Source organism: Cucumis melo, chromosome 5, assembly GCF_025177605.1.
Source record: "Cucumis melo cultivar AY chromosome 5, USDA_Cmelo_AY_1.0, whole genome shotgun sequence".
Classification (NCBI taxonomy): Eukaryota; Viridiplantae; Streptophyta; class Magnoliopsida; order Cucurbitales; family Cucurbitaceae; genus Cucumis; species Cucumis melo.
In genome coordinates this window covers 19,188,020-19,332,198 of record NC_066861.1, presented here as the reverse complement: position 1 = coordinate 19,332,198, position 144,179 = coordinate 19,188,020, and the positions used below count along the sequence as shown (strand labels likewise).

The 144,179-nt window shown below is 34.4% G+C and overlaps 1 protein-coding gene and 1 long non-coding RNA gene across 5 annotated transcripts; both read left to right on the top strand.

Annotated features, from left to right (window-relative positions):
• The first annotated feature begins 53,634 nt into the window (after positions 1 to 53,634).
• LOC103485885 (cleavage and polyadenylation specificity factor subunit 1) lies at positions 53,635 to 104,440 on the top strand. Of its 4 annotated transcripts, none has more exons than XM_008443628.3 (26): positions 53,635 to 54,076; positions 54,328 to 54,474; positions 55,406 to 55,559; positions 56,327 to 56,462; positions 62,048 to 62,193; positions 66,178 to 66,273; positions 66,465 to 66,517; positions 67,311 to 67,442; positions 67,561 to 67,612; positions 67,771 to 67,890; positions 70,767 to 70,901; positions 75,674 to 75,802; positions 75,882 to 75,959; positions 76,612 to 76,752; positions 78,128 to 78,222; positions 83,681 to 83,877; positions 93,882 to 94,663; positions 96,588 to 96,668; positions 96,756 to 96,821; positions 96,916 to 96,993; positions 100,361 to 100,588; positions 102,193 to 102,324; positions 102,524 to 102,700; positions 103,121 to 103,306; positions 103,424 to 103,806; positions 104,039 to 104,440. In XM_008443628.3, exons 1-26 carry the CDS (start codon positions 53,757 to 53,759, stop codon positions 104,151 to 104,153), a joined length of 4,359 nt encoding a protein of 1,452 aa, XP_008441850.2. In that variant the 5' UTR covers positions 53,635 to 53,756; the 3' UTR covers positions 104,154 to 104,440. The 4 variants fall into 4 exon arrangements, with proteins under 4 accessions (XP_008441850.2, XP_016899512.2, XP_050941430.1 ...); XM_017044023.2 differs by lacking the exon at positions 53,635 to 54,076 and adding an exon at positions 55,278 to 55,291 and having other exon boundaries at positions 54,346 to 54,474; XM_051085472.1 differs by lacking the exons at positions 53,635 to 54,076; positions 54,328 to 54,474; positions 55,406 to 55,559 and adding an exon at positions 60,509 to 60,591 and having other exon boundaries at positions 56,340 to 56,462; positions 62,086 to 62,193.
• An 18,483-nt stretch (positions 104,441 to 122,923) lies between these two features.
• On the top strand, positions 122,924 to 125,035 carry LOC127149394 (uncharacterized). The gene is made up of 3 exons (XR_007820920.1): positions 122,924 to 123,226; positions 123,350 to 123,652; positions 124,500 to 125,035. It is a non-coding gene; the product is annotated as an uncharacterized LOC127149394 (long non-coding RNA).
• The last annotated feature ends 19,144 nt before the right edge of the window (positions 125,036 to 144,179 follow it).

Sequence of the window (144,179 nt, the reverse complement as noted above, 5' to 3'; positions counted from 1 at the left end):
TAAAAAAATATATTATAATAAGGATTTCGCAATGCATATTATGCATCGTAAATGGTCATTTTGATGACATGTCGTCTTTAGAAGGTTTGTCGATGTCGCGTCAATGGTTCATGTTTGACGACGTCGGTAGTAACCTGTTTGCGACATCGCTACCAGACATCAGCAGTTTCTCAATGTCGATGTGTTGACCATGTTGGCGAACACTGTGTCAACAGTAACCCTTTGTTGATGTCGTCCCGTTCGTGCATCGAGAATGCCTTTCACGACACTTTTCTCACAGCAACTTTGCTAACATCCATTTCTACCTTTCATGATGCTTCTCTCCCGAAGGATTCCTGGCTTTTGCTAACGTATCTCGACGTTAGCAGACCTCTTCTTCTTGTAGTGATAATATGTATGTGACATGTTTTTTCTTTCTAAAGTAAAAAAATCTATTTCAAGCCCGATTCTCAATTTGCTTTCAATTGTAAGGGTTGGGAAAAGAGAAGCAAGAAATCTTTCCACCAAGTTAAAAGTCTTCAAAGTTTTCTTTTTCCTCCCCGATCCACAGAGATTTTTTCATAAATTTTCATTTTTTGTTTTCCAAGTTAATGTGAATTTAGTTAATGTCATCAAATTTAATTTAATTTTGTTGTTTACTATTTATTTATTAACTTTTTTTTGTACATTTTCACTGTGTAGTTGTTAGATTTAATTTAGTTAAATTTTGTTAAATTTAGTTTAATTTGGCATTCATTAAATTTGTTGTTCACTGTATATTTATTAACTTTGTTATTCACTATATATTTATTAAATTTGTTGTTGACTGTGTATTTATTCAATTTGTTGTTAACTATGTATTTAATAGATTTAGTTTTATTATTGGCATTATTGTGTTATTGTGAATGTCATATTTATTAAGTTTGTTAGATTTGATAATTTGATATATTAACTTGTTACGTTTACTTGATTTTGTTAGATTAGGCTTAATTAGTCATTCATTTATCACTTTGTTGTAAATGTGTATATCTTTTGCAAAATTGATGTAAAAAACTAACACTCAAGAATACAGAAATTTCTTTTATCTAACAAACATTTAACAGAAAGTAAAACTAACTAACAACCTAATAACCAACTAGAAGTTGGTTGAAAATCAAGAACTTAAACAAAGATTGAACTAACTAATTGATAACTAACAATTAGTTACAACTTCTACATCAACTCCACCCAACCAAAAGGAACAAACTCAGCCCTGAGTTTGATTAGGAAAGTTGAAATTGACCTAGAGTGTGATAAGGATAGATGCCAGCAACGTTGAAGGTGGAACTGATCTTAATAGTTTGAGGGAGATCTATCTGGTAGGGATTCGATTCCAACTTGGCTAAATTAGGAAAAAGGCTAAGTTTTTTGTTAGTTAGTTTTGAATGTTGTCTAGAAGGTAGCTGTTGCTTTTTAGATGGATCATTACGAGGTCTCTGACTTCAAAAGTGGTTGGCCTATGGTGTATATCCGCTTTAAGTTTATAGGAAGCATTGGTAGCTTTTAAGTGTTGACGGACTTCTTCATGGAGTTTTTATTTGATCGGCCATGAGAGTTGCTTCAGCACTAAGATCAATGGCAACAAGCAAGTATGTAAGGTCAAGAGTGAAGTTAGGTACTTGGGTGTAGACAATTTCAAAAGGGGATTTATCTGTGGAACGGTTAGTCATGTTGTTGAAGGAAAACTCTACTTGAGCGAGGTTGAGGTCCCATTGGTAGGATTTGTCTCCATTTAGACAGCGAAGGAAGTTGCCAAGTGTTCGGTTGTTACTTCAGTTTGACCATCGATTTGGGGGTTGCTAGTAGAGTTAAATAGAAGGTTAATGTTGAATCTTTTCCGAAGGGAGCGTCAAAGATAGCTCATCAATTTGACGTCTTGATCCAAAACAATACTCTTAGTTATGCCAGAGCGAACAATTTTCCTAAAAAAATTAGCAACATTCAAAGCATCATTAGTCTTTTTACAAGCTAAAAGGTGTGTCATTTTGCTAAATCGAGCAACAACTACCAAAATACAATCATAATCACGTTGGTTTCTAGGTAAGCCAAGAATTAGTCCATAGTGAGATCTTCTCAAATGTTAGTGGGAATAGGGAGTGGACAATAAAGGCCTTGATTTGAGTTAGATCCTTTAAAGCTTTGGCATATGAAGAATCTTTTAACAAAATTAGCAACATCTTTCTTTAGTTGTGACCAAAAGAATTTTTGAATGAGTAGGGTGAAAGTTTTGTCTCTACCAAAGTGGCTGGACAAACCACTACTATAAGCTTCTTTCATAAGGGATTCTCGAAAGAAAGTGTATGGGATGAATAAGGAGTTAGCTAGGAGATGGTTGGTACATTTAAGAACAAACATCTTTAAATTCAATATCAGTTGGATATAGGTCTTTAATATGAGAAAACCCAATGATTTCACCTTTAAGTAAAGTTAGAAGAGTATCTTTTCGGTTCCAAGCATCTGTGAATTTACAATTAACAATACATGGGGTGTGCTTAATGACGAAATCAAAACGTTATAGGAATTGAAGTCACTGAGCATGCATACAACTAATGAACGTTTGAGATTGGAGAAACTTTAAAGAAAAATAATGATCGGTAAGTAAAATAAATTCTTTTCTAAGAAGATAGTGTTCTCATTGTTTAAAGGCACGAACTAGGGAATATAATTCTTATTCATAAATGGACCATTTCTCCCTAGATAGACTTAGTTTTTCACTACAATATTCAATAGAATGTTTATGTTGGCTTAGAACAACTCTAATACCAATTCTCAAGGCATCTACGTGACTTCGAAGGGTTGTTGGAAATATGAAAATCCTAAAACAGGGGTAGACCTTCAAACTGCTTTTAATGGGTTAAAACTAGTGATTTGAGCATCTCCCCAAGAGAAGTGTTGTTTAGATTTTTAGACAAGATGTTGGTAGGGCAACAATGGTACTAAAATCACAAAAAAAAATTTATAAAAGTAGGCTTAACCTAAGAAGCTTTGGATTTCTTTTAGAGATTTAAGTTATGGCCAGTCAACTATGGCTTCTATTTGTGAGGATTTATGGCTAGAGCTTATAATATGGCCTAGGAAGTATAATTGGTGTAGGATAAAGGAGCATTTTTTTATGTTGATATACAAGGCGTTTTCTTTTGAAGTGGTTAATATAGTAAATCAAGTGTTCGACATGAGATTCATGGTTTTGGCTATAGACAAGAATATTGTCAAAGTAAACAACAACAAATTTATTAAGAAAAGGTAATAATATTTGATTCATGAGGTGCATGAAGGTACTAGAGGCATAGGATCAACCAGATGACATTTCTAACCATTCGAAAAGGCCTTTATTGGTTTTAAAGCAGTTTTTCATTCATCCCTAAGCCGAATTTGAATTTGGTGATAGTCATTTCTAAGATCTATTTTGAAAAATCTTGAGGCTTTCCCTAATTGGTCTAGAAAGTCTAGTAGTTTAGGAATTGGGAAATGGTGTTTAACGGTAATTTTATTAATGACCGGACTATCCACACAAAGTCTCTAAGAATCTTCTTTTTTGGGTGCCAGTAAAGCTAGAACTGCATAAGGACTAAGGCTAGGTTGTGTGTGGCCTTTGTCTAAAAGGTTTTGGATTTCTTTATGGAGAGTTTTGTATTCATTAGGGCTCATTCTATGGTGGGGTAGGTTTGGTAGAGTACTACTTGGGATAGGTTTGGTAGAGTACTACTTGGGATAGGGCCAATCTAATGTTAGATGTTCCAAAATGGAGGTAAGTGATAACTTGTAGAAATACAAGTTATTGTGACCTTTTAGGTAAAACAATGGAGTCAAAACGCGAGATAAAGAACCAAAATGTGTAGCTTTTACTACAAACTTATATAATGTTTAGAGAATGCACCTTACATAAGTCATCACGCCTGATTAACTATTATTTTAAGTGGTTTTCCACGCAGGATGGCTAAAAGATGTCACACCCTGTTCCAAATTACTTAACATGTAACACCCCAAAAATTAAGATAATTTTTAATTTATTTATCTTACTGTAATTTAATTATGTTGGAATTTTTTGGTATTATTTCAAATGTTGTTAAGAATTGTTTGACTTTGTGAAAATTAGAGTTAATTAAATATTTATTAAAATAATATTTGATTAATTAATGAAATTCGAAATTTTGGTGTTGTTAAAGTTTCGGTTTTAGGTTGAATGTTTTTTATTTAATTAATTTGATAAGATTTAAGTAATTATTTTATTAGTTATATATAATTAATCTTTGAAAGAGAAAAATAATTATATTGTTATAATATAGTTATTTAAAAAGAAATATTATTTTTTAGGGAAGAGAGAAAGATTGGATGTAATGGGTTATTAAATAGGAAAGAGAAAATAAATTTTTATTTTGAAAAGGTAAAAAGAAAAAGGAAAAGGAAAAGGAATATATTTAAGGGAAAAAATAATATTATTATTTATTATTATTAGTAATATTATTATTATATTAAAAGCTTTCGTGAAGCGTGCACTTTATCTTCCTCATTCATCTTCTTCACCACACAAAACCCTAGTCCATTGCCACCGCCGACCATCTCCGTTTACCATCGTGCAATCATTCACTACATCGTCTCGTGCCTTCCGTCAAGCCCATTCGTGAACCCAAGTTTTTTTTCTGTGTCATGCATACCGAGTCGAATTAAATCGAGATGAAAGTTCAATCATGACGTACCTTCTCTGATGCACGTTCCCGGCCATGTCACTCTTTGTCTGTCGTTGATGATGTCTTAAGCTGCCATCACAAGCTGATCTCCTTAAATTGAGAAGCACATGACTTTGTCTTCCTTCATTTGAGTCTTGTGCTCTCTTGCAGGACCTGTTTCCCATTCCAAGTTGTCCCTCTCTATCCTTGAGTTGTGCAAGCTGACTAGGTTAGTCGAGTCGCCAACAGTATTTTATCTTCTTCCCACCTATTTTGAGCAAGTTTAGGTTTTTCCTTCGAGTGCTAATTTTTAGCTTGAAATAATTAATGTTTAATTTAAGTTAGATTATTTTTCGTTAGGTTCAATTGGCTAAATTAAATTAGAGGATTTAAGCTATGAATTTTTTCCCAATTAAGGTTGAATTGGTTTTAACCTTAACCTTGGGTAAGTTGAATTGAGATGATTTTTGGGTGAATAATCAACCGTTAAATTTTTTAATTTAGTTATTAATTTCACTTGCTATTTAGGACTGAGTAAATTGGGGATTAACTATCAACAATAGACTTATTGTTTTAGCTAATCTCAAGGTAAGAGATTCTACTACTAGACCTCAAAAATAAAAATTAAGAGCTTGCATGTATTTTCCATTATATATTGATGTAGCTAAGATGCATAATATGTTGATGTAGATGACTGATGTTGACGATTGATGTTGATGACTGATGTTGATGACTAATATTGATGACCGATATGGGTGACTGATATGTTATGATGCATGATATATTAATCACATGATAAGAACGTTATGATTGATATTCATGCTATGTTATATTTATGATATGATACATGCTATGAACTATGGTGTTCTATTAGCTTCGGTTATTAGGGTTTGTATCTACATGGGTATCCTTCGGGATCACCACCTTTTCACAGATTTATAACTGTGTAACTTCAACGAAACCAGTAGTCAGACATGATATTTATGAGTGGTTTGATGGGGTCACTTACAACTTGATGTCGTAAGTGTTCCTTTGGGTTCACCAACATACCAAATGTGTTCCTACGAGACCATTAGATTGCATGTGAGCTGGAGCACAATAGTTTTGGATATTTTGAAACCCTAATAAGAAGTTAACAAACACCTAGTGGGATTAGTAGTGGGTCCCTTACTAAGTATATTTTATATACTCACCCTTTCTCTATGTATATTTGAGGCTAAAGGTAAAGAATTTGAAAGCTGGCGAGCGACAAGGAGAACCAGTGACAGGCCATATGGGAATACAGTTCTGCTTCCACGTTTATGTATCAGCTTCTCAGTATTTTGTTTTTAGACATTTTTAATTTAATTTTTCCTATTTATTCAAGTTTATTTTACTTAAAGAAATGTTAGAACCCACGCAGGTCATGGTTTCATAGTGTTTTATTGAATTTGCAAATTTTATATCTATCGAACATTTATTTTTTATCCTAATTTCATAAAAATTTTAGTTTTTCTCTTTTCAAGAAAGTGTCTTTTGTTATTGGACTTTTGAGTAACGATCTCAACTTAGTATAAAAAGTTAGATCGTTACATAACACAACTTAAATAAAACTTAACTAAAAACCACACAGCGGATATTAAATCAATAACCTTCTCTTATTAATTCCAACCCAACAGTTTCTACAACAGAATAGACATGATACAAATTTTCTCAATAAGAATTAAACAAAGAAATATCGAAAATCTTCAAATCTTCAACCTTCAATGATCGTTTAGGTTCCTTTCTTCTTGGTCGAAAAGCTTCTCAGCAGCACTCTTCACCAATTAATTATGTCTTGAATCTTCGCATGCCATGACACCTGGAAACTACCCCACTGATTTAGTAATTAAACCTTAGGACTTCTTCAATGTTTCTACACGATTGTTTAGATTCCTAAACGATCGTTTAATCCTTTACACGATTGTTTGTCTTCTCATACCATCGTTCTACCTCTTATACAATCATTCTATCTCTCTTACACGATCGTTTTTCCTCGTTTTAATTTTTCTTATACGATCATCTAGTTTTTCTTATTCGATTGTCTAACTTGTCTTACACGATCATCTACGTTTTTATATGATTGTATAACCAAATCACCTTTTATTGAGGAACGGGTCTCACAAAGAAAAAATGAAGTGGATCGCAAGAAGAATCACGTGTAAGAACTCAACGATAAGAAATATGCTTGGCGATTTACCTCGTCAAGGAAGAGGCCAACACATCATGTGAGGGAAAACCTTGTTGGAAAGTTGTTTAAGTGTTGAGATATCCCGCAAAGATAGATACAAAAGAAAGCAAGCAACGCAAAAAAGAAAAGGGTTAGCCAAAGGACTCTATTGCATGAAGGTGAGTAACGCGATAGGAATAGATGGCGAGAAAGGTGATGCACTGAGCGAGACATTGATAGGATATCACGAGAAGTATTGGTACCCTACAGATTCAGGAGAGAAAGTAAGCATCTTGTCAAGCGAAATGACAACTCACTGTGGGAAAAAGAAACGACGGTAGCTTATTCGGGAAGAGAATAGAAACAGTCGGACAATAAGAGTTTGGATTCCTAATGAGATGAGATGTATGTCTTAAGGGAAAAGTCAAATTCCTTCCTGACGGACAGGCAACGTGTCAAGCTCCGATTGATAGCATAACGTGGTACGTGCTACGACGACACATGTAAGCTACAGAAGTGACTCTTAGATGTAAAAGGTCTCTGTAAATAGGACTGAAGGTCCCAAGAAAAGGGCAGTTTTTCAAAAATAAAAAGTGTTAATTTTCCTGATGAAGGAAAAAGGAGAAAGTTTCGAATGTTGAACAAACAGATCCTCCAGTCGTCAAACAAAAAAAGAAAGTTGTAAGCCGAGAATGGAGAAGTCAAGGCTAAGTATCTTGTATGGGTGACACCTTGTTTTTAAAAGTTGTTATTTAAGTATAGTTTCGGTTATTCAAGCAATAGGTTATAGGTGACAAAAATGTTTTACATATGTAAGACCCGCTTTGAACTAGGTATTTTGAAGTAAGAATAGGCGAGAAGAAGGGGAGGACCAAGGTAGTTCGCAAGGAAGATTTTGGAAGTCAAAGTATTTCTTTGCGATTTAGGCATTACGCGAGAAGAAGGACTAGGTGAGAAGAGTAAGGAAACTTCTCTGAAATTTCTTAAGTGATGGGCCTCGTGTAGAGATTAGGTTAAGCTTGTTTAGGATAACTCTTAAGCTTACACGTGCACCATTATATTCAATAGTTAGCAAAATGACAAAAGTTTAAGGGTGATTAAGCTCGGTTGAGAAGTAATATAAATAGAGATTTAGGGTCAGAATATTGGTTATTTTTATTTTGGAAGTTTAAAGAGAAGATGAAGGAGTGAGGCCTTTGAAGCTATTTGCAAAGTTGTCTTGTGAGTGTTTTCTTTAAATTATTTAAATGATTTTAAGCTATGAAGCATAGATACTTCATATTAAAGTTGGTATCGATGTCGGACACTTGGGGGACACAGATTCATTCAAACATGTTAAGAACACGTGTCTGACAAGTCAAATTTTATAAATGAATATATTTGGTGAAGCCCAGTCCAAGCCCACATAATTTAATAAAGAATAAAATACACTTAAATTTTCTTATGTGGAATGCATGTCTCTTCCTCTTCATCTCTTGCTTTCATCTTTTGGCAAAGAGTCAAACCCACATGGGCCACACCCAAGTCTTATCATCGGCCAACACAACCGTTGTTTGCTTGTCATCCACCGTTACTGCTTGTCAGCAACCAAACCAACTATCAAGTATTTTTTTTATTTATTTTCTATTAATTTTAGCTTTTTTCTTCTAAAGTTTTAATCTTTTTCAAAGTTGAAGAAGGAACTTCAGCTGCTAAAGAGCTGGAAGAAGAAGTAGAGAACGCTGTAGAAACTCTTCTCTACGCAATTAACCTGCACTTAGCATCAAGAAATTGGTATCAAAGCCTTCCATAATTGTTCGATGCTAACCGCAAAGAGAATTAGGATCGATAGGTTACAAGAAGGAAGCAGTCGAAATATTAGAAGCTTAGTGTTTTAGAGCTCGATAATATTTCATGATGTGCTTTGCATTACAACTTGAAAGTCTATTTATAGACCCCGGATTTCAAACATAATTGAAATAGAAAAAAGTAAAAGGTAAGATTAAATCAAACAAGACAGAACCCCTTATCTGATAAGATTTTAAAAAGAAGATAAGATCAAATCAGACAAGATAGGACCTCTTAACTGATAAGATTCTCTTTCTCCTTCGATACTTAAAACTAAATTTATTTATACAAAATCAAAATGAAAAAACGTTGGAAAATTTAAAAACTTATCTACACTTATTTAATATCCATAATGGATATTTATTAAAACCCATTACCTAACTTTAATAAGTAAGGATATTTATACATATTTATATAACTAATTATTATACATATTAATTATCTACATAATGAGTGAGAAAATATATAAAGATTTGTCGACAATTGATCCATGAAGAAATTGAAGCATGTTTCCATATTTGTTGTCATTTCTTGCAAGTAATAAATCATGTATTCATTAATTGTATTCCTTATGATAGATTACTGACTGATCAACAGACTTACCGCGCTTCTCCATTGCGACTTACGATCAGGGCCATCAAACGTAGTCGAACAACCCATTAAATACATAATTTCATTTTAGCTCTTTGGACTTGGTCTTTATTGGCACTTGTTGTCTTCGAATTTTTCCTAGATTTCTGAATGACAAAACAATATTTACGGAGTAAACTAAAATTTTTGCAAAAGTTTACTCATCAATTACACTAGAGATGAGAATGTACACATTTATATTTATATCTATATATGTATATATGAATATGTACATAAAGCTAATGTAGTAATTTTGAATAGACATCTTCTTTCAGAAGACTCTATATTGAACCTATTTTTCTTTAGAAATAGGTTTTTGGATTCGAAGCTCACATAAGCTGTAAGTCGAGAAATAGATCGTCTAGATCGTATTTCGAATCTGCTTGCTCTTCGTCTTCCTATATGGAAGAAGATGCTAACATTGAAGATGCAGAAGCATTTACTGCTGTTCATAATAATCTCTGGAAATCTGCATCAGTTGTGACTTGAGCGAGTGCTGCAACAAGTTTTAATTTGTCATTTAAGAATTCAGCATTCCTTCTTTGAACAATGTCTTATAGATATCTATTCTATGAGAACCATTCCTTTATGTGTTTGATGGTGGTATGTTGAAAATTGTATTTTTTCCACCATTTGATTTTGAGATTTTTTACCAACATCTTGTATTGAGGATATGATGTTATGTTGTAGCTCCAACAAAATATCCATGGAATTTGAAAGTAAAGGCATAATCTCATTGAATAATGAAAAGAATTTTTTTTAATTGTTCTTAATAAAATAAAAATATGATTCTTGAATTGGAGTTGGTAGAATATCGCCTATAAGACCAAAATTAGTCCACCATTGAATAAACCATAAGGGAAAAGTAATTTTATAGGTATTTTGACAAAAGGAAATAAATTATGAATAGTTCCTATTTGAAAACCAAAATACTATATATCAAGCTTTGATGTAATCTTGGTAAGAGTAGGATTGAGGAACGAAAGGTTTTGAAAGGGATTTTTCTGTAAAAATTCCTTGATTCCAATGAATTGGATTAATTGTTTTGAAAATTTTAAATTTTGAATAAGCAATTTTTTAAGGATTAATTTTATCTGGAACCTGAGTTATTTCTACAGACTTGGTGTCTACTAGAATAAACTCATAGAATTTTCTTGTTTTTTTTTACTTCTGAAACAAAATTAAAGACCTCAGAAAAGATTTTTTAAGTTGTCTCTTCTAAAGTAAGACTTTGATATTCGGATTCTATGATAGGATCATAAATAATGATGGATTTTTTAAAATAAGATTTAATCTCAAGTCTTGGCACAAATCGTTTATCAGGGTGACAGCTTGAGAATAAGTTGTACAAGGAGTAGAAGACTCCCTATTGGATGAAGAAGAAGTAGGAGGCCTCATTTGAACGACTCGGCCAAAAGAACGGATGAGATTAGCCGAAGGCCTAGGTGGAGTTAATGACTCCGTGGGAGATCCTATCCATATGTCGGACGATCTTGTTCTAGATCGGGTTACCATGGTAAACCCTAAATCTATTGTATATTGATCTGCACTCATAGATGAGGGTGTAGAATTAGAAGAACAAGAAGATGGGCGAGTGTCATTTGAAGAAGTAGAGTTTGTTCTTCCTCTAGCACTTCCCTTTTCCGAACTCATTTTTCTTTCTAGAGAGAGTTTTTAGAAAGGAGAGAAAGTTTTGGAGTTAGAAACTCCCTTGATAAATAATCAGCTAAGGGGTTTTGTTCTCCTTTTATAGGCACAACTTCAAAATCAAAGCAAGACACTGTTTGAGGGGTATAAGGTTTGCTATTTTTGTGTGTCATTCCAAATTCCTGAATAGAATAGAATTATTGATTCGGTCTTATTTAGACACTAATTTAGGATTCCTCTATATCCAATATCAGAGGCATCAGTTTCAACAACAAGATTTGCTTTTGAATTAATTAAATTGAGGCAAGGGATTGATATGACTAAAGACTTAATTTTTTTTAACAGTTTGGGTGTGTTTATCTGACCATGATTTTGGATTTTTCTTTAACCTTTGGTATAATGGTTTACAAATGGGCCTGAGGTTTTGGATAAAATCAGGTACATAATTTAAACAGCCCAAAAACCTTTGAAGTTGGGTTTTATCTAGGATTTGGTCAGGAAAATTTGAAACAAACTCAATTAATCTCTAAATTGGCATAATTTTTCCTAGATGAATTTCAAAACCCAAAAATCTTATTTTTGTTTCGAATAATTTGACTTTTATTAGAGAGACTACCAAGCCATTTCTTTTTATAACATCTATAAAAATATCGATATGCTTAAAATATTTTTCTATGCTTGGAGAAAAACCAAAACATCATCAATATAAATATTTGTAAAATCTTGAAAATTATTAAAAATATCATTCATAATTTTTTGAAATTCTGATGGGGCATTTTTAGCCCGAAAGGCACTACATTCCATTTGTATTGTCCAAATGAAATATTAAAAGCAATTTTGTATTTATCTTTTTCAGAACGAAATTTGAATTTGACAAAATCTAGATTTCATATCAAATTTTGAAAATAATTTTGCATTTGCAATTATTTTGAGTAAATTTTGTTTATTGGGAATTGGATATCTAATTCATTCCAAAACTTTGTTTAAAGGTTTGTAGTGGATTACTAACCTCGGAACTCCAAGCTCCTTTTCGACGGCGTTGTTGACATAAAAGGCAGCACATGACCATGGACTTTTTGAAGGTCTTATTAGATGTTTATCTAATAAGTCTTGAATTTCTTTCCTACAATGTGTTAGTAAGTCTGAATTTATTTGAATCGGTCTATCCTTAGTTGGGATATCCGATTCTTTGAATTTTTTGGAATATGAAAGATCAACTATGTGTTTTTTCTTTCCCAAAATTCATTTGGTAAATTGGAACAAATTTCTTTTATTCTACTTTGAATTGAAAATTCCAAGTTGAAATTTTCTTCAATCCTTTTGTAATCAATTTCTTCTTTTAGAAAACTAATTTGTTTTTAAATTTGTTTTTGTCTTCTTTTTATTTGCTCACTTTTAAAAACATTAATTTCTAAAAGTTTATGAGGTAAAATTGGAGTAATAAATTCAAAAATCAATTCTTCATCAAATTTCTTTGTTATTATACCTTTTTCTATTATCGTTAAAGGATACAATTGAGTAATAAAAGATGTTCCAACAATTAATTATTGGCGAAGAACTTTAACTAAAAGAAAAAATGTTTTGAAACAATATTCTTTATTACAAATATGTACTTTTGAAAGTTTAAATTTGATATTTAATCTTTTTCCATTTGCTCCAATAAGAACTTTTGTAGTTTTTTCAAAATATTTTGTAGAAATTAAACCTTCTTGAATACAATTTTGATCAGCACTGAGTGTATTAGTGCTTTTAAGGTAATTTTGAAATCTTATATTTTTAGTGTAATTAAACAATACCACTTTTAAAACTTATTCATGAAATTAAATTAATTTCATGATTTAAATTACTTAAAAAATCTTTTCCTCAATCTCCTAAATTATCATTTTGTTTCATTTGAGAAATTTTCTTTTTAATTTCTAAAATTTCATACTTATGTTGAGAAATTTCTCTTTTTAAGCAATTGATTTCAAATTTTAAATCATCAATAGAAACTGGTGTTTCTTCCTTTTGAGTTTTTAAAATTTCAGAAAGATTTTTTTCGGGAATTGTTTTCCTTTTTAGAAATGGTTTTGAGGAAGACTCATTTGTTAAAGAGTCTCTAAATGTTTCTAGAATATTTCTTTTTAATTCTTCATTTGAAACATGGTTAAAGTTTGAAATATTAAATCCTATTCGGAAGTTAAAACATTTATTTCATTTAAAACACATTTGCATTGGTGTTTAATACAGTCACACGCTCTTGGCCCCTAATCTAAGACTGGCTTGAAACTTCAGAATCGGTTTCATCTAACAATTTCCTGCAAATTAAAGTCAAAAATATAGGATGAATTTAAATAATATTCTTCTTCATTTATCTCATGGATACCTCTTTTTGGACACTTATTGGTATAATGTCCTTTTTTTCTGCATTTGTAGCAAAAAAGCCTTTTTATTTAATTTTCCTCTTTTTTTAGCTTCCTTTTGTTGTTTTTCAGCGGGTTTCTTGTAATTTGAATATTTGCGATACCTCTTAGGGGTATAAGGTTTGCTATACCTTCTAGATTTTCTATAATATATGGGTTTTATTTTAAAGTTTTTTGGACGAACTTTTCTTAAAGAAGAACCTGGTTCTTTGATTTTCTCAAATCCATATTAAGAACAAAAAGTCTTCATTTCTTTCTTATGAAGATTTGAATGCTTTTGAAGTTTGGTTTGAATCTTTATTTCGTTGCTTATCTAAACCACACTCTATAATTTTAGATGTTAGTTAAGCATAAGTAAGATTCTCCCAAGGTATTTTTCTTTCTGTTGAGGGACAAAAGCGTTATCTAAAGTCCAGCGGGGATTTTTTGTAACTTCGTCCCAAGAAAGGATTTTTGGAACATAAACAGATGATTTATTGATATTTGTTTCAATCAACATAGTTTTCCTTTAGTTGAAGACAATAAATCTTTTGGATGCATGGTAGTAGTCAAACTTTATTAAGTGACTTTGTAAACAAAGGTTAATTTTTTAACTCCTTCAAAATTTAATCATTGGCCAGTAATAACTAGGCTCAAGGTTTTAAGAATGTGTGGATCATCAAGAGACACCATAAAATTTGGAAACAATTAAAATAGACAGGGCCATTAGCCAAATTTGATTCAATTATTCCTAATAAAAATTTGAAAAATCTTTGTGACGTTTATCGCGTAAAATTTGTAAGACTAATGTATCCAGTCCATATCTAAACATTGGAATTAAAGCTACCTGGATGACTCCTTTATGAAGAAATGAAAATTATTTTTGATGCTTTTCAATATCATTTCTTGAAAATAATTGTATGGAATCAATTTTTCCATAAACTGGAATTCTTCTTTCAACAATTTTTACATAAAGATTTTCTTTTAAATTGAAAGTATTTTGGAAATAAATTGTTTTTTAATTAAGTTTGGGAATTTTCCAATTGAGAATATCATTTTCTATTTTTGCAATACAAATTGATTCATTTGTCATATCACTTTCACTAGAAGCAGTATGTTGCTTGTCACACCCCTTCCCGAACCACCTACTAGCTTAGTTCAGAAGACAGCGTGATGTCGACTGACATCATTCATCGCAAAACAATATCCGTCGACTTTGCTGAACTCTTGATACTGATAAACAAGCTAATCTCATACACAATTACTTTACATGCAACACATGATAACGAAACCTAGATAACACATAACATACATTAAGTGTAGCCCAGAAATAACTAATCCGCAGTCACACCGGAGTTACACCATACCAAATAAGATAGACACCACAATTTATGCAATAACAACCAAAACTTACACAACCTGTACTTAACTAAACCCTACAGAACATACAACAAAACATGACAGATAAGTAATACTCCAACCATGTACTGGAAATTGTTTTGGGAGCTTCCTGCAAACTAAGGCAATCTATCGAACACCGGGAGCTTGACCTCTAAGTGGAAAGTGGGGGAAACAATTTGGAAGGGTGAGCTATAAAGCCAGTGAGTGACAATACTTTAAAACTGTAAATCAGAACTCGTGATAATCTTTGAAAACTTATAAATTTGACAAGCAAAGCGTTAACTATAAATATTTTTAGGAAACAGTGGGGTCCGTCCAGCACTCCCATCATCTTTGTCGAAATGGGGCTCGCCCAGCATTCACGACAGCATCATTGTCACGAAGTACACTTAATGTCAACAATGGAGCGTAACCTATGTGCACACGGTATCCTCTAGCCTCAGACTCAAGATCTCAATCATGCAGTCAATGGAAATATCATAAAGCATATGAAAACATTAAAACATGTATGCTTATCTTAACCTTGCACAAACTCGAGCTTACTCAACTTGTTTGTGAAAAGACCAAAAATCTTAAAATAATTCTTGCTTAAACTATGCTTTGCTTAAACAAATGTCATTTCAACTACTTTTCAGAACTCATTAATCGCGTGACTAACATGTGGATTTCATTAAGAAATCTAAGCTCGAAACTCATGCTCGAAAACTAAACATAGAAATCATATATTTATAAACTCGTAGTCAAGCACGTTAAACACTTAGTTATAGGAAACGGTTAAAAAAAAGAATCATTTTCGAAACTTGTTTTTGTCACTCACAGTCTTAGACTAGTTTCCTCATGTGTAAACTCGACCTATTTCCTCTTGGCTTGTTAAATAACCAAAACCGAGTATTAGAAACCTAAATATTATGATCTTCAAATGTTATGGTTGACATGGCTCACTAAAGATGATGCTTAAGAAGTCTAACTTTGAGAAATAAAACCATATTCTACACATTCCTCAAAATTTTCCAGATTATGAAATTCAAATGATCACAACTCTTCCAATATTTAACCAAAATGAGTGTTCTTTATGTCAAAATCTTTATTTTGAGGTCGTCTATAACTTACCTCAAGACATGTAAATCTGATTCCTTATGTATAATCTCAGACATCCCTCGAAACAGAACCACTCTAAAAATCACATAAACCACGACCCCTTTAAATTGTCCCTACAATTTAACTTATTTTCAGTAGTTTTTGGTTTACAATTTCTTCGTGAAAGTTGTAGTAAATTGAATAAGTTTTCCAACCATACTAAATAGAGATACTAACTCCACCGGTACACCCTGAAATACTAAACAAAATAGAGATTTTTTTATTTCGCTTGAAAACAACCTGCCCTGTCTTCTCTATCAAAATTTACCCAATGAACATTAGAATTTACTCAAGCTTTCTGCATAAAATTTATTCAAAAGTGAATTAGCTTTCACTAAATTTAAACCTCACCTCTTAAATCTTTTTGTGTAGCTCAAATCGATTAGAACATCGAAGGTGGTCTATGTTTACCATACTTCTGCTATAGTTGTCACTTTTCTAAGGTTCTCTTCCTCCTCTTCGGCCTCAATTTAACAAAACCTTCCTTCTTTTTCCTTGCTCAACTACTGGTGCATGTGATTTACTTTCCCTTGAGAAGAGACGGTGGAAATGGAAAAAGAAATGATGAAGATGGAGAAATGAATAATTAAAAAAAACTTCTCTTTTATTTTCTTCTCTCTCCCACTTTCTCTTCCTTTAATTCTTTTCTTTATTCTTTTTTTTTCAATAACTAGAATCCAAAATGAAATAGGAAATACTTGAGTTTACATTGCTCCTCAATTTCTTTTTGAGTAAGTTCTTTTGAAGAAGATTTATAAGATAAAATTTTATTCAAGAAATTAGACATTTGAAAATTTTGAAGTCTTATACTATAAATATTTATTTTTCAAAATTTTATTAAATCTAGAAATAAAATTTCTTGGATCAAGAATCTACACCTGTATGTGCCAAGATGGATTACTGCTGACCAGCGGTCTCGTCGCGCTCCTTGCATCTTACTGCCGAAACCACAAACTTAGACACGGACGTACAGGCGGACGTAGAATATGGATCTTCAAAATTGAATCTCTTGAATTCAACAAAATTTGAAGAATAATATTTATTGAAGAGAACTAAAATAATCAAACTCTTCTCCCTAGAAATGAAATTTGAAATTGAATTGAAAGAAAATTGAACTTTTATTGAAGGCTCTGATACCAATTGCTCATTGCTAACTGCGGGTTAATTGCGTAGAGAAGATTTTCTACAGCATTCTCTACTTCTTCCACCTCATGAGTTGCTGAAACTCATAATGCATCTGTTATTTTTATGCAAGAGGTTTAAGCTTATTAAAGGCGGCTTACAAGTTATGGTCATCAGTGATAAATGGGAAAATTATAGAGAAGAAGATATAATCAAGGCAAGACATGTAAAAGAGTTGGTGCATGATAACATTTAGTGGGACAAATTTATTTATATTTTGTCATTCGCTTCACCCATATACGACATGCTAAGAGCTTGTGATACAGACGCACCTTGTTTACATTTGGTATATAACATATGGGATACAATGATTGAAAAGGTGAAGATGGCGATATACAAACATGAAGGATTGTGACCAACTGAATTCTCTTCTTTCTATGACATGGTGTATAACAATCTCATTGATCGCTAGAACAAGAATAGTACTCCACTTCACTTTTTAACACATTCTTTGGATCCAAGGTATTTAATTAATTTTAGTATAACACATCATATTCTAAGTTGATTCTTAATTAATTTTTTCAAGTTTAATATTTTCTTAAAACTTTTATATAGATACTATAGGGAAGAATGACTTATAGAATATTCTAATCGAGTTTCTTCACATCAAGATGTGGAACTAACTAGAGAGAGAATGAAGTGTATGAAGAGGTATTTTCGTAGCCCTGAGGATCGTGCAAAAATGAATGTAGAATTTGCTCAATTTTCTATAAAAACTGGAGATTTTGATGATTATGATTCTATATGCGAGAGATACACTATAGATCCTATAAGTTGGTAGGCAACTCATGGGACATGCACCAATGCTTCAAAAGATTGGAGTATATATTCTTTTATTAACTCCATCAAGAGGAACAAAATGATGCCTCAATGTGCGGAGGATTTGGTATTTATCCACAGCAACCTTCATCTTTTGTCTAGAAAAACTCCATAATATTCAAAAGGAGAAACCAAGGCATGGGATATTGCGACAGATGCTTTTGATTTGCTTAAAGATGTGGGCATGCTTGAAGTAGCTAATTTATCTTTACACGATCCAGGTTGGAGGCTGAAATACTAAGGAGGATGGTATTGATAAGGATGAAGATGTAGTTGAGATTTGAGATGATGGGTTTTTATTAGTCTTTAATATTTTATTCTTTTGTATGGAAAATCACTTTTCATGTTGAATATATTTAATATATTTTGTTCTCCTACAAACTATAATGGTTAAATATTAACTTGACAACAATGACACAATGGTATTTTACGCTTTTTATAGTGAAGAACTTTTTGTTTTTTTTAGGAAATGAAGAAAGTTTAGTATTTTGTGACAAATTTACATATATTCTATAAAACAAATTTAAAAAAATAGCGTATACCTAACATATTTGTGTCCTATTATTTTAGAAACTGAGTATAGTCGTGTGTTATCGTATCCGTGTCCATGTTCATGCTTCTTAAGTTTTAAGCATTCTTATAAATTCTTGGATGGTTTGAAATGATGATTTTAAATTAAATGTTTCTAAAAGATATTTACATGAAAAGTTTATATGCTTCAAAATATGATTTATGTATTTCAAAGCATGATTTGTTGATAGATAGTGTTCAAACCATTTGTTACTTCCTATCAATGAACTAACTATTATGTGCACATAAAGAGTAAGGGCCACCATGGGGTGTACGGGGCTACATGGTGCTGAGATGCTAGTTTATAAGCTGAAAAGAGCGTATTAATTTAGCGATTTAGGCAACAAGGACGAATTTGTATATCATCGAATACTGATCTTACAATGGTCTAAACGCGAAGTTACATGTCCTAGTGTAGAGGGTGATTTAGGATCCTTGGTGAAAGGAAGGTTGACAACAAATGGGCGTTATGCGAAATGAATGTTGATATATGAAATTGTTATGATGAATTTATGTGATTTGATATGTTTGCCAAAATGATGTTTATAAATGGTATTTCGCGAAAAGGTTTTCATAAAACCTAACTAAGTCTTGTAGACTTATTTTTTAAAATTCATCTTCCAGGAAGTAGGAGTTGAGGCCCGAGTAAGGAAGGTGGAAGGGATTGCTAGGCGAGAAGACTGCCAAAACATTTTAGCTTAAGTTAATTTGTTGTAATAATAAAGATGAGTTAATTTATAAGTTAATATTAAGAAAGGTCATGAGGCGATTAAGCAAAGATTAAGGACCTTAATAATGAGTGTCTTTGGCGTTTAGATGTGTCAAGGATGCTCAACTCGAACCGCATCTTGCATATCAAGCAAGGGTGTGTGCGGGGTGGGATGTGACAACATATATGTTGTGAATAATGTTAAAATGTTTGATTTTACGAGCAATGTTCGAAAGAAATGAATGTGGTTTTATTACTTCTTTGAATGATCAAATATGTTTTATGAATCCTATTTCTACGATTGTTAAGATCCATTCTTGTGAACGTTTTCTGAAAGTAAGGTGAAAGGGGTAAATGTTTTCACGAACCTGAGTATTTTTTTAACGATGGAAAAACTGTTTTACTAGTAATGGTAAACGATTTCAAATATGAATTCTAAACCACTGGTGGATCTTTGTTCTGAGAAGTAGTGTTCATACATGTTGTCAGGTGTTTTATAAGTAATCGTAAACTGTTTCGAATATGACTTACATTTTAAGTGTTTCCTCTCCTCAGCATATCAGGCATTGAGGCCATCTGAAGGTTAGTTCTGAGGTTGTGTAGCAAAGCTAAGAAGGGAAGATAGAGTGTCTCTGTAGTCTTACATGGCGTGTTGGCCATGCAAATTTCTATTATGCCTAAAGAGCTTGTTGGAAAGCGCATTGCTCCTTAGTGCGGATGGCTCAACTCAGAAGGCAGACGAGTGTAATATCCAGGTGAAGGCCTAACCTGGTGAGCCAGAGAGCCAAGGAGCTGAGTTAAGGGAAGAATAGCCTTAACACGATCTGGTAAGAGAGATAGATGGACAACCTAGGTGGAGGAAAAAGTGTCAACTTTACACCTCTAGGTACCCTCTACAAGGTGGAACGTTAGTGGCAAAAAGCAAGAAAGAGGACTCCAGAGAATGCCCTTGGGGAGAACTATTGAGAACTAGAGGAAAAAGGGTTGAAATCGAAAGTCCTATACTCATGAACACCTTGGCGCAAAAGAGGCACCTTGGTGGAAAAAGAAAGACGCAAGTAGACCTGAGGGTTTAATTTGTACAAGCAAAGTGTAATTGATATTCTGTAACTTGTAAGCCTTAAGTTAATAAAGGAAGGAGTTCAAGTTTTCAGTTGTATTATATATGTGTGTTATTTTCTTATGTGTTCCGTTGTAAAAAGAAGTGAAAGTCTCAAGCTCAAGGCTCAAGTGGAAGAGCTTCGCGAAGAGACAAAAGAAAAAAGTTGTTCCTCTTACTAGGCGTTCAACGCGTTACCTCACGAGAAGTACATAATGAATGTCTAGTTGGCACGCCCTTCATCTAGTCGTAGGACGCAGCATTTGAGGCAAGGCATGACATGGCGCCTATATACCCATAGCATACTTCACTACAAGATTACGCACTGAACGCTTAATAAGCATAACAACTTTCTTCATCTGTCTCATCACGAAGCTTTTTTAGAGACTTTCACAACCTATCACAATGGAAACAACTTTTAGACTTAGCTCTATCACCTAGTCTTTAATACTTAGCTCAATTAACTTTAACTTCTAGGCGATAAGCTCAAATAAACAATAACGCAACGAAATATATAATATAGCTTCTTCTCTTTATTAACTTAACACTTTATAGAGTTCATACTTTACAATTATATTCATTTCCTTGCAATGCATAAAATTTAAAACCTAAGTTCTAATCTACACACCTTCATCCACCAAGGTGCTACTATTCGTGTCAAGGTGTTTATGAGTATAAGAACACCGTTTTCATCCTTCTCCTTGATTGCCCAGCAACTCATATCAAGGACAACCTTTAGGGCTCTCAATGTCTGGCTCACTTCTTTCACTCATCGTTTTTTGTCGCACAAAACTGTGATGCACCGCTCGACCTCTCTTCAAAGCTGAGTTGTAGCCCTTAACCTTAAGAAGTGAAGTTCTTACCTATTGACTCCTTAAACGCGATAAGGAAAGATACAACTTGCTCGTCGTATAAGTTAACAAAATAACCCATCTTACCCTCATTTACTTACTTCCACACCTGACATCCTTACTCTACTTAGCTTCAACGCTTGACAACCTGGAGAGGAAAATTTTAAAACTTAGCGAGTGTTGGATTTAGGAAATACCTTTTGGAGAATACAACACAGATATAATGATAACAGTGTCATTTCATAAACATATATGTATTTCATCGCATCAATTCATAATCACAATAATTGCAATCAATTCCACATGTTTCATTCATAAAAATGTTCACCACTCGACACCGGGACCTGGAATTCCCCCATCCTCATCTCATCGCCTAGACTTGAAATTCACTTCACCAATGTCTCGCGATAGACTTGGGATTTCTACCGATGTCTCACAATAATCATTCTTTCATCAGACATAGGATTCACTTCACCAGTGTCTCATTGCCTAGACCTGGGATTCATATTCACTAGCGTCTCACAATCCATTCCTTGCCTAGACATAGGATTCACTTTCACCAGCATCTAGCTATCAAGAACATAACTCATACTCACCCATACCTGCAATTCACTTCACCAGCATTTACCCGCCTAGATTTGGTATTCACTTCCACTAGCGTCTCACGTCAAACCTGGGATTTCCACTAGCGCCTTACGATAAGTCATACCACACCACATCATATAATCATCAGAATAAAAAACAAGGAAGTATTAGCTTAGAAGCTTTTCATATAGTACAACGTAACACATTAGTAATAGTTTTAAGCATTCAACAACAAGCATAGGATTATAGGGATTACAATCATTCATAAAACATTTCTTTCATTGATGAAAGGTCATTCATTTGTCTACAAAGATTACTCACAAAATACTTAGCCTTGACTCTTTTCCTCTTTTCTAGAAGTTCTCTTAACCAACCATTCAACACTTAGAGTTTCCTCTTGTCATCTTATCAGAATGTCTAGCTTCTCATGCCTTCCTCTCTTCCGGCTTTTGTGGTCCTATTTATAGTGACATTTCACCTCTATGGGTCCTTTCATGCTTTACATGTGTCAAGCTACTGCTCATCAGGCCATGCAACCAATTTAAGTTCAACATGTCGCCAGCTGTCACTCATGATTAGACATTTCCTTAAAATGTTAACCTTATCTTCTTGGAAAGCTCAATTGCCTATCGTCTAACTCTCTTATCGGGAAACCATAGAATATTTGCTTTACCTCAAAGAGTTGTCCAACAACCTCATACAAACGTCCAACTCTTCAATAGAACATCTACCTCATTGCAACTATACTTAGGTGCAAGTACTTTTCCACGCGTTACTATACCTAATGCCTAGTTCTAAGCGTCAACACATGCTTTTTCTTCGCCAACCAATCTTATTCGTGTTAACTTGCCTCAACATATTCATCACTTAACGTAAGCAGTTTCTCCTCATGCCACCTTTCCTCAATCGTACTCTTCTTTACATAATGCCTCATTCATACATAGCCAAAATAACTTCTCAATAGGGCTCCTCTTTAACAGGATTCCCTTTCTTCGGATCAGGGCCTCGCACCTTCCTCATATTTAGTAGTAGTTCTTCTCCTTCCACCTTTCCTTTGGTCAACTTTTAAGTGAGAGCTTAGAGAGATATTAGAGAGAGAAGCTCGCCAACCATTCCCTTAACTTATAAAAGAGCAAAGGAATGCATGTCAATGCATTCTACAACTCGCCTTATTTCTTTACTTTTCATTCTTGTACTTTGTAATGTATTTTTTGACTGTATTAATCTCACAGTCAAGAGACCTACATTTATCAATACAATGCATGTTTGTCCATTATCTTTCTTTCATTTCTTTGCAATCCATCTTGTTAAAGTGTTTTAAGTAGTTTAAGTATATGTTATGTAGTCGATAAGGGTTCTTTCATTATAAGACTGGTCTTGTTTAGTCTAACCTTAACACATAGCTTGATCGGCGTTCGTCACCAATTACTCGAGAGAGTAAGTAACAAAGACCTCGCTAAACATGCAAAGAAGGGAGTTTGGAAACAAACTTTGTTCTGGCATTTTGTCTCCAATCATTTGTGTCCTAAAAGGAGAACAAGTGTGGTGTTTAGGCATTGAGAGGTTACTACCTTAAATAGAGAGGGAAATGTGAAGCTTATAAATAAGAAAACCAAGATATATATCGCATCATTTATATTTCCCATTTGTCCCGAAAGGAGAACAAGTATGGTATTTAGGTGTCGAGAGGTTGCTCGCCTTAACTATATGATGGTTAAACGATTATATCGCATCATGGACATCTCGCAAGGGCTTAAATCGCCTACAATGCGAACACTTTCCTTCATCTTTCTTAATGCAAGTTAATTCGTGTTCCATAATCATTCCATTCCACCCCCTATAGAATCCTCAGTGTAAATATTTAGATTAGTATAGTTTTACTTATATACTATATACAATTTATACCAATTGGATTAGAAGTAGATATTATAACTAAGTTTGATAGAAATTCCTTGTGTTCGACCATGAACTTACCAAGACATCTCTTTCACTGCTTACACTTGGGCGAGAAAGAGGAAAACTTGTACTAAACGTAGATCGTCATGAATTTAGCAACACATAGATAGGACATGCATCTTTTATCGCATAACCCTGACATAAACGTCTATTTAGTCTCATCATTAGAACCTTTCATGATATATCCACAAATGAATTTTGTAATGTATATTATGTAACATAACAAGCACCTTCTTTTTAGCATTACATGTAATGAAAACAACAAGAACAGTAAGGCAGTAGTTTCATCTAAAAGTGATGGAAAATTTTGTAGAATTTGGAAAACTTGAGGGTGTAGATCTTGGTTGAGATGTGAGGTGGAAAATTTTTCTTTGGTAACAAAGGTTACGATGTAAGGAGGTTTAGGAAGAAAGAAATATTTACCTTCGCATAAAAGAAAATGAGGTTTGGGGGAAAATGTGTACCTTTTGCGTAGTAATAAAAGAGTTGAGGAGAAGAAGAAAAGGGAACGCCTTTTCCATTGATTGTGCACCTAGTGCAAGAAAAGGAACATCTTTGAGAATGAATTTCGATCTCTGGTGTGATAAGAACACATTGAAGCACACAAGAAAGTTGGCCACCATCATCTGGTTCCAAAAATTCAGGTTCATCTTCAACGTTAGTTTCTTGAAAAAGTAGTGTTTTTCGTTAAAGGCATTCATTGAAAAGGTGTCCTTACTGTCCACAATGGTAGCATTCGCCAATTATAGTCCTTTGATATTGGTTACTAGTTCTCTTGATTTGGACTGTATCATTGGTTTTAGGAATGTTTGGTTTTTTGGTCCCATCGACTATCTTTGATTGATGAACGTCAGAGGTAGATTGAAGGGCTTGCAAGGAGGTATCTACGGGATTCTTTCGAAAAGGTTGTGGTTGGCGATCCCAAGGCTGTCTTCTTTGATAGGTTTTGATATTTTTTTGGAACAACAACTTCTTCTATTGTAGTTATTAAAGAGGTTGCATCAGAAAGGTAAGCTACAGGGTGTAACTTGACCACTTCTTTAATCTCATCTCAAAGACCTAGCACAAATCTTGAAACTGGTTGTTGTTCGAATTTCGATAGGTTGTTTAAGGCCCCTAAGCGATGGAATTTTTTTGTATAATCTAAGATGGAATGATCTCCTTGTTTACAAGTTGGTTTTAATTATAAAGTCGTTGTTGATAATTGATAGGAAAAAATCATTTCTTTAATACTTTTAGAAGTTTAGGCCAAGATCGTATGAGAGTCTTGTTATAGTATCGAAGATTGGTCTCTAATTGGTCCCACTCAGCTAAAGCACCTCTTTGAAATTTAAAGGCCATTAACTTGACCTTCTTATCATCCAAAATATTGGCATATCAAAAAAAAATTATACCTATGAAGCCCAATTTAGGAATTCTTCAATATCCATCCGGTCATCAAAGCTGGGTAGGTCAATCTTCATTTTGTATTATATGTTTTCATGTTGAGGGTTGTGTCTCCTTTGATTTAAACCCCTTCTATCACACCCTGCCCTGCATGCATGCTAACTAGCCATGCGAGACACGGTATGATTTTAAGTATGTTAAAGTATTAAATGTCAAAACAGTCATCTTTATGTCCTTAAGCTTTGCTTAAATGCCTAGCATTTTACCCTTAAACTGAAAACACAAACATAAGGCAATACAAAACTTTAACACAAAGAAGTAACCAACTCTTAAATTTTTGTTACTTAGGTCATACAATTACAACACTATGCAAAATTACATAAATCATTTAAACTTAAGTTGAACCCCTTGGCACTCTTTTCTTGCCTAGCAAGCTTTTCATCCTTTCCTTACATTGGCCTTAATGCCTGACACCTAGAAGGCAAAACTTAAAAACATAAGTCAAAAGACTTAGTGAGGTTTTAAGAAATCCTTTTCACAAAATACCATTCATAAACATCATTGTTCAATTGAAATCACTTAAACACATCTTTTAACATAAACCTATCATTTTGCATAAACTTACATTCCATATAACACACATTAGTCATAAATACATTACTTTCACCAGGAATTTGAATCATTCTCTATGCAAAGACTCATCATCTCGCGTTTAGACTACTGAGATGACTTTTTCATCAATAGCATCTAAGAATATCCCGATTCATCTCTTGTTGCTCAGGTCGAAGCGCAATACACACCTTTTATGCATTATCTCGCCTCATTTCACCATGCATTCTTCTATACATGGTTGTCTTTACTCTTTATGTGCACATAACAGTTACCTCAACAATAGGAAGAAGACTAATGGTTTAAACAACATTTCATAAATCATTTGAATTCTCCTAAAACATACTTTGAAACATAGTATAATCTTTTCGTATAAATACTTTTTGGAAAAACTTATAAGAAAATCTTTATTTCAAATCAGAATAACTTTTAAAGAAAGCTTTTATCTTATAAACACTTTGAAAGAAACACACTCACAAACTTGGAAACTCATACTCCAAATGTTTCTCTTCTTCCTCTTCTCGCGTAATCACTTTCGCAGCACTTCAACATTTGCCTTTTCTCTTCAAAGTTTCCAAAAATCAACCCTTAATGGTTTGATTGAAGACCCTTATTTATACTAGTCTTAAATCAGCTTAGTCATCCTTAAATCCTCAATAACTCGCCAGCTCTTACTCTTAGTGGTACACGTGTAAATCTTATGCTTAACTTAAACATGCTTAACTTAAACTCCTACACGTGGCCCATTAGGTAAATTCAGGAAATTTCTAGAAACATCCTTACTTCTCGCCTAGTCTGACAACTCGTGAAGAACCTTAATCTCCAAAAACTTGGACTCATGGTGTTTATTGAGACTTGGCTTCTGTGGTAAACTATATTTCACTCTTCATAATGTGTCATTGATTCAAGATCATTGCATACAAAATGCTTCTTATAAATCTCTTCATTATGCATTTAGACATGATAATTTCATGTAAAATGCTTCTAATGTCTCTATTCATCGCATTAAAGCTAAGTCCTTATCTTGTGGAAGTTTTCCTATTGCTTGCCCAAGTATAAGCGAAACAATAGGTTTATTTGGATGATCCAGAGTTGAACACAGGAAACTAATATCAATACTTATTTCTAGGATTTACTCATCTCAATTAGGCAGTATAAAAGAATAATGAATAAATGAATGTAAACATAATTAAAACGACTCATGTACTCTAAAGATTCTATAAAAGGGAATTAGATGGATGTGAAATGGAGATACGAACTAATTTGTATGAAGAATGAGTGAAGGAATGTCTATGCATGACTAGGCAATTAGACCATGGAAGTCTTGATGTGATATGGCTCTCCTAACTAGCTTATGCCTAAGGTGAACTCCTTTCAGAGTCTTTACACGCCACACTTGTCCTCTTTTCGAGGTACAAAAGACTCAACCTAGTATGCAAGATATATCTAAAAGAATTTACTTATAAAACTTATAGAGCTTTGTGATTAAGGACAGCAACCTCCCGGTGCCTATTGCCCACACTTGTCCCATTTCAGGGTACAAATAATGAAAGTTATCTCGCCAAGGTGGAGTTTATCTCCAAACTCCTCCTGACGCATGTTAGGCATATCTAGGCCTTTTTTTCTTGATGGTGATGGAGTCCTTTATATAAGCAACTTTCGATAGGAAACTTCTATTCTTCTGATCATGTCAGCATCAAAAGCTGCCATTTTCAAGTCATATCAGCTCCAACCACCATTTTTGTCTTATAGTGAACCGTCCTCGTATAATGATGAAGCTTCTCGCCTAGCATTTGTTTTCACCAAACAGGCTCTTCTCATATAGCTCTTGCGCAATATCCTCTACGATTCACTAATCTCTTCTTTTTCTTTTATTTTTGCGTTAAGACACTTAAGCGGTAAAACAGGTATGGATGCTTATGTAAAGTGTATTTTTAAATACCTATGCTTTTTCAACATAATCATGGTGTTTTGATACACTTCTTCTACATTTTGGCCTCGTTATTCTATAAAAAAATGTTACAATAACTTATATTTCTTCAAGTTATCACATACTAACTCAATTGCCAACCTCTTCTCGTATAGTCTTGCTTCAACGTCAAAAAATTAACTTCTCTCCACATTCTTTCACGCCTACTTTTCATACTTAATCAAAATTTAACCTCTTAATTTAGGTACGAGTCTCACACCTTCAACCTTGGGTAGGATGGTAATAATTGTCACCTTCACTAAAAGAGTCGGACTCCAGCATTGAAAAGTCTCCCCTATGGTGTTCTTGAGGTCAGAATCTTGCTTGATATAGGTTTCTTAGATTGTGTTCTATTTTCATTTGTAATTATTGATAGGGATCTTCTACAATCTTGTGTTTTCCTAAGTTTATTGCAAGGTTTATGCCTTCATATGTAATCCTTTCTTGGATTTGTTTTCTTTTATTTAGAGTTACAGGCTCTTCATGGGTTTTAGAAGTAATGGTTAGTTTTTGGAGAATTTCTCCTACCATCGAACAAACTTTCCCTAATTCTCCTTAAATTTCACCTACAGATTGTTCTAGGTAGATGGTTTGATTTTCATAGCTTTTTATGAAAAGGAAGCTTCCGCGTCCATGCAACAAACTTGATCCAAGAAAGAATTTGTGATAGATCGTCGCTCTAGTACCAATTGATGTAAAAACTAACACTCAATAATACATAAGTTTACGCATCTCTTCCATTATAGATTGGAATCTATCCTCAAAATGGTTTTCTAATTCGCTAATTCTATCCTTGAGTGTTTGTACCTCAGTTTTTCTTTGTCATTCAGATTCGTGAAGGCGTAGTTCAGACTCATTAAGGTCATGCTCAAGATCGTGAACCTTAGATGATGATCTAAATAACTCATAAGGGGTAACACCTACTCCATAACCACGAACACATCCATGTTTCTCCGGTCCAAATACTTGAACAAAAATATCATCCTCGTTCATGTCAAGAATACCATTGATCACTTGAGAAGCATTCAATTTAAGTTCTAACTATAAAACACAAATTCACACTTAATAATTCAAATTTAGCACATATATAAATTCAAGTGTTTACAAATGTACTCTAAGTTTTGCATCCATTGATACAGCAACCATGATACAAAATCATAAACAGAGCAACATAAACAGTTCCGACTTGAAAATCATATTTTTTTATCATAAACAGAGCACCATAAATAGAAAGAACATGAAGCTTAGTTGTCCTCAGAATTGACCAACAAGACTAAAAGCACATGAGTGATGATTAAATAATACATAAATAAATCAACATAAACATTTCCGACTACAACAAACATACTCTAACTATTCTTGATTATAATGATTAAACAACACCATAGTTTAGCTACATCATATATATCCATTATTTTGTACTTACAAGTTTCTCTTGTGTAGCTTCATTCATATGCAATCCATTATTGCTCAAGTGAGTTAGCTCCCAAATTTTAATTCCAGTAGGTTCTTCATTAGTGTCTTGAACCTAAGTGAAAATAATATATATTAGATAGTTTGACAAGATTAAAAGAAGTTTATGTAATTTTTCATTTAATTACTTCTTTTTCAATTCTTTGTTGTATACTTTGTGCACCACATGTGTGATATACATTCAACTTAGAGCGGTTCTTTTGACTTTTTTCACACATCTCTTATATTTAAAAAGTAGAGTATGAGCATCAGTAAAAATTAAATCAGTAAGTACAACTTCTTTGTATGTACAAGAAAAAGATATTAGACTACAACCTGATAGTCCGTTGACTTTCATAACTTTGCAAGATATTCTGCATCTTCTTTTGTCATTTCAGATGAAATATTTGCTGAAGCTTTCACAATTGTATCATATTTGCTCAACCATTTTTTCTTTAAACTATCCCTTCTAATTATTGAAAGATCAATGAATTTAAAGCAATACTTAAACCTTGTGACCTTCAACTTTAAATCGCTCCTACAAAGAAAATGGTAGTTGTAATTTAATTATAATAGAAGTAAATTAATTAAAGAAAAAGGTTATTATTTATATATATATATTGCTATAAGTTCAAATAGTTTCATTTTTGTTGTTGTATCAATATCTCTCCAACTTTATCCTTGCAAGGGAGTAAAGTTGACTTGTCTAGCTACGATAGTGCACTGGCTTTTGAAGATATCAACGTTATTTCCAACAAGTTGTTTCTTCCTCCACGGTACTTCAAATCTCATCTCATGTGGTAGTTTAACCAGTTTGAGATTACATATGGTGCCATGTACCTTTCTTTTTCCCAAAGAAGATTCAAAAGTAAAATGAAAGAGAAAAAGTAAGTAACAAATTAAACATAAATAATATATACGTAATAAAATGTTACCTCTATTAACAAACTTTTCATGAGTAGTAGTTGATCTAATATCACTTGTAACGATGATGAAGCTTCTAAACCTACTTTTGTAATAGATTTTGTTAAAGATTAGTGATCAACTATTTGATTAAATGTAGATGCGAGAATAGAATTCTCGCAACTATCTGTACTATTATTGTTATTGAACTCGGTTGTCGTTGTTTTCATCTTTTACATAAATCCACTCAAGATGGTATGGCCTGGACAATTCAAAAGATATTTCAAACATCAAAATCTAGTTTCCATCCCATTCACAAACAAACAATTGCATGACAAACTCATACTTTAAAATAAAACTCGCATGAGATTACATCTTTTTCTCTTTATCTACATTCCTCTATTGTCATCTTCTTCACCATCTTCTTAACAACCTTCTATAGTCATAGAGACATTGTAAACCTCTTGGACCAACTTTCAAAACAAAATGCCAAATTGGGTTTCTTCTATCTTCCATTCTCTTGTGTAATTACAGAAAAAAAAAATGAAAATTGTCCACTTTTTATATTAAGTTGAACTATAAAAAATAATAATAAATAAATAAAATGCCAAAATAAATATTAAATTTACTTTCCTTTTAAAATTATTTTGTCAAAATAAAAAATGTACCTAAATGTCCAGAGACTTCTTGATAATCCATGCACATAATAAAGAATTCGTGGATGCACAACAGAGGAATGGAATAACCCAACTCAAGAAAAATATCGGGAAGAAGCCTTGAAAAATCGAAATTAAACAAATTATGAAATCAAGATTTCACTTGAAAGAATAAGCAAACTGGTTATCAAGATGATATGTATAAATATTTGACTTGGAAGGTAAAGTGATTTTGACAAAAGAAAATTTGACTTTGAACATCTCAAAATCATCCCTAAACTCATTGAAAGTGGCCTAAAAGTTACCTAGCTAAGTTTCATTTTGAGGGCGAGGCAAAATAGTGTCTTTATGGTTGTGTAAATTTCACTTTAGTATATACGAGGCCAACACTTGTATGGCATGCTTGTTGAGCTAATTAAAGTTCATCTACAAAAATTTAGTAGCATGGATATTAGATTGACATATTAATATTAACTTATATCGTTAAAATTAAAATTAAACCTCACCCACTTAACATTTCCTGCAATTACACAACTTTCAAAACATTGTAAAAAATGTTAAGTTTGACATGCTAATACAAATGGCTCATTTTGCAGCCAATGTGAATGTCACATTCACACTAGTTAGTCCATGATCATCGATTCTAATTCCTTTTTTAATACTATTAATATTCCATCATTTACATTTAAACATAACAATTTTATTTCAATAATAGTAATACTACTTGATAGTTTTGAATAAGAATATCAATGAAAGCTAAATAAGATCCACAGACAAAGAAATCTTGTAATTATTTGAATAGTTCCAAATAAACAATGGAAAACCTTATATAATATAAAAAATCAACATTAAAAATGAAATGGAAAATAAAATCATATTAAATGACATTTTCCGTCTCTAAATGATAACGGAAAAAATTTATATTAAATATTAAATGAGTTTTTCTCTCCAATTTAGAATTGGAAAATATTATATTAATTGTACTTTCTCTCTCCTTAATAAATGTATATTTTTCTCATTGTCATTTTAAGAAACTTTCAAAATTAAAAAAAATGTTAATGTATGCATTTCTCTCTATCAACGAAATAAAGGTAAAATTGTTCATAATTATCTCCAAAATTCTTTTTAATAATTTTTAAAGTTGAGGACTTTTTAAATATAGGTCCCAAAATAGATTTTTTAGGTAAAAATCTCTTAATAATATTATGAAATATATACGTATATATGCATCATATATACTATATATACTTTATTTATATTATATGTATTATATATATTTAAAAATATACGAGGCAAGAGACAAGGAATCTAGTTTAAATCTCTTGATTTAACTTGCGAATTCATTTCCTTCAACTGATCAAAAACCTGACTTATCTATACAATAAAAAAAACACATTCCAATGTGTCAATTATGTCAATCGACACAACTTTTTGAGATGATAAGACCCCTGCATAGTTAGATTTTCCTATAAAATTACAGTCTAAAAAATTTCATCAATAGACAACAACTTAATGTACTAAAAAAAATAATTTCCAAGATGTTTATTTATTTCTTCTAAACGAAAACATCAAATGACATTTGAGGGCTTGAACATTTAATCAAGCATTCTAATTGATAAGGAGAAACTCAACCAAATTCCTTTAATTTTTATTTAACAGATGTATTTGTAAGGATTAAATTAAAATTTGTATCAATCACAACTTAATGGATCCTAATTTTTTTTTAGGAAGATTCAATGGAACGACAATAAGATTGTTAAAAAATAATTACATGAAAAATCAAATATCATAAATTTAGAAAGGTCGAGTGTGCATTCTGCATTTTTTCATTTATTTTGCAAGGTTGGCCTCTTTAGATATATGAAGGTGACACGCCAATTAGAAGAGAGGAACTATGCAAAGGAGGCGAGAAGAAATAAAAAATATGAAGAAAAGTGAAAATTGGTGAATATAAACATTATTATTTTGTTTTTTTAAAATAATAATACAATAAATAAATAAATAGTTATGAAGATCTAGCATGATTCAATCAGTTTCCTCCAATGTTTTAGAATAAATTCATCGTGGCATTTTCTGTTTCTTATTATAATATTGGTGATTCAGTTTTGTTAAATTTATTTATTTGTTAATTTCTTTTCTAACCATTTTTATAAGTAGTTTTGTTTCTTTTTCTATACCATTTACTTTTCTGTTCATTCATAATACTCTCTAATACATTCTTCTCTTTAAAAGTGGCACCATCACTCACATTTCAATCATTTCTTGGGAGGAAAGAAAGAGGTCAATCCATTCACAAATTTAAATTATATCAAGAATTCCTTTTTTCTTTATGGTCATAAAATATCGAGAAACCTTTTTTGATAAACAATACATAAAAAGAATACCATATTACCTGACGGGCACTGTCTATCAATAAAATGTCTCGTGCAAACCAAAAGAATTTCTCACCCATTTTATATTTTGGTGTTAGCAAAAAATGACATCGTTCGGGATTACCGTAAAACAACATTGTATTTATATAGTTATCTTCATGGGTATAGCTCATCAAAAAATATATTTAAGTTGATAATAGTTGGTCATCAAGTAAAGGCCACATGCAAGGTCCCATAAGATAGACTAAATTAATGTAATTTTTATTGATAGGCAAAACCCATCAAGGAAAGATTTTAACTTAAGCCAAAATGACGTCATATTGGTTCAAGAAAATTATTTTTTATGGTCTAAATATTATCAAAATTATCTCCTCGATTAACCAATTTGATGGTGTGAACAAAGTTTTTAGGAACTAAAAAGACAGCTTGTTGCAACACCTAGTTTAACAATTAAGATGTATGGTGTCACGTCCCGATCCAATTCACTATAGGCGATGGAACGAAGATGCAATAGCCTAGACATTCTATGTGAGATTCTCTATGAAGTAATGCTAGAACATCCAGTGAGCGGAATTAAAAGACGACGAGAGGAAATAAGACGCGAGATGTGGAGTGTAAATGATGAAAATCTCATAATACTTCAAAGACGAATACATTTGACACTTCTTACAACATTCGTTACAAAACTACAAGACATGACTCTTAATAACACTCTTACTCCTCTTATCTAGCTACTATGTGCTATCGAGTTAACAGTGGTCACTACCAAAATGAAGCGATTAAGCTACAAGTCCAACGTCGGATGTCCTTCGCTACTTGGGGGAAACAAAACAAAATGTTTAAAAGGTTACTATTACAAATTTGGCCTTCTTTGAACTGCAAAACACGTCAAAAAATATCCACCTTAATAGTCTTTGCCCATCAAGAAAACTTTGACGTCTTTTGCCCATCAAGAAATTGGATCTATCCATCAATATAACCCTTTTCGTTGACATCTTTGCCCATCAAGATACCCCTTCTATTGACGGGTTTTGCCCATCAATAAAATTCTATTTTTGATATTTTTCGCCCATCAACTATAACAAATTTAGAAAAAATATATATATATATATGGGTTATTATGACTCTCTCATATATGTGACCTATGATCGACCTCAAACAAGCTAAAAAACCTAAAAATACCAAAACGTCAAAAAGATATCCATTACAGACAAATACAAACCAAGACTTCAAACAACTCCTATAAATTCTTTTCAACTTCATATCTTGCACAACTCTACTACAACTCCAAAACTATTAAAACTCAAACAACACGAAACTTCTAACTTCAAACTTCAAACAACTCATGAACATTAACAATAAAAAATATAAAATCCTTACCATCAAACCATATAATTGAAACGCAAGTAATATATATTTTCATAAACTTATTAGACATCATCGAATAAACTCATTAATTTTCATTAATCAATAAACCAATGTTTCTACAAAAAAAAACATAACCTTAAAGAAATTGACATCCTATCACAATATACCTAAACCTATAAATATCCTATAAATATAAAAACAATCGGTTGATTGAAATAAAAAAAAACATGTACCATATGTAGCTGATGGAATAAAAGACATGCGTAGTGAAAAAAACGGATCAAATCCTACTCTAAATGCATATAAACAAGAGATTAACATGCTTAAAATTACCCTAATTAAACAAGACTAGAGTTAAAAGGGAAAAAAAACTTACCTTTGTAACTTTTTGTTCCTCATAATCTCCTCAGGAACGCGACTTGAGACCACAACTAGAGTATACCCGCTATTCTCTGGACTTAGAACCAGGTTGTGAGACCTGATAAATGAAGGAAATAGGAAAAGAATGATAGAAATTGAAAGGAAGAACTTAGGTTGGAGATTAGGGAGAGAAATAAAAATTGTTTATTTTGCAATTCAAAATTACAAAAAATACCCAAAAGTTCACAACCAATTATGCTTATTTATAAGTAAATTATATATAAAAATGCGTGTAATTTCTTCATAAAAATCTATCATTCCACTAAGCATTAATGCAACTTAGTGGGCTAGCTAGGTGTTTACATCTTATGTAGCCACTTATCCCACTAAGTGTTAGTGGGAATATCCAATGAATGTTGGATTTTCTCATTAACTTAATCTAAGGGCAATATGGTCATTTAACCATTTAAATCAAAGTCAAATTTTGACTTTTTTAAGTAAAAAATCAACATTTTGATTTTTTACCATTTGTCTATCTTGACTAATTTCGACCTCCCAAGCATGAATCCACATTTATTTTTTCGAAATTCAAACCACATTTGAATATAAAACCTATCATACCCCTTCCTAGATCACCTACTCTCAACCCGAGAGACGGCGTGAAGTCAATCGATGTTGCTTTCCTTCTAAAACCACTATTAGAAAAATGACTTTTAATGACACAAGAGATAAAAAAAGGGTGGAGTAGCATCAAATGTGTCATTAAAAACAAAAATAAGGAATTTTTAATGACACCTTTTATTTGACATAATTTCATTTTTCTTGGCATAAATTATGCGTTGTTAGACATAAATTTTATGTTGTTAAAAATTACCCTATTAAAAAAAATTATTGTTCCTCTTCCTTTCACACAAATTTTCTTCACTTATGCATAGTCCCTAAAAAGAACACTCACTTGTTTTTTGCACCGCCGTCTCTCTCTCAAACCTACAAACGATTTTCCCCACCGCCGTTTCTCTCTCTCATACCATCCAAACGATCATCACCATCGTCTCCCCGCCATTCCCCTCTCGAAGACGTCCGTCGTTGAGTTTGTGTTGTCCCCCTATCCTAGACAATTTCGGTCGTCGTTGTTTCCCTCCAAACGATTTGTACCATCATTAAAGGAACCGTCCCCTCTCGCAGACGATTTTCGACCGCTATCATCTCCCTCCAAACGATTTATGCCGCCGTTCAGCAAATTCCATCCCAGTTGAAGTAAATAATTTTTTATAAATATAGATTAGATCTTGTTTTGAAGAATAAACACGATTAGGAATGTTAGTAGAACGGTTGTACGACTTTGAGTATATATATGCTTTATTGATCGTTTCTGATGCTTAGTTTAGCGACAAAAATGTTCTCTTCTTACTCTACGAGTTCATGATTTTTCTCTACATTTGTATACTATTGGTTGCCCCTTGGTGCATTTTCTTCTGGAATGAAATAGAAGATAAATGCTTCTGAGACACCTTCTATTTTTATATTACAACCTGGAGAAATCATATTCCGTAAGGCAGCTTCTAGTGGCTGGTGCCAATCCTGATGCTAGGGTATGTTGGTTAACGTTCTTTATGTTAGATTTAGATTGAGTATCCAGTTAATTATCAGTTTTGCTCCCTTTCGTGGGTGTCTCATCTCTCCCCTTTCTTTTCCATTTCTTCTCCATGAAAGTTTGGTTTTTCATAAAAAAGAGAAAATTTAGTGCTTTCTTAGTATGAATGTACATTTATTCCCTGTCTCTAATTTTAACTCATGCCACAACCTTTGTTTCTAAAAGGAATGGAAAAAAATAAACTAATTTTGTTTATTTGAGTCTTTTAAACTGAACTTTACTCTTTAAACTAAGGATACATTACGACTATCTATTAGTTAACTTATAAATTATTTACTTAGAAATTTCATGGCTTGTGCTAATGTTTAATTTCTATATGATATGCATACACTTACCTTCTGTGGTAGCTTATTAGATTCCCTATGATCCTAGTAAATAGTGATATAATGGAGGAGGAGCTTGTTAACCTACTTTTCTGTAATAGGGGTTGGGTCTTCTACCACATTCTTCAAATTTTGTGGCTTGAAAGAAATGTAAGAATTTTAGAGGTGTTGGGCCATCCAGTCTTGGAGTAAGGCTCGTTCTAATACTTGTTTTAAAGGATCTTGCCCAACGTTTGTTGTATATACCCTTTATCTTTCTGATTATCTAACAATGGGAGAAAGTTGGCAACTTTGGGGTTTTGCCTCAGAGACTGTTCCTTTGAGGTTGTTCGATAGAAAGAAACAAAATATTCTTTAGTTCAATACTCTGTAAATTTGCAGCTTCAAACCACTCGATGGTGCCATAGCTATAACAATTTCTTTTGTAATTATCCAATCTTGTTGCTTTCGGACAATTGGAATAATTTTTATTTAAAGCAGCCTTCTCTAGGAAGCTCTACCCGAGCCCTTAAGTTGTACATTCTTGGTTCTTCAATATACTTTCCTCTCTTATTAAAAATTTGAAAAAAAGACAAAGGACAAGGAGAGAGAGAGGTAGAGAGAAAGCATACAATGGGGATAACTTCTTTCTTTTTTAACTTTTTATTGTTTATTTTTTATGTCCTTGTTTGTGTCTTCTTATTTATTTTTTTTTAAGAACAACACACTAGGTTTTAGAGGCAGTTTATGAAGTGTGTCGAATGGAAAATATCTTGTGCTTAGATAAAGAATTGATCTTAACTTAGTTCACACAATGCTGCTGAATAAAATGTACATTACTCTGTCTTTAAGAAAGCAAATTCAACTAAGATTGGTGATTTTAGACCCAACAGCTCTGTTACTGCATGTACACAATCATGCAATATCCATGTCTTTAACTTTGAGAATTAGAGAAGTGATTCTCAGTGGCTTCTAATCAAAGACTTTGGAAAAGGGTTGAAAAGCTATGGATCCAATTTTTAGTGTTTGCCTAGTTGTAGATTTGAAAGTAGTGTATTAATGTCTAATCATTATTTCTCGAAATGTATTACCCTTTGTATTCTACAGCATTATTTCTCATGCCCAGAAATATCTAAGCCATTGGAATGTGGTGCATTTTGGAAATGGTAGCTTAAGAAAGAAAAATTGAACCCTTTTACCGAACCTTGCTATTATAGCATAAGGTGGCTAATATACATGGTAACTTGTAAGGATGAACATGATTGGTCTACAAATCAAAGAAAAGGGTTTTAGAAGTACTTGATGAGATATGTCAAAATATAGTGGCCAACAAAAAGAATTCTTGGTTGGTTGAAAATGGAAGGAGATCTCTTTTTGAGATAATGTCTAAATAGGTACTCAAAGTCTGTTTTAACAAGTATTGTGTCTTTTGAGGTGGTTCCTAGGATGAGAAAATTTGACCTTGGAAGATTTTTACTAGAATCTACTAGAGGATATGACAGTGGATGTGTGGGCTTTACTTGTTATGATTATTGCCTACTTGAGGAGGAGATAGATGAAGGAAATGATTTACTTGCTGCGATTAAGGGAGCTTCTATTAGTTTAAGAAGGAATAATTGTAGTCTTAAAGAGTTTTCTTGGTGAAATCTTTAGTGAAGGTTCTCATTAATTTTCCCTTGGTCTATAATTATTTTTCTGGAAATTGAAAAAGCCCAAAGTAGATGTACATTTTATGGATTCTGTATAAGGGAGCGCTTACACACAATAAATAGATTACAGATGAAATAGCCACCAATATGTGCACTCTTTATTTTAGAACAAGTGATGATCAAGATTACCTATTTAACAGGTATTTTTAAATAAATGCTCCAAGAACAACTATTTTCAGTTTTCTATGTGGAATACAGCTTAAAAATGAAGCCAATTTGATATGGGAAGATGCCTTGAAAAAGTCATTTAGGAGGTTTGGCATGAAAGAAATCAAAGGTTTTTTTTTTAAGGATGATCTTAGGCTCAGAGTGGATCGAGAGAAGAATGGATGTGGCTAAATAGCAATAATTAAAATTTTAACAGTTTGGGGTTAGTTTTGTCTACTTCAAAAGGGAGTAACTTTTCTTTGTTCTTTTTGTAATATTTCAGTATCAATGATAAGTTGTCTGTTGATTCAAAAAGTTTTGAAGATTTCATTTCCCAATGCTTGTGGGATATCTTAGATCAGTGATTAGGTTGAACTAATGGTTTGAATGTTATACTTGGGGTAATGTGGGAGTTGTTGAAAGGAAACCTGAGGATCTTTCAATATTTCTAAAAGTATACCATTTTCTTTCGGTGATTTCTTTTAGTAAGACTATTTTTTATTTTTTATTTTTTCTTCCTAAAAAGAGATTTTTTTTTCCTTTAATTAATTAATTAATTAATAAACTATCTCTTTTTTTATAAGAAAATTTATTTATAAATTATCATAATAATAATAATAATTTCTTTTTTATGAGAAACCTACTTTCATGGATAGAAATGAAAGAATATAAGAAAGAAACAGTTTAATTCTATAAGTAAATTTGCCTTGTTGACTCTTAGTAGGACTTTACAGAAGTATTTGGTAATCGTGCTTTATTCTTACAACCATCACATAGGTATTTCGTTCTTCTTTTTCTCTAAAGGATAGTGTCCGAAGCAAGATGACATTGAGAAGTGCAGGTATTATGTCATGCAATTCATGCATGATATAATATTGTCAAGCAACAGGACAATCGTTGAAGTAATAAGTATTTAATTTTACCTTTTTGAACTACTTATGTTGTTTACAACTGTTGCATATTAAATCATTTTTAAATGATGAATAGATGAAAGGATCAGCCTCGACATATTCACATGATGATTTTAGATGCCATGAGAATGGAGTGGGCTGAATTCGTAAACCAATATCTTTTCTATTCTCAATCTCAAAGGTAAAATTTGTAAAACAGACAACTTTATATGCGTTTTCGTATGGATTTGATTACATAACGTGTTATTGCGACAACGTTGACTATCCTGCAGTTATTGTAGTCATTGAAAAGTTATTTTGTTCGATTCCTTTAGACATATGTTTTAGGAATCATGTTGACATGTACTTAGGGTCTCTATTCATAGTTGCGTTGCTTATGCTTATGAGGTCGGTATTTTTATTTCTCTTATGGGTCTTTTACATTTCTTAATAAGAATTATATGTAATGAACCATTTACAATGACAATATTTTAGTGTCGACTTATATTGAAAGGTGATACAGTTAAAGCGTCGTTATACAGATATCAATGACAATATATTCATGTCAAGTGATAAATAACGGTGACACATTTAAAGCGTCAATGTAAGGGTATTAATGACAATATACTAGTGTCAAGGTATAGATAATAGTGACATATTTATTGCATCAAGGTAAAGGTATTAATGACACAATTTTGGTGTCATTTAAGAATATTTAATCACATGTACATTTTTCGAAGTGTCGCTAAATAGCCTTTCTTGATAGTGGCTTCAATGACGCGAAAAATGTGTCGTCAAAAGTCTTTATGATGCAAATTTTGCATTGTTAAAATCCAAATTTGTAGTAGTGAACAACACCAATTGACCCTAACTACTGAACCCTTTAGAATACTAATCAACTTGAGTAGATTAAAACTTAATTATGCAGTTGAATAAGACGATAAACCTACATTAGATAAACTTCATTACATTATTTCAGAACATTTTAAGGTTAAATGTCATTTTGACAGACCGAAATTTTAGACCAAACAAAAGCTAAACAACTAAACTTAACCCTAAATTTATATACATCACAAAAGTGAAACTAAGTACTGACCAATAGCAGCAAAACTATCTATAACTTTGCACAGCAGACTTGGAAACAACGGTCAGACTCTCGAATCATAATCTCTGTCTGGAAAGTGTGAAAACATTTAAAATGGTGAGCTAAATAGCACAATGAGTGACAATTTTTAAAACATACTTTTTGAAATAACTTTATTCTTTTTTTCTTAAATCATTCATAAAACATAACATAAGAATAAAATCTTTAAAACTCCTTCTACGTTTTGAAATATCTCTTCCTATCTTAAGAAGCTTTTTTGCTTCCTAAAACAAATCTCTATTTTTTCATCTTTGTCAGATCTATACCCTAGAAACTCGGTCACAATACCAACTAGCTCGACCTACCGTGCCTGAAACTCGGTCATGATTATATCATGCCTAAACTCAATCAAGATAGCAGAGTGTTGATCATACTATCTGCTTGAACTCGGTTGTAGCGGCTAAGTGGTCAGCATAGCCCTTTTACCCCTGAACTATGTGCACGTTAACTGTTGAGAACTTGGTGTATAAAACAAACAAAGTTTTCTTACTTAAAACTTTCCTCATTAAATTCATGTCCTTCAAACATCTTTCTAAAACAATAGAAATTCCATAAACTCAAAGCATATTCAGTAACCATAGCTTGCAAATCTCATCAGTAAATTATCAATAAGTACATGTCTTGCCAAATGTTTCTAAACTCATGTTTTAGAAACATTTTCCAAATAGCATACTTCAACATTTTTCATAAACATGATTGTAAATTAAGATATCATAATCAATATAGTTTAATAATCATTCCAAAACATTATTAAATAATAGCATGTAAAACTTATTCATAAACTTTATTTAGAAATCATTTTGTCACTCACAGAAGGTAGCTTAGACCCTCGACTTGTAAATCTATTCAATCTCCTTTCGTCTTGAAATAATGGGAAATAATTCTAATTTCCTTTAATCATAAAAATGCCAAAACTTTGCTTAAAACTTCCCAAAATCATAAAAATAGCCCAAAAACGTCTCTTGACACATACTAACGTGCAAGGATGGGCGATAGGGGTTGGCATGCCTTGTCGTGTTCTAACCTTGCAAGAAGCTTGCCATGCGCATCTCATGCGTCTCGCAAGGCCCTTCTCGCACGCGTAGGACTTTTCGGATGCCTCCCTACACTACAAGAAAAAATGTATTTTCCAACGCACAATACAGACTCTAGGATAAGTGACGCCGAAAGAAAAAGCTTCTTCTAATATCATAAAAGTGCTGTCAGGAAAGGTTGGCAATACTGACATAACATGAGGTGACGTCGGTATAAGATAATTTAATAAAAAAATACAAACTTCTCTCGACCGACGTATACAGGGCGTCGGGAGAAGTTTATAATTTTTTAAATAAATTTAACTTCTCTCAACGCCATGCATAATGGCGTCGGGGTTTGTGTGGAAACTTCTGATGCTCCTCGATCGACGTCGGAAGTTCCCCTTTTAAAACCCATTTTTCAAGTCTGTAAAAAAATTTGAAACTAGTCGAAAACAAGAGAGAAGGAGACACTACAACCAAAAAACGAGAGACAGGAAGAGATTTCGAAATCCTGTCATAGTCCACCGTCTGGTCTTCACCTTCGTTCGTCATCCGGTCTTCAATTTTTTCTTTATTTTGCTTTAAGGATTATAAATATTATTAAATTTGTGCTTGTTTTTGTATTTTTTTTTATTGTCAAGGGCCTCTCGATGTGATATTCTAATTGTCGTCGTCGTCACCTACCCTATCTCTTTATTATTTGAATTGATTTAGATTTTTTTTTTTTAATTTTGCCCTAAAACTCTTTGTTCTTTGAAATTTTCCAAAGATTACTTTGTTTTATACACTTTATTTGATGAAATGATTAGAATGTTTTGAGATTTGTTTGAATTCTCTATAATTTATATGTTTTTTTATTAATTGTGCATTATATACGTTGCTCTAAATAATATATATGTTTTTTATGTTTAGTAATTTTCAGATTCATTTTAGGTAAATTTTTATAAATATAACAAACTACTAAAATATTTACGGCCCGTATAACAAAACTCATAAAGTTGGTCATTTTTTAAATATTTCAGGTTTGTCCTTCCGTCTTTCTTCACCTCTTCGCTACGATTTTTTCCTATCGTCTTTATTCCTTTCTTCTTTTTTTTCTGCGATTTCTTTCCATCGTCTTTCTTTTTTTCTTTCTCTTTTTTGACCTAGTTTAGATTAGGATAACCAAATCTAAAAGATCGTGTATAAAGAACCTTAAAAAAAATCGTTTAGATTGAAGAAGTCAAATCTAAACGATCGTGTACCAAAAGAATTAAAAAAAAATCATTTAGCCAAATCTAAACAATCGTGTACTAAAGAATATTAAAAAAATAAACGATCATGTAAACAAATCTAAACGATCGTGTACCAAAAGAATCTTGAAAATTTTTGTTTACACTAATCTAAACGATCATGTATCAAATTTTGAAAAAACAAAATCTAAATGACGTGTAGCCAAATCTAAACGATTGTGTAACCAAATTAAATTATAGAATTGAAAAAAATAAATCGTTTAGATTTTCTATTCAAATCTAAACGATCAACCAAATCTAAACGATCACCAAGCAATAGCCAAATCTAAATGACTGTGTACCAAATATATTACGTCCATTGTTGACGGCATGGTTGACGGGGCATTTTTTGTATTTTCCATTGTGGGTCGGTGGGCTTTTTTCGTTTTTAGAATTGTTCTATACATTGTAAATATTTTGCTGTTTTGTTATATTTTTTAAAAGACCCCTTCATTTTATGGATGAATGTTGTTGGTGAATGTTATTGTAGTGTACATTTTAGTTAAGGTTTGGTTTAAAAGTGTTGCTTTGATAATTTAGAGTTAGTTTCTGGTTGAATTAGATTTATATTTGATTTTGGGAGTGGACTAATACATTGTAGTGAATTAGTGAGTACTTCTTATAAACACACTTTTAGATTTGTATCTGTGGAATGTTGTTGTATTTGTACTAGAATGTTGTTGTATTCATGGAATGTTGTATCAATCTTTGTGGATCAAAGAATGTTATAAACTTATGAAGTTATTAATTTTGTTTAGTGATAAACTTCTCAAATTATAAGCTTTTTGGTTGTTTTTCATTTATGCATATCATTTATCTTTCAAGCTTCATATCTCCATCAATACTAACTCGTTTTATGCATATGGCCATTTGATTTGATGCATTTTTTCATGATCTTTACATCTATTATCATAAAGTTAGCATTTTTATTGATGTATCTTGACATTGAATTCCCTTCAAAATTTCTTCAACCCAAATTCATGAATCTTTCCTTTAACTCCTTCAGTTCCTAGTCTCTCTATGCTAATTTGGATGTTTGAAAGTAGAGTGTAAGATGTTTAATTGTTTGAACTATTATTGTTCATGTTGGAATGGAGAAAATATGATATATTTTTGGTTGCTTGGATCAATCTAGATTGGATTATGATCTTAAAGAATATATACCTTTCATTATTAAATATAACGGTATTTAAAAAAAATAGAGGATCTCCCGACGCCGTATAAACCGTATTGGGAGTGTACAATTGCTGACGTCGTATATACGGTGCCGAAAGATGTTTTATTAATGTTCTTGTACATTATTTGTACCACGTGGTTTAATAATCTGAATTGTCGCATTAAGGAAACCTTGATTACTTAAGTTGATTGATAAAACCTCACTAGACATTTTTGTCTAACCTTCAAAATGTTTTGTTTTATTCCCCTCCCCCTCCAGGTAGCGAAGGACATCTGATCTGCCTATCGTGCCTCCAATCACTTCATTTTAGTAGTGTCACTGTTAACTCGATGCACGTAGTAGCTAGGCGAGGAGTACAGGTGTTGTTGTGAGTCATGTCTTGTAGTTTTGTAACGAATGTTGTAAGAAGTACCAAAAATGTACTCGTCTTTAAAGTATTAACAAAAGCTCCATCATTTGTTCTTCTTATCCCCATCTTATTTCCTCTCATTATCTTTTAATTTTGCTCACTAGGTTTTCTATGTGTTACTTCGCAGAGAATCTCGCATAGAATATGTAGGCGGTTACGTCTTTGTTCCATCGCCTAGAGTGAATTGGATCGAGGCGTGACAAGTTGGTATCAGAACATAAGTTCTTGGGAAAAGTCTTGAGTAGAGTCATGCATATAGAGTCAAGTGTTTGTACAAAAGTCTAATGTATTGATGCGACATAAGAACTATAGCACCACAAGAAAGATCGAGGTAAGTGGCAACGGATGTCTAGCTACTACGCCAATCAAACATAGGCACTCAACGAGATGTTTAGTAACCCACATGAACCTGTGGGGAAAAGAGCCGATGAGGACATGTTTGATCATTTTTCTCAAAAGTTAGACAAAAGGTTTAGCACCGAAAGGCTGAAAGCGTTAAGGACAATGACCTTTGCAGGAACCACTAATCTAGCTAACGCGAAAAATTGGTTTAAGTCTAATTGAAAAATATTTTGAGGGGATGAACTGTATCGAAGAGAGAAAAGTGAAAATAGCCACGTTTTTATTACAAGATAGTGCAAAAGATTGGTGGACTCTTCATGTTGGAAGGACAGGCGAATAAGGTCTCATCGTGTGGGAAGCATTTAGAAAAGTGTTCAAGAACAAGTTTTACCCTCGTTCTTTCTATGACGTGAAAAGAAAAGAGTTTATCAGTTTAGTTCAAGGCGACATGACTATCGCAGAGTATGAAAAACAGTTCATTGAGCTAACTAAGTATGCTTTAGCCTTTATAGTTGACGAAGCAGACAAGTGCAAGCGATTTGAAGAAAGCCTACGAACTGAGACTAAAGCACCAGTCACGACCAGCATGATTGGTTTGACTTTTCTAAGTTAGTAGATGCTTCTATGAGGGTCGAGAGATGCATGGGAGATGATAAAAAAAACAAAGTTTTCAAGAATGACCCATGCGATCAACGCTTTAGTAACATGAGGAGCGGCGAACGATGCGACAAGACCAAGTGTCAAGTGCTAGGGGTGCTGGAATGAAGAAATTTCAAAACTTGTTTTTTAATCCCTATGGTGTTAAACCTAGCTAAGGATGATGATTTTATAACCAAAATCGGGACAAGAGAAGGGAGATACCTCAGTATGGACAGATAACGAGCCTCAACGAAGACTCACGTACAGGCAGAATCCATATTTTAAGGAAAGGATTGGCCCTTGTTACTTTAATTGCAGCTAAGTAAAAATTTGGTTCAAAATAAGATTTGGAAATTTTATTAAATATTTGAAAAGAATGAAGTTAAGGGCAAAAGGAGAAGTTAAAATTTAAGTGAAGACAACATGGTAATTCCATTTATCTTTTCTTTAGGTATATTTATTGATAATAATAATAATAATAAAAAATAATAATAATAATAATAATAATAATAATAATAATAATTAATAATAATAATAGTAATAATAATAATAATAATAATAAAAGAAGAAGGTGGTCTTCTTCTACTTCATTCTTTCCTTCATCTCACGATCTCACCCCTCTCTCTGTCTAGAAAGTTCTTGCATTGGCAGTTTTCCATCTTTCTCGCAATTGGTTGTGATGCACACCGACAACGACATAACTCGTTGCTTGTTTGTTAATGCAATGTTCATTCATAGATGTGTCATGTTAAGCTCTAAGTGAGCGACTTAATAAACAACTAGAATAAGATGATGCTATAAAAGGTGCATTTCTGAACTATACGTTGCTAATTTCCTAATGATATGCATGTAATACAAGTTTTCCTCTTTATCGCCCTAAGTGTAAACGAAGAGAGAGGTTTCTTAGTAGGTACAGGGTTGGACTCAGGGAAAAGAATTAGTGTTCCTATTGAATCTATCGCGTGATTAATCCTATATGGTAGACTCTATACAATATAAGTATGCACAATATTTTTATCCTAATTATATACAGTAAGGTGCAAGTAGCGGTGCAAGATGATCATGGCGATAGAGCGTACTCAAATGTGAACTCATGTAGCAAGCATGACATGAAAGAAAATTTAATTAACTAATCGTAATGTATTGTGTGTTAATATTTCGAGGCGATATAAAGCATCTATTAATTTCAGAATTAAGGCGAACATCCTCTTGGTGCCTTCATCATACTTTCTCAGGATCCAAATACTTAAAGTTAAGTTATGATTCATATCTAATGAGTTTGTTTGCATTGCAAGTAATTTATTCTAATTTAAGGCGAGCATCCTTTCGGTGCTTTCACTGCACACGTTAACATTTCTGCAACTTATATGAAGGATGAATTCGGCAATGAGATTTTATTGTTGTGATCTCTTCGCCGCTCGCTTAGTTAAATATGGGTTCTCACTTGTCAGGTGATTACTGTCAATGCGATTGTCTTCTCTCTCAAAGAAACAAGACTTGTTTCCGCGTTTAGCTAAACAACACTTACAAGACATACATCCAGGTTCTCTAATATCAATAACACAGTACATTGCTCAGAAACTAATTAAATGCATTGGAAATGGATAGCAAGAGAGAAGTGGGAGAATGGTAGAAGAAATGCTTTAATATTATAAACATAACTTCAGGCCTCTTAGCCATAGAGTACATATTACAACTTAATATAGGAAAAATACAAAATGGAATACATAGAAATGAATCAAGCCTCAGAGTATGATTTCTTATACTCTTCGACTATGATTTTTGCTTGTTGTGATGAGGGAAAATGGTGGGGGAAGAACTCTCTCTTTAAGCTCTCACCTAAAACATAAGACATAAAGGATGAAATGAAGTGTGAGCTTGCTCTCTAGGATCCAATTCGCACACTTTGTTCTGAAGTAGATGCCTCTATTTATAGGCAAGGAGTGATGCTGGCAGGACATCCTACGCCTCATTAATGCTTATGATAAAGCTGCAGTAGCGTCGCACAGACGTCCTTTTGTCATTTTTTTACATTCGCGCCAACCAAATTTGTTTGTTAGTGGTTTAAATAACCTTTCTTGTTGTGATCGTCACCTTGTTGGTTGAACATGTCTCCTTTCCTAACGTTCTATCGTCAATCTCTACTTCTTTTTACCTCATGTGATAAGACAAATAAAACACGATAAAATAGCAATAAAGTTCTTTTGGAGTCTGCGATACACAAGTTAATCAATTTTTCTACTTTTCCTGCATTTTCTTTCAATCTTTTGTGATAAGATTTCAATATTTTACATAAAAGTTTACAATAACTTGTATTTCTATAAGTTATCATACCTCCATATTTAAAATAATGTTTGTCCTCAACAATTATCCCATAATCCTAAGAATTCATCCCTTCCACAAACTTCATTAAACTTCTCAGATTGCATTTATAATTCATCTCACATTCTGACATTTCATTCTTTCCTCCCTTACTCTAGACTTGAAAATATTTCTAGATTCTAAATGCGACAAGCTTAAGTCTTTTCCCTTTTTCATTTCCATAAAATCTTTTTTTCATTTTTTACGAAACGGTTGTTGTTTCGAAAATTCTTGGTTCTTCTCTTTTTGCGCAACAAGCTCTTATTATTTATTTGCATCTGTCGTTGAGTGAAAAATCATAGGCACTCTATGAGTCCATTCCTCTCCTCAACTATAACTCTTGTCGAGACTTATTTATTTTACTCTAAGATTTTAGTTGAAGCTTTGCTTCTTTATTTTTTGTTGAGAGGTGGCAACAATGGAATTTTTATCTTCTCACCATACAAATAGTGCGTCCAAATATTTAGTGTAAAAACTATCGCTACGAACTCTAAATCATTTGTAGGGTAGTTTTGCTCATGACTCTTCAACTGACGAGAGGCATAAGCACAACTACCTTAACTTACTGCATCAAGACACGACTCAATCCCTTCTTAAAGGCATCATTATAAATTACAAAACTTCCAAATCCATCTGGGACTGTAAAGACTGGTGCAGTAACAAGTTTCTGCTTAAGATTCTAGAAACTGCTCTCACATGCTGGGCTCCAAACAAAAGAAGTCCCTTTTCTGGTCAACTGAGTTAAAAGACTAGCTATACGAGTGAAACTTTCCACGAACCTTCTATAATAACCTGTTAAACTCATAAAACTATAAACCTTACGGACTGTAGAAGGTCGAGGTCAATTGACAACATTTTTAATCTTTGCTGGGTCCACAAAAACTCCCCCACTATATACTACATAGCCAAGAAAAGACACATGCTTCAGTTAGAACTCACACTTTGAAAGCTTAGCATACAACTTATTGGCTCGAAGAGTCTTTAAAACCTGATGCAAATGTTCCTCATGCTCAGCTTCTGTCTTGGAGTAAACCAAGATATCATCAATAAAAACTATCACAAAAGTGTCTAAGAAATCCATAAACACCCTATTCATCAAGTTCATGAATACAACATGAGCATTTGTCAAGCCAAATGACATTACAATGAACTTATAATGTCCATATCTTGAACGAAAGGCAGTCTTAGGAATATCACCGTCTTTAATCCTCAACTGGTGGTAGTCTGAAAGTAAATCAATCTTAGAAAACACATTGGCTCTTTGCAACTGCTTAAACAAATCATTAATTTTGGGCAGAGGATATCTGTTCTTGACTGTCACCTTATTCAGCTCTCTATAATCGATGCAAAGGTGTGTTGACCCATCTTTCTTCTTGACAAATAATACTAGTGCTCTCTAAGGTGACATGTTAAATCAAATGAAACCCTTGTCTAACAAAATGTAATTATATATTTAAAATGAAAATGAATAATTAATGCAAAATGTAAATATCCTCTCTCCTAATAGACATCATTAATATCAATTTACATAAATTAATGATATATATGTGTATACAACATACAATGGACTACCAACTTTAATTGTTGTTGGAGTTTAGTTGATATATTTTACCCACTCACCTTAAATCTCTTCTTCTTCTATGTATGTATGTATTTTCCCAACTCAACTCACGTTGGTGAGTCAAACAACCCCCTAAATTTAATTTTTCAAAATTTAAATTTACCAAGATTGGCTTTGACAATAATAACGATTTTCACCTAAGAAAATAGATATGTGAATATATTTTCTATATCTATTTTCTAAATTTACAGTAAAAATGCTAAAGTTAACAAAACATTTTTTTTAAATCAACCAACTTGCAAAGAGACTAAATTTAAGATTTATTAATAGTACAAGAACTAAGCGGGTGTTTGGGGCAAAGAGTAAGTTATAATAGTTTGAGGACTATTAATAGTCTGAATATTATAATAGTTTGGGGATTATAATAGTTTGCGTTTGTGGTACAGAGTATTATAGTAAGAGGTGGTCAGGTGTGAATTACAACGAAAAGGGTTTGCTCGACGGGAAAAACCAAGAGTGGTGACGAAGAGGAGAGTCAGAGTGTAACGTCCCGAATTTTCGAGGTAAATTTTATCTTTTTGTGGGGATACGAAATTTTTTTTTGAATTTAATGTTTTGTAAATTGCTATAATAATAATATGATATTAATTATATTATTAATATTATTTATTGTTATTATTATAATTTATTATTGTTATTATTACTATTATTTAATATTATTATTATTATTATTTAATATTATTATTAATTATTATTATTATTATTTAATATTAATATTATATTATTATTAATTATTATTATTATTATTTATTTTGGTTAATATATATATAAACATGTTTTTTTTAAAAGAACCCTAGCGCGCGCACGCACCCCCCCCAGCCGCTCGTCTTCTTCTTCTCCCTTCCTCGCCCGACGGTCTTCACCTACAACCGACAACATCGTTCTTCTTCTTCTTCTTCTTCTTCTTCTTCTCTTCAGCTTCTTCACCCGACGAACACAGACGCCATTCGCACGTTTTCGTCGACCGCCCATTCCTACATTCGCACACCGAATCGGCATCCAACCGTCTGCAGCCGACATCTCTCCCTCTCCTTTCGTCTCCGCCACCGTCGACGGTTCCTCTCTCCTCATTCCGTGTTCCCGACGCAGCTCAGAACACCGAGGGGAGCTACTCACTTCCGTCGTCGACGTCTCTCACTCGAACGTTGTCGGGTGGAACAAAAATCCAGACTCGAGCCACGAATCCAGACCAAGGCAAGCCGCGTGTTGAGCCGAGCCGCGAGCCGCGAGCCGCAAGCCGAGCCATGATTTGAGCCGAGTCGAGGACCGAGCCAAGCCGAGCCGAGGACCGAGCCAAGCCGAGCCGAGGACCGAACCGAGCCGAGCCGAGCCGAGCCGTAAACTGATCCAAGCCGAGCCGAGCCGCGAGCTGGCCAACCCAAGCCACGAGCCGAGCCGAGCCGAGCTGGATACCTCCAAGCCAAGCCGAGCTCCCTGTTCACCGAGCCACCTAAGCCATATTTTCCTCCCTCCACTTCGGGTCACGGTGAGTCTTCGGTAAGGATTGTTTTTGATGAATTCCCTAATGTTGCTACATCCGATTCGAGTTTGAATATTGGAATAAGATTTGGTCCTACCTTTCATCCCTTGAAGGTATTAAGGAGTTGACGTTCAAGTTCTCGGGTTCCGCGGCAGGCTTGTTTGAAGATAGCTTTCTTTTCCTTGGGTAAGTCAACGGTTGTTGCTTAGGGCCAAGTAAAATGACTTCTACTAGTTTCATCGATTAAAACCTTCGTGTTTTCGTTTAGGTGGATCCGTTGAGCGTGGACTCGATCGAGGGGCATAACCGAGTATCAGGTAAGGGTTTTCCTACTACTGGACCTCGGATCGAGGCTGGAAACGTAGTAATCCACAGGGGATTGCACGTTAGTAATTGTACCGAATAAATGTATGTGTGTTTGACTTTTAAGTACTGTTGCTATACTCTTGTCTGATGCAAAGGTAACGCGACCGCTAGTTGTAGCTCGTGTGCTACCGAGTGTAAGGAGTTGCTTGTGGATAGACCCCGATGCTGGATGTTCGGTATAGTGTGGTTATGTTAATAGGCTACGTTGTAAGTTGGAATTGTATGTCGATGGACCTTGAAGTTTACGGTTAGGTACGTGGTAGTCATTGGTCTGGACATTTATCATGGTGTTGGTCGGGGAAGGACGGTGAGTGCGATTTTGATTGATTAGTTGATTGGGTATAGGGGTTACCATAATGGTGTGTGAATTGGAAACGCGTATAGCAACTGAGGATGTAGTTGTTCAAACCTATACTATCTGACCGGCAAAGCCTATGGCGAAATTGTAATATGAGTGTTGATGAGGTATGACTGTGGTAGACGGTTTAGTATGGACTGAGGGGTAACGGTTAGCTTCATCTATGGGGTAGTGTACCTTACGGATTGTGCATCCTTCGGGAGCACTAGACTGATATGTGCATCCTTCGGGAGCACTAGACTGATATGTGCGTTCTACGGAACCACTAGACTGTTATGTAGGGTACCCCTGAATAGGAAGTTAACTGTTGTTCCCTAACGGGCCCAGTAGTGGGTCCCTTACTGGGTATGTTTATACTCACCCTTTTCTCTTCTTAAATTTTTCAGGTAAGGGCACAGCGAGGGGCAGACCGACGAGGGGCAGGAAGGATGCGTGAAGGCCATATGGACGCGTCTGATTTTCTTATTGCTTCCGCTGATGTATTTTGTTAGAATATTTACCTTTGTGATTTTGAGTTGATGACCTGAGTTTTTATTTGAAACTTTTGTGACTGTGAGTTAAAACAGGGCCCGATATTGTTTTCGTAATATTTCTAACGTTTTAAGAAATCGTAACCGTCTGTTATAAATTTTTGTGTTGTGTGGTCGAGTCTTAGTACTGAGTAGTGACCTCAGCTTAGTCCGGAAAGTTGGGTCGTTACACAGAGAAGGATTACCAAAAACCTAATCTGAGGGGAAAATACCCCTAGTTCGGTAATTGAAAATATCGAAATTAAATTTGAAAAAAGGGAAACTTTAATATAACAAACCACCAAACTATTTATGGTTCGTGTAACAAAGTCCATAAAGTTAACCATTTTTTTAAATATTTCAGGTTTGCATTTCCATCGTATTTCTTATTTTCCTCTTCTTTTTTTCTTGCTGCAATTTTTTCCATCGTCTTTCTTTTTTTCTGGTTCTTTTTTTACGTCGTTAAATCTTTCCATCGTATTTATTCTTTTCCTTTTTTTTTTCGCTGTGATTTCTTTCCATCATCTTTCTTCTTTTCCTCTCTTTTTTACATCGTTTAGATTTGGCCGAAATTTAAACGATCGTATACAAAAAATTGCAAAATCTAAAAGATTGTGTATAAAAAATTTTGAAAAAAAAATATTTAGATTTGAGTAGCAAAATGTAAACGATCGTGTAAAAAAGTAAATGATTGTGTAAAAAAAATAAAAGATCGTGTATAAAGATTATCGAAAAAAATCATTTAGATTGGAGATGTAAACGATCGTGCAAAAAAAGTAAACGATCGTGTAAAAAAAATAAAAGATCGTGTAGAAAGAATCTTGAAAAAAATCATTTAGATTGGACTAACCAAATGTAAACGATCGTGTAGAAAAAATAAAAGATTGTGTATAAAAAATCTTGAAAAAAATCATTTAGATTGTAGTAGCCAAACGTAAACGACCATGTAAAAAAATAAATTATTCTTTAGAGAAATCTAAACGATCGTGTACCAAAAGAATTAAAAAAATCGTGTATCAAATTTTGAAAAAAAAATCGTTCAACCCAAATCTAAACAATCATATAACCAAATTTAGACGTAATCAAATTAAACGATCGTGTAACAAAATTAAACGATAAAATTGAAAAGATAAATTGTAGTTATATCTAAACGATCGCAAATATATTAGGCACACGTTCTTGTGGCATGGTTGACGGGACATTTTTGGTATTTTACACGGTGGGCCTCTAAAGTTTTTTTGTTTTTAAAATTGTTCTATTAAGTGTAAATATTTTGGTATTTTACACGATGAACCTCTGAACTTTTTCTGTTTTTAGAATTATTCTATTAAGTGTAAATATTTTGACACTTTGTTATATTTTTGAAAAGACCGCTTGAAAAAACGTAGAACCGTAACGACCAAAATGATATTTGAAAAGGAAATTATTTTTTGAAAAAACCTAAAATTAAATTAAAAAAGCAAAATTAAAACCCCTCCCGCCAAACAAAACCAAACCTCTCCAAAGCCCTAGTCCGACCGGCTGTTCCTCCCTACACTCATAAATCCCTCAAACTCTCTACTTTCATATCTTTCTTTCAGCCTCCCCATTGTCACTCATTTCCTACTCACTCTTCAACGATGAGTTTCGCCGCTTATAGAATGATGCACTGGCCTACGGGCATCGAGAATTGTGATTCAGCCTTCATCACCCATTCTCGCGCCGACTTCGTCCCCGCCGTCACATCTCACTCTGACGACCTCGACTCCGACTGGCACCCCCGCCGAGATATTGGTCCAGTTCCCAATCTTGTAGTCACCGCCGGCAATGTCCTCGAGGTTTATGTTGTTAGGGTTCTAGAGGAAGGTGGGAGAGAATCAAGAAGCTCAGGAGAAGTCAGACGCGGTGGCATTATGGATGGTGTCTCTGGGGCCTCACTCGAGCTTGTTTGCCACTACAGGTATGTTCCATGTTTTGTGAATGTATACCCAATCATTTCAATCATATTTCTAGCTTGTTAGAACATACATGCATCATGGAACAGCTTTTTGCTAGCTTCTCAATTTGGGTCTTTTTGTTGCGTCTCGTTTTTTACTTCTCATTTATGAGCGATAACTTTGCTTATAATAGAATACAAAAGTTACCGTATACTGGGTAAGCACTTGTTCTTTTTGTTTAGTGATAATTTACTATTCTTCCGTTTTGTTGCAGGTTGCATGGTAATGTCGAGTCCATGGCAATTTTGTCCAGTAGAGGAGGTGATGGTTCCAAGAAGAGGGATTCGATCATATTAGTCTTTCAAGAAGCAAAAATTTCTGTGCTAGAGTTTGATGATTCTATCCATAGTCTCCGTACAAGGTGGGTGGAGGAAAGGAACGAGATATTTATTTTTCCTTTTTTGATTGTTCTCTACAATCATTTATTCATTCACACGTGCAGGTGTTTGAACTTTCAAACTAAGATAATTTGATTATAAAAAATAATTAAATTACATGGGATGTATAAATTTTAAGCTTTTGGTATTTCCTTTTGGCTAAAACTTTTTCTCATTGTCTGATCTCTGATTAACATAATTGGGGACGAAGTCCCTGATTGTTGAATTCATATTTGTCAGAATTCCTGTGATTTTTTCCCTTTATTTTCTTGGGAGAAAAACACAATTGGTGCAAGTTGAAAATCGTTCATTCCAGATTTGATATCAGTGACGAGTTTTATTTCTTATTTTTTGGAAGATAGATACGAAGGTAATACAAGTGTTGTTGGCGTTGGATGTATATTGGTTGAGCCCTTTTGTTTTATGAAGATTCCTATTAGAATCCATGAAAGCTTAGATCTAGTATGGAATATGGTTCTCTAATCTAATATGCCATCTTCTAGCAAAGTTAACATAAACAAGGCTCTAGAAAGTTACTAAAATTGTTTTATATATTTAAAATCTGAGAACTCAAAGTGTAAACCATTCCAAATGCAGATGGTTCAAGTCTTTCTCCACTTCCTCAATTGTTGTTGATTTTCGTTTTCTACGGTTGACCAAAAATGCTTCTTGGGCTCTAATTTTATTATGTGACTTAAATATCAAGACAACATACTTGTTTGTTATGCATGTAATAATCCTGCCTCTCCAAATAACTTCCTGATTGTTTTCTTCCTTCCTCCACCAGATAGATGTGCAAAGGTACCATCTTGGAAAGAACTTGTGGAAGATGATACTCTGGTTATTTATTATTTTAATTGTCTAAATTTTTTTGGCATTTGACAATTATTATTGAGTGGAAATTTTCGTTTGTAGCTCAATGCATTGCTTTGAGGGCCCTCAATGGCTTCATTTGAAAAGAGGTCGAGAATCATTTGCAAGAGGTCCAGTGGTAAAGGTTGACCCTCAAGGCAGGTGTGGAGGAGTTCTTGTTTATGGTTTGCAAATGATAATACTTAAGGCTTCTCAGGTGCCTTTTGCCTTTCAAACTTTTCTATTTGGTTGTGCATGACAATATAATGCATGCTTTGTTAGTACATTAAAGATGCTAAACTTGACTTGCCATTCCAATGTTTGCACATTGAGTAAGATGAGATATGACTAGCATGTTTTGGTAATGCACTAGAACGGGAAGTAGTAATTTTTAGTTGTGATTATTGCAGTTAAACTCAAACTAAATGAGGTGACAAATATGAAGAAAATGTGTAGAAGACTTGTTTGACTATACTTTTTATTTTTTTCCCCGTAAACCTTAAATGGGCATTTTGATTGTCACATTATAATTTAAGTTGATGTTTGGGAATAAAAATAAATATATTGTATTTTTCTCGAACATCTAAAGCAAAGACAGTCCTCTTATTCAAAAGACAGACCATCAACCAATAAGGAAAAGGAATCATCGACAAATGAATTTTTTTCTTAATCAATCTAACTTTGTAAGAGTTGGTAGACAAAAGGAGAAAGCTGAATCTGTTCCCTCTTGATAAACCCTTATTGACATGGAAGGCAGCATCGGACAAAACGATAGTCCTATATTCTAACTAATAAAGGATGGTGTACCATCAGTAACTTTATCCATAAGTTTGAAAGGTGAGATCAACCATCAATGAATAAATTTCAATCATTCTTTCATATGGATTAAAAATTGGAACATGTTTGTTTTTTTAGGCTCCTTGCTTTGAACTTTTTCTTTTTTGCCCTAAATGAGAGTTTGGTTTCTCATGATTTGTTTGTTAGGCTGGTTCCGGTTTGGTTGTGGACGATGAAGCTTGTGGTAACACAGGTGCAATTTCTGCTCGAGTTGAATCGTCATACCTAATTAACCTAAGGGATTTGGATGTGAAGCATGTAAAGGATTTTGTATTTGTACATGGTGAGTGTGTACTTATCTTGCTTTATTCTTACTCCTTACGTCTTATTTATTTATTTTTTTAGCTATTATTAAATTGTCTCGATTCTTTGTGTCTTATAGCATTTTAATTATGGCGACCATTAGGAGAGTTTTAATAATTTTGATGACGTTGATCATTCTTCATTTGTATGCATAGTCATAAAGTTTCTCTTTGAAAGAGTATACAGTTTATTTAGGATAAATGGTGTGTATGCATAGTCATAAAGTTTCTCTTTGAAAGAGTATACAGTTTATTTAGGATAAATGGTGTATCAAGAGGCTCTAGAACCAACATCGGTTAGCCTAGTGGTAAAAAAGGAGACAGTCTCAATAACTAACTAAGAGGTCGCAAGTTCAATCAATGGTGGTCACCTACCTATGAATTAATTTCCTACAAGTTTTCATGACACCCAAATGTTGTAGGGTTATATGGGTTGTCTCATGAGATTAGTTGAGGTGCACTTAAACTGATCTAGATACTCACGGATATAGAAAACAAAGAGGCCCTAGTTTTGCATTATGCTCATGGCCTACCTTTTCTAATTAATAAGGGAACTTTAGAATTACTTTTCACACCCAGAGTTGTCTCAATAAAAGCAGGGAGCATAGGAGATCAAATGGTTAGAAGAAGCAATCAAAAGATCATCAAAAGCACAAGGGATGTTGATTTTAATGTTGTTACCAAGAGATTGCTGCGATTACTCCCTTTAAGGGAAAGAATGAACTTCCCATTCTCCTCTACTACATACACTAGTTATTACCTTTTTCCATGAAGGGCCTTCTTCATTCATGTTTCTCCAAAGCTATGTATACAAAAGGCATTATTCCGTTGTTTAAAGGATCTTGTATTCCCAAACCCCACTATACATTAGGGAGGGAAGTGTTATGAGTGCAAACAAAGTCCCATCAAGATTGAGGAAGAGAAGGATCATGGGTATATATGTATGGACAATTATCTCCATTGGTATGAGGTCTTTTGGGTGGTTTCAAAAGTAAAGTCATAAGAGTTTATACCCACAGTAGACAATGTCATAACATTGAGGAGGTTTGTGGAGGGTTGTTGTCACTATCAATTGGTATCAGAGCCTTGATCTAGACCTAATTGTGCGTGTGAAATCCTCAAATTCCGAACAAAGAAATTTAATGAGCCTTGTTCGTGCTCGGTTTAGGTAGCCTTGTGGTTTCCCCTACCTTGATAAGAGCAAGTGTAATGCATGCTTGTGCTTGTGTGCTCTATTTGGATTTTGACTTAAGATGAACAGGATGTGCCTTAAGATAAAGAGCAAGTTGACTCGGGATGAAAAGGATGTGCCTCGAGGTGAAGAGCAAGTGGTCCAAGTAGAACTGGAGGTGCCTTGGGATTTAGAGCGAACTCTCGTAGTTGGGTATGGATGGATATGTTCAAAGGGAGACCTCAAAGTGGTACTTTGTTTGAGGGGAGGATTGTTTGGAGGTTAAACAATGTCGCATGTTGGTTAGGGAAGAGAATGATCATGGATATATAAGTGTGGACAATTATCTTCATTGGTATGATGCCTCTTAGGTGGTTGCAAAAGCAAAGCCATGAGATTTTATACTTAAATTGGACAATATCATACCATTGTGGAGATAGGTGGTGGTCTTGGTCAGTTCTTCTTATTAGGAAGTCCACACTCAATTAACAAGATGAGCATATCTTTAAAAATTGCCACCATATATGAAAATGTCTCTAACGGAATGGTCAATCTCTTCCACGTCCAAACACATATTTATTACCTTGGATACAAACATTTAATATCTCAAACATATTGTCACAAACCAATTCTTGGAGAGTTCTAGTAAATGATACTTCATTACAATTGTTAGGTGTAGGAGCCCTCTTCAGTCCATGAAAGCCTAATCGAAGAATTGAGCCTCCAGACCCTCATGCCCCTTCTCCCATGTCAAGTGACCCTCAAAGCAAAGCAGAGAAGCCACATTAGTCACCTTCCTATTGGAAAGGAGGCAATGAAACCCAAATGAAGAAAAACGAGCTCCCTGACCATATAAGGAAATCAACAACAAAAATGAAATAGTTTAGGATATAAAGCACAAAGATGTCTCTCACCCACCCAGTGGTCCTCTTGATGTAAGAAGAATAAGGATTAATTGTGTAATTAGTTAATATTCTAGGTTAGTTCCCTTCTTACTCCCACATGTAATAAAACCCTATAAATGAGAGTTCTTTCTTCTTGTATGAAGGGACAATGTCATCTCTAGTCTATACATATACTATCTAAAAGGGGCTATGGGGGAGAAATGTTGGTTTTCCCCCTTTGCCCCTTTTAGTGATTATGTGGCTATATAATGTAATTTTACATTAAAACCATTAAAAATAATTTATTGTTTACTCGTAAATTAGATTTGAAGATTTTGGTTTAAATTACACATAGAAAAGAAAATCTATCTAAAACAAGAATTGAACATAGATTTAGATTTTGGTTTAAATTACAGATAAAAAAGAAAATTTATCTGACAAAAGTTGAATTGAATGTATTACACGAAGATCTTTCTAGAAAAAGTTGAATTTAATGTGGATTTGAAAAAAATAAGAATAAAAAAACCATATATAATTTGATACTAAACCATTAAAAAATTATATTAAATAATGATTTATAATTCACATTAAAAAAATCTATCTAAAAAACCTTGAATTAATCATAGTTTTTTTCTTCTAAAAACAAGAATAAAAAAAAGAAAAAATTCCATATAGTTATCTATTTCTAGACTTTTTCTAAAATCTAAAATTTAAAAGGAGCTATGGAAAAAAATAATAAAATTTAAATATAACCTTAGATACTATCTATGTCTAAACTCTTATCTAAAAGGCGAAATTTAAAAAAAGAATTCCAACATACTAATTTTTGCCCATGCTCGATTTTCTCAAAGATCATTCTCCACATTGGAAATTTGATTAGTTATTCTAGTAACGTCGATGATGTTTCTAAGGTGGTTTGGGATGGAATAAGAAAGCAACAATATAGAAAAAGGGCCCAACTATCCAATCAAACCCATTGTCCAAGAAATTGACGTATGGGAGTTGGATGAATTAAAGAATTATCAAGAATAATTAAGAATGGAATTTTATATCCCAAGAAGAACGTCCAAGACTGGTTGATTCAAGAAAATTATTGGATGTCATATATTCACTACGAACTTGAAACATATTCAAGAAGTCGTGCTGAAGCAGAGTATAGAGCTCTAGCTCTTGGTAATTGTGAAGGAATATGGATAAAAAGATTACTAGAAGAACTAAAGGTCTCTTAAAAGACACCTGTACGTGTATATTGTGACAACAAAGCTGCTATCTCTATAGTCCATAATCCAATTTTTATTATAGGACAAAACATACTGAAATCAACAAACTTTCTATAGAGGAGAAACTTGAAGCTGGTGTAATTTGTATTCTGTATCTTCCCAGTACAGAACAAATGTGTTGACTTAAGGGATAACCAAAAGTATAGTTCGAGGAAATGATATCCAAGCTGGCAATGGAAGATATACTTAAATCAGCTTGAGGGGGGAGTGTTGGACGTAAATAAGATTTAATTGTAAAATTATCTACAATTTTACTTATTTTATTCTCTTTATAATTCTTTCCTTTTTTATGTAAAAAGTCTCTCTCCTATATAAGAAGGCTTTGTATCTAACAATAATGTAGGAATACAAAATATTCTATTCCATTTAATTCAAAGGGAAAATACAGAAGAGCTTGAAGCTAACAACCAAAGAACTCCAAGCTAACAACCAACAAAACCGGCTGAACAAAATTACCAACCAGGCCTTACTTTCAGAGGTTTGGGTTGAAGGAATAAGAGGGTATTTCACAACAAATCCTACATTTGGTCGGACTTCGTAGATTTAGCCACCTCTTAGGCTCAACATGGTGCTTATCCAATGTCTTCACAAATTACTACATATGGGATATTTGCTTAATTGAAATGCTTTCATCTCTTCGATCTAATTACGGCATTTGTAATCTAAGTCATATTTATTGTTTTTATTTGTAGTTTCTGGAAACTTGTATCTCTTCTCGTTAGAAGAATTTCCTTTATGGATATGACGAGGTGCTATGGTTGTGTCAAATATCTTGGTGCGCTTGTTGATCCCTTCAACCTATGATTGCTTTTAATTTTTACGTTTCATTGTAATTTGAGCTTCATTAGCCTCTTTTCGTTTTATCAATAAAAACCTCTGTTTTTGTTTAAAAAAAAAAGAGGACTAACATAATTAAATAGAAAGCCCAAAACCCTACATCAAATATTCATACCCATCGAACAAAACCCATGATCCAAAGGAAACGTATTATCCTCCCCATCTTGTTATGCTTATTTAGCAACAGAAATCCCTTTGATGTGTCTGCTTGCGAATTATTATTCGACATCTTTTCATATTCCCTTTGCTTCTTTATTAAACAAGAGCAAACAAGGGAACAAGCTAGATTTAAGATCTTTTTGACTAGAAGTCTCTGGCTAGATTCCCCTGAACCTCTTGTATTCCATGAGGTTTTGGTGCAATGTTTATATTTACATTTTCAAGTGTGGGGTTCTATTTTTTTGGTTAGAGTTGAGGCCTAGGGAGCACCGACACTTCATTTTAGATGAAGTGTGTCCGACATTGGCACTTGCATGACATGTGCAGACACGTGTCTGACACGCAAAATTGTGTGTCTGACTTTTTTGTTATCTTTTTAAATCTGACACTCGGGGACACACTTGAGACACACTCTGAATGACCTCCTCTCTTCTCCTTGCCGTATGACTACCGCTCTAACTCCTCCTTGGATGACTGCTGCTCATCTCCTCGCCAGATGACCGCTGTTCATCATCCATGTTGGCTTCCTCTTTCTGCTGCTTTCTCAGAAGCCAACCCCACCAATATTCCTCCTTGCTCAAATGCGGACCTCTACGCCGATGACTATGGTTTCACTTGCATTTTTGTTTTTTTTTTTTCTGTGTCCGTGGGTCTTGAAAGGAAGGGGAAAGGCAGAATTAGGGTTAGGGTTTTTTTTCTTTTAGATGTGCCACTGGGCCTCATTTACATCTGTTTTATGATGTGGCCGTGGGTTGTTTTTCTTAGATGGGATCTTCATTTTTTTTTTCTTTCTTTCAAATGCCTTTTTCCTTTTTCTTTATTAATTTTTACAAAAAAAGGTTAATTTTAATAATTAACAAAAAACTAAATATTAATTATTTTTAATACTTAATAGAAAACTAGTATTTTAAATTAATAAAGACATTATTTTTAATAACAGTATTGTTAAATATATACATATATATAATTAAGAAAAATAACGCGTCCCCAATGTGTCGTGTTCTACTTCTTTAGAAATTGGGGTACTGCCGTATCGTGTTGCTTGTTGGTGTCCGTGCTTCAGATTGAGGCTGATGGTTTTGATACATTCTTACATTATAACTTTTCACCTGTTTAGTGATTTTTTAAGTTTTATTTTATTTTTAAAACATAGCTCCCGTTTTCATTTAAAGATTAAAACTTGAATGGTTTTTTTCTTGTTTGATGTTTTTGACGGAAGAATTTTCCCCTTTTAGGTTATATTGAACCTGTGATGGTGATCCTTCATGAACAGGAACTTACCTGGGCTGGTCGTGTTTCTTGGAAGCATCACACGTGTATGATTTCTGCACTAAGTATTAGCACAACATTGAAGCAACATCCTCTAATATGGTCCGCCAATGTAAGTATAAAGTTGGATAAGTCTTCCTAGGACTCTCAAAAAGTTCACTAACTTAAACTGTACAGATGTATCATTTTTGTCAAATAATATATTGCATTTAAATTTTCTCCTTAATCAGTATATTTGTTGAGTAAACCCTTAGTTTTATTGAGGGTTGAAATTACAAATATAGCATTTTTTTTTGTCAAATTATAGCTTAAATCACATAAGAAATACAAAAAAAAAAACACATGGGAAGAAATATAAGAAGTTTACATGGGCTAAAAAAGTCCGGTAATCAAAATAATAATGAAGTCATAATGAAACTGAAAACAGGGACTAAAAACACGAGTCCTACATAAACTGACAATAAAAGATCCACCGAAGGTAGGACATAACATCGACGTGGAGGGAATATGAAAGCCTGCCAATTCACCATGATTTCTTGCAAGGAGTAATCTTGAAAGGCTTTGGATAAGGAACATCAGAATGTAGCACTCAAATGGGCAAATTCATAGCGATCCATCCAACATGAAGTCTTATCGTGGAAAACCCTCTTATTTCTTTCAAACCATAACTCCACTAACAAGGCCTTGACTGTATTACACCAGAGCAAGTAAGCTTGGGCTGGACCAACAAGTATTTGGAGCACATTATTCTTACGGTCATTATCAAAAACCCAACAGAGATTAAAGGTATGGAAGAGCCGGCTCCAACATTTAACTGCATAAACACATTCGAATAATTGGTGCTGGAGATCCTCCTGGCTTCTAAGACAAAGAGGACATATATGAGGTGAAATATAGTGAATGGGAAGCTTTCTTTGCATGACTGATGCACAATTCAAGCTGCCAAACAACATGATCCATGTCGACGATAGCCCTTCGACTACTAATGTAGTGTCTACTCATTGGGTCTTGAATTAGGGAATATAATTTCATTTTTCCTTACGGAAAGGAGGAAGATACTTTATATACGGACTCAGGAAAGTATCTGAGTACTTGAGCATTCAATTAATATTATATTGAATGAATAATTGGCTTTTTTTTTTTAATTTCAATCTTAAGAAAAGAACTGATTTCTTTTCGATAAGCTCTAACCACGCATGTAATAGGCCATCCCATCTTCCGATTGTCTCTATGAAACAATCGGGGGGACAGTAAAGATTAGATCAAATGAGAAAGGAATAATAGTAGGGTTATGTGATAGATACTATCTTGATTCTCTATTTTGAGACTTTTTACTTAATGTAATGAAATGCAGGACAACAAAAGAAAGACTAGGTCTTATTATTCCTACATGTTACTAACATTTGTATATCCATTCTCCTCGGACTTTTTGATTTCCATAGACTTCTTTGTAGTGAATTATCAACAGGTGAAGCCAAGGAGAGGTGATTGACCAAAGATTTAACAGAGAACGAACCACTTGCCTCGAGAGACCATGGTCTTTTGTCTATAGTAAGCCTTGTTCCTTCCGTAGGGCCTTGTTCCTCCCTCCTTTCCCCACCTCCCCACTTAGTAAACTTGATTGCCGACTCATAGCTGCTCTAGCTTCGACCACAACGTTCGCGCAACTTTTGTCTCAGCAAGTCTAAGAAATGGAAGTGAAGAGTTGTAGAGTTAATGAAGTTATTTTTTGCATGGAAGCCAGCAAGCCTCTTGTTTTCTCTAATTCGCAACTAATTTGGTTTGTGGAAAATATCTCGTATTTGACTATGACTTTTTTATCAAGTTATTTTGTAAGGAATGGAAGAGATGGTTCTGGTGTAACATAATTGTCCAAGATCAATACCTCATCGGGTTGGCTAATGAGATGCGTAGTTTGGCCTTCCTCAAGGCATAGATTCTTTATTCACGTTCCAATGGGAGCTTCAACCAAGGGTTCCAATGGGAGCTTCAACCAAGGGGTGACAAACTTCTGCTGATATGCTTTGGGAGTTCTAAATTTGAAGGATGATTATGTTTCGCTTCCTATCCTAAGAAGAGCGCTGACATTTTATGAACTTCCAAAAAAAGGATTCAACTTTGTCGGTATTGTGAGTAAAGTGAGGCATGCAAGCTACCCTGTTCTACCTTTAGAAAAACAAAGCTTGATCGGTCAAGAGGATTTCACTTGAAAATCAACCCCTGTTTTAAGACCCGCTAAACAAAGTAAGTTGCAGTATTGGGTTCAAAAGAAATTTGAAGTATTTGAAGAAGATTTTAGCAATCTTTGGATTGTATCAAGACATTTTGAATTCGATAAGTGGTATGAGATTTCTAACACGTTAAAGCTCTACTTGTGGTACTCACCAAAACTTGTGGAGGAATATTTCAAGAGAGATCCTTTCTTTTATTCATTTGGTTTGTAGTGCGATGGGGGAGGGTAGAGATACATATTTTTAGGAAGATCATTGGGTAGGGAAGAGTCCTATTTGTTCATTGTTCCTTTGTCTAATTGATTTGAGAAGAATAATAACTTCTTATTTCACTCATTAGGCAACCTAGGGAGTAACAAACTAGGAGAAAAATCTACAAAATAATCAGTTACCTAAAAAACCTAGATACATAAACAAAATATCTACATTTTCGTGCCTCTTCTGGGTTTGGACTACTTTGGCATGATAGCTTTGAGATCGCTGGTTGCATTTTCTTGCTAATCTCTAGATTTGAATGTTTTCCTTTTGAGAGAGTTGTTTCGTTATGCTTTGTATTTAGATCTGTTCGTTTTGGTTCTGTTTTAGCTTCGTTTTTTCTGTTGGATTTTGCCTTAGCTTGTTCTTTGCGATTGTTTGTTTTGATAGTTTTTTCCCTTGTATTGGTTGAGATCATCTTTAGGCAGTTTGGTTGTTTTTGTCCTTTCTTATTTTGCTCTTAGTATAATTCTCTTGTACTTTGAGCATTAGTCTTATTTTCCATTATTAATAAGAGACTTGTTCCCATTTCAAAAAAAAAAAAAAAAAGGAAAGAAAACTACAAGATAATAGTTACCTAAAAAACCTTGATACATAAACACAATTCTATACATTTGGACCATTTGTTTGCTCATAAAAATCATTTTTTATGACTTTCTTGTGTGGTCTGGGAGCTCTTGTTCTTTTTCTTCCGAGTTTTGTGGGCTCTTTCCTACTGGGAAACGACGAAAGTGGTCGCTATTCTTTCTTTACTTGAGGGTCATCCCTTTAGGTGTGGGAGAAGAGATGTGATGATATGGAGCCTTGACCCTTTGGAGGGTTTCCTCCTCGTGTAATTTGGTTGATCTTTCTCCCCTAGGTTTATCGATTTTTTTGGTGTTATAGAGTTTTAAAATTCCTTGGAAAGTGAGGTTTTTTACTTGCCAAGTTTTACATGGCCATGCTAACATGATGGATTGGCTTAAGAAGTTTCCCTCGCTGCTACTTTTTGTTGTATTCTTTGTTGAAAGATGGAGAAACATGGATTGTATTATTTGGCATTGTGAGTTTTCCGGTTGAGTTTAGGATTCTTTCTATCTGACGTTTGGGATCATGGTTGCTCGTAATAGAGATGTTTGTGCGATGATTGGGGGCTTTCTTCTTAACCTGCTTTGTGGTGAGAAGGGTCATTTTTCTACGTCTTGCAGGAGTGTGAACTATTGTTTTGGGTTTTGCTGGTCAAGTGGAGCAGTTAAGTGTTTGAAAGGTGTCGAGAGGGACCCTAGGGAGGTTTAGTCCCTCATTTGTTTTCATGTTTCTTTTGTGGGCTTTGGTTTCGAAGACTCTCTGTAACTATTCTATAGGTGTTATTCTATAGGTGTTATTTTGCATGAGTGTTTGAAATGATTAATGTTTGATCAAGATGGTCAATCAAAAAGTTTCGTAAAATGATTAATGTTTGATCAAGATGGTCAATATTCAATTGCAACTTGACAACATCCATGGTTTTGGTGAGGTGAGGGGGTTTTAATTACTTACACGCTACTATTAATCTTTCTTTTCTTAGAACCCTTGCAGTCGACACTAATTTTCTTTCAATTGCTTTTTCCTTTTTCCTCTGTATGATATAGAACCTCCCTCATGATGCTTACAAGCTGCTTGCGGTGCCATCGCCAATCGGTGGTGTACTTGTCATCAGTGCAAATAGTATACATTATAACAGTCAGGTAGCAATCATTTTCTGTTCACGTACTTTTTAGTGAACAAAGTATTTGTCTTCTGCCCAAAAAAAGAGCTGAAGTAATTTTTTGTGTGAGTGGCCTTGTCCTATATGGGTTTCTCCAGTTTACATTTTGATTACTTACTCTCGAGTTTTGTCATACTTGTGTCAATCTAATGTGCTGGTTCTCTATTTCAGTCAGCTTCATGCATGTTGGCTTTGAACAATTATGCTGTTTCTGCCGATAGCAGGTACCGTTCCTCTTTCATTTCCATTTTTTGTTTATTTATCTGTTTTTTTCATTTATTTTTACATGAACATTTGCAACCTCTTCTCCTCCTTGAAATTGGAAAGAAACATATTGTCTGTCTAATAGCATTTATCAGTTTTTAGTTTGGTATTCATGCCGGGATATCTGACATTATGTGAATCATTCTTTTTTATTTGAATAATATGTTACATGCCTATATAAGATAATAACTAGAATGCAAAACAATTTTGGCATTTAGTTCATTAACACTGGATAATGTACCCATTGAACTGAACATTTTTTTTTTGACATACAACGAAGATCTGATGGTAGTGCATGAAAATATTCATCATTCAAATGCAGAAATGATGGGTTATAATCATCACGCCTACCTGTTGAACTGAATATTGTTATTTTTTCTTGAATGTTTGAGATATTTAGGGTTGATGAGTTTTTTCTATATCAGTCATGGTCTTTGGAAATTCATATCCCAACATGGACCTCATTTCCTCCATTTGGTTTTTTACGTTACGAATGACATTCACATTTCTTTTATGGAATTGTTGGTGTGCAGAGCCCTCCATTTGGTTTCTTTCACCTGTTTATCTCATGGACTCTATCTTCTTGTTCTTTCATTGCATCCATGGATTCCTTTCTTCTTGGAGTGGTGTGCAATATAATGCCTTTTTGTGGGCCATTTCATCTTCTTTGTTTTTTTGCTTTTTTTTTTGGTCTAGCCTTTTCATCTCTTGATTTTTGCTCTGTCACAAACTTATGGTTTCATCATAATTCAGTCAAGATATGCCTAGATCAAATTTCAATGTGGAATTGGACGCTGCCAATGCTACGTGGTTGGTAAATGATGTGGCCTTGCTGTCAACCAAGACTGGGGAGCTATTATTGCTGGCACTTGTTTATGATGGACGGTGAGCACTTCCATTTTTCATGATGCTCATATATTTTCCATTTCATAGCTTCACCATCATAATTGTCTGCTTCTCTCATGCTAACATTTTGAGGATGGAATAATACTCTGATTTGCAGGGTTGTGCAAAGACTTGATCTTTCAAAGTCTAAAGCTTCAGTACTTGCATCGGTTAGTTTGATGCTACTTTATCCTACTATTTTAGTTTCTAGTTTGATTAAAAAACGAGGTTTATGTATGACTATATAAATTCTCTTTTATTATCGATAGGGAACTTTACAGAATATTGAAACTGATCTTTGTGTACATCTTGTTGAAATGATATGTAGGGTATCGCATCAATTGGAAATTCATTATTTTTTCTGGGCAGTCGATTGGGAGATAGTTTACTTGTGCAGTTTAGTTGTGGAGTGGGATCCTCAGGATTGGCATCCAATTTAAAGGACGAGGTTTGTTGGGATCCATAAACTTACTTTTGTTGCTTACCTTGCACACTTCTAGTTAATGTTGTTTCCTTGTATTTTGGTGAGTCTTTGTGAAAGTGTTGATATTGTTAGAATTAGTGGGCTTAAGCCCAAGGGTAGATTTGCCCTAATATTCTTTCCTTTTTTACAATAAGCTCTTGTTGTCTATTTATTTTTCCCTATTATATCTTTTGTGATGATTAGAAAATAATAAGAAAACAATATTTTGGTTTTTCTTCCTGCACTAGGGCTTCTACGTAAACTTGCGTGTTAGCTTTTGTCATTATTTTCGATATGGTATCAGAGCGAATAATGACGAAACCCTAGACGACACAACTCTTAAAGGAACCCATGCAGAGGAAGCCATTATTGACAGAACCATAGTATTCAAGGTGTCGTTGCCGTCGCTGTGGATGCAAGGATAGCCACTGCCATGGAGGACTTCTTTTGTAGGCTTTAGACAGCTCTGACGAACCCCCACCTTCAGTCGTTGCACGAAACCCTCATGCCGCAACCTTTTAAAGTCCACGCGTCGCTAGATCTTCAATGAAGCTCCCATACGTGTTGCCGAATAGCACTTAAAACATGCGCCGTCATGAGCCTTCTTCTGTGCCAACATAGCACTCAGAGGTCCCCCATGAGCCTTCTTCTGCAGTTGCACGTGCCGAGAAGTGAAGTTTACCTTAAGCTGTAACACCCTATTGTCCGTGCGCCGTCGATTGTTGCCCACGTGTCGCTGCAGCCCTTAACCTCTTCATATCTGCAACCGAACCACTATTTTCCTCACCACCCTATACCGGATAACTATTAAGGTGCTGTGATCTCCATGCCCATTGGGCATTTGGAGTGGAAAATCTCCCCTCTATAACATTACTCCATTAATAAGTGCATACATTCTCCCTCCTCGTAGTCTTTCTTTAGAATTACAACATTTTGATGGCTAGACATCGAGATGTTATTTCAATCTCAAGCTTAACATTGCACATATCATCGATTATCATCAATCTATGTTGGACCCGCAAGCCAACATCTCATCATCCTATCAGAAACATGATTGAATGACACCAAATTGTCCCCAACCTAATCGTTTCCCCGAAATGTTTCGAACTTTTAGATTTTCAACTTGTGTAGTTTCTAAAATTGTTTCCCTGAGGCTTGAAACTTTGAAATAGTGGTGCTACATACCATTTAACTGAATCATCTGAACATTTTATATCTTATCTGCCATGTGCTGGCATGGATTGCAGATGGGTCCTTTGTTCCTATGCAAGGGTCATATTTCCCCTTTAGGGTCTCATTTTACAGAATGTGTTACATGTGCGTAAGATATCTTACAATTTACTATCTATTAGTAAGACTTAGGGAATTTCAAGTACTTCCTTGGGATGGAGATGGCACAATTGAGGGAAGAGATCTCTATTTCACAAAGGAAATATACTCTTGACTTGTTAAAGGAAACATGTATGACTGGATGCAGACCTATCGATACCCTTATGGAATTCAATGAAAACTGGGAAAGCTGATTTATCTATCTCACACAAGACTAGATATCTTCTATACAGTTAGCACTGTTTGTCAGTTTATGCAAGCACCCTATGAAGAACACAGGGAAGCTGTGAATCACATTTTGAGATACTTGGAAACTATTCTAGGTACAGGTTTGATGTTTCGAAAAACTGACAGAAAATGTATTGAGGCAATACCGACTCTGATTGTGCAAGATCAGTTACTGACAGAAACTCCACTTTAGGATACTGTACCTTTGTGTGAGGTAATCTTGTTATTTGGAGGAGTTAGAAGAAGAGTGTTGTCGCTAGGAGTAGTGTTGAAGCCAAATTCAGAGCTATGAAGAAAGTTATTTATGAAGAGATTTAGCTGTAGAAAGTTTTGTCTGATCTTCACAAAGAATGTGAGTTACCGATGAAGCTCTTATGTGACAATAAAGCTGCTATAAGCATAGCCAATAACCGAGTTCAACATGACAGAACAAAACATGTGGAGATAGACAGACATTTTATAAAGGAGAAACTTGACAATGGCAATATCTATATCTCGTATATTCCTTCTAGTCAACAAATCGCCGATGTCCTCACAAAAGGGTTACTCTGGCATAGCTTTGACTATTGTGTTAGCAAGTTGGGCCTCATTGACACCTATGCTCCAACTTGAGAGGGAGTGTTGGAAATTAAGGGTTAGTGGAGTGTTTATAGCACCAAGGGTATTTGTGTAAGTTATTGTACCCTAGTTTTATTTCCTTTTTGTTGGGGCTTATTATTGCCTATATATATATTCTCCCCCCTTGTACTCTTTTGATTATTGAAAATGATAAAAGTGGCTTCTATCGTGGTTTTTTCTCATTGTACTAAGGTTTTCCACGTAAATCTTGTCTTCTTATTTTCAATACTAGTATTTTAAATAATTAATAAAAACACTGTTTTTAATAATAGTATTGTTTTTATAAAAACATTATGTATGTATGTATGAATGTATACATATATTGTAATTTAAATAGATAACGTGTCTCCAACATGACGTGTCCTACCTTTTCGGAAATTGGACATATGGTCATGTCACATATCACGTGTTGATGTTAGTGTCAATGTCTGTGCTTCCTAGATGAGGGTGCCTGGGGTGCTAACTTAGTTGATGATATTTATCAGTAAAACAGTTTAAAGTCTTACCTGGATAAGTTGAATTGATGGGAGATAATGAAGTTTTATTTGATTTTCCTTTCATTGTGAACAAAGAAATTTATTTACTGATAAATTTTTGAAGTCGATAAGTTCGTTATCATAATTAGAAATTTTCTTTTCATGAACGTTTCAAGTGCCATGCATATTAATAATTTGTACACTTTATAGGGTGGAGATATTGAAGTTGATGCTCATACAGCCAAGCGGATGCGTAGGTCATCTTCTGATGCTCTACAAGATATGGTTGGAGGAGATGAGCTATCGTTGTATGGTTCGGCTGCAAATAATACAGAGTCTGCTCAGGTTTTATCATCGACTATGTGAACAATTTTCAATCTCTCTTAACCTTTTTTCACTTATTTCATTTTTCTTTTACTTATATGCATTAATCTCTTTTCATCATTTCAATAAAATGTTCTATTCTCTCTCTCTAAAAAATCTTTTACATATATGGATAAATCATAAGAGTAACGACAGTACTTTACTGATTAGAGAGAATGCAGAGGCGCTTAGAAATTCTGAAAGAAGTCCAAGAGTTGGTATTGGTTTGGCTTGCAAAATCCTTTTCATAACGTGTCCATTAATGTCGTAGCACAATCGAAGGCAAAAGCCCAAAAAATGGTGTCCATTGTGTCCAAAACGGTTTCGTTAATAATCAGTCAAAGTACTATGGAAGGCAAAAGCCTAAAGAAAGGTGTTCAATTGACAATTTCATCACCTTTGATTGTTGCTTGTGATGTTTTAGGTGTCATCTTGGTTGAGTTGTTTAGTTGAGTTGTCTGCGTCTGCTTGTTTCAGTTTCAGTCTGGGCTATATTTTTTTTCCTTCGGTCCTTTTTGCTCTTATTTGCACTTAGTATAATTCTTTTGTACTTTAAGCATTAGTCTCGTTTATTTTTTGAAAAATTAGACAAGCTTCTTCATTAATAATATAAATAGACAATATTGTCTTGGGTACAATGAAGATACAAGATCTAAGCCATTAAGGATTAGTAAATGCACCCAGACATTTCAACTAGGTTGATACCCCATAATGGAAGTACAAAATAACAAGGGCAACTAGGAGTGAAAAAATACAACATTCAAAGAAGACTACAAGAAGCATAATATTATCTAATCAAAGATACACTCGGGCCGGTTAAAGGCTAATGTTTTGGATGGAGTAGGCTTCAAAAGCTTTAGCTAAGGAGCAGCAAGAGGATGTGTTGATTTTAGGACATTCCAATCTAATCATCCAATCAGAGGCCTTGTTTTGAAAAGTTCTTTGATTTTGTTCAAACCAAATTTTTGAAAGAAGGGCCAATCTTGATTTTTCTTTAAAATTGGGGCTGATTAGTAGCTGCTATACATTTTTCTTGAATCCAGAGTCAAAAGTCCAACTGATGTTGAAACATCCTAAGAGGTCAAGCCAACAATTCTCTGTGAAGGAACACTTGAGAAATAGATGCAGTAAAACTTCAGAATTCTGCAGACACATAGGACAAACGTTTGGAGATAAGCTATGAGAGGGGAGTTTTAGTTTTACACCCGAGGAATAGTTCAAAAGCCCATCAGCATTATCCATACTAAAATGTTGACCCTTCTTGGAGTTTTGGACTTTCATATAACCGAATGTAAATGCTTTCCAATGGGGGAAGGAAAAGATAGATGTTTAATGAAGGATTTAACGGATTCCAGTATTCTCTAATTTCCAAACTCTTTTGTTAGGGCATGTCAAGGGCCTTTTATTTGATATGCAGCTAACGAGTGCTTGGGAATCATCTACTTCTTGTTCCTTCAATTGTCTCTTGAGATTTAATGTCCAAGAAGCTGCAGACGAATCCCGATAATCCCAAACTGTCCCACTTTGATTCGATGAGAGTCTTGACAGCCTTGAAAAGGATTCCTTGAGTGGAACTAAATCAACCCAAGGGTCAAGCCAAAAGGTTTTTCTTAAGCTGTTGCCAAGATTAAAAATGGCCAAAGAATCTCCTTGTTTCCAACTTCTTGATATGCTAATCCACGGAGTGTGAAGGCTGCAAGAAACGTTTCCTTTTGTATGCCTGTTGAATATACTTTCTCCATATATACTCTTAACTACTTGCACCCAAAGGGAGTTTTCTTCATTGATTTTTCCACCCCCATTTAGATAGGAGAGCCAGATTTTTATCTTTTAGGCCTCCTATTCCTAGCTCCCCATGCTCTTGCATTCAAGTCTCCAAGTTCCAATTTACTAGATGAATGGTGGACTGCTCTGTCGAACGGTCATGGTTTCTTGAATTAAAACAAATCCCTCTTGGTTTCTTGAATTAAAACCAAGTCTAGACTAATTATTTGCAAATATCTTCTTCATCCCAATCTGGTATGAACACAATCAACAATATTTCACGACAAGGCAAGGGGATGGGTTGATACTGTGGACACTGCAAAAAGGAATGCTGCAGCTTGGTGTCCTTTAAATAGGGAATTTAAGGAGTATTCCATCTAGGATTTATGTTTCAATTGGGGCCTGATATTCCTGCACTTCTCCAAAGCTCAAGACTTGCATTTTTGGTTATTTTCTTCTAATTGATGACCTCCTATTCAGTTTTGTTTAGCTATAGGAGTTTATTAGTTGGGGGTCTTTTTTGATACTGTGTTATTTCCCCCGTGTTCTTTCTTCGCTTTCTGTTTTGTATTTGCTTTTCTTGGCTGTTTTCTGGTTTATTTGGTACTTATATGTTCTCTTTAATGTTTTTGTGGGATATGATGATGGTGCTAAGGGGGTGCAACCTAGTTAAGATGTCCGGATGGGCGTCCTAATCCTCTCTTTTTAGGCTTCTCTATTATTATCATTGTATAATTCTCTTCTATTTTGAGTTAATAAAGAAGCTTGTCTCCATTTCAAAAAAAGATATCTTCTTCCTCCCAATCGTTTTGATTCATCTCCTAGCCCTCTTAAATTCCACGAGGGTATCTTCATGCTAGTTGTCTGTATGTCAGGCATCAGTTTTCAACCCACCAGCAATTCACAATCTTCCACCATTGATAAGTGCTGAGGAATTATCTTCTTGTTAATAGGCTGGATTGAGTAACCTTCTGCTTTATCTTTTAGAGGGTTTTTTTCTGCCTTAAAGAGTTGATGTAGGCCACTGTCATCATTATCATTTAAGAATTTTTCCCCGTGTATTTTCAGCTCCTAGTGTATCTAGATTATCACTACTGGCGCTGGCTATTGAGTCTCTGTCTGATTCATAATTATCCTTTGGCTTTTCTTTAGTGGTTTATTTCAATATTCCTTGCATAAATGGTACACATGAATCATTGATTCTGAAGTTCAAGTAAGAAAGTGGGCTCGATTTAGATTTAGAGGTGACTGACCTGTTTGGCTGATTTTCGGGGATTTGGGCTTTAATGTAGCAAACTTTAAGTATATCTGAGTTCAGTACGGCAGTCCAAGAATTTTTAAAAGATGTCTTCTTTCTGATGAATTGTTTCAGGAAGAGTCTGGAGAATCTGATTTTCTTTTTTGACTTTATCACTCTCCTTGAGGAAGAAGAGGAGAATGCTAGTGAAGGAATCAATGATGCATTATTCCAGGGATTTTCGGCTTGACTTTTGGCCTCCATTTCAGTTGATAAGTTATGGGCTTGACTGTCCATGTGTGTTTAACAGATGGCCTCTATTTCAATTATTGCCTTGCGGGTGCTGTTCTTCTCATGCACAAAATTTAGTGGTTTGAATAGTGGGCGCCGTTCTGCATTGTTAGGATCGAGGTATGGGTGGCAGACTTCATGCTGTGCTTTTTTGGTAGAAAATTGTGGCCTCTCCTTTTTCTGGTGTCCGAAATGAGACCTTGAAGGAGTTTCAGATTTGGAGTTTTTTTGAATTTTTTAACGTCTGTTTAACAAAGTTAACACCTGGCTGAGAATGAGTTTCTGAAAGTTGGGCCTCCCCTGGTTTTGATAATTGCTTGGTGTTCCAGTGAGTCTCCAAAGGATGCTGAGCTTGAGTCTAGTTTTTATTTTCGGGAGGATGAGAAGAAAATCTTTTCTTACTTGGAATGAATCTTGAAGGGAGAAGAAAATCGAACTTAGACCCCAATGATTTTCCTTCTATCCCTTCATCTATCATCACTTGATTTAATCTAACGATGTCCTATGGATTTGAAAAATCTTGAAATATTTCAATGTTTGCCCGAACGAATCCTCATAGATTCTCCTGTACTTGTATTTTAGCCTCTGAAATATTATTGAGAATGAGAGTTTTCGTTGCAATATTTTCAAAGCCTCTGAAGTGAACTCCAATTGATTCAAATGTTTGTCTGCACCGGTAGTCTAGTGGTAAATTTTTTTATTGAAATCCAACCTCCATAGCCCTTCACAAAATTGGTATACTATGAAACCATTTGTTCCATTTTTCGATCTTTAAGTGAAAATCACCAAACTCTTGCCATTTACCTGAGTTATCAGTGAGCTCACTTAAAGGTATACGACTTATCTCAATCAATGCATTATCAAAAAATAAGGGATTAGTGATAACATTTGAGTTGAAGTATAAATGAAACAGTCCTATTTCCTGCCATCTCCCAGGACTCTCTATGAAATCCTCCCGTGTTCCTTGGTCCAATTTGATGAAAGCACAATCATCAAATGAAGGGTTGATTTGAAGAATTAATTATCTATAAAACAGGTAGACAAATCTCTCACCCTAGCTATCATAGCTCTAGGTCATTTCCACTCCATGTTCTGGTTAACTTATTTTTCTAGTCGTAAATTATTTGTCTAGCATCTCTCACACGAGAGACCAAACACGTGTAGTACAATGTAGGTGTCACTGAAACAGACTGCTTAATATCATGCTTGAGACCGTGTCTATCGTTTCAGATTCTCTTTATATATGTAATTTTTAAAAGTTTGTTTTCTTTGAACATTTCTGTATCCATTCACTGTTTCAATCCAATGATTAATTCTTATATTGTTAAAAGTACGTGAGTTAGTTTCTCTAGTGAATCATTACCAAGAAAATAAATTTACATTGTTTTGCTCAGAATATTATAGTCATATTTGAATTCTTGCTGCTTTGCTTTCTGACATCAGGTCCTTTTCATGCACGCAGAAAAATTTTTCTTTTGCTGTTAGAGATTCATTGATCAATATTGGACCTCTGAAGGATTTCTCCTACGGTCTAAGAATTAACGCAGATCCCAATGCTACTGGAATAGCCAAACAAAGCAATTATGAACTCGTTAGTAACCTAATAACCATGTGAGTTTTAGTATTTAGTTGAAGTAGATGCATAATTTCTCGTCTTTGATAATTTATAGGTTTGTTGTTCGGGTCATGGTAAGAATGGGGCATTATGCATTCTTCGCCAGTCAATTCGCCCTGAAATGATTACTGAGGTATATTATTGTGATGATTGTAATGCTTCATTAGGGTTCTCTATTTACGAGCACTTTTCTGGATTTCCTATTCAGGACGTGTGTTTAAACTGGAATGATATTATCTTTTCACCTTAAAATTGTTGTATCTTTTATTTTTCACTCGCCTTTCGTTTGGATATTGGTTTCTGTGTATCTCTAATATCCGCCTATTACATTAATTCAATGAAAAATTGTATCCTTTGAAAGAAAAGGACAGAGTAAGCAGAATTTTTATGGCATTTAATGGTATAACTTGTCCGGTCCTTTGGTCCTTTGTAGTAATGTTAAAAACTTCGGTTTCTGTTTCAATAGTTTGCAAATGATGCCAGTCCTATGACCGAACCATTGTTATCAGTTATTTTTTCTTTTATATTTGTCAGTGTCTGAGCCAGCTTACTCGCACCTTAAGTAATCTTACGGGACAACCTACCTGACCTACAACATTTTTGTTGGTTGATTGTTGTGAACAATAATTCAATTGGTGAAAATGAAATCAACCGTATAAATCCTTGAAAAGAAAGTCCTGATTATCTGCTAATCTTTTCTTGGTCTGTTGACAAGCTGGCTTGACCTATTATGATTGTAGTCACCATATGCGACATTTTTATACGTCCGTTTATGGGATTTTCAGGTTGAACTGCCAGGTTGTAAAGGCATTTGGACTGTTTACCACAAAAATACTCGTGGTAGTATTGCTGATTCTTCTAGAATGGTTCCTGATGACGATGAATATCATGCATATTTGATAATAAGCCTTGAGGCTCGCACAATGGTAATTTATATTTTTCTCCTCCTTAATTTTAAAGAAAAAACTGCACAAGTTGGGACTTGAAATATGGACCTGGAACTAAATGCCCCTCCCCTCATATATGTAAAGAAAAATAAACGCCCCTCCCCTCTACAACTTGAGTGAAGTGCAAACTATCTTTTTCTCTTTCATGATTTCAGTTTAGCTTTTAGGTGTTTATAGGGTTTGGTGTTGAATTTATTTTTCTCATGATTCTAAAAATTATAGTGAACTCCACTTGCACTACTCCTTTAAATGACAAGATTCAATGAGTAGGACAAAAAAAAAAAAACTTTTAGCAAATAGTTTCCATTGAGTTTTATTTATTATTATTTTTTTTTGAAGGAAAACAAGTCTCTTTTGTTAGTGATAATAATGAAACAAAAGCTCACAGTACAAGAGAGTTATAGAATGAGTAAAAGAACCGAAGGATCGGTAGACGCACCCGGAAATCTCAACTAGGTTGACACCTCCTTAAGCGTCCTCATCGTATCCACACAAACAGGCTCGACAACATGAGTAAGAATGTATGGTAATCCAAGGATACAAGCCCGAAACACAAAATATCCAAACTGTCTAGTAGCACAAATAAGTGAAGTAGGAGACCAATTGACCCTAAACCCTGGTTAGTTTGCTGAAATGCAGGCATTCCAATTCAGGTTTAGTTCAGAGATGCTCTACATATCAACATACTTAGGTAGAATGGACCACAATGAGGTGTTTCTATGAGCAACTTTAAAGCGATCTAACCAACCAGGAGATTTGTTTTGACGCATTCCCTCATATTATCCGAGAGGTCTTATTAAAATAAGGCCCTCCTAGAAGCTGTCTAACCGATTCTCTACTCGCCTTAATAAAACACCCATGGCATGACCAAAGGTGGAGAACAATTTTTCACAACATTTTGGTAAATATGAGCAAAGGAAAAATAGGTGAGACAGATCATCTCCATGCTGAAGAAAAAATTGACAGATTGAATGGGAAAGGCAACTAGTTGGCAATTTTCACTGCAAAACAGTTGACATATTTAATTGACCGAATAACAAATCCCAAACAGTTGAAAGCCGTATGCAACACATTATCTAAAGGTGAAGAGGGGGAAAGATGAGTTGTAAGATATTTAATCGAGAACATTTTGTTACTCTCTAAAGACCACATTTTTTTTGTCAAGTGTCTCTGATACCCTCGTTACTGAAATTATACCAATCTATCTCCTGAAACTCTGCAATCTCTTCTTCCTTTAATAAACATCGAAAATTAATAATTGAGTATCTACATCAATACACAATGTACACTATCAGTGACCTATATATTTATATGTATGCTCGTTTTCAATGCTATAACCATTGTATTTGTGAAGGTACTTGAAACTGGAGATCTCCTAACTGAAGTCACTGAGACTGTTGACTACTTTGTGCATGGGAGAACAATTGCTGCAGGCAACTTGTTTGGAAGGTGAGTTCTACCATATTTCAGTTATGTAAAATAGCTAGTATTGGCTACATGAGAGTCTAGGAGGGTGTCATATTTTATGATGTTTTAGAAACAGCTCACAATTGCGCTATCAACATGCATTAGGCAAAGGTTTAAGAAAAAACACTAAAATTTTATTCTTCAAAAGGTAGGGAACTACAGAACTCCTTCGGGTTTGTATATACCAAGGATTAATTGATAACAAATAGTTTTCTATACTAGAAAGGAATCAGATGAAACAAATAAAATTTTGCAGTCGATACTGATCCATTCAATCTAACAAATCAAAAAATAAAATCTATCTGAGAAATCCAAAAATAAAATCTTACTTTATCCATAATGTTTATATAGCTGGTTACATTTTGAAGCTAGAGAGTTTTTTCTTTTTGAAAAGGAAACTTGTCCTTTCATTAATAATTGAAATGAGGCCAATGCTCAAAGTACGAGAGAATTATACAAAGAATATAGCGCAATCTTCCTCCTCCCCTTTGTCTAACATCTCTTCTTCACAGTTACTCTCCTCTTCAATGTTAATGTTCTGCAGCTCCAGAAGAAACCCCTGGTCTTCTTTCTCCCATGTCTTCTATATCGTTTTTAAAAAACATTCAACCTTGATTAAGGAAGGGTCTCCTTTAAGGGTAACCTGTTTTTCTCCCATCATGAATGTCATTTATAAGGAGGGCCAATGGTCTCTCATAATCCCAGTGGTACATAACCACTGCATACCCAATATAACATCAACTTTTCTCAACTCCAGAGCAATGTAACATCAATATAACATCAACTTTTCCCAACTCCACAGCAAGAAAATCAGCAATGATTGTCAGTCAGACCAGTCTCAACTCTACTCTTTTACAGAGCCCTTTTCATCTTCTATCCGTTCCATCTCCAATGGTTACCCCAAATGTGGTGTCTCTCTCAATCAATATACCCTTCTCCTCAACTAAAGCTTGATGTATGAAGTTATAAGTAGCCTTGCTATCTATCAGCACAATCACTTATTTCCCTTTGAATGAACCTTTCAATTTCATAGTCCCCTTGGCTGCAAAATCCATAATGGTCTTCAACTCTATTTCTGTTCCTGTGAGTACTTCTAAATTCTTTAGTTCCATAATTTCGTCTTCTATTCCCTCGGAAACTTCTTCTTCTACTCCTTCATTAAGAATGAACAACATCAGCTCTCTTTTCTCTTCATCCATACGTCTATGCCCATGGGAGTACTTCTCGTTGGCCCTTATCCAATCTAGCTCTAAATTCAGCATCTGACTATCCCTTCATAGGTGGCATGCCTTTTTGGTAGTTTCCTTTGATAGGAATTGTGATTTGTTTCATTTGAAATTCTGCTTCTTCATTCCCTCCAACAGCCTTGGTTGATGAAGTATCTCCACCTTTGGATTCAAGTATCCCTAGTTCGACGATTACCAATTTTAGGCAAAATTTCTATCCCTAACTAACTGTGCCTCTTTCGTACAAGCTTCTAACGTCTGGGGGCGTCTACTTACTGCCTCAGCTTGAAGAGCTGGTTCTAAACCAGTCACGAAAGCGTCCATGAGGACACTCTCTGCCATGTTTGGTAAGGGGGCCGAGTAGTTTACAAACTTCTTCACGTAGTCACTGGAGGAGCTCTCTTGCTGAATATGGATTAACCTTGCTCCCAAACTTCTCTGCCCAATGTCATGGAAAAACTCAAACATTCTTCCCTCCAGGTCTTTCCATGATTCTACCTTCTTTCGGTTGTGGCTCCATCGAAACAAGTCAACTTCATCTTGCCCAAAACTGACAGCTGCTACCTTGACCTTCTCTATTTCTGGGAGATTGTTTATTTCGAAAAAATGTTCAGCCCGATACACCCATGACTCAGGATTCTCTCCCAAAAACATGGGCATTTCTAACTTCTTATACTTGCTTCTATCTACTGCAGGTATGCTATTATCAGCTTCAATGTCTAGCTCTTCCGTTTTTCCCTTCAGTTTCATGACTGATTCGTTAGAGGTACCCGTTCTTCCTTTCGTTTATAACTGTTGTTTTCTCTTGTGTCCTATGCCATTCTATTGACTGTCTTTTTAAGTTCGGGCATCATTTTCTTTAGTCCTGAGACCTCTTTTTCCGTCCCTTCAACTCTTTCTTCCATTGTGAGCCGTCATGCTTGTAACCACCTCTAGATTTTTTGGGCTCTGATACCAATTGTTAGGATTCTCAAAACAATATAACAATAAATCCTAACAAGAAGGGCTAAAACAGTGGCAGCACTATGTTATTTATATTACCTTCAGCCAAAATATATGATTACAAGTAGTCCGATGATGAAATAGTGAAGAAAACAGTGGCAGCACTCTTGTGCTGACACTTCGTCCCAAAATGTTGTTGATGAAAGAAAGAATGGGCACCTACTTGAAACAACCCGCACTTTATCATTTCAAATGCATGTTTCGAATCCCTTTGTGTCGATGCTGTTTCCACTGCTTGCTTCCTAATTAATCGAACGCCTTTCTTTGTCCTCGGTATTCCTCATCGTGCCCTCTTTCTTGCTTAATCTTTGTTTCTCATATCCCTTAAGATCTCTAGTTGTGTTTGTTTTGTTTGGGATGTTCGTCCTCATCGTACTAAGTTAGATCCAAAGTCCTTGAAATGCATTTTCTTAGGCTATTTGCATGTTCAAAAGGGGTACAATTGTTATTGTCCGACTCTAAACAGGTATCTTGGATCTCTTGATGTTACATTTTTTGAAATTCTACCCCTCAGTCAACTGTTGTCCAGTCCGACTTAGGGGGAGAATGATAATATTTTGCTCCATGAGGTTACCTCTCCCACATCACCTATTTCTCCACCTTCCTCTATGCCTCTTCCCTCCAGCCCACCTGTTCGTCATGTCTACTCCAGGTGTCGTGCACAACAACCTTTAGAGTCATGTCGTCACAACAAACTTTTTCTTCATCTGCTCTAGGACCTAATGATGATCTTCCCATTGCCCTTCGCAAAGATAAACGCACTTGTACTTATCCTATTTCTTCATTTGTTTCGTATACCCAGTTGTCCTCTCCCACATATTTTTTTATTACATCTCTTGATTCCACATCTATCTCGAAACTCTATTCGTAAGTTCTCTCATCCTAGGTGGCGTAGTGCAATGATTGAGGAGATGACTGCTCTGGATGATAATGGTACTTAGGATCTGGTTTTGCATTCGGTCGAAAAGAAGTTGATTGGGTGTAAATGGATGTTTGCTATAAAGGTCAATCCTAATGGAACGGTGGCTCGGTTGAAAGCTCGTGTCTTGTTGCCAAAGGTTATGCCCAAATCTATGGGACAAATTATTGTGACACATTCTCTCCTATTGCCAAGTTAACTTCCATTCGACTATTTTTTTCCATGGCTGCTACTCACAGTTGGCCTTGCATCAACTCGATGTTAAAAATGTTTTTCTTCATGGTGATCTTTAGGAAGAAGTTTATATGGAGCTTACCTAGGTTTGTTGCTTAAGGGGAGAGTGGTAAGGTATGTTGCCTTGGAAAGTCTTTGTATGGATTGAAACAAAGTCCTCGTGCGTGGTTTGTTTAGTTTAGTCAAGCACTTGGAATGTTTTGGTATTACTTTGCTTGTTGTATATGTTGATGATATAGTTATCACTAGAAATGATGTGTCAGGTATATCTTCTCTCAAAACCCTCCTCCAGTGTCAATTTCATACCAAAGATTTTATGCAATTAAAATATTTCTTGGGTATTGAAGTAATGAAAAGCAAGAAAGGTATTTATCTGTCCAAATGAAAATATGTGCTTGATTTGTTGTCTGAAATAGGTAAACTAGGAGTCAAACCATGTAGTACTCCAATGATACCAAATTTGCAACTTGCTAAGGAAGGAGAATTATTTAAAGATCCTGAGAGATATAAAAGATTAGTTGGAAAGTTGAACTATTTAACAGTGACACAACCTGACATTGCCTATTTTGTGAGTATAGCGAGTCAGTTTATGTCTTCCCTAACTATGGATCATCGGGCTGCAGTAGAACAAATTCTATGTTTTCTAAAAGTTGAATGTTTTTTGGATGCTAATTGGACTGGATCTCGAGAAGATAGGAGATCGACCTCTGGATATTGTGTTTTTATTGGAAGCACTTTAGTGTTGTATAAAAACAAGAAACAAATTGTTGTTTCACGTTCGAGTGCTGAGTTAGAGTATAGAGGTATGACACAGTCTGTGTGTGAAATCTTGTGGATACATCAACTTTTATCTAAGATCGGCTTTAGTGTTACTATGCTAGCTAAACTATGGTGTGATAATCGAGTTGCCCTTCACATTGCATCCAATCCAATATTTCATGAACGAACTAAACATATTGAAGTGGGTTGTCATTTTATTCATGATAAAATACAAGGGTTGATATCTATGGGATATGTCAAAACTAAAGACCAATTGGGAGATATCCTTACCAAAGCAGTAAATGGAGCAAGAATAAGCTATTTGTGCAACTGGACATGATTGACATATTTGCTCCGGCTTGAAGGGGAGTGTTATAATATTTGTTTATAATGTTATAGTATGTTCTTTATCGTAATTATGTATTGTCGTCTTTTATTGTAGTTTCACATTCCTTAGATTAGGCTTTCTTTATTTATATATATGTATCTCCAGTCTAATTAATAATATGATCCTTATATCCCCCAAGAGTATTTACGTTTACACCTCGAACCAGTTCGTTGATGGATTTTATGAACCACTTTAACTAAGGCTTTGTGACCTTGAGTATTCTTTTGAAGTCTATATCTTCTATGTTGGAAAACCCATTTTAGAACCAGGTGCAGTTGTTGGAATCAACTCCTTTGCTGCTTACCACTTTCATATGTCCCTCTAGGTAGATGAGAATTGTTTACGAAGAGGTGAATGGTGGACTGCTCTGTCGAACGGAGAAATTGCCGGCGATAAGGAATGGCAGAGACAAGGAGAAAGGTTATGCGAGGGAAGGGAGAGAGAACAAGCCTTGGGGGGGATTAGTTTCTCTTTTGGTTTTGTTTAAGTGTTAGTCTCTCCATCTTTTGGTTAGATTAGCCTCCTCTGATTTCTTGTTCTTGTTGTTTCGATTTCTTTGTTTGTCTTTTATCTTTATATGTATCGTTGTACTTTTAGCCTTTTAACTCATTTTCATTGTATCAATTAAAAATTTTGTTTCTGTTTCCAAAAAGAAAAGAAACAAAAATAAAAAAACTTACACAATATACAAGGAACATATCTGAATTAATTCTCAATTTACAGTTGAATGCGTTAGCTTGATTTTTTTACCTATTTTTTAGATAAAGAATAATGGTTTCTATTTTTGTTTAATTTTTGGTTTGTATATAATTTTTTTCTCTTTATTTAATTATCATTGTTGGGCAATGTATCTTTTGAAGAATAGTAAGGTTATTTTTATTGAATGTTTTGATCTCCCATTTGCCTCTTTAGGCGTCGAGTTATCCAGGTTTATGAAAGTGGTGCACGGATTTTGGATGGATCTTTTATGACTCAAGATTTGAACTTGGTAGTCAATGGCAATGAATCTGGAAATGCCTCTGAAGGCTGTACCGTGTTATCTGCATCTATTAGTGATCCATATGTTTTGCTGACTATGACGGATGGGAGTATTCGGTTACTTGTTGGAGGTATGTCGAAGAATTTTCAAATTGTGAATGGAGACGATTTGTATCACATTAGATTTGTTTCAGTGGGTTGATATAATTAAATTTACAACCCATTATCTTATGTTTTTTTGGTATTTAACAAGACTTTAATATTGTCACGTTATTTGCTTCTTGCTAAGAAATGTATTTGCTGTACTAAATTTTATTGTTTGTTAGTGTTCATTATTTTCTTTCTTGTTAATATTTTATTGTATTTATTATATTATATTTGTCAAATTTCTACTTTCCTTATTTGTGATGAGTTTTTTTTTTTCAGTATTTAAGAAAACCCTTCTTCCTAAGTGGAATATAGAGAATTACATTTATCGAGTGTTTGAATAAAAAAAAATTTTAATTTTTGAAACCCTAGAATTTTTATCCTTTGCCATTGCCGCTGCCTTGCTTGCTGCCACCATTGTGCATCGTCACTGTTGGTCCTTCCCTCTCTGATCATTTGTCATCGTCGATCACCTCGTCGAATGTCCGCTTCTCGTCGGAAAATTACGGTTATTCTTTTTTGTTGCGGGTTGTTGCTCACTGTTTTGGGTTTATCGATGGTCATTCGTGAGTCGTTCTTTGCAGCAGCCCCTATTTGAAGCTTCTGCCGCTGATTTCGCCTTCGTTCATCCTCGTTGCCTCTCGCGGCCATCTACCATTGGTGACAGGATTGCTTTATTGCTTTTTTTAGTTATGTTTCCTCCTATCTTTTTTTTTTGACCCTTGCTGCTTCAGCTATCTCAAATGCTAACTGCTAACTCAGATATGGCTTAACTCACCAACCGTATCCATTCCAATAGCCCCACTATCCAAAGAACCACGACTAAATTTAATGGAGACAACTTTCTTTGTTGGTCACAAAGTGTTAGATTGCATATTTGTGGAAAAGGAAAAGTTGGCTACATTATCAAAGAGAAGATTGCCCCAAATCTTAATGACGTTTTGTTTGTTGCATGGGATGCTGAAAACTCCATAGTTACGACTTGTGTTGTAAACTCCATGGTTAAGGACTTTAACTGTAATTACATATGCTACTCTGCGACCAAGGAATTGGGAGATAGTGTGACATAGATGTACTCTGATTTGGGCAACCAGTGACAAGTATTTGAGTTGAATCCCAAATTATGAGATAAATGTTAAAGAGGTAACTCGGTGACATAATACTTTCACTCCCTACAAAAGATTTGGCAAGACCTAGATCTCTTTGATTCATACGAGTGGAAGTCTACAGATGATCAAAAGCATTATAGGAAAATTGTAGAAGATGATCATATTTATAAGTTGCTTGCCGACCTCAATGTTGAGTTTGATCATGTTAGAGGTTGAATACTTGAGAAAACCACTCTTCCATCTATTAACAAAATTTTTTCTAAAGTTCGCAGGGAAGGAAGTTGCAGGAATGTTGCAGCTGCATATGCTGATTGCAAGGGCAAAAACTACCATTTTTTGAGAGGCAACGGCTGGAAAACCAGATTGTGAGAAAAGAGGAGAAAATGTCGGTGCAGAGGAGGAGAGGCTACTGATCGACAAAAGAGAGGGCCAATGGAGGGGGATCTGGGCAGCATTGGGAGGCACGAATTCGAGTTGGATGTGGATGGGAGGTGCATACTTGTGTGACACGACATGGATCTAAGATTGTAGTTGTTGGAGTGCAGTGGCGGATATTGAAACGACTAGCTGAACACCTTTACCTTCACCTTCACTTGTGAAAGAACTATGATCGAAGTAAAGCGCGTTGTTTGACTTCAATAGCTAGGGTTTTGACACGACGACTAGGATTTTGTGGTGGTCTAGGGTTTTGTTTATTTAACCAAACTCCAATACCTTCTTAAATCACTAATTGATCTAAAAGCTTAAGCTGATGAGTGAATGCAAATTTCGTATAATATGCTTTATTATTATTATTATTATTTTTAATATATACTTTATTTTATTATTAGTTTTATGTGAATTGAACTTCCCTATATAATTTTTTCTTTAGCTTTAAAATTTGGAAGTGCGATTTGATAAAGCCGCCACCCATCATCTCAAAGCACCCTCGGAATTGCCTAAAGATCTACTGTCCTCGGTCAATGATTGTGGCATCATCTTGGTTTAAAGAGACAGCTTAGTCTTCTTTTCTCTCTTCCTGCCCCATGAAGATAATTTCTTGGAACACCAGGGGCCAAAATGACATTACAAAACGAGCAGCCTTGAAAAATTCATTAAGAATTATAATCCGGGCATTGTCATGATCCAAGAATCTAAAATGGAAGTCATCAATTTTGCCTTTATATAGTCACTTTGGAGCTCTAGAGACAACGGTTGGGAATTTGTGGTTTCAGTAGGGGCTTCTAGAGGTATTCTAACTATGGGCTTCTAGAGGTATTCTAACTATGTGAGTTTGCCAATGTCATTAACCTGGAGGAAGAAAGAAGTGAATCATTCAGTGATAACTCATCATCAGGCATCATAAAGCTTGATATCCAATTGGAAGACATGAACGGTTTCCGAAAAACAAGGAGGATGGCTTGCGAAAGGTTTGCTAGGAAAAGGGAGTTCTAGAGTTTATCCAATTTAGAATTGAAGATGTCTTGTGCACAAATTTTTCTAGTGAAGGAAACTGAATGTAATCTAGCAAGTTTGTCTCCGAACAACTTGCTTGCTATTATCAAGGTGTTTCCGTCCTCTTTTAGTATAGAGGCTGCTCTTGGAAATCTGAGAATAAGAGAAATCCTGGTGGCAGTTTTTTTGTCGATCTGATTGGTGCATTTGGAAATTTTAACTGTTCTGATTGATGACATCTTTTAAATGTTGCCGTGGGAGCGGAATTAGCGGTTAACATAATTGAAGTTGTCAAGGGGGTTTCTTTGATCATTCGCAGGTCACTTTGGGATTTGTTGCGTCAAATACCAAGTTTAGAAGTTGATTTCAGACAGGAGTGTTTGACTCTTTGGTAGGACCTCTTTGTAGCTTAGTATTTTCATTTGGACTTGTCTTCACAGTAGCTGTTTTGTCCGGCTCCGTTTTTTCGATACTTCTTTTGGTTCTGTTTTGTTATTTCTTTCTAATTTTTCCTCTGTCTCGACTCTCTGTATTTAAGTTGGACATTGTTGATTATTATCTGGTACTTTGTTTGTTTGCTTTGTGTTTATTTGGGATATGATGTTTTGGTGCTATGGGGATGTCAACCTTGTTGAGATGCCCAGATGCACCTCTTGATTCCGTTTGCTTTTTTCTATTTAGGCTTGTTTATTACACTTGTTGTATATTTCTCTTGTACTTTATTATTAATAAAGAAGTTTGTCTCCGTTTTAAAAAAAAAAAGAAAAAATTTGAAAGTACTTCCAGGTTGCTGATTTCTTTTTAGGCTTTGATATTTGTATGTAATCTTATGTTCTACTTATATATATTTGTTTATTCATTACTCCTCGCTTCACTCGGGCATCACCTTTTCGTTCCCCCTTGCCTTCATGCGATCAATGGACCTGTCGCTTTGAGGTGTGCTTTGAGCGTTGAAAACATTGGTCAAGATTAAAACCTGCATCCTTTAATAAGAATGTAACCTCACGTCTACGGGAATAAGAACTTTGATAAAAAGGCATGAAGGTACTTTCTAATTTTTTACGAGGAGTTTTGAGAGCTTGAGGATCTAACTTATCCTTGTCTGTCACCGAAATTTTGGGGCTATTTGCCACCGAATTAAATGCTGAAGATAAATCTACTCCACTAAAATTTGGAGGAAATGAAGGCTGCATTAATTATTTGTTCTCATCCAGTGAGAGAAAATTATTTTCCAATAAAAGTTTTGAGTTTCCTTCAATCTTTTTGGGAAAAGGCATGACTTTTAGAAAAGTCTTTGGGACTTTCCAAATTCCTCTCTGTTTTTTAATAATTGTTTAATGCAAGAGGAAATACTCTTATTTATACAATTTTATCACAGGTGGGGATAAAAAAGAATCTTTTGTGAGAAGGAGACAAGTCTCCAACTTATATTAATAAAATCAAGAATAAAGCTCAAAGTACAAGAGAGTTATATAAGAAGCATCCAAAAGGAAAGAGGCTAAGGATTAGGAGGCACACTCAGACATCTTAACTAGGTTGACATGTCGATAGGGTCTTCATCATATCCTTCCAAGGACCAAAGAGATAACATTTTAACAAAATATGAACCAAACTACACTCGGACATCTCAATTTGGTTGACCCCCATAGTACCATCATCATATCCTTCCAAGGACCAAAAAGATAACATTTTAACAAAATACGAACCAAACCGACGACATTAAACCCAATCACACTGCAGTCATAAGTTCCCAAGAACACAAACAAACAAAACTACAAGGTACAAGACCATAATACAAAGAGGCAAATAAAAAAAGAAAACATCAAGAACAAAGACAGGATCAAGAGCAAAATCTAAGAAGCAGTGAAAATATAAAAGCCCTCCAATTTAAATGTATCTCCCAAATGCTAAAGGCTTCAAATTCTTTGCTTAGGGAACACCAAAGCTGAAGCATTACGAGCTGCCACATCAAAGCAATCTAACCACCCCATTTCCTTGATGTGAAATGTCCTTCGATTCCTTTCAAACAATGCTTTAACCATGTTTTCCCATAAAAGTCGTCGTTTCTTTTTCAAATAATGGCCCGATAACAGCTGCTGCACATTAAGACTAAGATTATCATGAAAAGTTGTGGACCAAGAGGAGACGGAGTGATCCTAATGTGCTGCAATGGATCTGTTGGAAAGGAGAGCAATTCTGAATAATTTTGGGTACCGAAAGCTAAGAGGAAGTTCTTCGAAACATGCAACAATCTGGAAAGCAATTCTGGAGCCGTTTCCAAGCTTGAAAAGAGCCAAGGTTTCCACACCAAACTCTTGAAATGCTAATCTAATCCAAGGGCTTCTAAACCTATTTCTGGATTTGCCAACCGTATGCCAATTAAAAGGCTCTTTACCATGGACACTTTAAAAGAGTTGCCTCCAAAGGGAAGCTTCTTCTTCCATAAATCACCAGCTCTATTTAGCTAACAAAAGCCATAATCTTATTTTGAAGTCCTCCCAAACCTAGCCCTCCATCAATGTGGTTGCATAAGCTTATCCCATTTTACCAAATAACTTTTAACTTACTCATATCACCCATTGTCAGGATGCCCCTAGAGAGTCCAATGGATTCAACGAAATCCCATCCAATATCCTTCAAACTCCACCATCATTTAAGAAAAGCAACATCAAACATCTCTTTCTTGGATTCCTGAATTAAGACTTCATTCGGGTGGATCCTGTTGGGGAATCTTTTGAGCGAAATCTGTTTAGATAAGTCTTTTAAGCCCTTGTGTTCCAAGACATCAGTGTCATCTAAAGTAGAGGCAGATGAATCAAACTAGAATTATACTGCAATCCTTAACAATGGAAACCAGATGGTCAGGTAATTCTGATGGCTTTAGTTGGGAAAAGCATTGAGCACCTTGTATGTTACTATTTAGTTCTGCTTCTGTAAACAAAGCCGAATGAACCATGCCATTTAAGTCTCCTTGTGCCATATCCTCATGATCTATCGGCCCCATTCTGAGTCCTCACTGCTGACCTTGAAAGGGCAATCAAATTCAACTTCCCTCTCCTTTTTATCAGAGCAAACCAGCTGGGAGCGTGGAGTACCTCTCAAAAAGTTTATCCTGGAGTTAGAGATGGTGAAGGTTGAATGATTGAATAAATGGATTGATTGGGAAGGAGGCACTGATCTGTTAACGTGTTCAGGAAGTTGAGATTATGTGCAACAGAGCTTCTCATAAATTTGGATTGGTTTCCGAAGGGGATGACTTGTCTTGGAGAGGACCCCGGGTTTGGAATTCTAGATACTTGAGACTTAATACTACAACCATCCAGTATATCTGACTTTAGGCGTGCGGTCAACACATTACTGAAGGGTGTTTTTTTTTTCTGAGGAAATATTTTGTATAAAATCTGGATGGGTTGGACTTCTTTTTTTATTTTGTTTTTGCTGCATGCACCAAAGATGAAGGTAGATGAGACTGTTGACATTCTTTGTAGGTACTTTTACCAAAGATGAAGGTAGATGAGACCGTTGACATTCTTTGTACCTCACCCTGTCTGTCCGTAGGAAGTGATGAGCCAATGGCCAACTCTTTGTATGGAATGTCAATATTTGTCTATTCAGGGTGGATGAGACTGTTGACATTCTTATTAAACGATGAAGAAAAATTGGGAGAAAGAGACTTTTGAATTTTGGCTCATTAATATCAAACAAAGGAGGGAGAGAATGTCTGCAATGTGGGTTTGGTGAATGGATTTCATTACTAGCAATTTCGACAGACTTCCCTTTGGATTAAGAACCATTTCTTGAGGCTTTGTCTTTCTCTATTTTTGTTATTAGTGGCTAGAGATGATTATTCTATTTCCAGAATAAATGCGTTGCTTCAACTTTATTCATGTTTGTGGTGGAATTTTGAAAGTGTGAAATCCTTGGGCTGTCAGAAACTGCCTCTGGTGCTAGGAAGGCTCCTTCTTGACTTTTCAATTTATTAAGAGAGCCTCAAATGGATTTCTTGAAAAGGCCGGCACATATTGAATCAATTTCAAATACTCTGTTTCAGAATTGATAAAAATCGTCTACTTCTGCTTCCACATCTTGTAATAATTGCTTCAATCTAGGAAGGTCCATTGGGTTTGGAAAATTTTTAACGAATGACCCTGAGATATTAGACGGAGGATCCATAACCTTAATATCACTGAAATTTAAAAAGATGTTTCCTTGCTTGACATCTGTAATCTCATTAGTTGCTGGCATGAAATCACAAATATTCCTTTCAACACAAAAGCAAGTTTCAGAACATATTGACAAATTCGAGGTTTCTGATGGTATTTCTTCAAAGCCCTTGTAGTGGTCTCCTATTACCCCAAACGTTCTTCAGCTCCAATACTTGAGTGGAAGATCTTTGATATTGATCCAGCCACCAAAACCTTTCATCAACAAGTGTCTAGTATGCTTATATCTGTTCCATTTTTTTCAAATTTTAGATGGTGTGGTCCAAAAGATTGTCACTTCTTACTCTTCAATGAATTCCTCCAATATCTCTTGGTTTAACTTAAACAGAGCATTCTTTGGAAATAAGAGATTGATGATTAAGTTAGTATTGAAGTGCTCTCTCAGAACTTCTGCAATTTCCTTCTACTCATTAAATACAAATAATCGAGAAAGAACCCACAGGTTTTTGAAATCTTCCTTGAAGACATCATCTTCTTTGTGAACCCAATATGAGCTTGACTTACAGTGAATATCCCTCTGACTATCATCAAGATGATTCTCCCTAAGAGGCCTATATCGTGGAGTTTTTGAATCCCACCTAGCCTTTTCAATGCTCTGTTTTCTGTAGGGAAACACAAAGTGGTTGAAATTCTGGCGTTTCTTGGTTTCTGGGCAAGTCCTTTCCATAGTAGGGTGCTGATTCTTCCCCGAACTCTTTACCTTATCTGCATAAGTGCAATTGCGAGTGTTTGATGGGAGTTCAAAAAGTTTCTGATCATGGTTTCCTCAAGAGGAGACCGGAAAGGTAGATGATTGCCAAACCATGTACTCATGTTTCGTAAAGAAGTTTTTTAATAACTTTAGGAAGGTGTACCATCCTGCTTGACTTCTCCAGAGTACATATGGATGGATGAATGAGATTTCCCAGCTAGCGAAACTTAACAGCTTTTTATCCAGCCTGAGTAAGCCTTGAATTTTAATAGTTTTGTTCTTCCATTTTCATCTTGGTCGTGTTTGCGGAAGAAACTTCTTTCTGGTCTCTCAATTAGCTCGTAAATCTGGTCAATAAACCATCACAGCTGTGATTTCAAAGCTTTCATGATTCTGTTGAAATCAACATCTTTAACATTGAAAAAACCTTCTTTGAACCAAATGCAACAGTATGACATGGCTACCTTGCACCTTTCCACTTTCATTTTGATCCCTGGTGAAGTAGATATACGCACCAAAGGTATTGGAGGGTGATTATGTATCGTTGGAGAATTGATGGTGGTGATCAGGGAGACGCTCGTCGTGATTCTGTGGCTGCCGAAGAGGGAAAAAGATGGAGGAAGGAGAGAGAACAGAGAGAACTTACCTTTTTTTTTTTTCGTTAAGCCATTTGTCGGGTAAAAAGAAAATTAACCTGAATATTACCTTGTTAACTTTGAATATTACCCAGCTACCCAATTAACTCCTGTTCTTCTTACATCATTAATTGTTCAAATACTCTTCAACGGAAGTTTCCAAGTCAGACTCTTTCTCTCATTTAGTCTTCTTTGGTTGGCGGATAATGAAGACTCTTTACTCTCTTTTCTTTGGATTCCATGTAATGTTGGAGTGAACATTTCTCACTGTTCGACCTTCAATGGGTTTTGAGTTATAACTTCAAGTCCAACATCATCTACCTTTTAGTGGGCTCTTCCTCGAAAGTCAATCTTAATTTTGTGGCCTGGTGCAGTTAAAGCTATTCTTTCTAAAATTTGGTTGTAGAGTTAGAGCATTTTTCATAAGCCACATCCGTAGTTTGATTGTTATGAGATTGTGCGGGTTAAAGATTCTACATGGTGCTCCCTTTCCAAATACATTGCCGATTAATCAATTCAATACATTTGTCTAAACTGGATTGCTTCTATCTCTTCTTCTAGTATTTAAATCTTAGTTTAGTCTTGTATTACTCTTTTTGTATTGGCAAGTTTGAGTTTATGTTTTGTTTCCTCTTTTTGTACTTTGAGCATTATACTCGTTTCCTTGATAAGTCTTGTTTCTTTAAAAGAAAATGTCAAGAAGAGTTCATCCTCTATAGTTTTTGACACTGCTCTAAACAAATTGAAAGAATGATTCAAATGGTGGTTTTGAATCGAAAATTGCTTTTATCCTAAGAATTAGGATATTGTATTGTGCGACTCATATGAAGTAGTAAACCTATAAGAAATTGTAGGGAAAATATAAGTTTTGGGTTGCAGTGTTGTCAGCATCGAAGTATCTCGAAACATGCATTATTGGGCTACGGGTGACTAGAAGAAAAATTGAAAATGAATGATGAACTGATGAGTGTTAAATATGCAAGAAGTGTATAGGGTTTCTCATTGAAGAAGAAAGTGAATCCACAATTAAAAAAACAAATGAGGACATTGGAAAGATGGACTGATTTGTAGTAGTTTTATTTTTTGATATTTGTGAGTTTTTAGGCTAACTTACACACACCTCGACTAATCTCACGGGACAACCCGCTTGACCCCACAACATTTGGGTGGTAAGGAAACTCGTAAGAAATTAATTCTTAGGTAGGGTGGCCACCATGGATTGAGCCCATGACTTGGTTGGTTATGAGACTATGTCTCTTTTTTTATCAATAAACCAACCCATGATAGTTATTGGTGATTCTTCGATGGTTGAGACAAATTATTTATTATAACAAAAAATATTCACAATATCATTTAAAACGTGCACCTTGCATTCTCTGATACACACCATTTAACAGAGCTGATGTGATTTTTCATTTTTTTCAATCTTGGCAACTCATTAAATTTTGTTTATTTTTTAATTATATTTTTCATTTTTTGTCATATGATTTTGATCTCAATGGTTGAAATTAGTTGATGTTTTTCCATACTTATTTTGAAGTTATTTAATGTTACTTTATGTTTTGTATTTATTTTGGAGTTCTTTAATGTTTGTTTTTTATTTCTCTATTTTAAGCTTTGTTTTTTATATTTATATTTAAATGGTATTTCTCAAATAGAAACTTACTATAAACAATACGTTATGATACACTTTCCATTTCACAAGTCAACAACCATGGGCGGTTTGTGTTTTGTGTCTCATGTCCTTGTTTACGTTCCTTGGGTAAAATTTGTGTAGTATAAGGTCTTTGATGTTGTTTACCTTTTATTTAAGGATAAGGGAATATTGTGATTGCAGTTTATGTTTGAAATGTTTTGTGTCTTGCCAACATTTCACGTGGTTTTCTTTTGTCGCAGATTCTTCTTCTTGCTCAGTTTCTGTATCTGCACCAGCTGCCTTTGGGAGTTCAAAAAAATGTGTATCTTCTTGTACTCTTTATCATGATAAGGGCGTTGAGCCGTGGCTACGAATGACAAGTACAGACGCATGGCTCTCCACGGGAGTTGGTGAGACAATTGATGGTACCGATGGCTCACTCCAAGATCAGGGGGACATATATTGTGTTGCCTGTTATGATAATGGAGACCTTGAAATATTTGACGTACCAAATTTCATTAGCGTTTTCTATGTGGATAAATTTGTTTCTGGAAAATCGCATTTAGTTGATCATCAAATATCAGACTTGCAGAAACCTTCTGAGGTCGATCAAAATTCTCAGGAATTGATAAGCCATGGGAGGAATGAAAGTTCACAAAATATGAAGGTCATTGAGGTAGCCATGCAGAGGTGGTCAGGGCAGCATAGCCGCCCATTTCTTTTTGGAATATTGACAGACGGCACAATCCTTTGTTACCATGCTTATTTATTTGAGAATACAGACAGTGGTTCTAAAATTGATGATTCGGTTTCCATTGACAATTCTGTTAGCTCAAGCAATATGAGTTCTTCTAGATTAAGAAATTTGAGATTTCTTCGTGTCCCTTTGGACATACAAGGAAGGGATGATATGCCAAATGGAACCTTGTCTCGTAGATTATCTATTTTCAAAAATATTTCCGGTTATCAGGGGCTATTTCTCTGTGGGTCAAGACCTGCTTGGTTTATGGTGTTCAGAGAACGGCTTCGAGTTCACCCACAGGTACTTGTCTAGTCTATATTTATTAGTGCATGAGGTCTAGATAACATAAGTTGTTGGCATTCCTTTTTGTTATAATGTTGTTTAGAAATATTAGTTAAAATCATTTGGTTTATGGAGCAACCAGGTGTACCCACATGATAAATGTTCATTAAGTCATTTTCTTTCCTGATGAGTTCCTATCTATTTTATCTCTTTTTTCTTTTTGGGTTTTGTGTGGGGTTCTTTACATCATTTGGTTTATATCAATTGCTTTTGTTTTTCATTTTTATTTACCAGTAAGCAACCATGTCAAACGATGAAGTCATTGATAGCCAAAGCTTAAGCAATCAAAAAACTCTGGACGACCAAATAATTACAATACAATTTATGGGAACAACTTCCTTTGTTGGTTCCAAAGTGTTTGAATATATACCGAAAGTCCTGATATTTGTTTTTATTTGTATATCTCTGTTTCCTTGAAAAATGTTCCGATCTCCCGATTGGTGTTGGGACGGTTCATGAGTGTTCTTTGGTCTAAATCACCTAACTCCCGATCTTTACGTCGATTTCTTTAAAAATGGGTTTGAGATTGTTGGGCTTTTCTATATTGTCACCTTCTTGTTCCGTTCGAGACAGCTTTAAAAACATAATTGCAATCACTAGAATCAAATTTCCATCGTGGATAATGATAACTTCTATAAGAACTTCAAAGATGGGCAAAATTAGTGGGTTTGAATTCTTCTTAATCACTTCAGTCAGAGCCCCAACACTGTTTTTGGAAGTAAAATTGACTTTCTTGCCTACACCAGTACACCAATTGCTGAATTTTTTTCTTGAACATCTTCTTTGGTATGCAATAGTCTATTCTTGCGAAATCTTGAAAGACCTTTGGTTTCTTCTTTATTTCTTGAAATTTCAAGGGTTCCCCCTGATTAGATGTGTGCTATTTGGAAACAACACAGCTCACGAGGTTCCCTCTTGTAATTTATGTCGCCAAAAGTATTTCGATCTTCCACCAGTGGCAGTCAACGTTGGCCCAGGATGTTGCTCTTATACCAATGTAGACTAAGAATCTTGGAGAATCCTTAGAGTATAAGTACTAAAGACTATTGCATCACATGGGGGTTATAAGAGATGATCGATGTGATCTTTTTCCATCTTTCCTGTCACGAGATGGGCTATTTGTTGTGACAGGCAGGGATGTGCACTATTTTGTGGTGCCTTTAGGTGGAAAGAACAATGGAATTTTTAGAGGGCTTGGCTGTGTCATTGTGGGTGTTGGTGTCAAAGCTTTTTTTTGCAATTATTTGTTAGGTCTTATTGTATATGAACAGTAGTGGGTTTCCCCTTTTTGTGGGTGTTTCTTGTTCGCCGGCGTATTGTTTCCTTTATCTTTTTCAATGAAAGCCACAGCAGTCAAAAAAGTCATAACCACTGGTTGGCTGTTTATTTGTATAATAGTCTTTGTACATGTGGATAATTTTATTGTTTGAAATGTTCTTTGAGGAAATAATCAACCAAGAAAATGTTTGATTCAGTCATGATGTTGGTTTGAATGTTTTGATTGGGCTATAGTCTAATGCTTCACAAGAGTGCTCTCTTTATTTTTTTGTGATTTATTCTTTAAATAATATTTTTATTCATTAAGACACTCTTTTGTTTCTTAACTCTATTTTTTGGAGCTTAATCTCCTTTGAACATTTTTGTTCCTTATCATTAATTAGTTAAAGGTTTGTAGCTTGTTAAAAAAAATGTAAATGTTTGATTCAAGAGTTCAAAATGAAAGAATTTGATAGTTAAAATATATTTCAGGAATACAGGTGGCATATTCTTTAACTCCAAGTCTTTTAATTCTTTTTCCTTCTCTCTTTAGCCTAGATTTACTTTATTGCAATTAAAAGTTAATGTGTTATTTCGTTACTGAGAACGGCCTTGTCTTTCCCAGCTATGCGATGGACCCATTGTTGCCTTTACCGTGCTACATAATGTAAACTGTAACCATGGACTTATATATGTCACGTCACAGGTTAGATATTCTTAAAGTGTGTTGTTCACTCTTTCACCCACAATTATTGAGTATGATTCTTAGCATTTATGGTATTTGCATGTCTAGGGTGTTTTGAAGATTTGTCAACTTCCATCTACATCGAACTATGATAATTATTGGCCGGTACAGAAAGTATGTTTTTCCCTCCCTTGCTAATATTATTTTTATTTGAATCTGTTTGTCTTTCATTAACTACAGCTGGTGCACAATGTTGATCTTCGCTCAGGTTCCACTGAAAGGAACTCCACACCAGGTGACCTACTTCCACGAAAAGAATCTGTACCCTGTTATAATTTCAGCGCCCGTAAGTACTTCTTTATTTTAATTCTTTCAACTTTTTTTCCCTTCCATATGTTCACTTCAGCGGATTACTTTCTGACTGTGGATGACATCATGTACAGAGTTCTGAGGCCAGGAGTTCTCAGTAGATTTTTCTTTTCTTTTCTTTTCTTTCTTTTTTTTTTTTTTTTGTTTCTGGTTCTATATGAATTGACTTATTCTTTTTCTTGAAAAGGAAACAAAACTCTTTATTAAATAAAGCTTGAATTACAAGAAGATTATACAAAGCAAAAAGAGAATCTAAGGATCAGGAGGCACACCCAGACATCTCAACTAGGTTGACCAGACATCTCAACTAGGTTGACAACCCCTTAGCGCTCTCATCATCTTCGAAATCAAACTTACAAAAGTAATTAATCCAGACTAAATCAGGACTTCTTACGAAAAGATTCAATGCAAATACTAATACAAAAACAAAAAGACCCTTTAGATGAACTCTATAAACAAATACAAACTCCATAAAAGATTCAAGGCTGGAAGAAAGCTCTCCAATTAAGGACTATGTCTTGCACCGAGGAATACTTGAACTCTTTAGAGAGAGCACACCATTGAGAGGCATTGAGCCTAACTACTTCAAATCGATCAGACCAAGGGGCTGCCTTCTCTTGAAAATTACTCTGGTTTCGTTCAAACCACCACTCAGAAAGGAGTGCTTTTACGCATTGAGCCAAAGTAAATTAGCTTGTCTTTTCAGCTTTATACCTAAAAGAAGTTGATGCACATCGCTCAGCAAATCTTTATCAAACACCCAATTCAAACCGAAAAAGTCAAACAATTTCACCCAGCATTTAAACACAAAGGGGCAGGTAAAGAATAGAGATGCTGTAAATGCTCACTGGCTGCCAAACACAAGGGGCTGATTGATCTATAAACTATAGGAGGGCAATTTTTGTTGAATCACTTCTGCACACTTCAAAGTGCCTTTAATCATCATTATCCAAACCCGTGTTCTCTGAATTTCCACAAAGCTTTTACCAATTCTTTCTCAATGGGGGATGACATGCTGAGATGTCTAACAAGTGATTTGACAGAAAACAACCCGCCGGACTCAAGAGACCAAAACCACTTTCCGGGCTGTTTTTCACCTGAAATCTTGAAATCCCCAAGTAAAGATTGAAAATCTGCAATTTCATCATCCTTGAGAAGCCTTCGGAGCAAAGGAGCCCATGAGGAACAATTATGGTCCCAATGATCAACAACTGAAGAATTAGGAATCTGGGCAATTGTGTGGAGATCTGGGAACCCTACACTCAAAAGGGAGATTATCAATCCAAGAATCAACACAAAAAGCAACCCTCCAACTTTCAGCCAAGTTTTGGAAAGATCTTCTCGTTTATTTTCTTAAAAATCAAACAAAAATTTCATTGATATAATGTAAAGAGACTAATGACCTAATTAATATATAAAACCTCCACTTTTCTCTTTCTTTTTTACTTTTTCCTTTTTTTAAAAAAAAAATTAACCTTCATGAGAAGAGAGAAATTGAGAAAAACACAAGAAGATAATACTATTGTGATAGAATGAAAAGAAAACACCAAAAACTGAACTCTTAAGGCGTAGAAGACTATTGCACCTCATTGTGCCTTCAATTTCTAAAAACACAAGAGATGATCAAGAGAAAAAGAAACTATTATACTATTGAATTTTTGGTTAAATTCTTGAGGAAGCATTCTAGGCGTGCACCCGCGCACACACATATATTACTAGTTTTGGGTTGAATACCTAAGAGAGTAGAGATGGGATTGACCTTTACCGTTACAAAAGCCAATAGGAAGATTTGATGAGGACATTTGCTTTGGGAAATACATAGTTGTTAGATATTATATTTAATTTACTTTCACCTACTAGCTTAAGTTTTTGGGTTGAATTGCTTATTTAAGGATTGTATCAAAGTAGCTTAAGTTTTTAGGTTGAATTGCTTATTTAAGGATGGTATCAAAGTAGGTAGTTCAGGAGGTCCTGCGTTCAAGCCCTTGAATTCTTGTTTCTTCACCAATTGAAATTGATTCCTACTTTCAAATATTTCAAGCCCACAAGTGAAAGGAAGTATTAGTGATATATAATTAAATTTGTCTTCATCCATAATCTTAAGCTTTTGGGTTGAATTGGTGATTTAAGATGGTATCAAAGTAGGTTGCTGCACGATGTCCTGGGTTCAAGTTCTGTGTGGTTGTTTTCTCTCCAATTAAAATTAATTTCTACTTGTTTGGACCTTTCTTCATAATTCAAGTCTACGAATGAGGGGGAGTGTAAGATATTATATTAAATTTACCTTCACTTAGTAACTTAAGTTTTTGGGTTGAATTGATGATTTAAGAGCCGTAAGGGGTCTTAGAGTACATATTTGGCCAGTTTGATTGTTTAAATATGTTTACTATTTAAGGACAGATAAATAAATGAAATGAAAAAATATTGCCAGATAAAGTACTCAGGCAAATTTAAAGTAAAAAGACAAGGAATTTGTAAATAATTGGAGATTTTTGAAGTTCAGTGGATCTGAAAATTTAGAATATAAAACTGATGAGACGAGATTGTGACGACATAGCTATTAGTATTTGCAGTTACTCCAAATTCAGTTCTAACATGATATAGATTATTATTATTTTATTTATAAAAGGAAAACAATGTGGAAAATATTGGGGAAGGTACTTTGTTCCCCAACCATTTTCTAGATGCAAACTGTTATAAGATTACGACAATGACAAGGATGCTATTAGTACAAATCGCTTGAGCGAAGTGATGAAGAAGGAAGCGGATTTGTTGCCATTGTATTCAAATAGTAATTCTTGCATTGCTCACATATTTGTTTCTTTTCTATGTTCTTCCTTCTCTAATCCTGTTTCTATTAGCTGTGAATTGTGAAAGATGGTCGCTGTAAGGTGGAAAATTGTACTTTTCCAAACAATAACAATTCATCATCATAATAATAAATACGTACTTAAATTTGAGGGAACAAAATAATCTCTTATTCTATTTTCACAATCTTAGGTCTTATATAGGAGAAAGACCTCTTACATTTATGGAAATTAATAATAACAATAAAGTAAAATATTTATCAATGAATGTTTTTACAATGGAAATTCCAACACTATATTGTTTTTCATCATATTCAGTTTAAGGTGGATTCCTTCCCATTAGTCAATAATATACTCTTCATTTGAAAAGATAGAGAATTCTCCTTTTGATTACTATTGATGTCGATTCTTACTCCACAATATGTTGATCAACTAATGACTTGCCATCTGTGGAACTTAATTTAATATATTTATGTTTTTTTTTTCCCTATTGGAGTGCAAACTTTTGCTGTAACAGTGATATCATATATTCTGCAGGTTCAGAAGCCATTGAATCAAGTGCTGTCATCAATGGTTGATCAAGATGTTGGTCACGTTGAGAATCATAACTTGAGTGCTGATGAGCTGCAGCAAACTTACTCTGTGGAAGAGTTCGAAATTCGGATTTTGGAACCAGAAAAATCTGGTGGCCCTTGGCAAACTAGGGCTACAATTGCTATGCACAGTTCTGAAAATGCCCTTACCATTCGAGTTGTTACACTGTTGGTCAGTTCTTTTGCTTTTCTTTCCTTTCCCTTGTTAATCATTTTTGGTGATCCTATTTTCCAAAAAATTCTAGCTCACAAGGATAGGGTATGGTGAGTTAATAGTTGTAGACAAAAGAAAGAGTATTATGTTAGGATACTTCCTAGTAAGAATCAAGATCTAAAGTATAATGAGAATTAAAGAAGAAACTACAATATAACCCTAGTATAAAGGAACTTGGAACCACCCTCTCGAGTGCTCTCACCCAAGCCCAAGATTGCTCTACAAAATAGTTTTCCCTTCACCCATCCTCTTACTATTTATACAACATCTAGTAACTAACTTGGTAGACCCTCGAATATATACACCTATAAAAGGAAGGGTAAAAAGGGAATTACACATGAGACACCACTGTCGTGACTTTGGGCGAAGTGTCAATATTAGACATGGATATGTCAGACATGCTCTCGACATGTATCGGATACGTGAAAATTTGCGTGCCCCTTGTTATTACGTTTTAATTTTGGACACATGAGGACATGCCATCAAACACATAGACCCAAAAACCAAACCTTTTAAAACAAACGGTGACATTGGAGAAAGATGGTAGATGGAAGAAGGTTGAACAAGTACAAAGAGGTGTGGTGGGCGGAGGAAGGTTGAACAACTGGACGACAATAGAGAGAGGTGGTCGGCATGCAACTCCAACATCGGGGGAAGGGAGAGCACAATTGAGGATGAGGGTGAAGGCGGAGGGCAGTTAGGCGTGGGAATAGGCAAGAAGGAAATAATATTTATAGTTTGGGTTCTTCTTTTGGGCTTTGGGCTTTCTTAAATCCCATTTCATTTGATGTGGCCCTGGTTATTTTTTCTGTTGAAATTGACCTTTTCTTTTCTTTTATTATTATTTTTTAAAATGGTTATTTTTAATAACTAATACAAAAAGCTAGTATTAATAATTTTTATTACTCAATAAAAATAATTACCCCAGCGTGTTGTGTCTTACATTTTCAAAAATTGGCACATTGCCATGTCATACTGTGTCCTGTCACGTGTCTCGTGTCCATGCCCGTGCTTCTTAGATTATGGGCATATGTTTTGAAGACTTTTTGTAGTAATCAGTAAGGTACTACTTTTTTGGACTCAATCCCTTTTTTGTAAGTTTAGGTTTTTCTTGGTCAGTTGTTTTCTTCCTTTTGGTGTGTTCTTGTTTTATCCTTTCATTTTTCTGAACAAAGACTTGTTTTCTTATTCCAATATAAAATAATAAGTAAGAAGCACCTTTTCTCTGTTTCTTGAGTTGGCTTTCTAATAGATCTCCAATTACGAAACTGTATCAATGTAGGGAGTATCGGAGATCTAGTTAACGTGCAATTGTGTTAGACCCAACAATTTTGTTCAGTTAGGAAGGTTGACTTGTGAAATTCTTTGGGGAGATATAGGGAAGATTAATTTGGGTGAGAGAGATAGAGGAGAGGTAGGAAGCTTTGGAATTTCATTTGCAAGTACCTTTAGCTTTAATGCACTACGTTGATTTCAGTAACTTTCTACATCTGTCTTTGGTTTTATTAAAAAAAATAAAGAAATAAATTGACATAGTACGCATTTTTCTCCCTTTTTTGTAGAACGCAACTACAAAAGAGAATGAAACACTTTTAGCTGTTGGAACTGCATATGTGCAAGGGGAGGATGTTGCTGCAAGAGGAAGAGTACTTTTATTTTCTGTTGGAAAAGATGCTGATAATTCACAGACCTTGGTACATTGTTTCTAAACTTTCTATTATTTGTTTTACTATGTAATTATTAATCTATGTTTTTTTGTTTTTTTTTTTGGGTTAATCTAGGAACATAAATTTTGAAGGTTGCTATCTGAAAACTTTGGAAGTTTCAAATTCAAAACATTCTTTCATTGTTTGCTCGTTGATATTTCAACCTTTGGTTCTTAACTTATTTCAGGTTTCAGAGGTTTATTCGAAAGAATTGAAGGGTGCTATTTCTGCTTTGGCCTCTCTGCAAGGTCATCTATTGATAGCGTCTGGTCCTAAAATAATCTTACACAAATGGACTGGTGCAGAGTTGAATGGCATTGCATTTTATGATGTTCCACCCTTATATGTTGTGAGCTTGAACATTGTACGTTCTACTTTTTCACTGCACTTTATCTCTTAGTTATATTTATGATATTTACATGTTAAATCTAGGCATATGTCTTGAGTGTTGCTATTAGTGTCTAACTAATCCAAGCATTGTTTATGGCCCATGTGTTGAAGTTTTTGAATGGGAAGGAAATTTATGTTGAACATACCTGAGCTTTGAATCCTATCTTTACAGATAGTGCCTCTTTCAAGAAAACTTAATCTATCATGCAAGAATTTACTTATTGGTACTATTACTCAGTAGTTTGTCTCTCTTAAAAAATTTTTGGATATGCAAAAAAGCGGTAGAAATAAATCTAGAAATATGAAAAGTTTTACTATTCACGTGGATGATGTTCCAGTCTTACATTTCCCGGACTTCAAGCCTGTCTTAGTGTGTGTATGGGAACTGCTGCAGGTCAAGAATTTCATACTTCTTGGTGATATACACAAGAGCATTTACTTTTTGAGTTGGAAAGAACAGGGAGCTCAACTGAGCTTGTTGGCGAAGGATTTTGGTTCTCTAGACTGCTATGCAACAGAATTTCTGATTGATGGAAGCACTCTTAGCCTTACTGTTTCTGATGATCAGAAGAATATTCAGGTACGTTTCTTATTTGAATATTGCTCTCCCTTTCTTTCCTGTGTAAACTACACTTTACAATAAAGTAACATATTTCTTGTTTGTTTATTCAAATATTTTATATGTATACCACAACAGATATTTTATTATGCACCTAAGTCAACCGAAAGTTGGAAAGGGCAGAAGCTTCTATCAAGAGCTGAATTTCATGTCGGTGCTCATGTGACGAAGTTTCTACGGCTACAGATGTTGTCTACCAGTTCAGACAAAGCATGCAGTACAGTTTCTGACAAGACCAACCGCTTTGCTTTGTTATTCGGCACCCTTGATGGAAGTATTGGTTGTATTGCGCCTCTTGATGAACTCACATTTCGAAGACTGCAGTCATTACAAAAGAAGCTTGGTGATGCCGTTCCCCATGTTGGTGGTTTAAACCCAAGGTCTTTTCGCCAGTTTCATTCAAATGGAAAGGTTCATCGACGTGGGCCAGATAGTATAGTTGATTGTGAATTACTGTGCCAGTAAGTTGTCTTAAACCTTCTCAGTTGACTCATATATTCATTGCTTTAGACGTTAGACTAAATGTGAATGAAATAAAAAGTGACCTATAGACGTCTAATACCAATGTAGTTAGTGATAAATAAATTTACATTCGAAAGACGTTGGAATTAGAAACAAGATCTGAACTTGACTTTACTTCCTGCTTGCTTGTATTCTGTGGTTAATACCTCAATTATATTCCCATTGTGGCAGCTATGAGATGCTACCGTTGGAGGAGCAGCTTGAAATTGCTCACCAAATCGGGACAACTCGTTCGCAGATTCTCTCAAACTTGAATGACCTCTCTCTGGGAACAAGTTTCTTATAATTGTACGAGATTTATAGATTGTATAGCCGTGTATTACAATTAAGTTTGCGTATTTATTGTAAGATTAGTTCAAACAAATCATGCACTGCCTCATTCTCTGCCCTTCAAGATATTTAAATTAAGTTAGAATGAAAAAGGAGAGAGCGAGAGAGAACTGTTGTATTTATCCCAGTTTTGTCGGTTCCCAATGCTGTATTTTAATGCACACTATAACTTAATTTTCTAGTCATACAAGTACCAAGAGCCCTAGGACAAGAATATATGAAAGTTTTCTTATACTATTCTAATATTGTATCTGTACTACTTGATGCTTTGCCTCAAAGTTATCCATCAAGTATCCTTAGTTGTAGTTTATCCGTAGTTGTAGCTTAACTTGTGGAAATTATTTTAGAAAATAAAACTTCTGAACAAATATTTGCAAATTTAGTAAAATATCATAGATGACCACAATAGATCAAGATAGTAATAGTAGTCTATTATGATACAAATAAATGCAAATAATAGTTTATTTTGGTCTATTACAGTTATCACAGTTCGTCGTAGACTAATTTTGATATTCTATTGTATTTTGTCTATACTTTTGTTCATTTTGCTATATTTAAAAAATAACTCTTTAATTTTTTTGCTCAAACAAATGTAAGAGCAAGAAAAGTGTCGAATAGTGATTTCTTGATTTAAGTTTTCTTATTGTACATAATAATTAACTTTTCCCACCCTCCGTTCCTTGCCTAATTAGGGAATCTCCGTCCTGGATGGATCCCGGCAAAAAATTGGACATCTCTAAATGTAATCTTAGTCGATTTATTTTTAGGTACTGTTTTTTTTTTTTTTTTACCTTTATTTCACAATAAAGATGGTTGATTAAATTGTGGATAGACTTGATTCTATGTTGTGGTGGATTATTGATACTGGAGCAGCTTGCCATATGACTTGCAATTTTAATTTTTTGACGTGTTTGACTCATTAAATTTAAATGTTAGTGGAGTTGGGTTGGTATATTTTATCAACTCATTCCAATTCCTTTCAATGTTTTCAATATTTCGTTCATTGATTTCTAGTTACAAGTATTGTTGCCACATTTTGGGAACCAGCTTTGACATCCACTTTAACATGTCCAACTTTGGTGACCAATTTCAGGCTTTTACGACAGGTTTAATGACCAAACCTGACAACTAATTTTGAGGTTCGGCAATCACTTTGATAATAACTCCAATACCAACATCGACGTTCAATTGTACGCTTTGAAAATCAATTTGATTACAACTTTTGTGACACAGTGTCAACAACCAATTTCGAGCTCCAACAATCACTATGATGACAATTTCTGTAGTGACCATCACATTGCCAACTCCAACAATCAATTATAGGCGCCAACATCCATCTTGGAAAACAACCCATATGACTAACTTTGACAATCGATTTTTGGCTTCGACAACCAACTCTGATGACCAATTTTAGTCAATATTTTCTTTCCGTGTTTAACTCAGACGTTCTATGATTGTTAAAATGTATTGTAGGGTTATTGATTATATAAATAATTGTACTTTTGTCTACTTTTAAGTACAATAGTCATAAAATGTAACAAATAAGTATTAAGAATTTAGAAGAGTATGTATGTATGTATTAGAATGATGGAACAAAAAGTTAAAGAAAAAAAAAAGTAGAAAAAAACAAAATAAAAATCATAAAATAGAGATTTATTTTCTATAGCATTTTCTAGAAAAAAAAAATGAAAATGGAGATTTGTTCTTTATAATTCACTAAATTGGAGGAATTAAAAGTGAAATTGTTGAAAAAAGTACTGATAAAGTTGAGGGAGGAGATATTTCATTGAAAAAATTAATAACAAACGACAATATAGAGTAACAATAGGAAGAAGACTAATAATAAGAAAAACATGATGATGAAACCTATGGAGAAAATTTAGAATAAAAGGTTTTTATTTCTCTTCCATTTTCCATTTTATTTAACTATATTTATGTAGAAAAATTTAGGTTAATTATTGTTCTTGTTCATTAAAAAAAATTTAAATAAAGAAAAACTTTTAAAAAATTGCAATTCATATTTTATTCAAACAAAAACAAAGATAGGTTGAACTATTAAAAAAAGGTACTAAAACATAAATAGTAATCATAAAAACTAACTACGAAAGAGTTAAAGAAACATTACCATATTCCCTTGACATATGAACTCAACCCTTAAGAACGCTTGAAATAGGGGTTTTTTATAGAAATACAAAAAACCGATAAAATATTTACGGTCAATCGAACAATTTCAAAAACAAAAAAAGTCCACAGGCCCACAATGGAAAATACCAAAATACCCCAGTCAACACACGATTAATCGATCACATACGCACGAGTAATATTCTTCTAAACGATCGTATATTACAATCTAAATGAATGATCTATGATCTTTTAGGTCATGATACACGATCATGTAATCTTTTTAACGATTGGAAAAAAAAGCTTTAAATTTAAACGATCGTGTTGATCATGGAAAGCAATCGTGCTGATTATGATAATCAATCATATAGTCCAATGTAAATGATAGTTAAAAACTTCAAATTTAACGATTGTGTTGATCATGCTAAACGATCGTGTTAACTATGGTAAGGGATCATTTAGATCATGTCAACACGATCATGTAGTTTGCTTTAAACGATGGAAAAAAGACTTTAAATTTAAACGATCGTGTTGAATGTGATAAACGTTCATGTTGATCATTAAAAATGGTATTTTAACGATCTTGATATTCTTGAATATGAGGAATATGAAGAAGAATATTGAAACAATCGTGAAAGAGCTTCAAAAAATCTTGTCGAAAATGATAAAGAAGAAATAGGAGATTTAAATAGAAGAATAAATTTGTTTAAAATAGAAGAAAGAAAATCTAGAAGAGATGAAAAAATCTAGAAAAGAAGAAATCACAAAAAAAGAAGAAGAAGAAAGAGAAACGACGAATCGTCCGTAAAATTCAAGGACAAATCTGGAAATTATGAAAATATTTTTCCGACTCCAAGGACTTTTGTTTTTTGTTATACAGGATGTAAATATTTTTGGGTTTTGTTACATTTATGTAAATTATCCCTTGAATGAAATACACTATCTTTCTATCATTAACTCATGTATGTTATGTGCTTAATATGATTATATGTTGATTTTATAAGTGTTCAGTGCCCTATTGATTTAGTAGCCCATTTGAAGCATGTTGATGCTAATCAAAGTGAAACTAAACTTAAAAGAAGTTAAGGATGAAAAAGGTGGATCTTAATAACAAATATGTCCATAGAAGCGCAGCTCTACCCTCACTTCGGCGCTTTTTCTTAAGAGCTTCACTTTGGATGCACAGGCCTAGGTGCCACGTGCTCTGAACTCAAGATTTCAAATATCTACCTTAGATGTTGCTCGTTCATTCGGGTTAGCACTATGCTTTGACAACACCACAGTGATTAGTCAAGGCGTTGCGGTGCCTTTACAATTTTCTATACATATCCCCTTTCTATAATTGTTTGGGGAGACTAACATTACCCGATTAAGACATAATTTTTTAAATTTCTTTCTCTGTGTCAGAACACATTTACTACGTTAGATGAACGATAGAAGATTTATGTTGTTGATCATGTGTATTTTCTTGCTAAAGAGGTATAACTTAGCTTAGGTTTAGATTATTGAACTTCTTGTCTTCTTTTAAAAAAATTTATTCTTAAACATTGTGATTCTTTGAGTATGAATGTTATTTTGATTTTATTCTTCAATACTTCTTATGTGAATGATCTTACAAACCTACCATGTATGTTTGAATGATTGCTTTAGAATTTCGCTTCTAATTATGTGTAATAATTAGGACGAGTCCCTTAGAAGCAACAAGTTAAGTGCTGGAATTTATGTCCTAAAACTCGTAGTTTGTAATTTAAAATCATCTTTTATTCAATAAAGTTGTTATTGAGATTTTGTTACTAAAATTAAATACTATAGTCTTGAATTCAATAAACTAAGATCACGAGGCTATCTTGAGTAAATTGGAACTTTATGTAAAGGCATAAGCATGGATCAGATTTAAGTATATAACCTAAATGGTCTATAGTATCTAAATAAAGGTTGGACGCCTTATTCAGGACACTATGGTTGCATCTTGCTTTGTAGTTAGTACAAACGATGTGATTCTAAATCGTTCATGTAGAGATATGAAAGTAGGGTCATCCTATGTAAAGGATTGAACTATGAAATAGTCACTTTTACGTTATAACACTGTTTACTGTATAAAACTTTTACGTTATAACTATTTCAATTACTAATGACCTAGGCAACTTGATCTTAATCTTGAGCTAACTGTGAACTTCTGTTCACACGAGATTATCTTTAGATCTGCATTGATGAGGGCAGCTCATCAGCGCTAACCCAATAAGCCTCCCATTTTAGAGGTAAGACCAGATGGATAACTATGGAGATAAGATACAAGAAGGAATTCACCCCTACCCACTTTAGGGTTAATAAATAGGTTGTTCCCTTAATGACTAAATCCAAGTCTTAAATAAGGGGCCTCACCCTCTCATTGGCTCGAGAGGAGTTCAGTTTATAGGTTTGACCTTAAACCAATTCTTTAATAGTACTACAAGAAGCGAAGGGACTTCCGACGCAATAAAACGTCAGGAAAAGTGATAAAAACGTCAAGTAAAGATATCTCGACGTCGTTTCCTGCATCAGGATCATCGTTGGAAGAAATGCATAGGGAGAAGTATTCCTAACGTATCACCAGAAGGCATCGGGAATAACTTTATCCTGACGTCTGATTTGTCAACGCGTGCCACGCGTCAGGAATAGTAATTTTTGACGTCTTTTTATGTGTCCAGAATGATTTCTCTTGACGTACTTATAGTCGACGTCAGATGTGCGTCAAGAAAAACTATTTTCGACATGTCGTATACAACATATTCCCAATGTTGTTTGCGTCGGGAATTCCTTTTTATATGTATTTTTTTAATATTTAAATTTTTATTTTTTTCCTAAAATATTTTTTTCAAACAAGTTCTCTATTTTGAGAAGTAATCACATTTGTTTTGGATTAAATTAAAGAAAATTCAAAATAAATTAATAAATTACGAAATACGAACACAAATTGAACAAAAAAATTTAATGTTGAGAATACGAAAAAGTTGAAAAAACATAATAGCGTTCATAATACAAAAAATATAGTATTCAATATACAAAGAAGCGCAAAGAAAGTCATACGTCTTCTAATGAGCCTCGTACGCACCATTCTACACCCTAGGTCCTACAATGATACAAAAGTAGCTAAGTTTAGTACATATATCCATATCGTCACTGTATACTATCATTGCAAAAATTTAAGAATAATGGAGACATATATACGTACCGCAAAGTTAGGGATCATGTGGTGGTCCTTGTTGTGCCCGAGTCTAATCTTTTATCAGCTTTTGCATTTGTTCCACTTCTGAAGCTAACGCTTGGTGATTTCTATCTTGCACTTCAATCCATTCCAAAGCTTCATTAAGTTTAGCTTGTAATTGAATCTTTTTTTCTATGGACTGCGGACATGACGTCGTGGAACTGCTTACACTCTTCGTCTTCCAGACCTTCGGCTTGGGTCCCCAACCAAGGCCTTTTGAATAGCCTAGTCATCTACCCAACACCTAATCACATATCTCATCCCCAGAGAGCAGTTGACTACCTTCTGGGGTAGGTTGGGACTGGAGTTCCAACCTTTGATTCTGCAACAATTTTGAAAACTAAGTTAGGTAACGCAAAAAGAGGATAATTAATAAGGGCATAAGTGTTGTTTCAATAACTTAGATGTGCATCATCTGCGGCTTGTGACATGAACGTCTCGGTTCAAACGTGTGTTTCTCGAAATAACTCCATACGGTTGGTCGGTTCCTCTTTTTTCTCAGTAAGCTCGTGTTGTCATTGTAGAAACGACTTTGATCCGTTGCTATGATTGTAAGACTGCTTTTGTCTAGCAGCTTTGTTCGTCTGTGATTGCTTCTACATGAAAACAATTATATTGTTTAGTTCTTATACATATTAAAAGTTGAAATCATAATTAATCATGACAAATGGTTCAATTGTTCATCTGGAATGCACGGCTCATGTAGTGGTCGCAGAGGAAGTGTCAATCCTCATCACGTCCCACCAATATGTTGGGTGGGTTGGCACGAGCTTCCTCGAGGTTGCTGTACTTTTTGAAATGTCTGTGATAGTCGGTCCGAAACTCTTTAAAGGTGCTGAACATCTGATGCTCAACAAACCTATTCATTGCTTGATCATTGAAATCAAGCACAAAAAGTCGCTACACATTACAAAAATAACACATTAAATTGGTTAACTTAGATATGTTTCAAATGAAATCATAAATGTGTAGTGGACTTAATTACCTAGAGGTCGCCCTTGACGACCTCAATGTATTCTCTGCCAACGCCCGCCCACTTAAAGCAACGGACGGAAAATGTCTTTCATACGCACACGTCTATCGCCTGGCTGAAATGAATGACATGTGGGGAAATAGACTTCTCCACTCCAGGGGCGATCGTCATCGGAATGTGCCCATTGACTGCAACGTAGCACTCTAACTTTAAGATTGAGACTGCACATGTCTCTTAGGAATCGGAGTCGCAGGTGGTTGAGTAGACGACCCTGCTCAATAAATTATAATAACATATAATATTACAGAAAAAAAACATTAAATAATCCTAAGTTAAAATGTAGAAAATTATTAGACTCACCTGAATTGTCGCCCACCGACGACGAACCTCCCGCAAGGTTATCTAAATCGTCCTCAAACTCGAGGAACATAGCGTTTGTCTCAAGAAAATTATTTCGTGGGTATGACGACGACATAATGCCTATGGACATAAAAAACAAACATTCAATAAGCATATACGAACACATAGCTAGAATCAAAATATATAAACTATAATTCATCGTCGTCACTTGCATGTGAAAAGTGTTTATCCACATCGTCGATAAAGTCATCAATGATATGACGCACAACCGATCTTTCAACAATTGTGGGATCAACGTTAGTCCTGCATAGAGTTTCATCCTCGATGTGGCCATCCATTCGATGGCTAACAATCACTACAAGAAATCGGAGTTTTCCCAACGTCGAAACAGACGTCGAAAAAAAGGACGTCAGGAATAAGCCAATCTTTCGACACACACGATAGGACATCGAGAGAAACAGGTATTCCTAACACAGAGCAGACGCGTCGTGAAAGACGGGTCAGAGAAAACACTATTCCCGATGGGAAGCACAATGCGTCTGGAAAAAAGTGTATTCCCGACGTGTTCAGCATGCGTCGGCCAAACGATGTCGGGAATAAAGCCACATTAAATTCAAAATATCCCTTATTCTCGATGCACTTTACATGGCGTCGGGAATAAGAGGTATTCCCAACGTGTTTACAATGCGTCGAGAATGGGTTTAATGAGCGTCAAGAATAAGGGTATTCCCGACGCCTTAAGTGGGATCTTCCGACGTTTTCGTGATGCGTCGGGAGATCCCATATATAATCGTTTCAGTTCTATTTTACACAGAACTGAAATCGAAAGGAAAAAGAGAGAAATTAAAGAGAAACGATCCGTCATCGCCCGTTGTTCATCGTCACCGTTCATTTCGTCGTCGTTGCGGTCCCTTGTCGTCTGCCATCTTAGGTAAGTTTAAATATAAGTTTGTTTAGGTTTAAATATAAGTTTTAGGGTTTTTCTAAGAAAATTATTTTAGGATTTTGTTTTGGAATAGATTTTTGTTTGTTAAATGTAGTTTTGTATATAATGTGTGTAATATTGTTGTGGTTGAATTGAAATTTGAGGGGTTCAGGGTTTAGGGTTTATAGTTAAATTGAAATTTGAAGGGGGTTATACTTAAATTGAAATTTAAAGGGGGAATTACTAGATAAATTAAAATTTGAAGGGGGGTTACTAGCTAAATTTAAATTTGTAGGGGAGGTTATGGTTGAATTCAAATTTGAATGAGGGACCGGGAGGGGGGGGGGTTATGGTTGCATTCAAATTTGAAGGGGAGTTTATGTTTTGAATTGAAAATGTAATATGTGTGTTAATATTTGTTTTGTCTATCCTGCAGTTATGGTAGTCTATTTGTGTTGAATAACTTTGTTGTTGATTTGAGATGGCTATCCTGCAGTTATGGTAGCCTTTTTTCTTTTGAATTTGTTTCTGTTTGGGATGGTTTCAAGGGATGGTAGTAGGATAGCTTATAAGGAACGTTGTTGGAAGCGGTTTAAACGATGGGAAGATTTTGAAGTATTTTGTTGTTAATAATTAGGTTGTGTTGACTATCCTGCAGTTATGGTAGCCTCTGTAGTTTAAAGTTAGTTATTGAAAAATAGTGAAATTTTAGGGGAGTAAGTTATAGATGTGAGAGAGTGAGAGAGATGTTTCTAATCGAACCTATTTATGTTTTAGGGGATGGACAAGGGTTGGATGAAACCTAGAAATAAGTTCTCCCTTGAGTATAGACAAGGAGTGACCCAACTTTGAGAATTTGTCAAGTTTCACGTTGATGCCTACGGACGATTAAGGTGTCCATGCAAGAGATGTATGAATTTAAATTGAAGCTCTTAGAGGGTGTGGAATGACATCTACTGACTATTGGAATATCCCCTACTACACAGAATGGGTGTATCATGGAGAGTCATTAAGCTTTAGAGGTACAAAAGCTTTGAGGAAGGAACTAGTAGTAATACTTTTTTATGAAGGAACTAATAGTAGTCAATTTAATGGAGAAGGTGATATGTTTGGTATGGCAAATGATTTACAAGCCCTTATTGAACATGAAGAGGAAACAGAGGAACTTCGTTTGGAAGATGAAATGTAGATGAATGTTGGGGTAGATATAGATGAAGATAGAACAAACAATATATTTCAGGACTTATTGAATGAAGCACGTAATGAGTTGTACCCCGGTTGTTCTGAATTTTCGTCGTTGAATTTTTTGGTTAAGTTGATGCATGAGAAGGTTCTAAATGGTTGGAGTAACAAGTCGTTCGACATGTTAGAACTCTTAAAAGCAGTGTTTCCAATGTGTAGTACTATTATCCCTAGTTCATTTTATAAAGCAAAACGAAAACTTCGTGACTTGAGCTTGGGATATGGGACTATTCACGCGTGCAAGTATGACTGTGTATTGTATTGGAAAGAATTTGCTGATTTGCAACATTTTCCTACATGTGGCGAGACTAGGTACAAGGTTCATCATAATAGAGGGAAATTTTTTTTACATAAGGTATTGCGCCATTTTCCTTTGATACCGAGATTACAGCACTTGTTTGTATCGCAGGAAGGGTCTGCTGACATGAGATAAACGTGTTGAAAAAAATGATGTGTTGAGACATCCAGCTAATGCAGAGGGGTGGAAGCACTTTGATTCTGAATTTTTTGATTTTGTTTCTGATCCACAAAACGTGTGTTTGGGCTTGACTTCAGATGGGTGTAACCCATTTGGTCAAATGAGTACCTCGTACAGTATGTGGCCTGTTGTGTTACTTCCTTACAATTTACCACCATGGAAATGCATGAAAGAGACAAATTTCTTTATATCACTGCTCATACCCGATCCTATATCTCCTGGTAGGGAAATTGATGTGTATCTCCAACCATTAATTGAGGAATTGAAAGAGTTATGGACTTTTGGGGTGCATACGTATGACTCTCTTACAGGTCAGTTCTTTCAGCTATATGCAGCCTTGTTGTGGATGATTAATGACTTCTCGACGTATGGTGACCTATCAAGGTGGAGTACAAAGGGGTACCGGGCATGTCCTATATGCATGGGTGATAGATCGTCCTTCGGGATACGAGGTAGAATATCTTTCATGGGACATAGACGCTATCTTCTAGAGAACCACGTGTGGCGTAGGTCTAGGCTACATGATGGAAGGGTAGAGCGTAAGGCTCCTCCAGTGGTAGATGAGCAGGCTACTCAAAAGACCTTGGTTGGAGACCCAAGCTGAAGGCCCGCAACACAACAAGTGCAAGTAGTTCTATGACTTCTTGTTCGTCGTCCACACAAAAAAAGATTGAATTATAATCTAAACTTAATGAAGTTTTGGAATAGATTGAACTGCAAGATAGAAATCACGCAGCGTTAGCTTCACAAGTGGAACAAAAGCAAAAGTTGATAGAAGACTTAACTCGGGCACAGCAAGGACCACCCCATGATCCCTAGCTTTGCGGTACGTATATATGTCTCCATTATTCTTAAATTTTTGCAATGATAGTATACAGTGAACATATGAATATATGTACTAAAGTTATTTATTTTTTAATCATTGTAGGACCCAAGGTGTAAAATGGTGTGTACGAGCCTCGTTAGGAGACGTACGACTTTGTTTGCAATTTTTTGTATTATGAGAACTACATTTTTTGTACTATGAACAATTATGTTTTTTAAACTTATTAATTATCTTTTTTTTTAATTCATGTTTGTATTTCTTAATTTATATTGAATTTGTAATTTTAATTTAATCTAAAACATCGAGAAAATATTTGAGCAATCCAAATGTCGTTATTTCACAAAAATAAAGAACTTCTTTGAGCAAAATATTTCAGGAAAAAAATTAAAAATTACATATTTTTAAAAAATACATATAAAAAGGAATTCACGATGCAACGAGACGCCGGAAGATATCATTCTCGATGCTACAATATGAGTTGACAAAAAATACGTCGAAAGAGGCATTCTCGATGTCGGCGGTTCCGTCGTCAAAAATAGCGTAGAGAGAGGTATTCCCAGCGTCGTCGACGACGTCGAGAAACACGATGTCGAGAGAGGCATTCTCGAAGCTGTGTTGTTCACGCGTCGACGATGCCTCTCTCGACTCAGTTTTCTCGACGTACGGCCTGACGCAACGAAAAACGTTGGCATATCCTTTTCTGGCGATTTTCTTACTTTTCCCGACGTTTTTGTGCGTCGAGAGTACCCCCATCTCTTGTAGTGAATGATTTCTACTACATTAACGTGCTCATTCTCAACATCCTCCACTTCTGGCATGTCCATTATACGCTTATTTTGGATGACTTGCACAACTTTCCAATTAATATTTTTTGGGTCATCTAGGTAAAAAACTTGATGAGCTTGAGTCACAAAAGTTATAGGTTCCTTCGCGTACAAAAAATGGGACGTGTTGATATATTTGTACCACAATTCAACGTGTGTTCTTTGACTTTTGTTTATGTCAGTGTCATACCACCGACACTTAAATAGTCATACATTTCTAACGGATAATGTACATGCAACAGTTCATCTAGAACACCGTAGAAATTATTGTCGTCACTTCCATTTGCATCGCTTTCACCAATGTTGCACATGTAGGACAATGTTGCAAATCAGCAAACTCTTTCCAATACAATATACAGTTGTACTTGCACGCGTGAATAGTCTTGTATCCCAAGTCCAAATCACGAAGTTTTCGTTTTGCTTCATAAAATGAACTAGGGATAGTACTACTACACATTGGAAACGCTGCTCTTAAGAGTTCTAACAACATGTCGAACGACTTGTTACTCCAACCATTTAGAATGTTCACATGCATCAACTTAACCAAAAAATTCAACGATGAAAATTCAGAACAACCGGGGTACAACTCATTACGTGCTTCATTCATAAGTTCTGAAATATGTTTGTTCTATCTTCATCTATATCTACCCCAATATTCATCGACAGTTCATCTTCCAAACGACGTTCCTCTGTTTCCTCTTCCTATTCAATCGAGGCTTGTAAATCATTTAGCATACCAAACATATCATCTTCTTCATTAAATTGTCTACTACTAGTTCCCTCATCAAAAGGGTTACTACCAGTTACTTCCTCAAAGTTTTCTGTACCTCTAAAGCTTAATGACTTTCCATGATACACACATTCTGTTTAGTAAGGGGATATTCCAATAGTCAGTAGATGTTGTTCGACACCCTTTAATGAGCTCCAATTTAAATTCATACATCTCTTGCATGGATACCTTAATCGTCCGTAAGCATCAACGTGAAACTTGAAAAATTCTAAAAATTGGGTCAATCCCTCTCGATACTTAAGGGAGCGCTTATTCCTAAGTTTCATCCAACCCTTATCGATTGTTTAAACCCCTAAAACATAAATAAGTTTGATTAGAAACATATCTCTCTCCTCTCACATCCATAACTTACTCCACTGAATTTTCACTAATATACAATCTCTCATAATTTTCACTAAAACTAACTTCAAACTACAGAGGCTATCATAACTGTAGGATAGCCAACACAACCTAATTATTAACAACAAAATACTTCAATCTTCGCATCCTACCCACCCCATCCAACAACGCTACCTTACAATTATCCTACTACCACCCCTTCAAACCATCCTAAATAGAAACAAATTCAAAATAAAATAGGCTACCATAACCGCAGGATAGTCATCCTAAATCAACAACAAAGTTATTCAACATAAATAGACTACCATAACTGCATGATAGCCAAAACAAATCTTAACACATACTACAAAATTTTTAATGCAAATAAATTCGATTGCTCCTCTCAAATTTTTAATTCAAACCCCACTCACTTCAAAATTCTATTCAACCCTCCCCTATTTCAAATTTTCAATTCATCCCTCCACCCCTTTCAAAATTTCAATTAAACCCCCTACTTCAAAATCTAAATTCAACCCCCCACTTCAAAATTTCAATTCAACCCTAAACCCGCTTCAAAATTTAAATTCACCCCCCTTCAAATTTTTAATTCATCCTTCACCACTTCAAAATTTAAATTAAAACAACCCTCACTTCAAATTTTTCATTGAAACTCCAATTTTTATTTAACCCACTTCAAATTTTAATTCAACAACATTCAAAGTTTCGATTCAACACATATTCAATACAACAATACATTTCACAAACAAAAATCTATTCCAAAACAAAATCCTAAAACAAATTGTTTTTAGAAAAAAAAAACCCTAAACTAAACCTAAAAATTAACGATTTTTAACTTACCTCAATGTATGGCGGTAGACGGCGGCAAGGAACGACGACGGCGAGGGTAACGACAACGAGGGCACGACGGCGAATCCTTTTTTCGTTTTCACTTCTCTCTTTTTTGTTTTTGTTTGCCTCGTTTCGGTTCTGTGTTTCATAGAACTGAAATAAAATTTATAGGGGATCTCCCGACGCAGCTCGAAAACATCAAGAGATCCCACTAACGGCGTTGGGAATGCTCTTTATTTCCGACGCTGTTTCTGACACACAACAATAGCATCGGGACTACTCCTTATTCTCGAGTCGTCCCCGAAGCATGATGCATGGCGTTGGGAATACATGTCTGCCATAATTAATGTGGTTTAATTTCTGACGGTTCTTTCTCGACTCATACACGACGCATCGGGATAACATGTAATTACCAACGCAGGTCCCGACGCATGATACATGGTATCGGGAATATATGTCTGACATAATTAATGTCATCTATTTTTTGATGCATCGTCTATGCATCGAGAAAACATATAATTCTCGGTGTTCATTTTACAATGTCAGGAATAGAGTTTTCTCTCGATGTTTTACACTGGGAGTCGAAAGATCCTGTCATTTCCAATGACTTTTCTGTCGACATCTTTCTCTTCGTCGGGAGAACCCCAATTTCTTGTAGTGATCAGTAGGACTTAAGGAGCAAGATGTAGTATTGGGGGTAAAACGATATTTTAACCCTACCAATGCTACAAACAACCTGTGAAGGATTAATGAACTTATCATGGTTATATTAGGTGCACACAAATATATCTATAATGAGAGGAGTGCAACTACGGGTGTTTAGTGGAATGATCCATTAGTTAACGAATGTTGATAAGCTCAATCCAAAAGAGTTTAGGTAGTTAATCTCAAATTGTTGGAGCCCATGATCAATAGGTCCATTAGGTTCCTCTACTAGCTAATATGAAATAAACTTGAAACAATATGTTGGAATAATTCGAATTGTTCAAATTAGGCAAAGAGAGAGAAACCAGAGAATATATATGATATAGTCATCGATTATAAGTTTGGGATAAAGCCTTGTGTTTAAATATGGTTTAAATATAAAAAAATATGAATGTAGATTCATATTTGAAAGGTCGAAAATGATGGACATAGTCAAAGTTAGAAAAGGTCAAAATGTTGACTTTTAACTTTAAAAAATCGAACTTTGACCGACTTTATATTCAAATTTGATTTAATTTTCGTAAAAAATAAATGAGGATTCATGCTCAAGAGGTTGGAATTTTTCAAGAAGAACAAAATGTTAAGAAGTCAATGTTTGACTTTGACTTAAATGGTTAAATGACTATTTTACCCTTTGACTAAAGTTAGAAGAAAAATCCAACATTTTATTGGATAATCTCACTAACTCTCAATGGGCTAAGTGGATGCTAGATGAAGAAAAGCCATGTAGAAGGAAATAAGGGCTTTCGAAAATAACCAGACTTGAGTTAAGAGGTAAGAAAGCACTTAAATGCAAATACGTCTATAAAATTCAATATCATGTAGATAAAAAATTGAATGACTCAACGATCGTCTACTAATTTTTATAATGATCAAGTTGAGAGTAGGATACAAGTTTTTCTTGTATTTTAGCAACAAAAAATTGGCAACTACATCATATGGATGCTAACAATATTTTTCTCCATGGCAACTTTAATGAGGATATTTACATGAAATTACCACCTGGCTTTACTCCTAGAAACACTCTCGGTATGGTGCGTGTCATTTCAAGAAGTGTCTTTATGGCTGAAGTCAAACTTCAAGGTACTGATTTGCTAAGTTTGCTACTTCACTCAAGAAGAATAAATTCTCACAGTCTTATTCGACTACTCCTTTTTGCGTTCCATCGAGGATAAATGCAGCTTAATATCCTAGTAAATGGTAATGATCTGATTATCTCTGGTAATATTTCTTCTGTTGCTTCATTAAAGAGATATTTGGGGTGAATATTTTCATATGAAAGATTTGAGCATTTTGTAATATTTTATTGACATAGATCGAGGTTGCTCAAAATATAGAAGACATTTTTCTTTGTCAAAGAAAGTACACTATTGATATAATTTCATAAATTAATCTATTAGGCTCTAAACCTATAAAAAATTTAATTGAGTAAAATTCTTGTGTAACACTAACTACTAACCTTTGATTGACAAATCCTGAACCATATTTGCATCTAGTAGGACATCTTATACAGTTGTCTTTTATACAACCTGATATGACTTATATAATGAAAACTTTGGCTCATTTTATGCATGTACCACAACAAGAACATTACGATGTTATTGTTCTTACAGTTCTTTACTTGAAATGTAGTACAGTCTTAGTGAGAAATTGCTTACTATGCATTTTCATTATTAGCAATGCTTCAAAGATATGTCCTGCTAAGCTCTAATTGAGCGACTTAATAGGCGGCTAGGATGAAATGATGCAATAAAAGATGCATGTCCTACCTATGTGTTGGTGATTTCTTGTTCTTATACATGAAGTACAAGTTTTCCTCTCTATTACCCAAGTATACTCTGTATAATTTAAGTATGCACAAATATGTTTTTCCTAATTATATACACCAAGGTGCAATTTAAGGTGCAAGAGGGACATGGCGATGAATTGTAATGAATTGAGAAGTCATATACAAGCATGAAATGACAGAATATTTAACTAATTAATTACAATATACTGTGCATTAACACTTCGAGACGATAAGAAGCATCTATTAACTTCAGAATTAAGGCGAGCGTCTTCTCGGGGCCTTCACTATACTTGATCGCCTCTCTGGATTCAAATACTTAAAGTTAAACTATGATTTATTTCTAGTCAAATTGTATGCACGATAAGCAATTTATAATATTTTAAGGCAAGCATCTTTTCGGTGCTTTCGCCGCATATATTAGACATGTCTGTAACTTATGCTAAGAATGAATTCAGCGATGAGATTGTGTTTCTACAATCTCTTTACCGTCTGATTAGTTAAAGGCGGGCTTTCACATGTCAAGTGATCACAATCAATATACTTATCTTTTCCTTCGAATAAAACAAGGTATTGACATTCATGTTTAGCTAAACAAAACTCATAATGCATACATCAAGATTCTCTAATATTAATAACACTTTACATTGTTCATTAACTAATTAAATGAGATGAAAGTGATAAGCCAAAGAAATGTATTAATATCATAACTAAAACTTTAGGTCTCTCGACCATAGACTCAATATTACAACTTAATACAAAAGAAATATAAAATGGAATACATAGAAATGAATGGAACCTTAGAATATGATTTCTCATATTCTTTGACTCTATTTTTGCCTATTGTGATGAGGAGAAATGGTAAGGGAAGCTCTTTCTCTTTTGTTCTAAACTCTCACTTAAAACTTTAAGAAACAAAGAGGGAATGAAAGATTGAGCTTGCTACCTGGCATTGAATTTCGCACACTCATTTTTGAAGTAAACGCCTCTATTTATAACCGAGGGATGATGTGACAGGACATTGTACGCTTCATTAATTCCTCTGATAAAGTTGTATCACCACCGTAAATGTCCTTTTGTCCTTTTTTTGACATTCGCGCTAACCAATTTTGTCTGTTAGTGCTACAATCGCATAGCTTGTTATGGGCATCGCCTTGTTGGTTGTGCACATCTCCTCGCCTGACATACTATTGTCAGGCTACACTTCTTTTCACTAAAAATTTTGTGATAAGACAAATAAAACGCGACAAAATAGGGATAAAGTTCTTTTGTAGTCCTGGATGCACAACTTAATCAATTCTTCTACTTTTTTTCACATTTTCTTCCCATCTTATGCATTAAGACTTCATTATTTTACATCAAATGCTAAAATAACTTGTATTTCTACAAGTTATCAAATGTCCAAATTTAAAATAATGTTTTTCCTCAAGCATCATTTCAGATTTCTAAGAATTCATCCATTTCGCAAGCTTCGCTAAACTTCTCAAAATGCATTCTAATTCAACTCACATTCTGAACGTCTCATACTTTCCTCGCCTACTCTTCACTTGTGAAAATATTTCTAGATTCTTAAAGCAGCAAGCTTAAGTCTTAAAATACCCTTGTTCATTTTCCAAAAAAATCTTATTTTCAATTTTAAGAAATGGTTATTGTTTCAAAAATTCTCAGTTCCTTTCTTTTTAGTGGAGAACCTCTTTTATTAATTATTTACGTTTGACATTGAGTGAGAAATAATAGGTACTGTATGAGTCTGTTTATCTCCTCAACTATAACTCTTATCACCGCTTATTTACTTTACTGATAGATTTCTGAAACTTTGATTCTTTTTTTATTTTTATTTTTATTTTTGGTTGAGAGGTGACAACATTGGACTTTTTTATTTCAATTGAATTTAAAGAAAAAAATAATTTAGTTTTTTTTAAAAGTGGTAAGTTCACAACGCCAGAAAAAAAAGTTATTTCGAACGCTTTAGCTCAGACCTCGCACACCCCTAAATTTAGAATGCAACAAGACCCTCACTGCAAAAAAATGAATTATAAGATGAACTTAGAAAAAATTTACAGAAAAGGTTTTCGGTAAAGCTTGCTCGCTTAAAAAGCACTAGAAATATTTACTAAGTATGTTTCACTAAGAAAAGTTTTATCATCCGATACAAGTTGGTGTAGACAACATAAATATCAACATAGAAGTTACCCTTGCGAACAAGAAAAAAAAGATACAAAGAAAGCAAAAATGAAAGTGCGTGACAAGAAAAGGTATAACGCATAAATGGAAATAACATTGTATAAATATTGATTAAGAAAGTTCATACAGAATTACAAAAGAACAAAATTACAAAGGGCGAAATAATTTTACAAAAGGATAGAAACACCCCCTAAATTTAATTTTCTTAATAGAAGTCAGGGTCGCCAACATTTGTTTGTTGAAGAGGTGGATAAGGTGCTTCTAACTCAGGCAGGATGATAGGCTAAGGCACACGGTGGACAAATACCACGTGGGAACACTCCATGGAAGCTCTGAACTGTCTATCAAGCTGCCCTCCTATCTACTACATCCTTTCAAACTGCGTGATGATCAGAGAAGTGAGATTGAAGACCGTAGATAACAACTGGTCTTGGTTCCTTGCCATCTTTGCCAACGACTCTTGCTGTTCGATTAATAACTATTTGAGTTTAGCATTTTCAGCTTGTACTTTTTCTAACATTATTGTCATTGCATCATGCTCCGTGCTATGGACCATTTGCCCATTCAAGACTTGTTCAAAATAATCAAAAGTTGGCTTGCAAATGATTGATACAATGTAGTCATAAAGATCTTTGTTTCCATTCTTTGCAAAGGACTCTTCTAGATCTTGGCCTTAGGGAGGGATGAGCTTGTCTCGCCAACTATGCCAAGGTTAGTTTGTTTTGCCTTGGAGAGTGGGTCCTTAAAAATAACTCGTGTCTTATTATCTTGCGACTTATTTATAATGGTTGCATCTTTTCTCGTCTCGTCCCCTTTAAATAAGACAATAATGGGTACATTCTCTTGCTGAACGGCCTTTGGATTAATTAAAGGCTTATCGAGATCAGGGCGTGACAGATCATTATTTTTGGACAATTGGTGGGAGGGCAAAATAAGGATGGGAGACACAGATTTTTGTCGCCTGAGAGAGTTTTTAGGGAGAAGGGGAAAGTTGTGTTCTAGAAGGGATGGGGATTTGGAAGGCGAGGGTTGAGGGGTGGTGGTTTCGGGATAAATAGACAGTTTATAGCTATATTGTCTTAGGGAGATGGACGATTTGGGTAGAGGCAGAGATAAGTCATTTTGTGGTGAAGAGGGAAGGAGAGGTAAGTTTTGGTCTTTTATTGGCGGAGGAGGATTGTCATTTTTAGTAGGGAATGTTTATTATGTTTAAGTAAAGGGGTTGGGTCTAGGATGTAGCGAGGCGGGGAGACTCGATCATCATCTGGTTATATTCTTTGGACCGCCTTTTTGCGATGAAAGGGAATCAGATCCTTGGTCTTTTCTTTTGTCGCATCAACCTTGACTTTCTCGCAGGTTAAATTGAGGATGGTGCGACTTTCCTTTTAAACGGCAACGATGGAGGTGAATCATCTTTTTCTTCCATCCCATCAAGTTCCTTTTCTTTGCCAAGTATTTTTAGACGACACTCCTCCTTTTTTTTGTTGATGGAACGTAATAACTCTAATGAGCACCACCTAATTGCAGATACCACTAAAGGGATGTGCTTCAAGCAAAATTTCTCCATCGTAGAGGGAAATGGCTTGGCACCTTTTGGGACCTTCATCTAGGCGATGATGGACCCTTGTATGATGACACCCAAGTTGAAAGCATTCTAAGTCATTCTGCTGTACAGAATCATCGCATAGTCAGATGAAACTGTATCGTTATGCCCATTGGGAATATCTTCTTTTTGATAAAGAAAAGCACACACTTGCTTCAGTTGTTAGTTGGTGTGGGTACAATTGATATCTTCAAATGGAAGTGATTTCTCATTCTGCACTAGGCCAGGTGATTGTCTTCAATACTTCCTTGGTAATTCCCCTTGTAGGTTTAGTGATGATCCCGTGCCCAGGATATTCTATGTCGTTGGGCAAATCATACAACTCGTTAATTGCCTCAGCATGGAAGTAGATCTTCTCACTTTCAATTGTCGCGTAGAGGTCAGTTGGATGGTACTTTGCATCATAGAATTTTTTGACCACATCCAACCTGACCTTAGTCTCCCTCGCGAAAAATTTCTTCCACCCAAACTCTTGATTCGCGATAGATTGTACAAACGCATCAGCACGTTAAGAGAATGTAAATGAAGGCACTTTACTTTGAGTTCATAGAGACTTTGATGCGATCTTCGTCTTCATAATACACCTTGAGTCTTTGTCCATTAACCTTAAACACGTTGCATCCATCCAGCGATGTGATCTCCATAGCACCATATGAGAAGACCTCTCTGACCACAAATAGTCTAGACCACTGGGAACAAAGCTTTCCTAAAAACAGACATAAACATGAGTTACAGAGTAATACTTTTTGTCCTGAGAATAGCTCACGTTTACGAATGTGGCGATCATGCCACTATTGGTTTTTTTATGGTGTTCTATAATAATTTTATGGATAATTGGTTTATTGTTTAATTATTTCATAAAAGTTACTATTTTTATTATTATTCAATTGCATGTTATTGTATAATAATATCCCTGAATATGTTATTATATTCTAAATGTTCCTAATCGACTATTATTGTGGGAACAATAATAAATTAAGATTAGTATGAGTTATAATTGATTGTTGTGTATTTTCATTATTAGCAATGCTTCAAAGATATGTCATGCTAAGCTCTAATTAAGCAACTTTATAGGCGGCGGATGGGCTGATGCGATAAAAGATGCATGTCCTACCTATGCGTTGCTAATTTCTTGATGTTATGCATGAAGTACAAGTTTTTCTCTCTATTGCCTAAGTGTGAATGAAGAGAGGTTTCCTGGTAAGTCTAAGGTCGAACTCAGAGAATTTGTGTTCTAATTCGGCTTATCGTGCAACTAACCCTATACGATATACTATGTACAATGTAAGTATATAGAGTATGTTTTTTTCTAATTATACACACTAAGGTGCAATTTGAGGTGCAAGTAGGACATGGCGATGAACATTAATGAATTGAGAAGTCATATAACAAGTATGGAATGAAAGAATATTTAACTAATTAAGTGCAGTGTACTATTTATTAACACTTCAAGGCGATACAAAGTATCTATTAACTTCATAATTAAGGCAAGCATCCTCTCGGTGCCTTCGACATACTTGCTCTCCTTTAGGGATTCAAATACTGAAAGTTAATGTATGATTTGTATCTAATAAAATTGTATGCACAATCGACAATTTATCATATTTTAAGGCGAGCATCCTTTCAGTGCTTTCGCCACACACATTAGACATTTTTGCAACTTATGCTAAGGATGAATCCGACAATGAGATTGTGTTTCTACAATCTCTTCACCATCCGGTTAATTAAATACGGGCTTTCACGTGTCAAGTGATCATAGTCAATATACTTATCTTTTCTTTCGAATAAAATAAGGTATTGGCATTCGTGTTTAGCTAAACAAAACCTATAATACATACATCAAGATTCTCTAATATTTATAACACTTTACATTGTTCACTAACTAATTAAATGAGATGAAAGTACACTTTACATTGTTCACTAACTAATTAAATGAGATGAAAGTGATAAGCCAAAGAAATGTATTAATATCATAACTAAAACTTTAGGTCTCTCGGTCATAGAGTCAATATTACAACTTAATACAAAAGAAATATAAAATGGAATATATAGAAATGAATTGAGCCTTAAATATGATTTCTCATATTCCTTGGATCTAATTTTTGCCTGTTGTGATGAGGGGGAAATGGGTAAGGGAAACTCTCTCTCTTGTTCTACATTCTCACCCAAAACTTTAAGAAAGAAAGAAGAAATGGAAGATTGAGCTTACTCCTCGAGATCCAATTTTATACACTCGTTTCTAAGGTTTCTAAAGCAAACCCCTCTATTTATAGGTGAGGGTTGATGTGATAGGACCTTTTACGCTTCATTAATTCCTCTGATAAAGTTGTATCAGCGTTGCAAATGTCCTTTTTTAACATTCGCCCCAACCAATTTTGTTTGCTAGTGCTTTAGATCGCCTAGCTTGTTGTGAGCATCGTCTTATTGATTGTGCATTTCTCCTCATCTGACATTCTATCGCTAGGCTACACTTCTTTTCGCCTAACATCCTGCGATAAGACAAATAAAACGCGATAAAACATGGATAAATTTCTTTTGTAGGTTACAATGCACAACTTAATCAATTCTTCTATTTTTTTCTTGTGTTTTCTTCCCATCTTATGCATTAAGGCTTCACTATTTTACATAAAAGGATACAATTGAAGGGAAGAAAGCGCTTGCACAGCGAAATAAATAATAAAGATCTTAACTCAATTTAATTTAGGAACCTAAAAATACCAGTATATTGTCAGAATCTAATTTATTTATGGCTAAGCATGTTTTCAAGAAATAAATTATAAAGAATGAAGAATAGGAAACTTATGCACGTTGACATTGTTGGAGTTTTTGTCTAAAAGATTTTATGGAATATCTTTGACTAATTATCTTTGATTAATGAATTAAAAGATGAGATATTTAAGAGATAAAAAGATTTCCCACTATTCTAGGAATCTTGTTAAGATAAGAAGATCTATACATATATTATATATGTGACGTTACGTACGGGGTGAGGTTTTGCAACGAAAAAGCAAAAAATACAGGTTGAAGACGGTCTTTTGCATCAAGGTCGTCCGCAGAAGCTACGGAGTTAAAAAGGTACGATGATCTTATGTCAATGAGGTCGTCATGTTGATCGTAGTAACAATTATTGATGAGTAACAGACAAAACAAGTGATTGGTATGATCACGAGGATCTTTAGAGGGATCTAAAGACGTCACCAAAGATATTCACTCATGTGTTCAGAGGGAGCCTGAAGCTAGACATCGTGAAGATAAGTAACTCAAGGGGAGCCTGGAGTCTGATATCAAGACGCATGTTATTAAGTTATATTATTGAAAAGAGTACCATATGTTGTATCGATATATATTAAGTCAAGTGAATATTAATAAAGATTACTCATCAGGGCTGTACGTAGCTCCCCAGACGAAGGCAATATTAGCCGAACTGGGTTAACAAAGTTTCATGTGTTATTCTTTTCTGTTGTCCCTCTAGCTATTACAACTGTTATTAGCTTTAGTATTAACTGGAGTCCTAATTGATTATCTCATTGTTTTTTCAGACGTCTTTGAATCTACAAAACTCCAAATTGGGGCACCACCACTTGGAAACCTTTATATTCTTTGGGTGAGATTTGGTTTGTGAAAACCAAAATTGGAGAAGGAAATTTTCAGAGAAATTTTTCTTTCAGAGAGAATTAAAGCGTAAAAAAATCACAAAATTGTTTTGGAGTTTGCGTTGTTCCGACTTAAATGATTAGGCCCTCCGAAGGGATGGTCGCTCCAAGACGACACGCAGGCGGATCATAGAAATCTCACGGTTCAACCTAATGGAAGAAACTATAGGATACATTGACATACGCCCTTCTCCCACTTCCTATGAACTTTTTTCCTATTCACCTTGTTATTGACCCATACAAACACTTTCCGAAGGGAGGCCGCGCCCAGGGTGATACGAAGCCGAGTATGTATCTCACGTGTGAACTCTTAAGGACGTGAGAGCCAAAAATTGATATATCATATATACCATTTTTCTCCCACTAAAATGTTCTATTAATTTAGGGTTTATTGAACTTCGCTAAATTTTGGCTAAATGAATCTAACTAAGTCTATTCTTATTATAACTCTTATAATAAAACTTACTCTAAAGTTTCTAGGTGTATTAAACCATTTAGTTTACCTAGTGACATCTTATGCTAATAGGAATGAGGTTAATTCAACATTGGTGTCGGATCAGTTCTCAGGTAGGAGGTGTTACGTAAACCGTCAACTTAAGTACCCCTAGCCTTAGACATAATTTTATCGGTAGAGTTCCCTTATAACCTTAAATCCTATTTGTCCTACTTAGTTTCTTTAAACTAAAATAAGACTTAATTATAATCCTATTAGAATTAATGTGATCTTAGGTCTATTTTATTTTAAACAATTTAAAATTAAATCAAATTAATCCTAAGATCTTATGTTTGCATGCAACTATGTATTATAGGTTGACGGTTTCTAATCATAAATTTTATAACTATTATAAAATTAATTAATTAGCCCTATAATCATGCATACTATGGTTTAATTAATTAAAATCAAATTATAATTAAATAAAACCATATTACATGCAAAACATTACATTAATATAACAATTATATTAAAAAAATATAGGTAAAAATCAATCAAGCATACACAAGACATTAATTTTATTTAACTAAGTAATGTCATGCATCATGCTTATAAAATTTATATATTTAAAATATCAACATATTTTAATTTACTCATAAAATTCACAATAATGCATTAATACCATACACTATAACATTTTTAATATATAAAAATGCATGAACATGCTTAACCTAAGGTGAGATTTACCTGAATGACATTCATAAAGTATTTAAATAACAATTGAACCTGTAAAATTGGCCCCTATGACAAAATAAAGCAAAAAATTATAATAATTAAGCTTTTAAATATCCTAAAAAAGCTTCCAAAGCTCCAAAACCGATCCCAAAAGCTTCAAACCGGACCCAAAAATCTTGAACCATTAAAACAAAATAGCACCAAACTGGCTTAAAAATAATTGAACCGGCCTAAAATTAGGCTAAATCAATACTAACCATGTGCCAGACGATGAACCGAAGTCGAACAGCACCCCAGAAGCTAAACCGAGTCGAACCAAAGTCGACCGCCCTAAACAACAGCTGGGCGCAAGTCCTCTAAGCAAGTCATTTGACAAGACGTGTCGAGCCGAGCTGAGTCGTGAGTCTCCGAGTCACGCCTCTCCTTAGTGTTTGCTGACATATGATTCACGTCATCATGGCGTCAGCCCTTCTTCTTCCTCTAGACGCGTTGCATCCCTTTTTTTCACGTCTCGTTTCTCATGTAGTCCCATTTAAGGCCTTTCAGTTGTCCATTTTGGACGAATTTGGTTTTGAAATTCTCAGAAAAATACCAAAAATCCAAAATTAAACTCTAATTACAAGATTTACAATAAAAAAATGTCAAAAAATGCAGGGGTCTTTACAATTGATCGTAACAAAAAACTGTAAATCTATGGTCAAAATTGCAGAAACATTCAATTGCAAAATTGCCCACATTCACAATGCAGATTCCACCAAACCAATGCAAAATTTTAAAATTCCCAATTAAAATTGAGATGTCTCTAATACCAATTGAAAGGATGAGAGCCCTTGCACATCTACCAGTACCTTGACAAAATCTAATTTATTTACTTTCAAGAAATAAATTACAGAGAATGAAGAATAGGAAACTTATGCACGTTGACATCTCTAGATCTACAAAACTCCAAGTTGGCGTACCACCACTTGAAAACCTTCCTATTCTCTAGGTTGAGATTTGGTTTGTGGGAACCAAAATTGGAGAAGGAAATTTTTAGAGAAATTTACCTTTAGAGAGAATTGAAGCATACAAAAATCACAGAACTATTCTATCTTGTTACACAGATCTCTCCCTATTCTTCAAACATAAGAAGTAGAAAGTTGAGAGAACTTGGGAACGTCGGAAAACCACTCTTGTTCCTTATTAATTTAATAATAACTTATTATTATTAAAATAATATTAATAATAATTAATTAATTAATTAATATTTATTTAATATTTCATTTAAATCATATTTAAATGAATATCTCTTACATAACCTATAGTTTTTATTTAATTAATTTAATTTAATCAAATTTAATTAAATAAAATTAAACTAAACTATTAATTAATTGCTAAATTATATCATATATTTAATTTAATCCAAATTTGAATAATATTCAATTATAAATTTCTCTCATAACCCATATTTTTAATATGTATCCTATACACATTAAATTTTAACCTATAGTTTTAATAGGAATCTAATTCATATTAAATTAATGTTTGAACTCATTCAAATATTTCATTCTCTCATAGATTAATTTTGAATCATATCCAAAATTAAATTTATATAATAAAGTTTAAATTAAAATATAAACTTTATATTATAATGTATCACCTTACATTATATTAATTCTCAAAATAAATATGAACATTTCAAATTACAACCAATACAATTAAATCTCATTACCATTTACGAGCTAGGAAAGGGACCTAATGGACCTACAGATCATAAGCTACAGTGATTTGAGATTAATTGGCTAAACTCATTAACCACATTAATCAATATTCGTTAACTATGTGTACACTCCACTAAAGACTCACAGCTAAACTCTTCTCGTTGTAGATATATTTATGTGTCCACGGATATAGACCAATACTAGTAAGTTAGTCTTTCACAAGTGTTCGTAACACGAGTTGGGTCAAATTATCGTTTTACCCCTAAGTTATTTCTAGTCCTTAAATACCAGTGCTCCTCTAATGAACAACATGTTGATGGTCCAACCACTAAACATAAACCCCTCTCGAGCCATAGAGAGGGTAGGATCATTTGTTCAAGTCATAGAGACACCATTTAAGGAAACGCTTATCTACTTACCCTAAAGTCGAGAAGGGGTGAATTCCATATTGAGTGATAATGTTCCCAGCTCCCTACTTGGTCTTGTCCCCAAAATGATAAGCATGTTGAGTTGACAATCTGGCCACTCTCACCCGTACAAATCAAAGGACAATTCCTTGCAAAAAGGGGTTCATAATACACTCAAGATTAAAACTAAGCTACCTAGATCATCCTAATGAAATAGAAACTCAACTAGTTAATGGAGTTACATATAGTGGTTACTATTTCATTGTCTGGTCTTATGCAAACTCATTGCATAGGATACCCTCACTCGCATGTCATTTACACGAACGCGTTAGATCATTGTGTTTGTATCAAATACAAAGTGAGTTGTATCCATAGTGTTACAAGGATAAAGTACCCAACATATCCTTATACTATAGACCCTTGAAGTTGTATCTCAAACATTGATCCTTGTATGTCTCTAAATACTGTTCAAGACTTATAAAACAACTTAGGATGTTAGTTTATTGGATTTAGGTTATTAAGACAAATAATAATATAATCAATTAACATTTATTAAAATTATAATAATAACAATTTATTAATAACGGTCAATGGATTATATTTATTATCTATGAGTTTTAGGACATAAAACCCAACAACAATAACTTGTAATTCTACAAGTTATCAGAATCTATCAATGCAGTCGTTGCCATAAGGGATCTTACCAACAAGGTTTATTTCATTCACCAAACTTCCAACTATTTTACATCTAAAAAGTTAGTATATAGCATTACGTTTGGGATCAAATCCTAGTGAGTCAAGGTTAGATACCTTCGTCAACAATTAAGTAGTCTATGTATGAAAGGGAGTTTTGCATATTTAAAATTTCAATAAAATATATGTGTAAAAAGAAACTTGTTCTTTTTGGTTATATAATGCAATTAGAATGCATAAATAATCAAATATTTTCTCTCAAGGAAATGATTGGGAACAAGAAATTTAGATAACTTTCTATCCTTGATTAAAACCAAGAAAATGATAACAATTACAATCCCAAATTAATTAGGCAATTAGAAACTAATTACTCTAAATTCATGAACAATAGTTACCTATAATTTATTCTAAATTCTTCTTATTTATTTTCAACTTCGTGGTTTTCATGTATATTTCAAATTTGCTTTAAGTTTTTTGGGTCTATAGTATATTTCAAATTTGATGTTATGAAAAATTCAAGCAAGAAAATGTCTTAAACAAGAAATTAATATTTGTTTGAATTCAACAAGTTTATACATAAAGAGATTGAAAGAGAAATGTTTAAAACCAATTCAAGTTCACATGCTTTTCAATTCAATACAAAGATTATGTTTGGATTATGCTTCTTGCCATAGTTGTTACCTCTTAGTTCTACATTATTATTTTGAATACTTCAAGGAATTCGATGAACGTAAATTAGAGATGTTTATTCTTTTACACGGTAGAAAAGTAATTGTAATTGTCATTGTCATTTCTTTTACATAGGAGGCAGCTTTCACACTTGTCTATGTATTAATACCACACTATTATCGAATAACTCTAACTGATCACCAGATTTGTAGCCTTGGCCCTTGTCCCTCCATACACTCGTACACATACGTTTTTTTTAAGCAACCAAGCTAGCTTTGTATTTTTCTTTTTCCTTTTTTTCTTTTTTTTTCTTTACTCTTAACTTTTTTTACTTTTTTTTTATAAGGCTTTCTATTCTCTTTTTTTATAGCGCCTAGAAACTGGGTTTTCAGCCATAATTTTTACTTCTAACTTTGGAGGTGAATAACACAAAACCTTGAACTTAAATGATAAAACTTCCTTCTAAAAAGTTGCTTAAAATTGTCTTAAGTATCTTACCTCCAAATTTTGGCTTCAAACGTCAAGTGATCCATTTTGTAGCTTCCAAAAATTAAACACTAGTCAAAGTTACCCAAGAAATAACTTGGAAAATTGTCAAAAATAGGTTAAAAAAAGAGCTTTAAATGAATTTTGGGACAAGTTTTCAAAAGAAAGACTTTTAGGACAATTTGGGTGTGAATGGACAAAAATGCCCTTCCTTTCCTTTCCCTCTTCCACGTTTGCTTTCCCTTCTCTCCACGATCGATTCATTCTCTTTCGCGTATAGTTCCCTTTCCCTTCTCTTTTCTTTCGCATAGAACACCTGAACCTACTCTGCCCATCGTCGCTTGCCCATTGTTGCTTGCCCTTCGTCGGTCGTTGTCCAGTGCATTTCGTCGCTCCTCTTCGAACCATTCAATCAACTTCGAGCGTTTTCTCTTATTTGGGTGAGTTTCATGTCTAACCGATTTTCAATTTATCTGCTGTAAGTAAATGTTTGGTTGGGGTATTTGGTACTATTTTCATCCGTAATTGTCTGGTTTTTGGAATTGGACTTATTTGCCATAAATTAGTTTAGTCAAAGTTTGGTTTTAGGTTCTTAGAAAGTTCAATGGGTAGTGAAAAATGAATTTAACTAGAGGATGAGGATTTAGTTGGATCAAATAGAGGAGGAGTAAGCAATAGGAATAGAAGGAATGAAGGTTTCTTTTTATCTCGTAGTATTTTTTTTTATCTCGCACCTATCTCGCACGTATCTCACACGTTCCAAACTTTCACTATTTATTTCAAAATCAACTTGGTACACCTCCTAATCCATTTAGAGCTATTCTTTGCATGTTTAGTAACTCTCTTAGGCCCTCATGCTTTATCTCGCATGTATCTCGCACGTTCCAAACTTTCACTATTTATTTCAAAATCAACTTGGTACACCTCCTAATCCATTTAGATCTTTGCATGTTTAGTAACTCTCTTAGGCCCTCATGCTTTATCTCGCACATATCTCGCACACATCTCGCACGTATCTCGCACGTTCCAAACTTTCACTATTTATTTCAAAATCAACTTGGTACACCTCCTAATCCATTTAAAGCCATTCTTTGCATGTTTAGTAACTCTCTTAGGCCCTCATGCTTTATCTCGCACGTATCTCGCACAAATCTCGCACGTATCTCGCACGTTCCAAACTTTCACTATTTATTTCAAAATCAACTTGGTACACCTCTAATCCATTTAAAGCCATTCTTTGCATGTTTAGTAACTCTCTTAGGCCCTCATGCTTTATCTCGCATGTATCTCGCACACATCTCGCACGTATCTCGCACGTTCCAAACTTTCACTATTTATTTCAAAATCAAATTGGTACACCTCATAATCCATGTAGATCTATTATTTGCATGTTTAGTAACTCTCTTAGGCCCGCACACATCTTGCAGTTATTTTTTTTATTTCTTTACATCTTGCACGCATCTTGTAGGTTCTTAAGTTCAAATCAATTTTTGAATATACAAAACTACTTAAGGTAGTTTAAGGATGGCACATGTTCGAATTTTAGTGCGTCACGATGGTGCATGGGATGAGGGACGAAGAAAATATGAAGGAGGAGTGTTAAAAGACATTGTTGTCCCTAAAGAAATAACGCACAAAGATTTACAGTCTGAACTATATGACCTTGCAGAAGTTGACCCTACAAAGTTCGACATAAAGATAAGATGTATATATGAGATCAAAGGGGAAAAGGAAGCTCCTCCATTTGAGTTAAGCAATGACCGTGATTTGAAGTTTTATATGCTCAGTGAAAATCCATTGGAGGTCCCCCTATACCTATCATTGGAGCCTACAAGCAATCGAAGCATGAAAGTGTTAAACAAAGATTACAGTTCAGTATCTGGGAGCAACCAAGTTCAAAATTTAAACCCTCATCCTCCAATTGGAATGGATACATTAGATGAGAATGAAGTTGATATTGGTGAAGTTCAGGTTGGCTTGTGTGATAACATGATAGGGACCAATTCGGCTATATGGGAATCATATGAGTCATATCATTCAAAAGATGATACTTTTACATGGGAGTCAGTTGAGATGTACAATGAATTGTTTGACATCCCAGAACAAAGAGATGCTCCTACAAAAGATTGCAAAGGAAAAGGTAAAGTTGACTACAGCTCCTCTAGTCGGAAGTTGAAGACAAAAGGAAGTGGCTGGTCCGAAGAATGCTCTACAAGTGAAGAGTTGGATGTAGGACAAATCTTTTTTTACAAGAGAGATTTGTCAATGAGATTAAGTGTGTAGGCAATGAAAAAAAATTCAGTTTGTAGTAAAAAAGTCTACAAAAGAGGTTCTTTTCGTTAGATGAACAAGGTAAAAAGTCTACAAAAGAGAAGAAAGCTATGTAAAATAGCAAATAAAAAGGTGCAAGATAAAGATGAACAAGGTAATCCACCCACAACATCTGCTCAGATCATATCAGAATCTACAACACCTGTCCCAGATGTGGAAATCAGAGAAGTAGATACATATAATCCGATGTGGCAAGTGGATCCAAAATTATGGAAGGAACACTTACAATGGAAAAGATCAAGAAAAACAACCCATGAACAAAGGAAAGTAGTCTCCACAACCAAAAAGAAAGACTATTTCAGACAACTTGAAGAAAACACATGGGTACATGGAGACGTAAGTACTCTTCCCAAACGATCACTTCTATTAACTAAACGATCGCTTCTATTAACTAAACGATCGCTTCTATTAACTAAACGATCGCTTCTATTAACTAAACGATCGTTAAGTTAATATTACACGATCGCTTAGTAAGTAAACGATCACATGTAAATTTCTTAAGCAATCTCTTATACTCTCCTTTCATTCACTAAACGATCGTTTATTTTTTCTTTGTAGACATTGGATTTGCTATTATCCCACCTTTAGAATCCCACCTTTAGAATAAAATGTTGCATCTGAAGCACCTTTGCAAGCGTTCTTTTAGAATATTACATTCATCATTTCTAGTAAGTTGTTATTCTTTAATTTTTTTTTTGTATAGAAGTTAAACTGCATCATTATATTCTGACTAATGTTTTTGACTTGTTCTTCAAGATTGGAATCAATAAACCAGACTGCATTGTTTGGAACCATATTTTTGATACTCATCTGGTGACACCAGATAATAAGAAAGCTGAATGGAAAGACCCAACAGCACACCTAAGTATATGGATAGAAAAAGATGTGGAATACTATTTCGACACTGCTGTTGGTGATTACGACCAAATACCAGGGTGGGGAGATGTCAACTACGTGATTAGCTGCATCAACATAAAAGAACACTGGTTGGCTATTGCAGCTGAGATGAGAAAATGCAGGATCTACGTGTTCGACTCAATGCCAAATTATGTTGAGCAGAAACTTGTTGATGAAGCTCTCCAAATGCCTGCACGATGCATCCCCTCACTCGCGATTGCAATTGGAGTCAACCTCCATTCAGATAATTTCACATATGGCCCTTGGCCAATACGCAGATCGAAGGCCACATTACAGAAAGGGCATTCATTGAATTGTGGAATTTTCTGTTCTAAATTTGTTGAATGCCTTGTAACTGGTAGTGACCTTGGTTGTCTAACTGTGCCAAACATGAAACTGTTTAGACAACAATATGTGCTGGAACTTTGGGCCAATAAATACTTTTGCTAAATAAAAAAATATATATTTCGTTCTTGTACTTTTGAGTTAATATTTGTATTCGTTTATATTATTTTTTTATGTAATTTTTATAGAGAGAATAACATATTATAATTTTAAACTTTGTTATAAAATAAATACTTTGTGATATTTTCAATTAAACGTGGCCAAAATTGAGAAAGAATATTTGAGTTAATATTTTTTTATTCGTTTAGATACATATCACAAAATATTCGTGTAGAGAAATACTCATCGCGCACATATGTTTAAGTAATGGTTTAGTAAAGTCTAAATAACATATTATAATTTTAAACTTTGTTATAAAATAAATACTTTGTGATATTTTCAATTAAATGTGGCCAAAATTGAGAAAGAATATTTGAGTTAATATTTTTTTATTCGTTTAGATACATATCACAAAATATTCGTGTAGAGAAATACTCATCGCGCACATATGTTTAAGTAATGGTTTAGTAAAGTCTAAACGATCTTCTTAATAAACGTCAAAATATTAAGCGATCGTTTAGTAAAGTCTACACGATCGTTTAATAAAGTCTAAACGATCGTTTAGTAAAGTCTAAACGATCTTCTTAATAAACGATGTCTTAACGATCTTCTTAAAATCATAAAAAAAATTAAGCGATCGTTTTAGGACAAGTAGTTTTGCAACATATAGAATAATCGATACTACTAATTGAAATGCCAATTGATACTAATTGAAATGCAACATAGAGAATAATCGAACAGCCAATTGATACATGTGATTTATGTAAATATTTTAATACATAGGAGTGTTGGTCCATAATTGAAATGCTAATTGTTTTCTAAAGTAGGACATGTTTTCTTGACATAATGTATCTAAACCAACACCAGTAGCTATGTACTCAAAATACTTAATTGTGAATACACCACAATCACTATTATTTCGTTGAAGTGGAATTGAGTCAACAATAACAATTGGCCAAGGTTCCTTGTATGTCGATGATCTACCTCTCCTATCAAAGAAGCCAGTACTATCTAACAACTTTGGCACCAACTCTCGAATGGGCAGTAATATGTTTGTCATCTCTTCGGCAGTTGTAAGTGACGGAAGCGAATCCCATACCTGCACTTGACAACTTACCAAATCCAAGCATAATAGAACCCAATGGTTGCCATGGACATTAAATGGAGAGTAAACGTAATCAACACTTGCCCAAAGATCTTGGAAGTCCTCTTTTGACCCGACAACATAGTCAACCAACCTATACTCTTCGTCCCAGTCAAACGGGCGATTCTCTTTAATACATTCTTTGTATAGGGGCCACTTCGAAACTAAAATGCGCTGCAAAGAAAAACATACAAACGCAAATATCAGACCGAAAGACAAATATCAAACGCAAATTCATACATAAAGTAACGTGACGATTCCAAACCATAAAGATTGTGTCTGCAGTTGTGAAGTTCTAAGAAGAAGGTATCCCGGCCGCCTTAATCTTCAAGCGAATGAAAAGAAAAAGTGCATTCAAATGCTAATAGAAACAAAAGTAAGCAGTAAATGTATAGGACCATAACAATGAAAAAATTATAATTGCATAAATGATAAGATAATCCCTTACCTCATCCGCCAACCACCGGCGACACATAAACAAGTCTCTGAAAAAACCTTCGATTTTTTCCTATGAAAGGTTTCACGCAGCTCATCGTTTGTACGCTTGTCTGTAATCCAAGCTCGAAGTCTATCTAAATGGACGTCAAGTATTTTGTGCATAGGATCATAAACAATTGTTCAGACTGAGAGGTGTTGGTGGTTGATGTCACAGACCGTTTAGGTAGAGTTGTGAATGGGGTTGATAGGTAAACACTTGCACGCTTCCTACGAGCGGGCCGAACGTGTGGTCATCGAGTGAGAAATGGTTCTATCTCTGTGACGTCCTCATTGTCAACGACATCTATTGGCTCCTCTAAACCAATATCAACCTTCTTCTCCAACACATCTTCGTCGCCCTATGGAAGCTCATAATGCATTAGTGTGGATAATGATAGAAATTAAACATCAATATTAGCAAGAACATGGAACCAAACCTTCTTTTTAAGTTCAATGTGTTCATCCTCCTTTGGCATCCTCAACCAATTAGGGGTACCGCCTGTGTCAACATCTTCGATCTTAGCATTATCCACTTCTTTACTTTCTAATGTATGATCTACTAAGCCTTTAGACACCTTGCGATCCCCTTCGTCACCCTATGGAACCTCAAAATGAATTAGCGAGAACATGCAACTTAACGTATGAGTAATTACCAAATATGAAACAACTAACGTCAATACACTTAACAGTTTCATTCCTCACCTTTCTTTGAAGTCCAATGTGCTTCAATATGGTTGACATCATGCCCTTCAATTCGTTAATATCTGAATTTATACTATTAAGTTGCCCTTCAACAACCGTTACTCGATCTTGGAGATTCCGAATAGCCTTTTTCATCTTAATCTTGGACTTCTGTTTCTTACTCTTTTTGAAGTCATCTTCATCATTAACAACTTCTCTTACTTTTTTTGAACCACCATTCTTTGACTGAATAATGGTAGATGAGCGAAAGTTTTCAAAAAGATCACCTGAAGCAATTTTCAATTGCTCCTCTTCAGGTGTCATCTCAATGACCGCCTTAATTATAAACTGCAAATAGAAAAAGGAAAATGTATTTAGGATAAAGAAATAAGCACAAAATCATGCGATCCTTAAGTAAGTTACTATTGCTTGCTACTTACCATTGGCGAGTCAAACACCTGGCTTATAGTTTGGGACTTTGGTGATTGTTGGCACACCCACCTCAGCATTCGTGGTATGGCATGATCGTTTACTTTATCTACACCACATCCAATGATGGTTGGTATAGACTCATATGCCCAAACCTATTCGACATTTGACAAACAAGTTTAGGAAGTGCCACAAAATATATATAGATATATAAACAAGTGGTTTCACAATCGTTTGAAAACAACTAAACGATCGTTTAATATAACTAAACGATCATTAAAAAATAACTAAACGATCGTTTAAATAACTAAACGATCGTTTAACATAACTAAACGATCGTTAAAAAACAACTAGACGATCGTTTAAATAACTAAACGATCGTTTAAATAACTAATCGACCGTTTAAATAACTAAATGATCGTTTAAATAACTAATTGATCGTTTAAATAACTAAATGATCGTTTAAATAACAATCGATCGTTTAAATAACTAAACGATCGTTTAAATAACTAAACGATCGTTTAAATAACTAAATGATCGTTTAAATAACTAAACCATCGTTTAAATAACTAAACGATCGTTTAAAAGTTTTGAAGTAAGAAGTAAGAAGTCACATACCTGTAATGCATGCGGAAATCCATTGATAGTATATTTTTTTGTATGTGTTGATTTCTTCTTTCCCTTAGCATATTGCTTGTCCAAGGCTCTTTTCAAGGCACTTAGCGTGCGTTCAAAAACAATCCGACCCCAATCATAATTATTAAATGTATTCCAATCATCAGCAATCTTGAAAAAACTAATGTCGACTTTGGTTCGCCTATCTTTTCCCAACAAAGATATCTCTATAAAGTAAACTAAAGCTAATTTCACAATATCATCGTTATCACCCTCGTATTCCAAAAATATATCCTCTAAGTCGCTAACATAAATACATTCCTTGTCTTTGAAAAAATTCTCCAACAGTCGACTATTCCCAACCAACTGAATATAGTCCTCTTTAGGACCTCATAGTCCAATTATGATGTTAAACTCTCTCCTACCGAAAGTACAAACAACGCCCCCTAGTAAGAAACTTATAGAATCCTTTCCTTCATCTTCCACCTCTCTTAACAGTAAGTGGTGGATGAGTGGCCCATTAAAGACAATATTTAGGTCCAAAAAGTGCCCAAACTTTGTTTTCCTAAATAAGGCTAATTGATCGGGTTTGAGTTTGGCCTTAATATTATGTGTTGTCTTTTCTAAATGAGACAAACAACTTACTAGGGAATAAAAATGATGGGAAGGATTAATCTTGTACAAGGGTCTGTCGGTCGACGTCGATGTCGATGTCATGATTGAAGCCTGAAGAAAAAAGAACAAATTCCAGCAAATAAGTCGATTCCAAAACCAAACATTTACAGAAAATATATTGAAAATGGGTTACAGATAAAACTCAATGAAACAAGAAAAGTTGATTCTTAGGTTCGAAAAGGAGAAGCGACGAAATGCACTGGAGGACCGACGACAGACGAACAGTCGGAGTATCTTCGAAGAGCAAAGCGGGAAATTTCAAAAGCCAACGAAAGGAGATGTTTTTTTTTTTACTTCAGGTGTTCTATGCGAAAGAGAAGGGAAAGCGAACGTGGGTAGGCAAAAAATCAATAGAGAGCTATAGAAATTTAATGAAGGGCATTTTTGTCCATTCACACCCAAATTGTCCTAAAAGTCTTTCTTTTGAAAATTTGTCCCAAAATTCATTTAAAGCTCTTTTTTTAACCTATTTTTGGCAATTTCCCAAATAACTTTTGATGCTTTAGCTCCGATGTTGGCCTTTTTCCTCAATTCCATTTGGTCTGGCAATGTTGCTCAACAAACTAGATAAATTTTCTGAGCAAGCAACTAGAATTACTCAAATGGTACAAGTGGTTTGAAAGAACTTCTCCTCCTAAGTTTCTTATTTATAAACTCCTTCACATGCCTTGGTGATGACATCTCCTACTCACACTTCCCACATCATGCTTGCATAGTCAACCATTGACACCACCTTCTTAGTCACTTTACACCTCCTACTAACCTCTTTAAACTTCCTCCTTGCATGAATCAAATATCTTGCATGTTATACACCCCATGCTTAATACCAACAAACTTTTCTTGTCTTGACTTACTCCTTCTTTGCCACCTACCTCTTTCTTTGTTAATCTTCATTTCATTTCTTAGTTTAAGGCTACCATGACACTTAAATCATAATACTCCAATAATGACACACCTATTATGTCAATTACACCATGATACCCAAATGCTATTTATAACTAATCCTTGAAATAGAATTCCTTCTTTAACTCTTGCTATTATACTTGTTTTAAGATGTTTTAAGGGTTCTATGATCTGGATTTAACAACCATAAACCTTAGAAAGATTTCTTTCTAATTTTCTTTTTATTATAAAATCTTAAACCACTAAACTAAACATGTATTCATCTCTTAAGTTTCTTAAAAGCTTTGGGATTTCTATAAGATCCAGAGTTTACAATTTCCTTCCTCCTTAAAAAATTTCATCCTCGAAATTTCGAATACCCTTAACTCAAAATCTCAAGCCTGCCATAGGCAATCTTAGGCACTCTTTGGCCACATAGTACTTAGCTTCAACTCACCTTCACCACTCATGCTGCCTAACCTTTCTTGGCCGCCTAGATCATCATGGGGCTGCATAGCCACTTTGCTAGCCAACCAATACTTAGGCAAAATTTCTTAACTTTTTTCCTCTTTGGCCACCTAACCTTAACCTAAAATCTCTTCAAACAGTTAAACAAATTGCTTGCTTCCCATCAAACTCTCACATCACCTTCCTTCTTTAGAAAACTTAAATTGTTTGTTTAATTAATTCAACCACAACTACAACTTAGCATGCTTTACTACTTTAGAAAACGAGGGAAAAGAAAAATCTAGGGTTTCAGAATCTAATGCTACAAAAACCAATTAGCATAAAAGATGTCAAATATCAACACAATAATAAGCAAAACCTACTTTCCTCCTTAAGTGTCATATTTGATTAAATTGAACATGAAAGTTCACCTGTACATTATTTTCAAATCAATTTAGCTTGGTTAGTTGATGGTATGATTGATTTATCATCCAAACTCATTAAAAATATTCACATGGCATGTTAATTACCAAAGAAAAGGGAGGAAACAGAATCTTAACATTATAACATTGTACAATTGCCAAGTGTTGAAGTAAGTTGGGAGTATCATATCAAAACAAGGCTACAAACATAATAGTTCTATAATTTGAAGTTAAAATATAAAACTTAAAAAGAGATTTGAAAAGAGCTAGAGGTAATTCAAAACATCGGGGAAAGCTTCACCCACCTTGACCACCTACTAAATTGGCTTATTCTTCTTTACAACGTTGAAAGACCTAAGAATACATATATGTATTACTTTTTTGAATGGTTTTCCAATAAAAATTGAGTAGAAGTTTAAAGTAGTTCATAAAATAAAACAATCTTAAACCTTAGTTCAAACATTCTAAATCAATCACAACGTAGAAGACTTAGAAGTTGACATAAACAAAGAGTTTGAAGAAAAGAAAGATAGCATACGTCTTAGGATTCTTTCAACCTCTAAAAAACAAGAAATCGAGCAAGACAACAATTAAACTACATGTAAAACTATCGTAAAGTTTATGTTTCTTCGTTCAACCCAAATGTAGCATGAGCTTTAGGTGTTTTATATTGAATAAATAATTAATAATTAAAGATGAACGTTAGACCTCCAAAAACCAAATAATGTGTAATATTAAATCCCAACATTTTCAACTTATCTAGGTGCATAATATTAAGCACAAAATTAGTAATAAATGTTTAGCAAATCTCAGACACAACAAACCCCCACCAAACTCCCTTTGCTGAAAGATGTTAGGCTTCTCCTAAGATAAAAAATCTATTCTCATGCCAAAGTCTTAGGCTCCCCCTTGTAGCCACCTAATTTTATCCTACAATTTTTTTAAATATATTAATTGTAATAATGGTCAAAAAAAATTATTTGTTCATTTTGTTAAAAAAAAAAAGGTAAACTTCATTTTTGTAATAATATAAAATTTTATGATAATTGTTATTATTATTATTATTAAAATCTTTTATTAAAAGGAAAAAATACAAACCATTAATGAGAATATCTATTATTTAAAAAAGAAATCAAATCAATTTTAACTTATCACTTTATGAAAAAAAAATATTTATCTATACAAAATCTTTTTTTGATTTATTATATTAGGAAAAAACATATAAATTTATTTTGAAAAAAATCTTTCAATATCACATTTTTAATATTTTAGAAAAAAGAAATTTAATAAAATCACATAATATTTATTTTGATTTTATACTTATTAAATTTTCTTAATTTGTGATGCACCCCGGATCTATAAACAGGGACCTTTGGTCATTTGGAAAAGGGAGAAAAATTTTCTTTAGATAGGTTTAGAGAAAATCTCTACGAGAAAAAGTGTTTAGAGAGAATCCCTGCAAAATTTTTTTGAATAAACATATTCCTCTGCAAAAAGGTGGGTTCTTATCTTTTTCGTTTTATTGTTTTTATTTTTATCTTTATATTGTTTTTTTACCCTAATCTAATCTCATAACGAAGGAAAAACTTAGTTGGAGGTTGCATTAGATAGGGTTTACTCCTAAGCGCACCTCATACAACAGGAAATTCTCTTCGGGATTGAATCCTTATTTTTGTTTTTTTCTTTTTTAAATGTAGAGAGAGAAAAAAACGTATAAAGAAAATTTTTTATGTTTTTGCCATTTTTTATCATTATTTTATATATATAAAAAGTCATTTAACCTTTTTTCTTCTCTCTAAAAAATAGAGAGAAAGAAAAGAGAAATAAGGATGAATCTATTATTATCATTTATGTATTCAATTCTTTTTCTTTTCTGTTTTTTATTTATTTAGTTAGTTTTTCTTTTATTTATAATTTTTAAACTTATTATTATTATTATTATTAAACTTATTATTATTATTATTATTAAACTACTACTACAATTTCTCATTCTATTAAGGTGATGAATTTTTTCTTAATATAGTCTAATTAATGGGTGTATCCCAGGATCATTGCTCCAAATATTGGAGTGGTGAACAATAAAATAAGACATAATTTATTTTTTTCAAAAAACTGAATTTTACTCAAGACATAAAATTTGGCCACTGTTTTTCTAAACGGGTGTTACAGGGTGCTAACACCTTCCCCGTACACAAATAACTCTCGAACTCAACTCTAATTTTTTCGTAGACCAATTTTATTTTATTTAAAATGATTCACTTTATTTCGATGTCCAATCACACCGTAAAAAAGATTGGTGGCGACTCCTCTTTTTTTTCGTTTTTAAAATTAAACACTTTTTAAGGACGTCGGCCGCTTCATGTCGTCTCGGATACGTGGCGACACCCCTAAGACAAAGAGTCCCTTCTTGATGGCAAAGGTTTTAGGCTCCCCTAAACCAATAACCTTTTCTATGTTACGAACAATGATTGAAAAACGCACAATGGAAGACAGTGAACAACGAACAAATACAATGTAAAACACAACGGTTGTAT

Excerpts from the sequence above, each read along its gene's own strand:
- LOC103485885 (XM_008443628.3), top strand. The coding sequence starts at position 53,757 with ATGAGTTTCGCCGCTTATAGAATGATGCACTGGCCTACGGGCATCGAG. Across the intron at positions 67,613-67,770 it reads AAGCTTCAGTACTTGCATCG|GGTATCGCATCAATTGGAAA; the intron begins GTTAGTTTGATG and ends AATGATATGTAG. Across the intron at positions 75,960-76,611 it reads GCCCTGAAATGATTACTGAG|GTTGAACTGCCAGGTTGTAA; the intron begins GTATATTATTGT and ends TGGGATTTTCAG.